A 124,440-nucleotide genomic window follows, 5' to 3' on the forward strand; every position below is an offset into this window, starting at 1 on the left:
CTTGCTTTGCATGTGAGCTTGCCTCTGTCCTCTGTCCTTCCTCCCTTCATGTGCCAAATTTGATTCAAAACTTTCAGATATGATAAAGTTCCAGTTCACCGTCACATCTGAATGCAGTAGTTTCAACGTATGGAACTTGTCTGCTCACCCCAAACTAGGATTTTACAGGGATTAAACCAAGGTTTAGATTATTGGTTTGTGGGGAGTAAAACAACGCAAAAAATCATTTACTGAAGTGCATGTCTTAGGACTGTTAGGGCGGGGGGGGGGGGGATCCTTCTTTGATAATACCCCAGCACTCACTGGATGAAGGATATTCCACTTTCTTAGAAATAAACAACAGAGTCTGCAAATGTATACATAATGGAGAAATTTCTGTATTCAAGATCAAGAAAGCTCTGTTTAATACAAAGCCATTGAAAACAACATCTTGGCTAAAGCTTAGGAGGCTTCATCAACTTTACCTCAGTATAGCAAAACACTAAAAAGGCAGAATGAGACAATGGCAGTAAACTCCATGAATAACTGTAAAGAAGTAGAAGGAAGGGGCTGATTCCGAAGGGAAGAAAGATCAGTACAGTGCATTTAGCCCTTCTCTCCTGAAACCATAGATGTTCCGCTCATTCAAATTAGGCTCCAGAAACTTTCCAACAAGGACATCATGGCAAATGAAAGCTAGAAACCAAGGCCGTTTTCTCCATTATGGCCTTCCCATGGCCCTCACCAAGCTAAGGCAAAAGAATTTTGTACACGGCATGGGGTTGAGAGGGAACCGCTCGCAGACGAATAGCGTCACGAGGCCGACCTCAGGAGAGGGCCGGGCGGACGCACAGGCTATGACTCTTGCATGGAGCCCGCTTTCTCTGCCCCCTTCCCTTGCCCACTCATGAAACTTGTGTCCCCGTCTGGTTGGCCAGCATTTGGCCTCCAGAAGCCCCATGCGACGCTGCCCCTCCGACCTCCAGTGGGTCGGGAGGACAGTGAGTGGAGAGGTGAAGCTTGAGCTGGAGGCCAGCAGGCTAATGACACGGGAACAAGGTGAGGGAAAGTGGAAGGGGAAACAGCAGAGCCCTCGGCGGTGCTGTTCGCGACCGCCGCCGGGAAGACGCTTGTTCCCTCAAAAACAACCCTTTAAAGGGTTGTTTTTTAGGGCGGCCTGACGCCGCCCTGAGGGAGGAGAAGGGCAGCCAGGTCGGTGCTGCTGCATTTCAGCAGCGCCGCCTGTGTGAACGGCGGCCTGGGGGCGGCGTTTTTACTGCCCCCAGGCCGCCGTTTTTGGCCCAAGCGGAAACGGCCCAAGCCAGGAAAAAAGAAGTGGGAGGAGTAAGGAGAGTGCACAAATGCAGCAAGGAGCTGTGATCACAATTGATCTTGGCTTAAGCTCATACAGTTCTGGTGTTTGAATGTACTCAATAACTTTTCCAGACAAACATTTTGCTCATCATTTCAAATCAGGCACATTTACTGAAGTGCATGTATGGTACAACTGCTAGACTGTCAGACTAGGATCTGGGAGACCCAGGTTCAAATTCTCACTGTAGCATGCAAACTTGCTGGGTTATCTTGGCTCAGTTATACACTCACGGTCTAAACTACCTCACAGGGTAGTGGGGAGAAAAAATGGGGAAAAGGAGAAGGGGAGGGGAAAAAACCGTCCACAGTGTAATTAAAGAACATTAAATAATTCCCTCCACATTTACCATTAATGAATGACCAATAGAATGTGAGGATCATTGCTGAGCTACTTTAACTGAACTAAAAAATCATAAATGTCAGACAACCTGATGATAAACATCCGAGTCACACACACACATAAATTCCCCAAAAGTGATTGCAACCATTATTTTGGGAGATGAGAAGGGAGGTAACTCCCACACTGCCCTGATATATTTGGCAATTTACTTCCTGTGTCATTATCGCTGGCTCTGGAATTACAGTTACAATACCTCATTATATTGTAAGCAGCTTATTTATTGACAGTCCTACAATAAAAAGGCCCATGGTAGGTTTACTTCAGAAAACTGTCAGAATAAATTTACCAAAACCCTCCTAGGACAGCCTTTAGCAAAATTTAACCAGGAGAAGCAGAAAGTATTTGCTCGGTTGGTTTATTTATTTATTGCAACGCTTTTTAGTGTCTCTCTTGCAGTGTCCATATGCAGGTCTCTAGCTAAATACCACTGAGCAATGCAGTTAGTTTAATTAACTGAGCAAAGTCCTAATGTTGAACTATCATGGATATTTGTTTGGAAGGTCAGCCATTGTCTTTTATTAACAAGCTCTTCGATCTTTGTCATTCTGTTGTTTGCCTCCAAGACACAATCATAAAAATTAGCATGTCATAAGTAATGAAAGCCCTCCAAATGTGGCAGCATAACAGAGTCCATTGGGTAACTTCCATTTTGTACAAGAAATATTTAAACTGTGTTATTTGATTAATATACTCAGACATGATGCTGTGAATCCAGTGCTTCACAAAGCTTCAATTCATTTTTATTAGTGATTCAGGGAACTAGCCTATTTTCTCTTACACTAGTGGCCCTCAGTGGATAGAAATATGCAATACAAATGTTATAAACAATTAAGGATATCCTCACATGCATCCCAGTCAAACAGATGACCTGGGCTATATCACATGGTTAAAACAACAACAGAACAGCTGGGAAGCTATTTTGCATGCAACTTTCTAAAGATTTCATCAAGGCCATGCTACAGAAGTGGTTGAGTTGGGTTTGTTCTTTCTGAAGCAGTTTGACAACGTAGACCTAAATCAAGCTCTTGGACTTGCCATTTTGTAATTCAAGTCCCACTTTTGCTATAAGCTGAAGTATCCTTTTAGTTCAGTTTCATAATACGATAATATGTACGGTAATAAGAATTATAGCAGCCACCTCAAAAGTTTGTTGTGGCTAACCTTCTTCAGTGCAATCTTGTACGTTCTGAAATCTGAAAAAGCCCCACTAATTTGCAGTTCATAAGGTTTCATTTTCACTAGAACTGTGGGAAACCAAGTGAGCTATGTGAAATCACAAATTTACATATTGCTCAATGTATAAATGGAAGGCTATTAAGCTTTGAAAACAAACAGGATCAATCTATGAAATCAAATGAAAGGAGCTGGCATTTCTGATGACTGAGTCCATTTAAATTTAAAATATTTCCTTTTATGTTGTCTAGCAGGAAAAAAAACCTTGCCAAGAAAGCTGTAAAGATTATTTGAGTTTTCAAATAAACATGAAATAAATTGCTGGATATTGGTTATGAAAAACAAATTACTTTGCAAGCACCTTATTTTTCCTGCAGATTTGACATTTAGCTGTGTGATCCTTGTGTAGATAAATTACATCATTATTTTGGGCCTTCCATATCTGAATCATTTCTTCTCCATCTCCCAATTTCAAATGTTGAGACCAAAATAAACAAGAGTTCACAAGAATGCCCAAAAGAGTCTCAGAGCACTGTATACTTTTTTGGTTTTTTGCCATTATGTCCCATTTGACTTAGGGCAACCTCTGGTGGGGGTTTCCAGACAAGAGATGTCCAGAGATGATTTGCCATTGCCAGCCTCTGCATCACAACCTTGATATGCCTTGTAGGTCTCACATCCAAATACTGGCCAAAGATGACTCTGCTTAGCTCTTGAGATCTGATGAGATTAGATTAGCCTGTGCACAATATACATTATGAGAGAAAAAGGGTTTTGTTACTGCACTGAATGAATAGATTACACTTTGGATTGGCTCTTGTTTTGAATGGCCCTTTCTTTTTAAGACTCCATCCACCATATGGTTGCCAATTCCAGGCTGGGAAATTCCTGGAGGTTTGAGAGCAGACCTTGGAAAGGCAGGGTTTGGGGGAGGGAGGTCAGCAGGGCTGTGATGCCATAGTTTCTACCTTCTGGAGCTCTTGTTTTCTGCAGGGGAACTGGCAGCTGTAATCAGGAGATCAATTATAGTTCCAGAACTCTATAATTTTTGTTGTGTATGTAAATCAAGCCTGATGGATTTATACTGTTATTGGTGTGAAGAAAGGAGCTCTGATTCACAAATGCTTGTGCTGGGGAAAAAAAACACTAAGTTTTTTTAAAAAATGCCACTGTAGACCTGTTTTATTTTGCTGTGGATTAATTTGGTTACCCATTTGGAATCTGCATAGCTTAAAGTGAGTTCGCAAGGACTTGTGTCTGTTTTTTTCACAAAGATTACATGGGAAAGAGCCCCATTTTTGTCTTATGGCTATGGTTTCGCAGTGTGAGTGGTAGAGTAACTTCTGCAACAGTAGTCTTACTGTCCTCATCATGTCATCAGGGCAATATTTTCTCAATTTGTACCTGCAATGGTACAGTGTAAAACAGTGTTAGTGGTGTTTCACATAAAGCATACATTACTTTCACATAAAGCATACATTACCATCACCCTCTATCTACATAGTTTTCTGTTCTCCACCATGAATCCCCAGTCACTATAGCACAATCCCCTCCGCCCTGCACACACACTTAATGAACAAACTCTCCCCTTCTGAATTTGCTACATCAGTGCCAGGCAGGAGTTTGGGTCACACACACACACACACCCTCCCCCCCACTTCAGGATTAATTAGCACTGGGAAACTCACAGGGTAACCCACCACCTTTTAATGAATTAGCTCCCATCTCTCCTATTCAGGGTTACATTTCAGCATTGGATGGGAGATGAATTGTGGTAGATGAGTAACAGTGCAATGATACTAGGACATTACAGAGATTTTTTTAAAAATTAAAAATGGATATAAAGAGGAAGGAGCTCCTTTCCACTGAAATGGAAAGCATACCTTTCATTTGAGAATCTTTCATTTGCAATCCCCTGCTCCTCTTTATTCTTGACTCAGATTCAGACATGTGACAGACATAGTTCAATTGCACAGTACCTACACTGTATTTCTTTCTTTTTTTAAAAAAATCATGTTGTAAAAGCCTAAATACAGCCTCCCTCTTGGCCCTGCAGTGAAGCCGAGAGAGATTTTTAAAAATAAACAACCCCCCAATATATAAGTGGAGGAAGGGGGAGAAGACATTCCTTTTCATTGAAATCAAAGACATACCTTACATTCTAGATACATTGAAAATTATGCCTCTAACATCATGCAGGGAAAAAAGTTTTCTCAGGTTTTTTAAAAAGTTATTTTTAGAGGAAAAGGGGGGCTGAATGTAGACAACATCATGCAGGAAGGGGAAGGGGGAAGTGGGAGGGGGCAGGAGAGAAACATGCATATGTTTAGATGGTTGAAATGCGGTAAATCCAGTGACGTAGATTTTTTTATGGGGTAGGTTCAGGGGGCGAGACCATGCCTCCCCAAGCTCTGCTCCAAGCCTCAGTGCTGAAGCAGCTCTCTGAGGCCAGGAACGGCCTCCTCTGCCCCACCCCCTGCCTCCACCCACTGGCTGGACTCCCAGCTGGCAGTCCCTTCTGCCCTCTCCTCCGGGCAGAGGTGTAGCTAGGGAAAATGGAGTCTGGTGCAAAATCTGATTTTTGCGCATCTCCCCACCATGGGCAGCTGCTGTGATGCTGGAATCCACCCCCAAACTGCATCACTTTCAATGGGGTTTAAACTAGGGAGCCCAGATTCTCCTTTTAAATCCACCTTAAAGGGAGAATCTGGGGTCCCCAGTTAAAACAACATTGAAAGTGATGCTGTTTCGGGGTGGATTATCCCCCACCCTGAAACAGCATCACTTTCAATGTTTAAACTGGGGACCTCAGATTCTCCCTTTAAATCCATGCCTAAGGGAGTGGATTTAAAAGGAGAATCTGGGGAAATGTGGAGGGTGCCTGCTGTCAGGGGTACAATTGTTCATCTAGCAGCACCAAACTTTCATAGTATCTTTAGGAGACCTTCCTGATGATACCACCCAGGTTTGGTGGAGTTTGGTTCAGGGGGTCAAAAGTTATGAACTCTCAAAGCTAATCTCCTATTAGCTCCTATTGGAAACAATGGGGGATGGGGCACCTCCTTTGGGAGTCCATAACGTTGGACTCCTTGAACCAAACTTCACCAAACATGGGTGGTATCAGAAGGAGACTAATCTGATGATACCTCCTTGGTTTAGTGAAGTTTAATTTTAGGGAGTCCAAAGTTATGGATCCTCAAAGGTGTAGCCTCCATCTCCTATTAGCTCCCATTGGAAACAATGCAGGATGAAGACACCCTCTTTGAGAATCCATAACTTTGGATCCCCTGAACCAAACCTCACCAAACCTGGGTGGTACCATCAGGAGTGTCTCCTAACAAATCCCTGAAATTGTGGTGCTGCTAGCCTAAAAGTCACGCCCCCTGCAGGCCAAAAACTGAAAAAAACACTAAAAATACAAAAAACCACAAAAGGGGGATGGATCTTCGGACATGTAATGGGAGGATTGAACCCAGGAACCCCCCCCCCCTTCTTTACCTACATCCTTGGGTAAGTCCAGTGGTGGGATTAAAATAATTTAACAACTGTTTGTTTACAAGCACCATTTTAACAACCAGTTCTGCCGAAATGGTGCGAACCTGCTGAATCCCACCACTGGGTAAATCTTTCATGTGAAAGCAACCCAAATTGGAGGCAATTGAGATACCTGTTGTCGAACCTCCCATACACTTTTGCATAGCAGAATTGTAGGCTGCCATGAAAGAAAGGCAGGTAACCTCACTCTTTTCCTCACACTACATCTCAGAGAATATCACACAATTGAGAAAGATGTTCACTATCTTTCTCCTCCTCCCTCCCTCTGTCTGTGAGATCTGGAAGGGTCTGAGTTTTCATGCCAATGCTTCTCCATTTTAGCTACCTGACTTCCTCTCCTAGTTGGCCTCCTCTGCTGCTCACTTTGGAAAAAAGCTGAATTCTGACTCACTGTAATGAATAGATGATGAAAATCAGTTTACTTCTTACTCCAGTCCTTCTTTTCCTAGTCCCTTTGTAGATTAGCTGAACTAGTAAAAATAGGAACTTAGTTCCACATTAGTCACCTAGGAATTTTTTTTAAAATATGTGGCTGTGTTGAAAAAGCTTCAGGTCTATCTTCCCTCAAAAGTCTATGAACAAATCATGAAGGATCCCCCCGCTTTTAAATAAGGCTATATTTTGTTGCTCGGAAGGGAGTTTCTTTTTTTCATCTAAACCTGCTTTAATGGGCACCCCAACCAATTAGTCTATCAGCCTGTGCTGCCATTCTTGCTGACGTCTGTGTCAATTTAGTAGAAAAATCATGGCAAGACTCTGCTCTAGAAAGCATTCATTTTCAAATTTTAACTGTCAGAGGAAAATTCCACCTGCAAATGGAAGAGATTAGTGACATTTTCTAACATTTCATCTCTCTTTTCTCTGCCCTGCTGCATCCTTGTAGTATTGACCCTGAATTACTGCTTAAATTCTTCTTTCGGTAATTACATTTCACTCTCATAAATTCCACCAGCTATTTCAATTTCATAGCATAATTGCTTTCACTTGGTAACCTAAATTATTGTATAGAGAAACTCTGCAGTTTTACATAGATTATATGCTCAGTTCCATAGATTATTCAAGAAGTCTAGATAAATGCATACATTGTTCCTTTATTATTTTAAAATACCAAAGAATCCTCTTCAGGGATCTTTTATTAATATAATTGAATCCTATTCCTTGAATAATTCAAGTCTAGGCCTTTTGTTGCAGGATTGGCCTAGATTACATGTTGTGATTCTTGATGCTGACATACTACATCCATTTTAAAGAAACATATTCCTATAGTTGTTCATTTTGGAAAATGTGTACCTTTTTACCCAATAGAAGAGATCTGCATGAAACATAGACTTTGGGAACCAGCACTAATGGGTTGTCAGGGCTCTGAAGGCCCTTTATTCCACTACCACAATGAATGGCCATCTTCTCTGTGACTTTTGACCAGTTCCTAGAGAGGTCTGATATCACTTCTGGGTTTCCCTGGAAATGAGATCACATCCTCAGCCAATGGTCACTTTTTATTTTAATTGTCCAGAAACACAAGCTTGGTGGCTACCACCCCTGTGGAACCAGAGCAGGAGTGACCAAACTTGCTTAACCTAAGAGCAAGATAGAATAAATTTCACACAGATACGGAACCAGTGGGTGCCCCAGACCACATGGAGGGCACCCCCCTCCCCCCCACTCCAGTGAAGATTTGGTGCACTGCCCATCTGCCAGGCCAGAGGGCAGAAGCAGCAGAGCATCCCTGTGCAAAGGGGTAGGCCACCCCTTTGTGAAGCAGCCAGCCCGAGCCCATGCCAGCCTGCCCCAAAAAGCTACACTGCTTCAAGGTTAGCAGGGGAGCAGGCCTTCGGCCCAGGGCACCCAGTCCAGCTCCCTGAAGTGCCCACCCTGCCTGCCACGGAAGTAGGCTCGCTGATCGCCTCTGCTACTGCTTGCAACCCCCTTTTGCCCATTTCTTCTGCTACTTACCTGTCTGCCCATTCACCTGCTGCCCTTCTGTCTGCCTCTGATACTTCTTGCTCATCAACCCTTTCACCTACTCCTCTTCCGCCCATTTCTGATGCTACCCACCTGCACACTGCTGCTCGCCCATTTCTGATGCTGTTCACCCACCTCTGCTACTGCTCACACACATTCCATTCTGCCCACTTTGATGCTGTTTGCCTGCCTGCTCGTTCACCTGGCACCCCTCCTACCTGGCTTTGCTGCTGCTTTCCTATCTACTCCTGCTCTAAGCCCATCTCTGCTTCTCCTCACCCACCCACTCACTCAGCTGCTGCCCACCTACCTACCCACCTATGCTGCTGCTGCTACTGGTATACCTGCCTCTGCTTCTTTCTTTCTTTCTTTCTTTCTTTCTTTCTTTCTTTCTTTCTTTCTTTCTTTCTTTCTTTCTTTCTTTCTTTCTTTCTTTCTTTCATCAGCACAGGCTGATAGCAGCAGTGGCGTAGTGGTTAAGAGCAGGTGTACTCTAATCTGGAGGAACCGGGTTTGAATCCCCACTCTACCACTTGAGCTGTGGAGGCTTATCTGGGGAATTCAGACTAGCCTGTGCACTCCAACACACGCCAGCTGGGTGACCTTGGGCTAGTCACAGTTCTTCTGAACTCTTTCAGCCCCACCTACCTCACAGGGGGTTTGTTGTGAGGGGGGAAGGGAAAGGAGTTTGTGATCCCTTTGAGTCTCCTTACAGGAAAGAAAGGGGGGATATAAATCCAACTCTTCTTTCTTTCTTTTCTTTCATCAGCATTAGGCTGATAGCAGCAGTATGTGAGTGGCGGGCATGCAGTGTACTCTAATCTGGAGGAACCGGGTTTGAATCCCCACTCTACCACTTGAGCTGTGGGGGCTTATCTGGGGAATTCAGACTAGCCTGTGCACTCCAACACACGCCCAGTTGGGTGACCTTGGCTAGTCATTACAGTTCTTCTGAACTCCTTTCAGCCCCAATCTGCCCCTGCAGGGTTTGTTGTGAGGGGGAAGTGGAAAGGAGCTTCAGATCCCTTTGAGTCTCCTTACAGGAAAGAAAGGGGGGATATAAATCCAACTCTTCTTTCTTTCTTCATCAGCACAGGCTGATAGCAGCAGTGGCGTAGTGGTTAAGAGCAGGTGTACTCTAATCTGGAGGAACTGGTTTGAATCCCCACTCCCACCACTTGAGCTGTGGAGGCTTATCTGGGGAATTCAGGACTAGCCTGTGCACTCCCAACACACCAGCTGGGTTTCTTTGGGCTTTCTAGTTCTTTCTGAACTCTTCAGTCTCCACCCACCTCACAGGGGGTTTGTTGTGAGGGGGGAAGGGAAAGGAGTTTGTGATCCCTTTGAGTCTCCTTACAGGAAAGAAAGGGGGGATATAAATCCAACTCTTCTTTCTTTCTTTCTTTCTTTCTTTCTTTCTTTCTTTCTTTCTTTCTTTCTTTTCTTTCTTTCTTTCTTTCTTTCTTTCTTTCTTTCTTTTTTCTCACAGTGTCTGTCTGTCTGCCTTTCCTTTCTTTCTCTTTCTTTCTTCCAATCTTTCCATAGTGTGGCTTGCTTGCTTCTTTTCTTTTCTTCCCTCATTGGCTATCTTTCTGTCTTTCAGTTAATCCAACTAGGGGTGCTTGGCAGCCCTCTCCCCCAGGGTACTGCTGCCCCATTGTGGTGGCCACTGTGATGTCTAGTGGGCGCAATTTCAGTGCTTGCCCCAGACATCATTTTCTGTAGCTAAACCCCTGACTTCAGATGTTTGAGAACCACCAGACATGAACAAATATTACACATGCATTTTATCATTATATTCACATTTTGTTACAACTCTTAATATAAATATTAAAAAACATACTTACATAATGTTCATGTATCTAATTTTTATTAACATATTGACAAAAACAAAAGGAATAAAGCAGATATTGCTAATGAAAGTTTTAGCTAAATCCCTAAATATCTGGTCAAAACGTTTAGAACAATGTGTAAATTAGAAATAGTTACTGGCTATTACTACCTGTAGAAATATTGTGAACCTCACTTTTGCTGTGAGTCATTTAAAATCCAGCTGATATATTGTCCAGGTTGGTATGAATTAGCTCCATCAGGAGTTGTAAGGATTGCATGACACTTCAACTTCACAAACTTCATTGCAGAATGTAGTGATCCACTGTTGAAATCCACATGATCTGTCTTCCTACAGAACAGAAATTTCAGGAAGGTCTCTCAAGTTTTTCAGCTTTTAAGCCTTTGTCCCTAAGCTAGGATAAGTGCTCAGGGACAGAAAGGGAAGAGCCACCTCCATGGGACACTCTTCTCTTCATTACCACCACCAGAGAGGAAATCTGGTGGACCATGCAAGAAGAAAAAAGAGAAGTTGAGGGTTATACTGATTAAATTTAGGAGGTTGGAAACAATGTGGGGACCCAGCCACAACAGTGCACGCTCCTGGTCCAGTTTTACATATTGTAATGATTTTGCAGCCAGCTCCAAGTGTGGGGAAAGAGTCAACGGAGATCTCTTTTTCAAGCAGCAAGAGTAGAGAGAGGGAAGCATCAAGAGCACGCGCACGCACACACACACACACACACACACACACACACACACACACACACACACACACACACACACACACACACAGAGAGAGAGAGAGAGAGAGAGAGAAGCAGTGACTGACTGCTCCATCAACCTGCTCTCAAAAATAATGTTGAGAAGCTACTTACACCTCCCTCAGAAAATCCATTAACAATGGTCCCCACTCACCATCACTGAGAACTGACAAAGGTGGGAGTCACCTCCTCCACCCTCCCAGACAGCAGTGGCAGCAACCAATGAGGTTGAGCAGAGCCAGTCCTGACCCAGCATCCCCCTAGTCCCTCAGCCATGGCCGCCCCACCACCTTCTCTTTGCTCATCTTGGAAGCGTTTTCAGGGGAGGCAAGGTACAAACATCAAGTCACTTCGGAGCCGCCACTGTTTGGCTGGAACTTCCTGTCCAGATAGTATCACACCTTCCTATTATTCTCTCTTCCCTTTCCTTGCCACCTATCCTGCTCCAGAGCCCACTGCACTCCTTAAGCAATGGGGCCACATCCCTGGAAGAGACTCGCATGCTGGCGCACATGCCACAGGCAGGATCCTTGAGAGTGTCAAGCTGGTCAAGGTATCCCCACTAATCTTAAACAGAGAGAAATATGTAAATAAGAAAATAAATAAGAAAAAGAAAACAGAGACACACAGACTTGGAAGTAAGCTGTGAGAGGGGAGACCCCAAGAGCCATACATTATGTGGCAAAGAGTCACATGCAACTCCCAAGCTGCAGTTGAGCCACAATTTGGCTATCCTTGAACCAGAGGCCTGAGTTTAAAATAAAGGTTGTTTTCCTGGAAAATGGACAGGGGAAAAGATAATGTAAAAGTTGTGCACCCTGTTTGGCCAAAGGTGGGAGCAGGGGAGCTCTTGAGAACTTTTCCAAATAAGGAAAGAGAGGAGAGCTTCCGTTGGGAGAATTGATGACATGTTGACACAGCTACCAAGACAGATGGCTTCTTGACGGAATTACTGGCTGGGGAAAGGTTACCTCCCAGCAGAGAAACCACTCTGGGCAAAGTGCAGGCTGGAGATCACCCACATAGCTTCAAGAAAACCTTTCCTCTCATGTGAAGCATGGGAATGGAGGTTTCTACGATTCACTCAAACTTATAGTCATGTTATACTTTTAACAGACTTTATTTTATATATATTATACGCTTATTTAATCTTTTCAATCATTACAATAAACTCATGAAATTCAATCTTTTCAATTGTTACAGTAAACTCATTAAATTCTATACAATCAAATCAGTATATCTTAATGTACAGTATGTAGAGTTAGTAAATATATGAATTATATATATGAGTATATACATTAACAAACCCAAGCTTTAACAAACCCAAACTGGAAGACTTAAGTTCAAAGATCTATTGCAGGCAAGTGCACCCCAAAACAAATACTGAATTTAGGCAAAAAAAGAGAACACTCTAGCCCCATTTTAGGGTGCTAACTAAAAAGTGGTCGAGAATCTTCCCAGCTGTCATTGCTAACTGGGGAAGGGCAGCTCGCCTCCTCGCTGTTCCCCCCTGGCTCTCGCAGGCTTTCATGCTGGCTCATGAGATTTTGCATGCCCCATGGGCATGTGCAGACCGGCCTCCATTACATCTGATGTCAGGACGCCAGGCAAGTCCTGACGTCATTTGGGGGCAGGCCCACCTGGGCCTTTATAAGGCCGGGCTGGGCAGGCCAAGCCCCCACTCCAGCGATCGGCTCCAGACGCATCCCCACCCTCCTCTCCCTTTTTATATCTGTTATTTTGTTTATGCATGCTTATTTTGTCATAGCCGTTTGGCAGGTTGCGCAGGGGTTACTGATCTGTTGGTAAGGGTTAGCAGGTGCGGTAACCTGCTTTTGATGGAATCTACCTAAGAGGTTTGGGGTGGAGCAAGTCGACGGATAGGCAGCCCAGACATGGGCTACTAAGACTTGTGCCCCTAGCAGCAACAGGAATCTTCAGGCAGGAATTTCCCACTGCTGCTCCATTGGTTTGTGATTTTCCTCAGCAGGTGGGCTTGAGGAGATTGATAGCTGGGGGACCTCACTTGGGCTGCCCACAACACAGATCAGACCCCCATACTGGGCCTTTCACTTCTTTTTACCTTGATCCCATAAATATAATGGTTATCGCCAACATGTTTTCCCACATAAGATGGTGTGGTCACTCGTTTATTGGTAGGGTTAGGGTGATAGAGGGAGCAGATCATTCCCTCAGCTGGCAATAGACTTTCTCCAGCCCCAAGACAAAAGAGCAGGTTCTGCTGGTAACTTTGTCAGCTGCTGGTAACTTTGTCAGCTTTCCAACTTCAGCATTCAGTTATGTTACAGAGAGTCCTCCACCTGCAACAATTCTACCTACTTCACCCCCCGCTCTGCAAAACTGCAGCTTTTAATCCAGATTATAGCCAATCCCATTCCTTCTGCCAGGTATTTTACTTTACTAAGCACATTATCTCAGCCTAAAGCTATATTATTTACAGCTGACTCTTTACTCTTTATTTTGCACAAATATTTTTATCAGTTTAAATTGTAACCTTCAAGAACATATTTTCTTCTTGACAGGTACCACCTTGAACTTTTCAGGCAAGTCCACACAATTGTAGTATGTGCACCCTCAAGCAAAACTTATATCATATAATATCTACACATTGTCTCTGAAGGTTTTTAAGACTTTACTTGCATATATCACCTTTGTTTGGAACCAACTGTTCTCCCAGTGATCCATCCATAAATCAATACTAGGAATGCTGAAGCTACACTTGGGAAACTGCAGACTATAAAAGTAGTTACTGAAGAGACCAATTCCACTGTCTGAGTCAGTGGCATATTAATCACAGAGAATGAAGAGAGCTCTCTCAGGTTTTGCCTTGACCCAGGAGAAAAGAAGCAGAGAACAAAGCGGCAAGGCATTTCCATTCTCACTGTTTAAATTTCACCCCTTCCAAAAAACCCCACCCCAGGCAGAAAGAAACTGTTTACAATCCTGAACTAGAAGGATAGTACCTATCAGGTGAAACAAAATGAAGAAATTGTGGTAAGCATACATTAAATTCCCTGAGTCACTTGAACAGACTTCCATTCAGCATCAAATCAAAGTAAAATGTTTCAGAAGAAAAATTATATGTATTTTGGTAATATCATAGTGTGTACCAAAAGATCTCAAGATGCCATCTTGAAACAAGACTTAGAGCTTGGTGGGCAAGTGTGAAGTTCAGTCAGAAAGAGATACAGCTTCTTGTTGACAGAGTTTTTCAATCTGAAGTTTATTGCCACTTTTTATATATGGTAAAAACACTTACTGTCAATCAGATCCTCCCTCCTGTAAACTGCAGCCTTAGCAAGGGAGTACAAACAGAAGAACAGCAACACATTTAACAAGAGAGGTGATAGAGGGAAAAGGAACAATGGAAGAGAAAAGGAAAGTGGGAGGAAGATCAATTTTAAATAAGCCATTACTAGTAAGTACTATAACAAGTTCCATAAATCTATAACAAATCATCCCAATTTGTCTGTTAAATTCTATTTCCCACTTTTTAAGTTCAGTAAATCGTCTACCCAGGCTTCTACATGTGGTAGAGTTGCAGCATTATACTGTTGAAGGACATCTGACAATAACAGCAGTCTTTAAAAAAAAACAGGTTTCTGGACCAATACACTTTCTTATAAGGTTCCGACCTGAGAACTAAAAGGTTGAGTCCAGAACAAAGATAGTTGGTTTCTGTACATCTCATTTTTAAAAAATGTATTGGATTTTTATCCCTCTCTCCCCAACTACAGTTGGGCTTAGGGCAGCATACAAACATTTAAAAACCATTTGTTAATCAAACATAAAATCGCTAGCTATATATCGTTAAAACACTCTAAAACACTGAAATCCAAGATGGCAAACTAATCCAGATGTAGGAAACCCTTCCCGCCCATTCAAGTGCAATAATTTATCCAACTTGGATCATAACAGAAAAAGAATGAGTGCAGAAAGACCTTCATTGTTTTTATATTTTGTAGATCTTGTAAGTTTTCATGTAAGCTTTTATGATATTGTAAGTCTATTCATGGAAAACTTTGCATATATGAGCCATATCAGCTGAAAGGGTGAAGTAAAGGATCTAGGTAATTTAGTGGATCATATGCAGAACATGAATCAGCAGTGCGATGCAGCTAAAAAGGCAAATGCAGTTTTGGGCTGTAAACATAAGTGTGGTGTCCAGATCACTCAAAGTGATAGTACCACTTTGCTCTGGTTATGCCCAGTGGTGGGATTCATATTATTTAACAACCGGTTCTGGTGGTGGGATTAAAATAATTTAACAGCTTGCTGTTTACAAGCACCATTTTAACAACTGGTTCTGTTGGAAGTGTTGCGAACCTGCTGAATCCCACCACTGATCCTGGTCCTTTTTTAAACCAAGCTGGTAGACTGGGCCATGATCACCACCTCGCCCAACACACACACAGAAAAAATTGACCCAATAGCAACAAGCCTTCCTCCAGTCATTACCTGAAATACTGTGCTACTGATTCTCAAAGATTTGAGGCAGAGAATTTTCCAGTGCTTTATTTCAATTTCTAAACATTCAATGTTTCATAAAATTAATAACAATCAGTAGATGGCACTGCTAATATGAATTTCATTTGGCAGTTTCAGAGTTTTAATCAATGTCTGTAAGTGATTGTCCTTAGGAATGCGTAGGCCAACATGTGTATATTTTATTGATTCATAAAACAGGGGCTGGGGTGACGGGGAATAAAACCACAAATAAATGTAATGGACTAAATAAAAACAAGGTTATGAGTTCACCTGATTGGTAGCCAAAGCTAAAATTCTCATTTATAGGTCTTCTCAAAGGTTGGAAGGATATTGTAACCACCAATCTGATTTGGAACTAACAAGCAATGTGAATTTTGGGGTGCCCCAGTAACCTCCACGGAAAAAGAGTTAAATTCTGCTGAAATAAATGAGTGAATGGCTGTGTCCATGGCGTCCCATGCATTTTTTGGGGGGTGAGCTAAAATTAATATGTCAATATCATTTCTCACTCTAAGGAAGGCATAATTTTAGTATTAAAATGAAAAGATCCAGAATTTTCAGAAGCATCAGGAAAAGCCCTGGGTAAGGAATTATGTATTGGTCCTGGCTAGTACTTGGACAGGTGACCATCATGGAACACCAGTATTGCTGTGCAGAAGAAAGCTATTGCAAATCTCTTCTGTTAGACTCTTGCCTTGAAAACCCTGCTGAGTTGCAGTAAGTCAGCTGTGACACTCACAAGAGATCCTTTACAATTATGTTGAGAGCATATGTTGCTATTTATGCTGCCACCTTGTGGAACATGTGAATCTGTTTGTAGGGATTTCCTGCTTTTACGCCACTGCTGCTCCTCTATTTATGCTGCCACCTTGTGGAACATGTGAATCTGTTTGTAGGGATTTCCTGCTTCAGCATTCTTGTTGCTTCATCTTAATTTTAATTCTTTATTTTAAGTAATATTTGACAGCTGTGATTATGATAATAATTTGTATGTAAAATCTCTGGGTATTTCAACAACTCTGAGTTTCCAGAGGACAATTTATGATAGTTTTTCATGATTCTTTGATCCAATAATACATGCTTGAATACTGCAATGTAAACAATAAGTCAGATTTTGTTTAAAATATGGTTTAAGCAAAATGCTTGGAAATATAAAAGCCAGTTCTCTAAACTATATTAGACTATTTCTGTCCAAGCTGATTTTCTACTGAATGTTGACAAAATTTGATTCTCATATTCAAATCTCAGAGAACAACTGTACATGTGAAGGGGATCTGGAAGTCTTAGTTGACCACAAACTGAATATGAGTTTGCAGTGTGATACAGCAGCTCAGAAAGCCAATGCAATTCTGGGCTGCATCAACAGCAGTATAGTATTTAGAATGAGGGGTGTAATCGTACCACTCTATTCTGTATTGGTCAGACCACACCTGGAACACTATGTACAGTTTTGGGCACCACAATTCAAGAAGGATATTGATGAGCTGAAACGGGTCCAGAGGAGAGCAACCAAAATGGTAAAGGGTCTGGATTCTATGCCCCATGAAGGAGTGGCTGAGGAAGCTAGGTAAATTTAGTTTGGAGATTGAGGGGTGACATGATAGCCATATTTAAATATTTGACGGGATATGTTAAAGATGGAGCAAGCTTGTTTTCTGCTGCTCCAGAGAATAGGAGAAGGAGTACTGGATTCAAAGTACAAGAAAAAGAGATTTTACCTAAACATTAGGAAGAACTTTCTAACAGTAAGGGCTGTTAGACAGTGAAATATGCTACCTCGAAGTATGGTAGAGTCTCCTGCGAAGTTTCTTAAACAGAGGCTGTTTAAGAAACATCAGTCGAGGATGCTTTTATTGTGTATTCCTACACAGCAGGGGATTGGACTTGATGGCTCTTCCAACTCTATGATTCTATGAGAAGTAAAATGATTTTTCAAAGATACTTGCATGTGTAAGCAGCTCATTTCCATAAGAACATAAGAACTAGCCTGCTGGATCAGACTAGAGTCCATCTAGTCCAGCACTCTGCTACTCGCAGTGGCCCACCAGGTGCCTTTGGGAGCTCACGTGCAGGATGTGAAAGCAATGGCCTTCTGCTGCTGCTGCTCCTGAGCACCTGGTCTGCTAAGGCATTTGCAATCTCAGATCAAGGAGGATCAAGATTGGTAGCCATAGATCGACTTCTCCTCCATAAATCTGTCCAATCCTTTTTAAAGCTATCCAGGTTAGTGGCCATCACCACCTCCTGTGGCAGCATATTCCAAACACCAATCACACATTGCGTGAAGAAGTGTTTCCTTTTATTAGTCCTAATTCTTCCCCCCAGCATTTTCAATGAATGCCCCCTGGTTCTAGTATTGTGAGAAAGAGAGAAAATTTTTTCTCTGTCAACATTTTCTACCCCATGCATAATTTTATAGACTTTAATCATATCCCCCCTCAGACATCTCCTCTCCAAACTAAAGAGTCCCAAATGCTGCAGCCTCTCCTCATACGGAAGGTGTTCCAATCCTTCAATCATCCTCGTTGCCCTTCTCTACACTTTTTCTATCTCTTCAATATCCTTTTTGAGATGTGGAGACCAGAACACAGTATTCCAAGTGCTGTCGCACCACGGCTTTATATAAGGGCATGACAATCTTTGCAGTTTTATTATCAACTCCTTTCCTAATTATCCCCAGCATAGAGTTTGCCTTTTTCACAGCTGCCATGCATTGAGTTGACATTCACAACTGCCATGCATTGAGTTGACTGATAGCACTGACCCTTGTAGCGTGTATATGAAGTTTGGATTTTTTTGCCCCTATGTGCATCACTTTGCATTTTGCTACATTGAACTGCATTTGCCATTTCTGAGCCCACTCACCTAATTTATCAAGGTCCGCTTGGAGCTCTTCGCAATCCTTTGTGGTTCTCACCACCCTACATAATTTGGTATCATCTGCAAATTTGGCCACCACGCTACCAACCCCTACTTCCAGATCATTTATGAATAAGTTAAAAAGCACTGGTCCCAAAACGGATCCTTGGGGGACACCACTCCCGACATCTCTCCATTGTGAGAACTTCCCATTTATACTCACCCTTTGTTTCCTGTTCCTCAACCAGTTTTTAATCCATAGGAGGACTTCCACTCTTATTCCTTCATTGCTGAGTTTTCTCAACAGTCTCTGGTGAGGAACTTTGTCAAAAGCCTTTTGGAAATCCAAGTAGACAATGTCCACTGATTCCCCCTTATCCACATGCCTGTTTACACCCTCAAATAACTCTAGTAAGTTTGTAAGACAGGACTTGCCTCTGCAAAAGCCATGCTCTACATGTTTAATAATTTTATCTTTAATGATAGATTCTACTAATTTACCAGGAACAGATGTCAAACTGACTGGCCTGTAATTTCCTGCCCCCCCCCCTCCAGATTCTTTCTTAAAGATTGGTGTGACATTGGCCATCTTCCAGTCTTCAGGGATGGAGGCAGATTTCAGGAATAAGTTGCATATTAAAGTGAGAAGATCAGCAATTTCATGCTTGAGCTCTTTAAGAACTCTTGGATGAATGCGATCAGGCCAGGGGATTTGGTAGCATTTAGTTTATCAATGGCTGCCAGAACTTCTTCCTTGTCTACCACTATCTTTGCTAGTTCCTCGGATTCACCTCCTGAGAATCTTGGTTCAGGTGCAGGAATTTTCCTCACCTCCTCTTGGGTGAAGACAGATGCAAAGAATTCATTTAGCTTCTCTGCAATCTCCCTGTCATCTTTTTGCACACCTTTTGTTCCTTCGTCATCTAATGGGCCTACCACTTCCCTAGCTGGCTTCCTGTTTTTGATGTACTTGAGGAACTGTTTGTTGCTGGTCTTGATGTTCGCAGCCATGTGTTCCTCATAATCCTTTTTTGCCTCCCTTACAGCTAACTTGCTTCTCTTTTGCCACCATTTGTGTTCTCTCTGGTATTCTTCATCAGTTAAGTTGGACTTCCATTTTCTAAAAGACATCTTTTTTTCTAATAATTTCCTCAACCTCCCTTGTAAACCATGGCGGCTTTCTTTTGGACTGGTCGCTGCCTTTCCTAACCTGCGGAACACATTCCAGCTGAGCTTTTAAGACTGTGTTTTTCAATAGCCTCCAAGCATCTTGGACAGTTTTGACTCTCTTGATTTTCCCTTTCAGCTTCCTGCGCACTATCCCCCTCATCTTTGAGAAATTTCCCTTTCTGAAGGCAAATGTAACTACATTAGTAGTTGTCACTTGTTCGCATGCAGAGATACAGAGATTCCAGTTAGTTCTAAAGTCAAATACCACCACAGTACTTTTAGGCCTGCTAACATCATAGTGAAAACTGAATTGTTATTTAAAGCTTTATTTGAAGTTTTATTTTTTCTTTCAAAGTAATAACATTCAAATCTCCACCTATGCCAGAGGCTGGTATTATTATTATTAGAACAAGCCCAGAATGTGTGCAAAGTGCTTGGTCCTCGTTCAGTTTCAAATCTGTTTCCTCCACCTGACTCAGACCACTGGTCGATCGAGCTCTGTTTCATCTAATCTATCCATCATGGCCCTCCAGGGTCTCACCTAGAGATCATTCACATCACCTTCTATCTAATTCCTTTAAATGGAGATACTGAAAACTGAAGCTGAGACTTTTTGCATGTAAAGCAGATTCTGTATTTCTAAGCCTCTCCCAGATTATTGAGGTACCTGGGCTCCTTATTTGTTTGTTTGTTTATCTTACTTATTACCTTTCTCCTCAGTGGGGATACAAAGCAAGTTACCTCACTGTCCATTTTATCTTCACAATAGTCTGAGAGGTAGATTAGGCTGAGATTGTGTGACTGGCCAGAGCTCCCCCAACAAACTTCCATGGCAGAGTGGGAATTCAACTCTGCATCTACCTCACCTGACACTCTAACCACTACACCCCACAGATATATCCCCTAAATAAATGGGTCTTCAAAAATATGTTTGGCTAGATTCAGATCAATCTGGTGAAACAATTACAGCATTGGAGGAAATTTGGGAAAACAAGAAACATTCTGATTCATTCTGTAAAAAGATCCTTACAAATACTTACTTGTGGCATATACATATGCCAAAAATACCATACATTTGTATGGTTACTGGCCAAGACCTGCCTCCACAGCCATGGAGATGCAGCTGTCTCTATGTAATCTTCTTTCAGTTATTTAGGGCTTATTAAAATAAATGTTATTAATGCATGTTTCCAAAATAATACATGCTGCGTTTCCAAAATATTTCTGATGCATGAAAGCGTACTCATTCTATAACTATGGAATGCAAATAAAGGTTCAAATTAACATTGAAATACAGTGAGAAAGTGTTATTATTTATAAACCATGAGTTCTTGTACACCATGGTTCAGTTCAGACATAATCAGGATTGGGTTTAGTTTGGGAAACTAGGATCTGATTTGCAGACAATCATGTTCATGTGCATCTAAAACTAATAGAACTTAAAATGTTTAAGTTTGGCAAAACTGAACCCATCATTTTGACTAATGGCCCATCAAGAATAATTTGTAGAAAGGAATATTCTTACTTATGCTTGCTCACCCACTGATTTGGTATTGGTGCTGCTTGTTTGTGAGTTCTACAGAAAAATACACACTATTTTAGGCTTGGCTTTAACATCAATATAGGTTTTTCCAAACTCTACCTGAGAAAGACACACCAGGTCACAGTGTCTTGTTCAAAGATTGTTCCTCGAAAATCCACATATATATCATATTGCAGAACACTGTTGTTTATGTATTGTTAGAAAATGTTTGTGTATGCTCTGATCTACCAGTTGGGTTTTGGGAAACACCACACAATTTTCTACTATGCTATTTTTAAAACCAGTGCCCATAAGGACAGTAGAGAAGCTCATTAACTGTTTTCCAAACACCCTTCTGCAGCTCAGAATTCATTTGACCCAATCTACTTTTTGATCAGTGGAAAGAAAGATGCTGGATGCCTATATCTTTCCCACATATGCCATACTAACGCTATAAATGAAAAACAGCTTGAGGAAGGTGACTGAGTGGAAAAACTACATGAAATGAAAGAATCAAGCACTTTTTCTCTCTTTGCCTTCAGCTTTTCCAAGCTTCTTTGAGTAAAAAAAAGAAAGTGTAGAGAATAACCACACAACTTTACTTAATGTGGAGTTTGAACCCATGTTGCTTGTTAAATGAAAATTCAGAAGCAGGGAGGTGGGGAGTTGCTTTAAATTTAGCAGCACTGTGTGAAGCATAACAACAGCTGCAGAAACGCCACATTGAAAATGTCAGAGAGATAAACCAACTACAGGTCTATGTGTGTCAAGAACCACAGGTGACTGTGCCATAAGAAAGTGGATGGTAAGATGTTAATCATGTTCTTGACAAGACAATGGCTTTCTAGCCAACCTAAATAGAAACCAAAAGATTAAGAGGCATACCTTCTAACACAAAATACAGTGTGAAGTGTATGTTTGAGAAAATGTTTAATTGACACTGACATCTTAAGCCATCTTGCTACAAAGTGATGCTATCTGTGAAGTGCAGGAGCATTAGATCAGCAGGTATGCAGAAACTAGTATCTGATAGCATTCAATGTATGAAAATGTATTGTCGAAGGCTTTCACGGCCGGAATCACTGGGGTGCTGTGTGGTTTCCGGGCTGTTAACATCAGTTCCTCTGAAGATGCCAGCCACAGATGCAGGCGAAACGTCAGGAGAGAATGCTGCTAGAACACGGCCATACAGCCCGGAAACCACACAGCACCCCAATGTATGAAAACCTTAAGAATTTAATCCTTTAATTTGTGTGAGTGTGAGAGAGATGAGGTATGTAATTGTAGCCAGCAGCTTGCTGCTGAAGTGTATTCATTTCAGTTTGCTCCAATATGTTATCTTTTTAGCTCAAACTCTAAGGGAACTGGTACTGTATGGTTGCTTCGAAAGCCAGGTGTATACATCTGTAATAGGCTAGATCCAATACATCATGAGAGGCCACCCCCCTGCTTCACCAAAGAGTTTTCAATAATTTTAAAATTGGTTGTTCTTCTTAAAAAAAATACCCGCAGGGCTTTGAAAATATAATATATGCTGTCACCTGAGGTCTGGCATCTATGCTCTCTAATCACATGACAGTGTAAGTATGGGTTTACTGCTCCATATTTGAGCAGTAAATAAAGCAGAAATTTGAGCAGAAATAAAGTAGGCAAGCTAACTTATCTGCATAGCTTCTCATCCTCATTTTTACTGTTGGTCCAGATTTTAATACTGGTTTAGCTTGACCAAAAACATCACAGAAAATAATACTCTTAAATACTCTCCCAGACCTGATAAGCACCAAACACCATATACCAGCAATAGAGATCTTTGAGTGGATGATGAGGTGCTACAGAGCTTGAAGGGGCAAAGGAACATTTAGCGAGACCCAATGGAATAAAATTAAAAATTGATTTCATTGAAGAGAAGCCATATGGAACAAAATAGTGTGGAATAAACCAACCAAAAAGAGTTATGTAGGTAGGGCCCAAGCCGTTTAGGACTGTATACATTAATGTCAACATCTTGAATTGGGCCTGGAAGTGAATTGGAATCCAGTACAGTTCCTTGAGGACTGGGATGATGTGCATCCTGCCAGATGTACCACCAGCCTCCGGATCGTCTTCAAGGGCAGCCCCATGTAGAGCACATTACAGTAATCCCATCAGGAGATTACCAGAACATACAACAATGCGGCCCTTTGCCAAAAATGGGCAGAACTGGTGAACCTGCTAGAGCTGCTGGATTATCTTTCTTTTACTATTGTTCTTTTACTGTTGTGATTTACAAGCAGTTTTAATGTTGAGTTTTTATTGTTTTATGGCCATTTCATTGTGAGCTGCCTTGGGAAACAACAGTATGGGTTGCAAACGTTCTGCTAAATTAATTCCTAATGGAGAGCAAATGCTAAAGGGATTCATCAGAATGTGATCATCAATATTCCCATTCATGACTGCAATTTTTCTTCTCTTTATACTTATCCCTGTAATAAGTAGGATTTTAATGTTCATGTCAGTTCCTGTGTTTGGCAAATATTGCTTCTGTGATTACAATGGTTCATTACCACATTTCCACATTTGTGTAGTCTGCAGTTTTGACATCATTTCTTGACATAGGTGACAAAGCTCTCTTTTATGGGAGAGCAGCAGCTCTTGCCTTTTAAAATTTATTTTTTATCTTAAGAGTTGTAAAATGTAGAACACATTATTTCTCAAGTAAAATATGTTATACTTTGAATTCCATTTTATATTTTCAGTTTGAGGACTTTTTGTCCTAATTTTTTCAACGATGCAAGAAGTGTGACAGCAAGGTGTAATTTTTATTTTATGCCAAAGTTCTTGGATAATGATTTTTCACAACCTCTTATTGTTGCTTAGCCTGGAGAAAGAGCTGTATGGTTACTGTTGTCATACTAAGTCAAACCTACTGCTGTAATTTTCAAGGATGTTGCATCCTTCTACAATTTTATAATCTGATGGAGGAGTGAAACTGTATGAAGACTAGAACAGTCCCAGACACTAAGGTGCCTGGATGGGAAGATATTTGACTTATGATACCTAAGAATGTCTGCTTAGTAATACTTTCCTCTAGAATTGTGATCCCGCCCCCCAGATCTGTTCTATATAACCTTATTTCTTAGACTGTGAGCCCCATCCAAGGGTGTGTGTGATTTGCTGCTGAGAGCAGCATAGGGCTACACCAACGGATTTGCCCTCCCTGGGGCACACGCCCTAGCAACTGTTTCAGCCCTTTACAGGAGCGGGATGCATGTGGTTCTGAATCAGAGGCATATCTGGGGAAATGGAGCTCAGGGACAACACCTGCTCTGGGCGCCCCTCCCACCCCATGCTCTCCCTACTCCTGCGTCTCCTCATGTTTGGGTGTGGGGCTTGGGGATGGGGGTGGCTTGGACGGCCTGGCCTGGCCTGCTGCTGCGGTGCCCACCTGAGCTACCCCCAACCTCCCTGCAGGCTGCCTCCTGCCCTCCCCAGGCCCAGGAGCTCAGCTCAGAATTATATAAACTTGGCCCCCCTGACCTGCTGCTGACTCTTGAGTAAAAGGAGGCCAGAACTGAAAAAAGGCAGCTGGGCTCTCAAGCGCAGGAGAAAAGAAACTGCTGTGTAAGGGGCAAAGAGTGGACTGCTCCTGCCCAACTCACCTAGCCTCCCACTCCGCCTCCCACTCCGCCTTATTTCTGTTGCAGCTGACATTAGGGTAGGTGGTGGCAGTGCCATGGCTGGCTGGCTGGCTGGCTGGCGGGGCTGTAGTGCGCTGTGCGCTGCCTGCCCAGGAGGACTGCCTTGGGTCATGCATGGCCGCTGCAGGCAGCGCCTTCGCTGTGTCGCAACCACGCTGCTAGAAGTGTGAGGGTGATTTTGCGCCCCGATGTGACTAATTTTCATGTGCCCAGGAACATGTGATCCCCCATGTCCTCATGACCCATACGCCCCTGCACTGAATGCCTCACCAGCGTCCCTGTGCCCCTGCTGCCACCAGTGTAGTGGAGCAGTCCGGGGGCATGGCTGGGGAGAAGCCTATGGCAGTGGTTGGGGGCATGTCATTGCCAATGTTGCTCTGGCACCAAGGCTTTGGTATATGTCCATTAAGCCCAATGGGGGGCTTGCTGTTACTGGGGTTGCTTTAGAATGGCAGGCTGGTGCAGCTGTGGCACCGTGTCCCGTCAACTGGCCTTTTGGATGGGGCTGTAAGAAACCTTAAGGATACTGTCCTCTATTATGGTACTTTAAATGCTCTGAGACACAAAAGTTTGCTAAAGCTACCATGGTTCTACGCTGTCATTTTGTACTGTAATCCACTTTCCTTGTCCACTTTGTTGTGGGGCAAAATTAGAATCCTGTTCAAAACAGCATGTACAAAGGAAACTTGCCAAGAAGTCCAGAGAAGGACACAGAGAATCTGAAAGCTTACTTAGTGCCTACCTGAGAGCAATCCAAGGTACAGTTGCCACCTTCATGTGCTGAACTGGCAGTCCCACTAATCCATCTGCACAGAACTGTTAGGGCTATTTGGGAATATGTTTGAAGTCCAGCTCAGCAAGCTCCTTGGGGCAAATCAACTGAACAAAGTCTTTTGGAGGTGACACCCTGCTAGGGACCAGGTCAAGTAAACAGATAATTGTGTCACACACTAAATAAGCGGAGAGTCAACTTATCCAGTATATATCCCATATATTTTTTACACATGTATTATTACCACTTTGTTATAAGACCAAACAAAGAATTAATAAACGAATTTGTAATCATCCAATCAATATAACATAAAACATTGGATGATTACAAATTCGTTTATGAATTCGTTGTTTGGTCTTATAACAAAGTGGTAATAATACATGTGTAAAAAATATATGGGATATGTACTGGATAAGTTGACTCTCCGCTTATTTAGTGTGTGACACAATTATCTGTTTACTTACCTTAGGGACCAGGTCAAGACATACCAGGATGAGCCCCTTGTTCTCTACTGCCATTCAGTAAAGTGGCAGGGAGAAAATGAGGAGCAATTCAATATTGTTCTGATGTGCAATGTCACTTGTGGAGCAAAACCAAAAGTACCTTCATTGTGCCAGAGATGATGCTCTGGGATTCATTCAAAATTCTGAAATAAAGGGAGAAGGGATCCTTTCATATTGATTCTTGGGTTGCAATGCTTGAAGTGGGAGTCGGGGGGGAGGTCAAGGTCTCTGCTGACTATTTTAACACCAAAGAGGAACTACATAGAGAGACGGTCTCTCTTTTCCTCCTATGATAGTTCTTAACAGAGTTAGACTCTTAAAGCAGTCTTCCTAAGAACACCACAGTTCCTCACATCTTAGAAATACCTTGCACTACATGGAAAAGTAAAGGTGACTTTCAAAATGTGCATTTTGTACCTTTTTAAAATTCTCTCATTGACTTCCATGTTTTTAGCTAGTTTCTTTGTGGAACAGTAAGGGTTAATATGTTTCTCTTGCTACAGATGTATATGTGAAAGATTCCTGTGTAGTTTATTTTTTTGCCTTTCCTGGTGAGCTCGATGATGGCGAATTTTACACCTTTATCATACCTATATGGAAACCTGGTGTTGATGGTGTGGGATCTGGGAGTGTTCGGTGTTATATAGGCTGAAGCTGCTTGTTTGGGACAGAAGAAATCAAGGACAGAATTCTAAACAGAGATCAGAACAGCCACTGCAAAACGGGCTGCATAGAGCAGACTTTAATAGTGATATAGTAGAATACATTACTCTCAGGTAGGTGTGTGGAATGGTCCTCTTGCAAGGAAAGACTGCTAGGCATATTTGGGGGGCAAGAGTGGATTGAACAGTAACTCAAATATTTAAACAATTAAAAATATATTTTACCCTTTATAGTGGAAGTTAACCTCACAGCACATGAAGATAGAGAAGTGGTCAGATGATCAAGTCTGCATCTGGTTGGTACAGAAAAACCTAGGGGATCTAGTTCCTAAATTTTGTGGTAAGATAATTTAAAGCATGCATGCATTTCTGTACATGTGTTTAATTTCATGTATGTGACTGGACAGACAGAGTTCATAGAATTAAGGATGGAATAAATGTAGTGTAACCTAAACAGAATTATACCCTTATAATCAGTGGTGGGATTCAGCAGGTTCGCACTACTTTGGCAGAACCGGTTGTTAAAATGGTGCTTGTAAACATCCAGTTGTTAAATTATTTGAATCCCACCACCAGAACTGGTTGTTAAATTATTTGAACCCCATTACTGCTTATAATCCAATTTACTTGGAAATGTATAACTCTGCTAAGGATTAAGAACATAAGAACATAAGAAAGAGCCTGCTGGATCAGACCAGAGTCCATCTAGTCCAGCACTCTGCTACTCTCAGTGGCCCACCAGATGCCTTTGGGAGCTCACATGCAGGATGTGAAAGCAATGGCCTTCTGCGGCTGCTGCTCCTGAGTACCTGCCTTAGCACTGCAATCTAAGATCAAGGAGGATCAAGATTGGTAGCCATAGATCGACTTCTCCACAAATCTGTCCAAGCCCCTTTTAAAGCTATCCAGGTTAGTGGCCATCACCACCTCCTGTGGCAGCATATTCCAAACACCAATCATGTGTTGCATGAATAAATGTTTCCTTTTATTAGTCCTGATTCCCCCCGCCCCCCCCAGCATTTTCAATGTATGCTCCCTGGTTCCAATATTATGAGAAAGAGAGAAAAATCTCTCTCTGTCGACATTTTCTACCCCATGCATAATTTCAATCATATCCCCCCTCAGACATCTCCTCTCCAAACTGCACAGCCCCAAGTGCTGCAGCCTCTCCTCATAAGGAAAGTGCTCCAGTCCCTCAATCCCTGCAAGACTTGTTAATTTTGAGATTGTAGGGTTTATTTGTAAGGGTTTTTTTAAAAAAAATCTCAACTAGTTTTTTTCTGGAAGTTAAACTTTAAAAGACCATCTGTGCAACAGGATGCATTCTTTGTATTTTAGCTAATGCATTTGGGATAGTAAAAGTGTGCTTCCTAAATGCAGAGTGAAAAAGTTGTAACAAGCGGAGGGAGGGGTGTTGAGTTTGCAGCCTAAGAAAAGCTTTTGCTTCTTTTCAAAACAGCAGCTGGATCTGAAATAGGCAGAGGGCTTTACATATGTCTTGGCTTAGCCCCTTGCAGGGCTTAGCCATGTTAACACTTGAAGCAATTGTAACGAGTCTTTGAGCTTGTGTAGAATATTTACCCCTCATGCAACAAGAACCAATCTATACACAACTTGCAACAAGAACCAATCTATACACTATACACAAGGGAAGATTCCTAGGATAGCCTTGGCAGCCCTCTTCTTTGGAATTAAGCACTGAGCACACTCTAAATCCATGAAGTCAAAAGCTTAGGTAAGACTATCAATATTCTGACACGGCTGAAAAGGAAAAGTTTGTGGTCCAAATTGATTGTTTATTACAGTTTACACATAACTCTTCTTTTTAGATGTGAGCAAAAAGACTCGATGCCTTGGGGAAACCAATTGCCTTTAAACATTTTTCTTCCTACAGCAAGGCCAATCCATAGGTAATGATTCCTCCCTTTGTCTTTTAGAGGAAGAAGTGAGTGGAGCTGCTTTCTTGGCTCTTATAATGACAGAATGGTTCAGCAGCTGGTGAAAAAGATTGGGCACCAGGCACTGCTAATGGATCTTATTATGAAATGCAAGTAACAGGCCAAAGGATCAGCGCTTACTTGTGAATCTCTTCCTCTCAATTGCCAGGAGCAATGGGAGGGTATGACTGTGCAAATGAAGGAATCAGATATGCCAGCAACGTGAATGCGTAAGATGAGCTCTTCACTGCACTGCAAGTACTGGATCATTTTTATACTTGCCTAGTTTAAACGTGAATTTGGAAACTCATGAGAACTGCACATTGATGGGGTGTTCTTTAACAGGACGGGTTTTTTTTTAAAAAAATTGAATATGACTTGCTGTTGTGAAACTGAAGTAGATTATTATTTAATGTTTTGTTGGAAATATTATGGATGCATTTGAGCATGGTTTTGTGAAGTTGGTCTACTATTTAGGGGACAGTTAATAAGAATTTCAATACACAACATGAAGTTTTGCTGCCTTCCAAGTGACAAAGTCCTAGAAAAATGTGGAGACTTCTTGGTGAGAAACAAAGATGGAAATAGCAGAAGGCAGGAATGATTCTCGGTAGTAGCTTCTGTTGGCCTGAAATGAGCCAGTGATGGGAGATCTCCTCTGTGTCCACAGAGGAAGGTTTTAACAGTAGATCATAAAATAGAAAATTGGCAGAGCATTTCAGAGGTGATCTTCATGAATGGACTTAGAGATGAATTAGTGGTTTGATTGCAATAAATCTCACTCTTGTAAGCTGTTCAGCTCACTGAGTGGATAATGTGGTCCCATCTATTAGATCCTATTTCTGTCTGCATACTAGAGTAGGGTATCTTTCTATAAAGCAAACTAAAATGCATGTTTATAATTCACACTGTGCTGTATTGGCTAGGGAAATAACCTGAGGTATAGCCCTTTTTAAGTATGGAGTACATAATGATATAAGTACTTACGTGTCTATTATAATAAAACAAATGACAGTGCTAGCAGCAGTGCACAGACCTTGAAAACAAAGTGTACTCTCTGATGGAGAAGTATCTACAATGAACTATTCATGGCTATTTCTACTCTTGACAGAAAAACAACAACCATGAAGTATGTTTTCGCAAGATACAAATCAGTGCAATTGACAAATTCATATATTTTGCCTGAATTTCCTGATGATGTCAAATGCATATTAGCTGAAAGAAAATGCCCTGATCACAGTATGAGAATAAGGATAATTGAATTCTTGCAGGCTGACATGACAAAGCACCTTAAAGGATCACTGTAAGTAAGCCTTTTTTTAGCATTCCTCCTCATGAATGTAACAGCAGGGTGAATTTCCATAAGGATGATAATCAGTCTTTGGAAGAAATGGACTTTGACTTAAAGGCTATTTGGATTTTTAGCTTAACTAATGAATAGAGTGCAGCTGTGCTGAACTTCTAAGAAGATGATTTGGGCAGACAGCTGGGAAAATGGCTGGGATACAGTATCACACATCTAGTGATCACCCTGGGGGGTAATAAGCAAGAAGATTGAGTTGACCAAGGGAAGGAGGACATACTGGAATTTTTACACTATTTAAGATTCTGTTTTGACTGTTCGGTGTGTGGTGTGTTGCTTTTAGAACTTGTTTTAATATTTTTGGTAGTCTTTTCTTAGTTGACAAATCATTTTGAACTTATATTAAAATATCTGAAATAAATACCCTGGAATATTTGTGAAAGATAATGGGGACTGCCCATGAGGTAGTACACAGGGACAGTCACAGCTTGAGTCTCTGAAGAGGAAGTCCGTTTTGAATGTTGTCAGGAGGTGGTGGTAGTGATGCTGGACCCACCTGGTGCAGGCAATGATGACATGGGCAGTGCTGGCAGAATATTATCTACACTATAACTGTGTACCTGTGTGATGCTGAAGGAGAAGCTCCAGTGTTTGAGTCACAACCTCCTATACCAGTGCTTTTAAAAAAAAAACATGGCTGTATTTATATATAAGGTTGTACCAATTTCCAGCACTTTCCCCCTCCAGTCTTTGGAGGGTCCCTCAGAAGGTTCAGGTGCCTAGTAATGTTTAATTTAGTCACATGCACACAGCAAAGCCCTGTTCTATGCCTTAGCACAATGTGGCTAAAATTTAATTTCCATGCCCTTAAGAGCAGAGCTCAGCAGGGATAGCTGTAGTTTTCAATTTGAGTCATTGCATGAGCCGACCCTGACAAACAGTGTCCCTCAACCAATCCTGTTTCTCTCTCCTCCCTCCTGCCATCATAATTCTAGCCTGGGTGCTGCTCTAATGGTTCCATGACACTGACAGCAATCTGGTTTCCTTTAAAAAAATCAACTCTAGTCTTCTTTATCATCTATAGTCATAGTTTGGTGATGGAACAAAAATATGAAAGGTTTGCCATGATCTTGTTACAGAATTTTAAGTTTCTGCCAGCATAAACAAATGATTGTATGTGGGTGTAGATTTGAATTGCTAAGGCCTATGATTTGATATTATGTTAAAGACAGACACTGCCATGAAAGCAGCGCTTTCTTTCTGTATTACTAATGTCTGTTTTCAGCCCAGCTCTTCAAATTGCTGTCCTTGGGCACTGAATAGTTGGTAAAGAGCGGCCGTGAATCAGCGCGGCCAGTGACGTAGATATAGATTTTTATTGGGGGGGGGATTTGGGGGCGAGACCACGCTCCCACCCACCCCTGGGGGTGTGGCCACACCTCCCCAAGCCCCACCCCTGGCCTCAGTGCTTATAAAAGCAGCTCTCCAAGGCCAGGGATGGCAGACTCCCCTGCCCTGCCCCCCCACCAGCTGGGCTTCCAGCTGGTAACCGTCAGTCCCTTCTCCCTCCCCTCCAGGAACAGGGGTAGCTAGGGAAAATGGAGCCTGGTGCAAAATCTGAGGTCTCCCCCCCCCCCCAAATGGGCAGCTGCTGTAATGCTGGAATCCACCCCAAACAGCATCACTTTCAATGATATTTAAATTAGGGAGCCCAGATTCTCCTCATAAGGAAGGTGCTCTAATCCTTCAATCATCCTCATTGCCCTTCTCTGCATTTTTTCTATCTCTTCGATATCCTTTTTGAGATGTGGCGACCAGAACTCCAAGTGCGGTCGCACCACAGCTTTATATAAGGGCATGACAATCCTTGCAGTTTTATTATCAACTCCTTTCCTAATTATCCCCAGCATAGAGTTTGCCTTTTTCACAGCTGCCGTGCATTGAGTTGACATTCCCATGGAACTATCAACTAAGACGCAGAGATCTGCTTCTAAAGGACACACAGGTTTCTTGGGCTTGTCCTGTACTTTTGAATATGGGAGCTGAGCCTGGAACTGTTGCAAAAGACCAACAGGAGTGTGTGTCTGTTTGGGATGCGTCTATCTGGAAATTTCCTAGGTTTTGGAGAGCACATGGTCTTGCTGGAAGGGGTTTTTGTTGAATGGGATGAGTCAGCTGCCTCCTATTGTCTAACTCCTAGGGATGGAGTCACAGCTTGCAGCTGCAAAGCAGAAGTCATTAAGAGTCTGTAAAAGTCATACCACAATGCCATTGAGTTCAACATTTGTGTCAAAGGAAAATTATCTCTGAAGTCCAAAATAGTATATATTTTATTTCAAAAGCAGGAACTTTAGAAAAATAAGGGGAATAGTTAGAAGTAAACAAAAAGAGAAATTTGAGAGAGTCAAATCTGTAGAGAACGCTTGGAAGCTATTTTAAACCACACTAATTGAAGCACAGAAAGAATGCATCCTCCAGATAAGTAAGGTACTGCCAAGTCTAAAAGAATACCTACATGCCTAACAACCCTAGTCAAGGAGTCCATAAAGAACAAAAAGCCTTTCTTTTTTAGAGAAGTAGAAGGTCTACCCCAGTGAGGTAAACAGAAGGTAGCACAGGGTTTGGTAAAGGAAATGTGATTTAATAATGAGGCAGGCAAAAAAAGAATTTGAGAAGCAATATGCTTAAAGCAACAAGCCAAAGAAAATTATCTAAATCTATCCCAACCAGGAAACTAGCCACAGAGACATTTGGGCATTTGTCTGGTCAAAGAATTAAAGGATTGCTAAAGGAAGATGTGTAGATGGTAGAGAAACCAAATGAATTCTTTACACCCATGTTCAGCTGTGGAGAGTGTGGGGCCTGAAGGATGATTTTACAGAAACCAAATCTGAAGAACTGTGCCAAACGGATGTGATAAGAGATGAAATTCTAGACCTGTTAGAGAAACTAAAAACTAGTAAATGTCCAAGTACTGGTGGCATATACTCGAGAGCTTTTAGGAAACTCAAATATGAGATCGTTGATCTACTAACCAGTATGTGTAACTTATCACTAAATTCAGCTGCTATACTAGAAGACTGGAATGTAGGAAATGTTACTCTGATTTTTTTTAAAGGGGCCAGGGGGAAACCGGAAAATTACAGGCCCGTTAGCCTAACATCCCTCTCAGGAAAATTAGTAGAAACTGTAATCAAAGATAGGATGATTAGGTGCACAGAGGGACAAAACCTGCTGAAGGAAAATCAGCATGGCTTCTGCAAAAGAAAGTCCTGCCTAACCAACCTTTTTGAGTTCTTTGAGAAAGTGAACAAGCAAATAGAAATTGGTGACTCAGTATACATTATACACTTGGGCTTTTAAAAGGTACCTCACAAAGACTCATGAGTGAGCTTAGCAGTCATGGGATAAAAGGGCATGTTCTTCTATGGATTAAAAATAGGTTAAATGACAGGAAGCACAATTCTGTTAATGGAGGGAATTAAATAGTGCAGTCACACAAGGGAAGTCATTGGAGCCAGTGCTATATAATTTGTTCATAAAAAATCTGGAACTGAAGTGAGCAATGTAATTTTCAGATAACACAAATGTATCCGGGATAGCGAAAACCTAGGGAGACTATGAATTGCTCCAAGAGGATCTCCACAAATTGGGTGACTGGGCAACAACGTAGCAAATAAAGCTCAATGAGGAAAGCATGAAGTAATACACATTAGAACAAAAAATTCTCAGATGTCTAAACTTGCTAAAAGGGAAAGAGACCTTGGGATTGTAGTGGATATCTCAATAAAAATGTCAGCTCAGTGTGCTGCAGCAGAGAAAAAGGTAAATTCTATGCTGAGGATAATTAAGAAAGGAATTGAAAATAAGAGAGCAAATATTATAATGCTCCTGATAAATTTATGGTACAACCTCATTTGGAATATTGTGTGCAGTTCTGATTACCATATCTCAACAAAGTAAAAAGGTATCAGAGATTTGGCTTCAACAGACTAATTGTATAGGTAGTCAGTGGACTACTGAAGACTACACTGACAAGGCATTGTACTGCAGTTAACAAAATAGCATACTTTACTGAATATTATTCATAATATTTGTAGGGGACAGTTACTATTGATATCAGTTTGCATTTAAGACATATGACTGATCAATTGATAATGGTAAGTAACAGCCCAATCCAGACTGGAGGAGGATGCGATTGGGCTGTGGATATAGCACCAGGCTGCGCTGATATGTTTGCCCTTTCACCTGCTGGCAGAGAAGGCAAAGTTGCTGGCAGCCGGGCACCCCTCAGCTCCATGGCAGTGAAACCCAGAAGTGGGCACCATCGTGGAGAAACTCTGGCATCCAATGGGACACTGGTGAAGGTGAGAGGGCGGGGGCGGCTGATGTGTTCCCAAGGGTGGACTCAACTTTAGTAGACTTCCACCCAGGCTTTAGAACCAGGGACACCACAAGCAGGGCTTCAGAATTATACCTTTCAGGTGGCATAACTCCATTTAGCCCTATGAAGGGCTTCATAGAGGCCAGATTTTTTTTTAGCTGCCTCCCCATGCTGTCTAGAAGCCTCCTGGAGGTGGCGCTGCACACAGCTGCACCGCTGTTCCCAGCCACCTCAGAATTGGGCAGTCAGTGTTGGCAACTTATCTCTCACTTTCCTGCATTTTCTTCACGAAAGATCCTTGAACTCCATCCCACCCCACCCCCCCATGGTATTAGTAATTATCACCCATTTAACTGATAATTACTAGTTTCATTGTCTTACTGGTAAGATTAAATTTACTAACACTATTATCATCTTCTTACCAACTTAAAATTACCAGCTCTTCTAGAAGATCAACATTTAAATTACTTGTGGTGATCGTAAGAGCTTTGGAGGTGGTTTCTTTCCCTTTGTTTTCATCCTAATGCATAATAAACACTTAAAATTGGCACAGAAGAATGCTTCTAATTTGGTAAGTAATGATAAATACGGAGCACATTATCTACAGGAATGGAATGTGCTTAAGCACTCCAGTTTTGCCGGAAGACTCAGCAAAATCACAGCTACAAATTTTGCTTACAAGTAGAGGGCTTTATTTTGTGAGAAACATTTAAAATGCCATGAATACCAGGAGAATAACACAAAAATATATTTAGGATTCTGGAAAAAATATGAAGTAGACAACTGCTTTACTGTTGAGAGTGTAAAGGTATTGGATGAATTTCTTTGATAGAATTCTTTCATTACTATCTCTAAAAACAAAACTGTGTGTGGAGGACTGGGGTGGGATTTATTGTAATGAAGTATGAGAATCATTGAGGTGGATAATTAGTTAAATTAAATAAATATGCCATACTAAGTTGATGAATGGCACTATATGATATACTTCTGAATATTTTAACAGGTTGAAAATATTTACAAAAAAGTTTGATGCTGAGATAAATGAGCATATTAATTGGGTTAATGAAGAATACATGAAAACTGAAAGAAATTTGGTAGAAGTGGACAACAGGATGAGCAAGAATTTAGAAATAAGAAAGATAATAAATAATAGGATCCCTTTGAGACTGTTCCCCTTTCTTAGATGTCCTTATCAGGTAATGGTATTTTCTGAAGTATTATGGACATTCTAATGGCATCACTGGTTCCAGGAAGAGCACCAGATCAAGTTCAGAGTGTTGGTATTAACCTTTAAATGCCCTATCCAATGAGACCAGGCCCTGAGGGCAGTGGTGGGATCCAAAAATTTTAATAACAGGTTCCGATGGTGGTGGGATTCAAACAGTGGCGCCGCCGCACACACGCACCTCCAGTCCCTATTGGGCAGGGAGGTTGCTTTAGTAACCCCTTCTCAGCTCTCAGAAAAAAATAGTAACAACTTCTAGAGAAGTGGTGAGAACTGGTTGGATCCCACCTCTGCCTGCGGGACCTATCCCAGTTCCCCAGGGCTTGTAAGACAGAGTTGTTCTGCCAGGCCCAGTGTTGCAGATACCAATAGTATCGCCTAGTTGACCTCTCTCTTTTTACGTATTTTCATGTTTTTTGACATTCTTTTATATTTTATGTTCCTATTGATTTTATTTCTGTTATTAACCCTACCCTCAGGGTTGAAAAGGGAAGGATACCATTCTGTACGAATTGAAATTTTTAATTTTTTTGTATTTAATGGTATTTGAAATTGTATATGTTGTTGTTTACTGCTCTGAACCCCTCTCATTGGGGGAGAGCGGTTTATAAATTGAATAATTAAATTAAATCATTTTCTATAATACATGTGATAAAGTGTGTCTTAATTATGTTCCTATATGTTACTCTAAAACATAATTTGAACAGCTTTTTTAGAGATTTTGCTTGTAAAATATCACTTTGATCTACTGATCCTTCAATAACATGATGAATCTAAATGTGTCCAGAGAGAGCATCATTCTTTTTATTGATTTCCCACTTGAGAGGAAAGTGCTTCTTTCTGAATCTCATACTATTTTTAAGCAGATCACAGATGTCAAGTGTGACTTTTCAGGTGGCAGAGGAGCCGGTAGAAGAGAGGGAGATATGAGAAAAGATCTGTTCTGCTCACTTTTCTTTGAATCTAACCCAGGGGTAGGGAACCTGTGGCTCAAGAGCTGCATGCGGCTCTTCTGCCCTTGCACTGTGGCTCCACGAGCCAAGCCGCCAGCCCCATCCTTGCCCGCCCTGCAGGCAGCAGGGTGGGCGCATCAACTGCCCGCGGTCGGCTGGGCCGCGCCACGGGCTTCCCCTCTCGCCTGCCCCGTTGGAGCGGGGCGGGTGTTTTCCCGGCGGCCGGGGAGGCCGAGCCACCGGCTTCCTTTTAAATGTCAAAAATTATTTGCGGCTCCAAGTGTTTTCTTTTCTTGTGGAAAATGGGTCCAAATGGCTCTTAGAGTGTTAAAGGTTCCCTACCCCTGATCTAACCTATAGCGCAACTCTTTTGATTTGTTGAATGGCACTTCTGTTCATGGAAGAGGGTAGAGTGATTTGCCAATTCCTCTTTTCTAGTTGGAACCTCTAGGTTGCATTCCTGAATATCCCTGATCCCTCCATTGAAACTTTATCCAATTTTTTTGTTTGTATGTAGACTGCCCTTTTGAGAGATCTGTGGATACAGTCAGTTATATTTTTCAAGGTTTATTTATTTATTTATTTATTTTGAGTTTTTTATACCGCCCTACCCCCGAAGGGCTCTGGGCGGTGAACAACAGTCTAAAACATAAAAGGTTTCTTTCTATATGTTCCCTGCTAACTGATCTTGCTCCTGGTATCACTTTGGCTGTGGATTAATTTCTGTCAGCTGTGGCTTCTGTGCAAGGATAGGAAATAGACGGTGGTATTTGTAAGGTAGGTTTTGCCCAAGACAGCTGAGTCATTGGATTGTTAACTAAAATAAGAAAAAGAAAATTCAAGTTCTATTTAAATCAGTGGGGGCAGATTACTTGGTTTCAGTGGGACTTTAGTTTTACTTATATTCTCTAGAAAGGAAAGAATTCTTGGAATTATTAAGAAGGATGCTTAGTTCAAACCACGTCTACACAATTGTCCTGTCACAACCTCTGTGGCGTAAGTTCAAGAAAGCTATTTTTACCACCTTCCTCACTTGGGTAGATGTGTGTAACTTTTTCTGATTCCATCATAAATTCCCACACAGGGCCACTGTACAGATCACCTTGTGTTTCTCACACTATATTCTGGATAGTCTTCCCAATCCTCAACAGCAGCTTTTTAGGGATATAGAGACTTCTTAGTTGGTAGAAATTGCTGATAGGAAACTGCTCCATTTGTGGAAATCTTGGATGCAACAATGCAATCAAATCTTTATAACCCACATATTTCCAATGAAAATCTCAAGGAGCCTGAACAGAAGGAACACTTGCTATGTAGTTTTCATTTTAGACATTTCCAAATATATCCTCTCTGTATAAGCCTAAAACCCATAACACTTTAATTAGGTATTTCCTTAACATGTTTGACCTATCTCTTGTGGTCTTTCAGTTTCTGAACGTAATGCATTTTTCTGTTTAGTCGATCTATAAATTCTGTAGGACAATGAATAGATAAGTTATAAGACTGAGTTTTCAGTCAGCTATTTAGATCCAAAGAAATATCCAACAACAAACCACAAAACTTTTATTAAGATTAACCAAAGTACCATAAAAGAGCATGCAAACTTTCAAGTTCCTCAGAACACTTCCTCAAGCTGTCTGTTAAAGCCCCCCCCCCCCCACACACACACACAAGAGTGGGGACATTTCAGACCATAAGTTACGGTGAACCTGGTATTAATTTGCATTTTAGCCTTTTTGGAAGAAGACGTGGGCAGGTTGTATGTGTGTGTGTGTGTATTTCAATCAGATATGTCAGAAGCCCCAAACGGAACACACAGGTTCTTTAAAAGCCCAAGAGCAGAGGGAAAATGTGAAAGTCAGTATGATAACAGAAGTGGTGATTAATTTTAATGATACAGAAAGTATGATTTCAAAGCAGCGTTAATTGCTCTTATCAGCTAACTGCCCTCGTAAATCTCTGCTCAGGACCCGCTCTCTGGAGGTCCCTCTTTAATGTCACTCTGACCTCAGATAGCAGTAGAAAATATACTGCAGTCAGGCTGAAAAGCAACTAATAGTCCAATGAAGAGAAGGAAATATTGATAAATAAATCAAAGCCAGCTTACAGCGCGCCGTCTCATCGTTACCATCTTGGTTCCATTAAAGGTTGAATTGAATTGATACAGAAAGTAAACATTAAATGGAAGACACATGCAGTCACTGTCACTGTCACTGTCTTTAATGGGATAAATGTGCTATTTCTCAAAATAAATCGAGCTGTAATTATTTCGGTCCACAGAAAAATCCAAAACAACATAAGACTTTTTATTAGGATCAATGTAAATATCACAAAACAGCATGATAGTGAAGACTGAGTGCTATTTAATGATATTTTAGTTGGGCCTCATAAAAGGTATTACATGGCTTTTATTTAAGGATCAAGATATTATCTCTTACACATGCACTTTTAATTTATTTCTGTTGTCTGAACAGGCTGCAGACTAAAACATGTCAGTAATACAATACAAAATTTTTGTTCTTCCTGGACAGTGAATGAAGTTTGCTGGTAGTTCTTATTGTGGTCACACTAAGAAGGCTAGTGGAAGAATTTATTAAATTTTTTTAATCGTGCAAAAACAAAATATCAAAAACGGCATTGTCCACCAACAATTTTGTTTCTTACAAGAGAATAGATAAATCAGATATTGTCCAATATCAGTTGACAATCTGGCCTCTGACACAAAATGAAAAAAAACAACATTAACCTTAATTCAGGTTAAGTAAGCAGTGAATAACTTGCTATGGAAAAATTAAATGAAAGGAGTAAAAAATGTCCCATGGTGAATTCATGTGACTCCTTAGAATAAAACTACTATTTCCATAATTTTAATATAAATTAGAGATCCCCCACCAAATTAAAGAAGCCTAGTTGTGAGCTGTCAGTTTGGTAGCTCCTACTCTTTTTAAGAGTATCTTTGCTAAAAACCCATAAGCACTTCCCAGAAGTGTTCAGTGGCCCTGGCTCTCAGAAAATATTAACACTCCATCCATTCCAGCTTACTATTCTTCCCTTTGGAGAGTTCTTCTTTGATGATCCCTTTAAGATTTTGTGCTTTGAATAATCTTCAAACTGCATGGGGCAGGCTTCTCCTGTATATACTTTCCTCCTGTCAGAGCTCATTGTGAGAGTTCTTCTCAGCAGCTTTGAACATCAGGATTGAGTTGAAGATTTTTAGAGCTGGTCCAAGTTTAATGCTCATTATTTTGACTATGTCTGCTTGGGTCATTAGCAGAAAAGCTTCTCCATCAATTTGCTTAAAAAGAAAAATGCAAACAAAAAATCACATCAGTCACTCTGAATGCTTGCTTATATACAGACTTAAAAACTCCATCATCGTCATCACCATACAGCCAATTATGAACATTGTCTAAAATGTAGGTTGTTAAATCTACAGATTAGGGTCACATGCAGAAAAGGAACATTTTCCTACAAATTTGGGGGTATCCCTGGTTTTCAGAAAAAGTCTAAAAATAACAACATCCAGAGGTTTACAAAAACTTCCCAAACAGAGAAGTGTTCCCTGAGTTTTTGCTGATAATGCAAAGTAAATAGATCCTGGGATGTTGCATTGAGTGGGTAAAGGAGGCAGATCATAGAGAGGAAGAAGCCGGAGGGACAGAAAGTGTGAGCTGCTTTGGCAGTGGGGGGATATCATTGGAAAGACAAGGGAGACTATGAAAGACAGGAACTGAGCACTGGCAGCTTATGGGCCACTGCTGCTGTCCTCCCTTTCCTCTACTCATCTTCCCACCAGTTCCTCCTCCTCCTCTTCTTCACTGCTAGGTGGGGAAAAGGAGGGCAGCCAGGGAAAGTGGAAGTGACACTGCAGTTTTTTGCTGACCTTTGTCCCCTTCTCCTAGTTGCCAGGTGCGAAAGAAGAGGGTGGCTGGAGCCAGTGGGCATGAAATGCTAGTAGTGTTTTGGCTGGCAAATGAGCTGGATGCTTGTGATTAGCCCCCATGTCTCAGCAGCCCCTTCCCCCAGTACTGCAAACTGATCCTGGGACTGTTGAGTACTGGCTTTTTTAGACCAGGAGGGAGCCTGTGACTGCCTGGGCACCCTTCCAGCTCAAATAATGCCAATGCTCAATGCTCACCTTTCCAAGTTGCTGTCCTCAAGACTGTAAGAATTCTAGACTGGGTGATGAGTAAGGTTGAGGAATCTTAGCATTTTTACTCAGAATCTGCGAATAGCATTTGTATCTGCGATCAAGATAAATGCAGGACACAGGAGAGCTATCAATCCCGAGACATTATTGAACTTTCCCCCCCAATGGTTTCTTTGGAAATATAGTTACGCTGCATCTCTTTTTATGGGATTGCTGATACCCCTCAAAGCTTCTTAAGCAAGTGATTACTGAACCATCTATTTGAACTGATTACTGCTGGATTCTTGCAGGGGAAAACGAAGGAATGCATGTGGTGGGGTTATTTCCAACTCAGGCAACATAAGACAAATTAGGTACAGTTATGACAAAAGTTTCTCATTGATTTACATAGAATTTATGCTTGGATGCCTTCAGAAATAAGTCTAAAACCAATAATAATAAAAAGTATTCATTTATCACGCTTACTTCATCTTTGAACACCTTGCCATGTTCCTCACATCCTGGTAAACTGCGTATGAACTCTGAGACCTGCCAACAGATTGTATTAGCTTTATAAATAGAAACCTAATAACCACCTTACTCAAACAAACCAACAATCCACCTAGTTCAGTAGTTGGTCTTGAACAGCAGTAGATCATGAGATTTATAATACAGAGGACAACATTAATATCTACCCTCCACGAACTGGTGCCTCATAATACATGTTCACTTAACAGATAGGATCACAACTTTTTTATATACCATCCAACAAATTTTGATTTCACTAAAACTTGTGTGACTATTTAATTTAGATGTAATTATACTTTTTACCACTTCTCTTTTTACTGGCTAGTATTGTTTGAAATGTCTTGAACTGGTGCACTTATTCTTTTAATGAAAGAAGAGATGAATTCATGGTTTCTACAAGCTCGTTTAGATGCTATGGCCTCCCTATGCATAACTAAGAATGAAAGGAGAGCACCTTAACTTCTGATCCACCAGATGTGCCAGCCTCACCACCTAAACTAACCGGCATCCATATATTGCTGAATCCTATGATCTGACCAGTCTACGACGCCTTGCTGGTTGGTATTCGCCTGGTTCATCCAGATTTAAAGATAGTTAAGGCCGGAGTTGGCACACCCGAAAGCAAGGTTTCCTGGCGCTTTTCGGCCCACTCGCCACTGCCAGGATTAGCCAAACATTACACTATTCATGAGAATGGTTAGGCTTTTTAAACAGTAAATTTGTGCAAATCAGACACTTAATAGCCCAATTCAGATGGGAGGGGGTGAATCTGTAGACAGTGGAAGACCTTGCTGGCATGTCTTCCCCCTTTTGCTGCATAAGGGGCAGCCCTGCTGGCACAGGGAGCAAACGCACCAGTGGCCAGCTGTCCCTCTGCTCTGTAGCGCTGAAACTTGGACGTTCAGGGCACTGCAGAATTGTGCTGGTGTCTTGAGTGGACACCAGTGTAAGGGAGCGTGGAGCATTTCTTGGGATGGAGCCGATGTTAGTCAGCTTCCACCGGCATTCCAGCTTGGGAATGCTGGTCCCCAGGCCTTCAGGCTTATGCCATATTTTTGTACAGCATAAGCCATTGTAGGCAAGAGTGTGAATCAGGTGAACGGGGGGGGGGGGATTTGTTCTCCCTCCCTTCTGTGCCACTTGAAGCCTGTCTAATTGAGGTGACAAAAAGAACCAACTCTTGCTGTTGTGACACTATTTTGTTTTCACTTTCATACCCTTTTTTAAGGTGAAAGGAGAAAAATAGAGGAAGCAACGAGATGGATCCAAACCTTTGCTATAAAGTAAGTGGGGTACTTTGCATCATGCAAAAAGGCAGTTTGTGAAAATTACTTTACTTTAGGGTACATAATGTAATCAGCAATCATACCACAAGCAGTTCTTACCTGTGCTCCATAGCAAGCAATGTACAAATAGGAGAAACCGTTTTGGGTGGATGCTTGTCTGTTTTAGACTACAATATTAACCTAAACACAATTTATAGAAGGCTTGGATTTGTGCATTATGTTTTTATATAGCAAAAATTAGGTTTCCATATACAGCACATATTTCATACAGCATATTAGGTTTTCAATAGTACAAACAATACCAGTTCTTCAGAACACGTGAAATTAAATTCATTACAAACCCACATGGGTCAGGAGTTTTTCTAGCTTTCATATCTTTTACTTTATTTCTTCCAATTGTGTATGTGCATCCAAAACATCTCATATGTTCATAGCTAACTTGGAACCTCTGACTTTTTGCTAAGAATTTTTTTTCACATCATCTGGCTACACTTGCTCTTCTTTATGTATCTCAGAAAAAAAGTTCTGAAACTCTGAGAATAAACTAACAAAAAGGAGAAACTGTTAAGTGAAAATCTAGCATGGGATCTCTGCTGAAGTAAACATACCTCATCTGTGCTCCACTTGGAAACTTTACTGGCAGGGATTCCAGCCACACTGGGAAGGAGCTTGCTCTGTTGTTCCCACCGTAATGGCAAGCCTGGAACTGCAAATTTGGAAGACAAAATAACTGGCTGAGGATGGAACCTCTGATTACTGGATTCCTTATTGTCTGCAAAACAAACAAACAAAACCACCACCGCCGCCACACATTTAATGAATTTCAAACATTTATTTATTTATTTCTTCAATTTCTATACTTTGTTTGTATAATGTATTCTTATCCGTAACATTTCTAAAGCAATTAACTGTAGTGATTTCAGTTCCTTCCTGTATTAAATGCATATCATGTTTAACTTTAATATTTCATTAGAAACTTTAAAATATAGTTAGCTAATTTCACACTATAGTTTTAAAATATATTCCATAATCTTAAAATTATACAATAAAAGATGAGCAAAATCTTTGAAAAGCCTCTGTGCATTTCAAAGTATTATTTTTAATGTTGTTATCATTCATTCATTCATTCATTCATTCATTCATTCATTCATTCATTCTATTTTCGTAATTCATTCACTTATTATGAGTGATGCCTAAATGTCAGCTATCTTCTGTGTGTAAAAGAAAAATATTTAAGAGAAAAATAAAAGCTAAAGAAACTAGTGCATTTCTACATTGCTCCTGTAGCACTCATTTTTTTGTTTGAAAGTATTTCACTGCGTCAAAAACTTCAGAGTGTTTCTTGACTCTCCACAGCTTCTGAACATATTTCCTGGAGCCCACTTCCTGATCTTTCCAGGCAGCTTCCTTACCTCCTGGCATCAAGTTAGTTTCTTCAAGTTTGTATGGAGGAGAGTTACAGATGCCCATGTTTGTGCTGGCATCTAATAATTGCTTTGTTGTATTGGTTTAGGTGTAAGCTGTCTTAAGGTCATCTCTCGACAGGTGGCATTTACATTTTCTAAATAAATGAATAAATCCTCAAAATTTTTGCTTAAAATACCACAAAGGCCTTCAGGTTCAACTTCGGCACAGTGGTTTGATGTCTGCAGTTCCAAACTGGGCATTGCATTCCAATTGAAGAGACATCAAAAGCTCCGCTTGCTGCAGAATTGTCTTCCTTCCTGGAACCTAAACAGTCCCCCTCCAGGTGTTTTGGTTCCCTGTGTTTGGTTCATCCCTGTGTTTCCTCCTAGAGCTTTCTTCTCTTTTCCATGAACACTCTTCTCTTTACCTAACCAACAATTCTCTTTTGTTCTCTTCCCTTAAGGTACAAAACCCCTTCAGTAACAAATCCAGGCAAAACTGAGTTACAAACATATTCTATGTAACTTATCAACTTGGTCAAGAGACCCTTTCCAGCTTCAAACCAAATATCTACAACCTCAAGCACAGCAGGTACAGAAGATTCTCCGGCTGCTCTTAGGCTGCCTTTTGTCAATATGATGTATTATTTAGTTACAATGATGTTTCATATTATTTATTATAAGCTGCGTGCTCACAAGGAATTGTAGTGTGCGTGTCTGTGTGTAAAAAGCTATCTAGAAATTCCATCCCACCTCCAAAACCTCAACCTTAATAAGCTCCCAGGTGTTTAAATAGACTAATTTCTCCCTCCCACTCTTCCTTTTCAGTGACATCCAGCTACTCTCAACATTTCATTCCTTCTGGACAATTGTTAGTCCTCATCAGGGTATTGTTTGGGTTATTTTTATTCTTTTGGTTAATCTACAAATCAATATTTTTTCTGTATATTTAACTAATTGTAGAGACTGCTCTCCCACACTTCAAGATGCTTGAATTACCCACACAAGAACTAACTAACTTATTATTAAGATCTAATGATTTGATTTTCATCTTGCCCTTTCTCCAAGGAACTCAGGGAATAATCCTCTTAATTTTGAATTCAAAATGACTCAGAGAGTTTCAGTCTCCCCTGAACTAGTTCATATAATAAACACTACAACACACCAGCTCTCTTCATACCACAAGATTTAATAGAGACATATATTATGGCCTAGATCCCAATGAAATTCCAGGCTTCCCACATCCCATTCCAATCCGCCAATCTCCCCCAACATGCTACTTCTGAAGGACAGGGGGCCCCTGGGAACATCATGAGGAGAGGATCAGAGAGGTGAAGTAGAGGGATAGAATTGGTGAAACTCCACCCCTCCCTAGTCCCTTACCAGAAATTATCACTGAGGTCTAATCCTACAGCTGCCTTACAGCCTAGTCCAGATTTTATTGGGCAAAGTATTTCGGAAAAGCTTACAGTACTAAATTTACCTTTGGTTTCATTTAGACAGGACTCTGTGCTTTCCAGCTTCTTTCCTTCAGACTCAGTCTTCTTAGCAAATTCCTTAGCTGTATGGCCAACCCTATGGAATATAAAAAAATCACCTTTAATTCATTAATATAATTTTTATGATATCTATATAAACAATTCTTGTTGTTTTCACACAGAAGATATAACAAAGGGATGTAAAACATAAGACCTGGGTGCCTTATTAAGACCTTTGGAATCCCCTAAAAAATCTGCAGTGGTTTATTTGCACCCATAAAAATTACTGAACTCACTTCAGGACTAGAAAACAATGTCCTTAGATGGATAAAGAGATTCTTCCATTGGTTGTGGTGGGTTTTCAAGGCTGTGTGGCCGTGGTCTGGTGGATCTTGTTCCTAACGTTTCGCCTGCATCTGTGGCTGACATCTTCAGAGGTGTTATCACAGAGAGAAGTCTGTTACACACTGTGTCTGAAAAACCTGCCATTTACAGCATCTATTTATTAAATCTTCAGGTTCTCCTCTTATCATTTTGGGGCAATTTAACCCCTCCAATATCTTTTTTAAAGATTTTATATTTTTCTGCAAACATGGAACTTTTCTCAGGTTTGTAGAAAGATCTGACTTGTCTGTCATGTCCCCAGTCACCAGATTTATGTACCCACAAATGGAGCCACGTTGAGAATTAGATATATTGATTGGAACTTTAAATGGTATTTCCTTAATTTCTGAAATCAGGAAATAATTCTGCCAATCATTTTCCTATATTTAAAAAAATGTTTTATTGTATATTTGAAGGAACATCCCCTGATTTTAAAACAAGCACACCATAGGAAAAAAACAGGGAAATGGCTGGGATAAAGGTATCCCTCAAATTAAAAAGGGTTAGAGGATTCTAAAAGCGAGGACCCTAAAAATAAAAGGTTTGAAGTAGGTTTGAAGTAGGTTCAGCTTTTGAAAACAACAGTATAATTTAACAAATATTGCTGTAATTGCTGCATTGTTTCATGCTGAAACAGAAAATAGCTTTTGTAATATCAACAGATTGAATAAATAGGTACTTCTTACAGAAAGTTATGGAAATGGAAGCCAGTTAATGAGTATTTATGATACAATTGACTGCCACATAGCAACACATTGCTATTTTAAAACAAAAATGATGATTGTTCATAAACAAGTTCACTCTATGAGAAAATTATATTCTAGATGGGGAGCCTGAAGCTATGAAGGTACACAGAAAAACTAACTTATACAACCTTGATAAAAACAAAGTCCAATTTTAAAAAAAAGTCTTCAATCTCAAATATATTACTGCTGCACTTTTCAGTGATAATACAGCAGTCACCTGCAACTACTAGTTAATGTAATTCTAGAGAATTTGGTGAAAAAATTATAAAAGAGATATAAAACTGAACAGCAGTCAATTTCACAAGTTATTCAACTGTATAAAAGAGAATGAAATTAGAAGAGTCAAAAACTCATGTTAAGGCTTTACAAATATTATATCTGTATTTTTTTCTCAGCTTGTGCATACTTTTTGCTCAATTTCTACAATGTATCTTTCAGCACATGAAGTTCTAATCACTGAAAAATATTCTCCAAGATCATTTTATTGAGGTAGCATTTGGACTATTCAATACTGCATACCATGAACCCAAATGGCTGTCTCTAGTTACTTCATCTGGTAAATTGTAGTCTCTAGTTACTTCATCATCTACTATTTGGCAAGATATGGACTACTGTTGTCATATGCTTACTGCAGTAATAGTCTGTTTTATAAATTCAGTATTAGGTTGCAAGGACAGAAATTCACTGTCTGCAACACTGAAGAGGCACTGGAACATTCTGTACAATTATTTTTCCCCACCAAATTCTAATGGAGAGAGAGAAGCAAATAGAAGGAATGAAAAAAAATTATAAACTTGGAAGAACAAATTGTAAAACACTGCCCAGTTAGATGCTTACAGGTGATGGAGCTAAGATTTGGGTGATGCAGCTAAGAAAGGGATTTTCACACTAATGATCTTGCCTCAGGACAGGGAAAAGGTTAAAAAGTTATAATATTTTGAATACTGGTTTCACAGACCCTGAGAACAAACTCTGAACATGGCAGCAAGTTTCGGGATTCTTCAGGCCCCTCAAGGTACACTGCATTTGATGTTTTGTGCACTGACGTGTATATACAGCATCCATGTGACCACTCCACTCATATGAAACAATGCATTTTCTACACCAGGATGGGGTTTGAAACTCATTTTTAAACCCCATATGCTGGCCTACTGTGTAAACCAACTCTGATCAAAACTAGTGATATTTACCAAATCAATTAAAAAAAGGATCACAGAAACTAAAGCTGACAATCCCTGCCACATAGTAAAGGAGAATATTTCAACAGTCTGAATAAATCTTTTATCTTTAGAAAGTAAATATTTCCAAAGGAGTTACAACTGAGCAGATCCACAATGTGGCAGGATTACAGCCCAATCCAGAGGCCTGGAATGTCCAGGGACGGTGCCACTGCTGCTTCTGTGATGTGGGGAGGCAAAAAACAAAAATTCCTCCCTCCCGCCAAAAAAGGTCTCCGTTGGGCTCAATGGGCTTATGCAGGCTTTCTCTTATATTTTCTAAACTATAAGCATCACATTTCTTGGTTAATATTACAGAGAAGTTGTACAGCTAGTTCATGAGTTTAATAAGATAATTTGTGGTAATAATATCTTCAGAAATTGCCATTGTGGATTTTGCTGGTTTATGTTGAGGTAATTTATCATGTTCTGACACAACGTGGTATACAGTGGTATGACTATGATTAATTAAAACTCAAATTCTTCCTACTAGAAAGAATTCAGGCACCACTTTCTAAATACCTGAAATAACCAAACCATTGGAATTAAGATACTAATTCTGGCAAAACAGAAAAGGTAGCATATCAAATAACTGATATACAAAGCAAATTTCTAAAAATCTTGTGCCAACTCTATTAAAAACTATATGTATAAATAAGAAATATTAAACTATATGTATGAATAAGGAATATAAACATAGGAAAGTACTGTGCTTTATTTTTTGGGGTGTGTGTGATTTATATAGACTTCTAGAACAACAATTTTAGTTCAATACACAATACGCTATGTTTTAGCCCTTCAAAATGTGGAACAAAAATTCAGGGAAACTCTTACCGCTGTGTTTTAGATGGTTGATGTAAATTAGTGCCTCGTTTCTACAGCAACAATACACAGGAGAGCACTGCCACTTGTATCTAAACTCCATGCCATTTCCCCTGTCCAACAGACAAAGCACTGCCTACAAGTGGTTTTATTGAAATAGCTTTAACCCCCGCCCCCTTAATATTTGTATCAGAGAAACTACTGGGTAGCTCTGATAATGTTGATCATTTGTGGGAAGTAGAGAAGTGAAGGTTTGTCTGGAACCAAAGCTGATCCCACCAGCAATTGGTTTTTTATCAGAGTTGAAAGAATTACAATCCAATCCAGTTTGGGGAGGAGGGAATTGGTTTTGGGAGGTGGTGCAGGCCCATGCTGGTGGATTTGTCTTGTTCAGGACACTTACCCCAAGGGAGGGGCAAAAAATGCTACTGTATTTCACACAAAATCAAGGATTAAACAAAATTGTGTGTGTGTGTGTGTGTGTGTGTGTGTGTGTGTGTGTGTGTGTGTGTGTGTGGAAAGCATTACTGAATTGCAGCTGACTTATGGTGACCCAGCAAGGGACTTTCAAGGCAAAATGAGAAGCAGAGGTGGTTTGCCATTGCCTTCCTCTGCAGAGCCTTCCTTGGTGGTCTCCCCTCCAAGTACTGACCTTGCTTAGCTTTTGAGATCTATAGCATGCTACCTTCTCTCCTAAACAAAATCAGACGCTTTTAACTATTTCAAAAACTGTTTGTTTTTAATGTTGCCTTTTACTGCTGCCCAGTTCATATGCTACCCTGACCTGGATAGGCCAGGCTAGCCTGATTTTGTTAGATTTCAGAAGCTAAGCAGGGTCGATCCTGGCAAGCATTTGGATGGGAGACCTACAAGGAATACAAGGGTTGTGACACAATGACAACTCACTTCTAAAAGTCTCTTGCCTTGAAAACACCACCAGGGGTCACCATAAGTCAGCTGTGACTTGATGGCAAAAAAGAAAGTTAATATGTTAATAATGTGCATGGGCTTATTTTCTCATTTTTCATCCAAATAGCTGAATTTCCCTTCATTATTCTACTCAAACAGGAAGTAACCTTAGGCCTAATTTAGTAGCAAATAGTGCAATCCTAAGCATGTTTACCAATAATTTGGTTTCACTGAGCTCAGTCAGGCTTACTCCCTAGTAAGTAAACTTAAGATTTTTATATAGAGGATGCAGCTTTGGCACAGGGCAAATTTTCCCAGCACAATTTTTGAAAGTAAAGTAGCCAGATCAACAGTTCCTTTCTTTAAAAAAAAAGAAGCATGCTTATAATTTATACAACTCCCAAATAAACAAAATGTAAATATTTTGTCTGGATTCAGAGAACTGCGCAAGTAGCAGAGCTTATTTTTCTAGAACAGTAGTCCCTCATACACACTTTAAAAAAACTTGTGAAATCACACAGTTCCAAAAATGTTTTCTGGTATAAGACACACAGGGGTATGCCACTCAAAGTAAAAAAACAGACACACACTGAAAATGTATCATGCCTGAAACAGAAATCTGCATCCCAGCCTTGGAAGAACAGCCCAGTGATTCAACAGAATGGGCATGTAAGCCATCACCGGCCCATGAGTTGCTAACATTCCCCAGTAATTTACAGAGCACAGTACTTCCTTCTAAGCCTTCAGGCACTGTGAGCTGCGTAATAAAGCAGAAATGCAATTTTTCTGTGATCATAATTACTTGTTTACAGGAGAGGCTGATCTTTCAGTTACTTCTGATTTTCGATTCCAATGCCCTGGTGGATTATTTAGAGGCATCTCACCACTCAAACGATCTGGAAGGATAAGTTCTTTGTTCAGGTTCATCTCGGAGTATGGACAGCTGACAGCACTGAAAAATTGAAAAGGACAAGAGAGTCTTCCATTAGCTCAGACACTGAAAAGACCTCCTAGTTAAATTGAACACCTGAAGAATTACAACTTGCCAGGAACCTGTCTGGATTTAATAACACAGGTAAGTGGAAACACCTTACGGCATTCCAGGTTCAGAAGACTGCCAATTAAATTTAACTGCCAGAGTGTCACAAAGCACTTTTTAGGAACCCTTACTGATTCAGACACTGCATTTGTGATGGAAATTATTGAGATACCCAGTTTCTTTAGTTTCAATGCTATTAGAACTAAGAGAGAATACTACAGATTTCAGACTTCATATTTACCGCCCAGGGTTATATTCTGAAAACCCTAGCGAACAGGGTTTCCCACTGTGAGCCTTGCATAATGGTTACTTTTTAGTTTGGTTTTGGGGCAACCATACTGAACACATTACAACTTTTCAAATATGATACTGTCTCCTTGTTTCAGTTTACAAGAGAAATGTATGAAGGACGTATCTGACCATTTGTGGCAGTTTTAGGTCTTTACTGTTTCTTTCTGTTCATAACAGGAAAACAGTACAAGACCTTCATGGTTGCGATAATTTGAACGCTGTATTTTAACTTTTTACTTTGTATGATATTTTATTTATCCACTTGTTTGCTGTTAATGTTGTGAACTGCCCTGAGCCCTCCGGGGGAGGGCGGTATGTAAGTGGAACAATAAATAAAATAAAAAATAAATAAAGTGGACTGGGTCTACATGGTTCTTTAAACAGCATTTGTGTCACAAACATACACAGCCATCATATGCCAACGTCAGGATTTCTGTTCTTCAGTCTGGCTGCTTTTGCCTAACAAATGAAGGATAGGTAGCGGGGGGAACACATAGAAAAATTCCCCCTGTGCCTCCCTGTTTATATAGAATTTGGCACAAGGACTATTTTGCCACACTCTTAAACCTGCTGACTTGTTCTAGGGAAGAACTGAATAGGATGGTGATACTTTGCCCTTCAAATCATGGATGTTAGCGATAGTTCCCTCTATGTTAGAGAATATTGCCAAGCTATTAGCTTCAGTGAAAGAACATCTGAAAGTAGGATTTTGCTTCAATCTTAAAACAGAAGGTCTATGATCAAAGGAATATGGACAATGTTGTTTGCTCTGCTGAAAAAGCTTCAAGAATTTCCTGGTAACTTATGATCATGTCCGGTTTTGCCATAGTACTGTAGGCACTAGGTATTGCTAGTTAAGGAGGTCATCCATTAATACCACTATGTAAAGACCAGGTTCAGGCAGGTAAGCCGAAGTGGCCTCCCATGAGCCACCTCTTCTTGTCTACTAATAGAATCTGCTAAGTTGTTGCATAATAGTCATCATGGATGATTACCCGTGTGCTTTGATGTCAAATTCCACATACAGCAAAATAGGTGAAGAGGGACCAAGAACTACTCTTTCCATTTGCACACATATTTAATGACCCTGTTGTCTATAATAGAACAGCCCTATGACACACCACCGACTGGAAGGATCACAAAGCATTATGAATAAGGAGCGTTTAATCAGTGGATGTGGGAGCAAAATTTCCAGGGCATCTCACCAATCATGTGTCCAGTGAGAAGACTCCCCTTCCCCCAAGACAGGTATTTGTTATTTAGTTTTTATAAGGGTATGGCATGAGGTAGGTTGGAGAGTTCCAATAATGCGCCTGTGCAGTGGTTGAAAAGAACAATGAAAAGATATAACTACTGAAATGTCACAAAAGATTGGGTAGCCTAATAGAAATGCTTAAAAAAGCCTTCAAGATCTTGAAATCTGATTTGCCTTCTCACACACTTTTCATCTTTGCCAGTACAGCAATGTACTTTCCAAGGACAAATTGCTGGTGATAATCTGAATAATTTCAGAATCTTTTACCTCTTACTGTAAGCTGTCTTTGAGGTTTGTTGCGTGGCTATAACGTGGTATATAAAGGTTTCAAATACTTATGCTAGAAACTGGCAATCTTCTTTATGTATTTGACAGCATACATTAAAACACAAGGAAAACACGATAAAATTCAAATTTCTTTTGTCAGAAAAAGTTTCAAAGGCAAAGTAATCTAATTAGGAACAGAGATTTGCATTGTACTTCATAGAGCTCCTATGTGCCAGTTTCTCTAAAATTATTCTTTCACATTTTGACAGTAAGATAGTTATATTACTAGCAACAGGATGCACAAAATGATGTTCCCATTTCTACTAACAGAGGTAACGGAAAGTATACCAAAGCAATTCTCCTTTTCTTGACAGTAAGCTAAAATACCTGCTGTGAAAAGAGTTACTCTTTCCTTTTCATTTTTCCTTATTCCAAAAAAGTCAAAGGAAAAAAAGCTTTGTGCATCGTACCTGTTGTTTAATTGTCAAGCCTGTACCTGTCTTCCCATTTGCCGTTCTGTTTATCGCTGTTACATGCTTGACTTTAATACCATAACATCTTTTTTCAGAAAAGGAACCTTACAATGTGTTAGCAAGATGCATAACCACACTGAAATGGTCAACATAATGTGCAAGAGCAATCACACTTGTGTTCACAATCTTTCATTCTTTTTGTTGGGTTTTATTTGGTAAGATGCTAGAATTGTTTACTGTATTAGTCCTGCCTTATTTATCATTTGCATCCACATTCCATTTAAAAATCACATTACCTGTGTTCATGCATCCTATCTTGTCCTTTCTACCCTCCCACAGCTTTATTTTCAGTTTGCTTTCAACACAACCCATAGTTTTTCACAATATCCAGAAGTGCAAATTATTGCTTGCACTTGTCTTCTAACAAGTATTGGAAATCAAGGTTTGAAGTGGGTTCCCCAGTTCTGTTTTGGAGTGCAAGTGCAAAAAAGTTTCCTGATTTTGACATCTACAGTTTGTGTGAATCAGCAAACAAAGTAAAGGAGGTGATAATAGAAGGAGGAGAGCAAGATCTTTCAGCTTAGTCCCAATCATAGTTTGGAGGACTGTCTGAACTGATCTTGACTGGTAAATCCTCCAGAACCATACAAACTCATTTCTTAGTAACGTGACACTCTGCATCCATCTGCCTTTCAAAGAAGTCTGAAAAAGAATTTATTTCTAGTAACTTTGATAAAAGTCTTCATTGCCCTAGGGAAATCTTTTATCAGACTCTGGAATATTCAGATAATTCTAGGGCTGGCGAGTAGAGATTGGAAGTCATCTGGATTGAAAAGGAGAGAGGAAGGCTCTGGTGCAATCATTTATTCTGAAAATTCCATATCCTTCAGACACCTCATATAGTAGGCTCTGTGAAACCATTCCCTGCTGAGAGTATTCTCTCTTGCCATAGGCAGCTACTGTTTGGGGGGGTGCCTTAGTTGGCCAGTTGCTTCCCACACCCACTGTTTTACTTTAGGGGCTGAGTTCCCACCATATTTTCCCACATGAATCTCTGTGGCAGCTGCGTTAAAAAATGACTTGGTGTCAGATATCAGTTTCTTCCGACCTGTAGTGGCTGCTTCTAGATTACTATTTTGCAGCCACATAAATTCTTCAGTCATCCCTTGTCACAGCTATTTCTGGGGGAACTTGAGAGAGTTACTGAGGGGACAAGATCTGCAGCACAAGGTCTGTGCACCAGTGTAAAGGATGGGGTTGTTTTGAGAGTGCTCAGCTAGTGTTGTGAAATATGGCAGAGTAGGGAGCATTTTCTACAAAAAGTTCCTCTTCTTCCCCTTCCCTATTGCTATGCAGATGGACAGCCTTTATGATCCATTTCCCTGGCCCTTTTATTGCCTTGCCTAGAGTTTTGTTCATCAAGAGAGGAAAGACAGCCATTTCAGGCATCTTGCTCTCTGTCTGGAATAGGAGACAACTAGAGGATTTTTTAAATGGCTTGAAAGGAGAGTGGAAGGATCAGCAGAATGAAAGAGCGACAGTATAAGCAAAAAGAGAAGAGCGACAGTATAAGCAAAAAGAACGAAAAGGAAATTAAGCCTAGAAGGCTTCTGAACAAACCTGTACTTTCCAGGAAATGAACTGGAGAGTGGGTGACCTCCATCACTGAAAACACCCATTAATGTATGAGAATCACCCATGCCCTCCTCCTCAGATTGTAAAGTACTGTCCAGGTACTGGCAGAGGCTGGCAAGGGAGATGGGGTGGGTCTGAAGGTCCACTAATGTTTCCACTTTGAGTTATGGAAAGGAAACCCACTTTGCACAGACTTCAATATATATAATCTGTCACATAAAACCAAAATGAGGACAGTGAAACATCCAGTGCCCTAATCAGTATATGTTTGCTCATTTGTACGCAGGTTTGAACACCTCTATCTACCACTACAGAATCCCTATTAACATTGACATTTTAAAATATGCTCACTTTTACCCTGTCATGATTAATCAACCATAAGTTTGCATTCGTTTTTTGAGTAGTAAGCCATCAACATTATGCCAAAACTGCTTAGCATTGTAAATGACCAGACTTCCTGCTTTCAGACATTTCTTCTGGCAACATAAATGCACCTTGTCATAATTTTGTTTTTAAAAGCACAGTTAAACTTCAGTCTCAACTACTGAGATGAAAGAAGCAATGGACTAAAGCCTGAGGTAGATAATTACACCAATTTTACATTGTCTGTTAGCTGAAGTGGGAGATCATGCACTATGTTGGAGTACTAGGATGACCTGGATTTTCAAACATGTAGCTCCTGATTATATTTAAAAAATCACATGTTTCCTGGCTGCTATTTAATTTGAAGCTCCCAATTGTGGAACTTTAAAAATGAACTAAATGAAAATGAAGATGAAACATCGGCAAATACAGCAAGTAAATTACAACTGCATAATTTTTATTCATATTTTGCATCAATAACCTTGTATTGTTTTTAATTAAAATTCATTTCTAAATATACAGGCCACATCCCAATGTTATGGCAAAGCAGAGTTTGCAGAAGGAACAAATAGCTTGTTTGCTGTATACATGTGCTCTTCTCCCTTTCTTTGCTTAATAGGAAGATTCTTTGTTTAGAAACCGTTCAATCAAACTCCACCTTGTTTTTATGAAAACTTCTCGAAAGAGTTTGTTTCCTACCTAGAAGCTGGAATTCCAAACAATTTCAGTTTTAAACTATAACAACGTAACATAATCACACTGATATGCTCGGGTCAAGCTACCTATTTTCCAGCACAGACACAAGAGAAACTGGGATAAAACAAAGAACACAACAAGAGCTGGAATGCATGCTATATATCAGGGTGTTTATCTCAAAATCTAGGGTTTATCTTAATTACATCAACATGAACAAAAGTGTTGAAGAAAAATATGAAGAGTTTGTAGCAAATTTGCTAAATCGTGAGAAAAGACAAGTAGTATTAATTGAATGGCTCACGCCATTACAAATAAGGGACAAACTATACAATACCGCACTCCTAGAGTCCTCTACAGGGACATGGTGCCATTTTAAACTTTTAAAAAATGCTTAAAACTACCATGGGGGGCTGACCATGCCTGGGCTCCTGTCACCACCCATACTGTTTTGAAGAGCTGCAACTCCCAAGAAACGCATGTGTGTGGTGGGGTCTCAGGGACATGGTGTCCTGTAGTCCAGCCCTTAGACCATAGTCAGGTAGAGTATAGTGGTTAGAGTACTGGCCTAAGATCTGGGAGACCTGAATTAAAATTTCTCCTCTTGCAAGGAAGCTGACTGGGTGACACTGGGCCAGCTATTCTCTCTCAAACTAACCCACATCTCAGAGTTATTGCTGGACAGGAGGATGACATATACCATTCAAAAGGAAGGACAGGCACTAGAGAAAAGTATATTAGATACTTGAAAGCAAGCTCCACTGAAATTCATAGGATTCACATCCAAGTAAGTATCCTGATTTCTCCAAACAAGTCACAGATTGCAAATCGGGAAAAGTCCAGGATTTGATTTGTTTCAAATTCCCATTGTTTTCCAGAAATTTTGAAAGTGAGGTTCAATATCCACAGAAGCTTCTATTGTGAAGCTGTGATAAGAAATCATAAGGATATGATTTCCAAGTCAGTTGATAGCTGTATGACTCATAGAAAGAATAAACTGTATTGCTAGGTATGCTCAGTAATATATTTGTCTAGTCGACAGTAATGAAAAAACACTGTTCTTTCAACAGAAGAGCTGTGGATACTGTTGATAATTCCAAATATACATGTATTCAAAGCTGAAGCAGCACAGTTGTGTTCACCATCTACACCAATTTGTGAGTCACATGAACACAGGAATCTGCCTTACACTGAGATAGACCATCTCAAAGTTAGTATTGCACACTCAGTCTGGCAGGACCTCAGGCAGAAGTCTTTCACATCGCCTACCATCTGATGCCAAGGACTGAATCTGGGACCTTCGGCATGACAAACAGATGCTTTAGAACTGTGCCACAGCCCCTCCACTCGACCTCCTGTAAAAACAGCCTCCTGTTGCAAACCCGATATATGTCAGTTAGACCACATTATGCAAAACGGTTGTCATACAACGCAGTTTAAAATATAAATACAGCCAGTAAATCTGCATCTCATTTATGCTCATTTCAAAGTGCTCACCATGGCAACATAAATAAGCAGATGCCAAGTTGTTTTCTTCCTCCTGGGCCAAATTTATGTCTCAGAAATTGTGATTAAACCATGAAGCATCCTAATTAGGTATCTTTAGCTACTCCCACAATAGTAGCATGCAAGACATACCTGGTGTGGCCCATGTGCTTGGCTCTTTTTGTATGCCCAACTCCTTTACATCCTGGGGTAGGACACCCTCCTTGCTCAAAAGCTTCAACTAATTCCAACAGACCTAAACAGACATTATGAAAGGTAAAAAGATACATTTATTTTTTCCCCTAGAAAGAGCTACAAGCACAAGTGGTGAGCACTAACTTCACTTCCTAGCAGTGCAGCTCCTTTCATACCTAGCCTTGTCCTGTGGCATCTTGGTTATTTTTTTAGGTGGTAAGTAAAGTTCAGTCTGTTTACTAAATCTGTTTGGGTTTATCTTTATTGGTTTTGCATTACTTATACTGTAGGTGTTTTTCTTATTAATATTTCCTACTGATATTTACATGGTTTGATGTTATTGATTTTAAGGGCAACATTTATAATTCGCTTTATGGTGGCTCACTCCCGCCTCCCAATAATAACATTATAATAAGATGTATTAGTAACGTCAACATTTTCAACAATAATTATGAAACAGCAGTATCATTTTTGGATGGAAACATCCCTGGTTGCCGTCTGATGACCTTTGCCATCCCTGTTGATTCTCTAGGGCCTCTCAGAGACTTTTTAACTATTGACCATAGTATCCTTCTGGAGAAGTTGGCTGGACCAGGAGTAAGGAACACTAGGCTTCAATGGTTCCACTCTAACTTGACCAAATGATTTTAGAAAGTTGTACTGGGGGACTGTTCCATGGCACTGTTTAACGGCTAGGTGGGTTCGTGGAAGTTCTAAACAGGTACCTGAAGAAAATAATGGAAAACTATGGCTCAGTTAAGCAGTGTGGCCATCAAGCTGGGCCCAGATGCACAGCAGGAAAACTGCAAGGTCTTGATAGTAGGGTTGTCAACCATCAGGTGGACTCTGGTCAGCTCCCTGAATTACAACTGATTTCTAGGCCATTTCCACATGGTCAAAATATCCCAGGGTGAGTGAAAAAAACATCCCAGTTCAGGTGTGAATTCCACAGGGCTCCCGGTGCTAACGCAGGCCTGCCCCAGTGCTGCCCTGCGATATTTCCCTTACCTCGTGATATTCAAAAATGGCCAGTTTGGCAGTTCTTTTAAAAGTTCCCTGAATGACCCCGCTGCCATGCAAACACCATGGCAGCAGATCCAGTATATTTTCCCTGCCTCGCCACTTTCCCGCTGGAGGGGGAAAGTCATTTCCTCTGCCAAAGAGGCATGGATCATGTAGGAAGGGGAAGCTGGGGGAGGAGAGCCATTTCCCCTGTATTTGGAGCTGGCAAGGCATGGATCATGTAGGAAGGCGAAAGCTGGGGGGGGGGAGCCATTTCCTCTGTCTTTTGTCAATGGAGGTAAACACAAAAGATCTGGGCTGTGCAGAACAAACTGGAGTATTACCTTCCGGTCCTGCCTCGGCTCCTGGGAAGCAGGGAGCCATGCGGAGGCAGAGACCGGGATAAAATAGCCCCGGAATGTACGATCCCGGGTCTACCCCAGTGTAATTGTGCTGTGCTGAAACGGCCAGAGCATAGGGATCTGTTTCTTGGATAAAAGGTTGGTTTGGAAGATGGACTCCGTAGCACTTTATCCTATTGAGTCCCTTTCCCAAATCCCTCTTCCTCACGTTCCACCCCAAATCTCAAGGATTGTTTTCTGCTGCCTCAAAGACTAGGACACGGAGTAATGAAAAGAGATTCCACCTAAACATTAGGAAGAACTTCCTGACCAGCAGAGTTGTTCGACAGTGGAATTCACTGCCTCGGAGAGTGGTGGAGTCTCCTTCTTTGTAGGTTTTTAAACAGAGGCTGGATGAAGATATGTCGGGAGTGCTTTCCTTTATTGTGTGTTCCTGCACGGAAGGTGTTAGACTTGATGAACCTTGTGGTCTCTTCCAACTCTATGATTCTATGATTTTACCAATTCAGTCGGCAACCCTACTTACAAAGGGCACTTCTTTTCATATATATCCACTCTCTGAACAGCAGTTCTTCTCTCATTCCTGCTGGCCACCCATATATCCTACCCTGCTTCCTTCTCTCTTTCCCATCCACTCATCACCTTTTGCCTGTCCACATCTTCAACTATGTGATTTCCATTATACTATGCCTTCCTCACAATGGGGACTGGGCAAGGCACCTGGTGTTTATTGCCCAGAGTAGCCATGATTTCTCCTCCCAGAGCAGATTATCCATTATGGGCACCAGGATGCTTCCAATGGCCTCCCTCAACCTAGGCCAGCCCAGCCCTGTGACAGAAGGGGAACATCTGGCTCAACTAAGTTCTGAAGGGAGACCAAGTCCCACATGAGGCAAAGGAACCTGCAGTTGGCCAGATGGGCATCCTCCTATCTTTGGGATGGTGGGGAAGGAGAAGGCAGATTGATTCTCTCTCCTTTTCTCCTTTGGGGTGGTGGGGCTGGGGGACGCTTCCTAGGACCATTTTTCATTCCAAGTCTGCCCCGGTCTCCTCCCTCAAAGGCCTTCCTCCTGCCTTTTACTCACAGAAACCAAGGCTGGAAGGCCACTGTGGGTATTCATTTCTTTAAACTACAGGTACTGCTTCTATATTTCATGAGTTAACCCCCCCCCCCAATTTTTAAAGATTTCATTTCTTTTCTACAAACATGGGGCTTTTTTTCAAGTTTGTGGAAACATCTGTTTTGTCCTTTCACGGCTCTAATTTCTGAAGTAGTGTATCCACAAAATTAGCCATGTTGAGAATTCGATATATTAATGGCAATATTTATTTCTTAAATCCCAGTCTGGTACTTGAAAATGACAGGGAGCTGTGATTTATATTTGGTTTATTAGCAGATCACAATCCATTGTATCAACAGCTGCAGAAAGGTTGAGCTGCATTAATTGGAGGTTCATATGTGTATATCTCATGGAGTTCAATCTTTGATGAGAGTTGCAAGGGATAAATGCTTAAAATAAATAAATAAAGTTGACTCATTATTATTATTGTTGTTGTAGATTTCACAGCTGCCAGATCTTTAGCTGGTTGTTGGCCTTCATTACAATTTAAACCTCACCCAGAAGACTAGGAAGTTGTAATGTTTATGATGATGATGATTGATTGATTGATTGATTGATTTTATATACCGCCCACCCCCGGAGGTGCAAATATAAAATATTTATTGCAAATATAAAATATCATTTCCAAGGACTTAATGATATGCCTGTTACACAGGTTATTACTACTAGTTCTATTTTCCTCAGATATTCCTAAACAGAGATGATCTTCAAAAGGCAAAAAGATTCTCTAAAGATTTAAGTAAGGAGGACCTAATTGAGCCAACTGCAATAAAATCCATGGACATCTGTATGGCAATGTAAAACTCCTTAATGTATACAAGCCCCACCCTAATTTATGTAATTGTGATCACTAGAAGGTGCAGCAGAAATATAAGCGCTAACCTATAATTATGCACAGACTCTCATTATATACCACAACTATTTCATCATCTCCTTAGTAAAATAAGTGGTTCATTTTGTTGGCATATGCATAAGGCCAATATTATGACTAGCTTACACGAATATTGATCATACATCAGTGATTCATGTCATTCTGTGGGGAAAAAAACATTTTGGCATTAAAGAGCCTACAGTCTTTTTCTTAATGGGCTAAGAAGCATTTATGTTTTCTATTGTTTCTGATACCTTCCAAAATCACAAAAAAAAAAGGCAAGAACAGAGCGAACAGAAAAAAGCCAAAATTAAGAATAAGAAAACAGAAATCAAAGACTACTGATCAAAGGTGTCCATATGTATAAAAAGCCAGTGGCGTAATGGTTAAAGCACTGGACCAGGATCTGTGAGACCAAAGTTCAAATCCCGTTTCTGCCAATGAAACTCATCGTTGACCTTGGACCAGTCATTTTTTCTCTTAGCCTGACTCACCTAAATGAGTTGTGGCTATGAGGATAAAATGGCAGAGGAGAGAGCAATACTGTAAGCTCCACTAGGCAGAAAAGCCAGGTACAAATATCTAAATAAATAAAATATTGTCAACATTTTCTAACAGAATTATGTTTCACTGACTGCAAGTATTTAATTTATTACAGCAACAATCATGTTGGCTAAAATGTGGCATTTCATTTTGTCTGCTATTTAATAACATTAATATGTTTTGAGTGTAATCTTAATGCTCCTTCACTAATGTATTAAATTAAGCTAGGCAACGTTTTGCTGAATTCCACATATGTGTATCTAGAAGCAAGTCAAATTGTGTTCTGAATATCTTCACCCTGAGAAAAGTGTGCATGCACACAACTCTCCCCTCCCCATTAAAATTTTACTGTATTATAGTGCATCTTACTAAGTGGAGGCTGAAGAGGGTGTCCAGTTTTCCCACACCATCCTGCAGGATGAATATCAGGACTATCGGCATCAATCCAATAATCATAAATATTATCCCAGCCATCAAAGTGGACCTAAAACACAAGGAGTAGCAAATTTTAGTCCAGGGGGGCGGGTAGGGGGGTAATCTTCAGAGTACTTACTTTTATCACTGTTGGAGAATCCATTTATTCAAATTACAAACGTTATATGGTAAAAAAAATGTACAGGCAAGTAATACAAACTTAGCTACTGGATTCTTATGTTCCAATTATAAGGGCTTTTACATTACCTTATGGAGACATTATACTATGAACAATTACTTTATTAAGGGTTAAAAATGCCTTGAATATAGATACTGCCATGAATGCAATGGATTTCCATACTGAACCCTGCCACACCAGCCATGTATTGGGATCTTTCTGGAACTTAATATGTTTCTATTTTTAAAAATCCAGACACACAACAAAAATAAGACACTTATCCTGATAAGCTGCAGTACATGGCTATATGGGCTTTGCTGACCTTGGTGTGTCACAACTTGTTCAGGCTTGATTTATCTTGTGACTGTGTTCAACTAAATGATTTCTGAACTACAACTGGGTTAACTCCGTTAACAACATGGCATGATGCATTCCATCGGTTTCACTGACATGAAACTCCTGTGTGGAAGGGCACCTTCACTAACTGTAACTGAACGGAATATATCTGCATCTGTGAAGCTTCCACCATCTCCTGAAATAAACGAAAGACTCATGCTAGGGAAGTGAGTTATATGTAGCACAGCATCTGAATTCACAAGGTATTGTTAAACTGTTGTAAAAACATTTTTAAAATTCTTGTAAAACAGATATAGGCAAAACAAAAGTTTTAATTACTTTAATTCTGTGGTCATCAGTATCGATGACTGTGGCTACTCTGATAAGCGTAGGGTTCCTCTTATCAACGACTTCAAGTCTCATATTCTTCTGAAATCCATGGGTAGGTTTCTAAAGCAGAGAAAGACAGTTATGTCAACATTATTTTGAAACATAAAACATAGATAAGATTTTCTTACAGTTGCAAATGCTATTCTGCTAAAATTTATACCAGTGTCTGCAATTGTTCAACTGCTCAACTGATGCTAGCATCAGGAACTTTTAAGAATCTCTTACTGTTGATTTTTTCTGCTGAAGTGGTTTAACGCAATTTCAAGCAATATTCAGTCGTGGTACAGCACTAACAGTCAAATCTAGAGGGCTGCGTCAGCTGGACAGTGCAGGGACAGCGCCGCCACGGCATGGCCTCCGGAGGGGATCCAGATGGCTCAGGAAGGAAGCAAAATGAAAAACCCGTAAAATGCCCCCAGAGCCCAAAACAGACTTGCATCACACTTTTGGGTGGCATAAATTGGACTCCTGTGTTGGCAACGTTCCTGGGTTGAAAGGCCAATGGAAGATGAATAAGGTCAGCTCCACCTCTGGGAACATCCCCAGTTTGCCCTTGACCATGCCAATGAGTTTTCCTGTGCCAGTGGGGTTTGGTAATGGCGGTTGGATACTGCAAGCCACGCAGTAGCACCAAGTCGCCCAGATATTTGCCCCCCTCCTCTGAAGCATTTGCCACTTGCATCAGTGAGGTGGGTACCCTTTGGCCCCCCTCAGATTGGGCTGAGTCATCTCCTTATAGAATTACTGTACTCAAAAGTAAGAGAGAAACTAAACGAACATTTGTTCTTAAAGTAATTAGTTCCATGTCACACATGATTGAACAATATCATGGAGACATCTTTCACAGCATTTTATGACACCTACATGTTATTTATAATGCATTAAAACATATTTGAGAAAGGGCATCTCATAAATCAGATGAAATAAATATTTCTCAAAAATATACTAAGTTTCCCAATAGCAAGGCTCCATTCAACATACCTAGACAGAACATACCTACTGAACTTTTCAAAAACTAATCAGAAATTGGAGGGGTGCCTTTAATACTTTAACTCTCTATAATTCTGCATATCTCAGTTCTCTGCTTGAAATGAATACTGTAAAGCTAGTGGCATAAAACTTGGTGAACTTTGCTTCTGGGGGTTCAATTTTATGGGCCTCCAAAAGGCTTAATTTGGTTCCCTGCTCCTACACATGAAGCCTGCTGGCTGAGTTATTTCAGAACTCTCTTAACCCGCCCATCCCACCGCCCCCAGAAGCAAAGTTCACCAAGACTGGATGCTATTACTAGGAAGGTCTCCTGGAGCCACCTTGAAAATCTGGTGCCTCTATCTTCAAAAATGTGCAGCCTGCCACTCAGAAATTCCCCATTGGCTACAATGGAGCCAAGGCATTGCAGAGCAGAGAATCTTGGGCAATTTCTTGGGGTGCCTGTCAGGGGCGCATTTTTAAAGCTAGTGGCATAAAATTTTCAGGGACTGAAATTCCGGAGACTGTTTTGATGATACCACCCGAGTTTGGTGAAGTTTGGTTCAGGGGGTCCAAGGTTATAGACCCTCAAAGGGGTAGAAGCATCTCCTGTTAGCTCCCATTGGAAACAATGGGGGATGTGGGCACCCACCTTGAGGGTCCAAAACTTTGGACCCCCTGAACCAAACTTCACCAAACTCGGGTGGTATCATCCGGAGAGCTTCTGACATTCTGGTGCCGCTAGCTTTAAAAAAATGCACCTCTGCAGGCCGAAACGTGAAATAACACAAAAAATCAAACTAACCCGAATTTTTGCGGCATATCCGAAATTGCTATTTGTCTTATTCGGGCAGACAGATAATTTTATGCCTGAATAAATCTGAATTTTACCGAATTTCTAGAATAGTGACCAAGACTAGCTAGCACCTACTGATACTAATAAAAGTTTTTACATTTAGATATCCAGTAGAGCATAAGAATTATTACTCCCACAGCACACCTGTTGAAAAGACCCATACGAGACAAGTAAGGGACACAAGGGCTTTGTGATAAGTAAATTGGGCCCATGTATAAACTTCTCTAGGCTGAAAAATTCAGGATGTTGAATTTGACCTAGGGATTGCTAGCAACCCTTGGCTTAGACAAATAGCCTGAAAAATGTATTGGAAGGGGCTTAAGAAAATAAATACAGCTTTAGATGAAGCAAGAAGGGTCGATGGCAAATCACAAGATCCAATATACAGTGTTGCCAGCAATCTGGAGAAAAAAATGTCCTGTCTCTTTAAAAGAATCTTAATGTGCAGAAATGGCACAGTGAAGCTTTTCATGACATGAAATTAAATACTATCACCTAGTAAATACCATCTCATTAAGTCTCCACTAAAGAAGCAAGACACTTTTTCTCCAGGCTGTTGGCAAATCTACTAATATGTACATTGATTCCAATAGCAACAGTAGCAGTTGTACCTTATTAGCAAGATAAAGTGTGAAAAACTACAGGAGATATCTCTTACCACTTTAAAAGCTCTGGCAGGTGCAGGTAAGGAACAGGTTTCCTCCAAATATTTATCCCAAGAAAACTGTTTTGCATGTGGATAGTCTGGCAGAATAAATGATAATAAGAGGCTTAGCTATTTCATGAGGAATATTTGCGATGCTCTTTGAGCAACCTGTACATTTTTCACGACAAATTTTGAATCTGTGACATTTTGAATCTGTGAAATATATCACATCCTCATATTGTATACTCCTAGCTATGTACAATTTTCCTCTCTTCATTTATTCTTTCTTCCTCAGACTTCTCTCCATTTTCATATCATCAGCTCTTTTCTCATTTTTTCCTGTGCATTATCTTAACTAAACCTGTTCACAACTGGACACATTCTTCATGTTCAATCTTTTTTTCAGATCCATCTGTCTCTATTATCTTTTTCTGGTAAGCACACATTCCTTCCAACTTCCAGCTATCCTCTTTGCTCTTCTACTCTTGGTCCCCCTTTTCTTAGTCTCCATTTATCAACTTAGCCCTGATGAGGGCAGAACAGAATAGTACAAACTTTGTAAATAATTAAATAACTGTCCCCCCCCCCTTTCTTCCAGCCCTCCTGCTTCTTTGACTTTTTCTCTTCCTCCCCCACTACACTTCCTTAGCTGTTCTCTGGTGCCAGAACAGTTAGCAGCCAAGGCAGAAAACTTCAATACTAACAGAATATATGTTCATAAAGAAAATATTACTAGGTATTCCTCTTGAAAAATTCCAGCTGCAAAACAACAGATTGAACCTTTCATTACAATACTTAAAGAACAAAAGACATCATGCAAGCTTGCTGTGGCTTTGAACATGAAAGAAACTGTGACTGAGAGGACTGTGTGTTTCACTTTAAAGCTACAGAGTAAGTACTAATTTGCACCTACAAGAGGTATGCATTGGTTTTAAATGTAGATGGCCACCTACCCAGCCAACAATCTCTTAGTAATCTTGCTTTAAACAAAATTCCTGCTGACACTGTCAATGCAGAGTATATCTTCATATCGACTGAAATCATGGGGAAAATATTACCACTGTGAGAGAACCAATTTGAGCTTTCAGTGTTTATAAATGCCTACTGTTCAACAGTGGCAGTTTTCAAAGCACTACTTTCCTAAGATTTGAGTCATAGTATGGCAGTGAATTACACCAATATCCTGTGTGGGCTATTTTACAAAATTTGCTAAACAACAAGCTGCAATTAAGACACTGACAGGTTAAATATTTATAGTACATGTAAAGGTTGGGCTATAAATAGACCACATAAAATAATTTCATCGTCCCAAGAGATGCTTCATGCTTTCTGAAGCTTCTCTCAGTTTATTGATTTCCACTTGCTCGTTATTACAGTTTTTCATAATGAAATGTTTCTCACAGTAGCTTGCATTACTTTAGTCATGTGACCATCTCATGTAATTAAGTTCTATACACTATTAACATCTTAAGTGCCTTCTACTAAATAATCATGACAATTTCCAAGAAAAACATGGAGGGTTGAATATGAATAACAGTGAGCACAGCTCCATTCATGGAATGGATCTTTTTGATTTCTGTCTGCGTTTTGCAGTCCTCTGTGCCTACCTGAGTACTGGGAACAGAATGGAATCCAGTGCAGGGGACCATAGCTGGATGGGAAAACCTGCAAAAACTATGCCCCCCTCTCATCCTTACACTAGTTGGCTTCCATTCACCTTGGGCCTAACTTCAGCCCTTACTGTCTGGCACTCTTCATTTCAAATTACAGATTCAAATCTTCTGAAATGAATGTGCACAGATGTGCTGTTTCACACAGACCTGGAGGAGTAACAAGAGTCCTTCTGTGTTCTTTGCACCATCCAACAGGATGAATGTGTGGACTTGCTGCTTCACACCTGCAGGGAAAATATAAAGTCATTTTTCATTTCTATACATGGCTTCATGGCAGCTTAGGTTCCACCAAGAACCTTGTGGGACACACAAAAGAAAATACCGTGTTTCCCCAAAAATAAGACAGTGTCTTATATTAATTTTTGCTCCTAAAGATGCGCTATGTCTTATTTTCAGGGGATGTCTTATTTTTCTGTGTTCTGTTCGTCGGGTGTGCTTCCAAACAAAAACTTTGCTACGTCTTACTTTCGGGGGATGCCTTATATTTCGCACATTAGCAAAACCTCTACTACATCTTATTTTCAGGGGATGTCTTACATTCAGGGAAACAGGGTATGGATTGCCTGCTAAATAGGGAAAGGGGGTTATATTTCCTAGGGCAAAAGAAGGAACTAAGTTAGCGGTGCTAATTTTCTAGTAATAGTCTGCTGTTCTTTACAGGTTTTTTGTTGTTGCTGTGTTTCTTAACGTATGATTTTAAAAGACTTTTTACAAGTTCTCTGCAACCTTTAATGGAAAGAGCAAATAAATATTATAGCTAATAGAATAAGGAATGTTTAAATTTTTTGTACTAGCACAACTTGCTCATTAATGCAAAATAATCCGAATAACTTCAACAGGATTACTTTCTAGAGGGCAGTTTAATGACTGAGGCATGGAGTTTAAAACTTATGTTTACTTTTTGAATTAGGTAGCTCACTGTGTTACTGAAACAGAATCCAAATATACTGGGATACTGATTTGGGTAAACATTTAATAGGAGTGTATCTACAATGCTAAAACAACAGTCTTTCAATAGTGGACAGTCTTTTATAGTTATTAATATAATAAAAGGGACTGTTATTTCCACTAGTATCTTGATGAATTCCTGGAAATAAGACTGATCTGCTATCTAATTATACAGAAGCCACATACCCCCATCTAGTGTTCACTGTGAATTTTACATGCCTTGGATTAATCAAGCCAAAACTTGAATATTCACAATTACGGTTGCTAGCCATTGGGTAGCAACCAGTGGGTGTCTACAGAGCGCCAAGGATATGGGGTCACTGGGGAGTGGTGTTAAATCACTTTTTGGGAAAACCCAGAAGTGACATCATGCCTATCATTCCTAGAGAAGTGTGACATTACTTCTGGGTTTTCCTTGGAAGTGGCCTAACACAGCACCTAATGGCAACATTATCTCTCCTACTGGCTACCTGAATGCCCATGGGCAATGGGAGCCAGGGCAGCAGGTCTCCTATCCCCAGCAGGGAAATGGAAGGCCTAATCACAGGGCTCAGCAATCATAAGGCTTGTGAGCTGTATGCAGAATTCCCTTATTCCCACAAACCCAGCCAAGCAGTTTTGATTAACCTGAAATCTGAAACAGCAACATTTCCCCTTGAAGAATGCTTTCTTGGTTTCAGGCCCAAAATTGAATTAAAAAGAAAACAAAGAATCCTCACCCCAGAAGTTCATGAGCTTTCTCACATTCAGTAATTTCACACTAAGTCAATAACATTACCCAGTATCATGGAATGGTAGCAGAAGCAACATTTATCAATTACTTTCCTTATGTAACCCACACAGCAGCCTTTAGAATATTTATCCATATCCATTTCGTTATTATTCAAAGTAGGAAGGATGTGAAAATTAAGCGCACCATTGTTTTTTCCAGTCTAGATTTTTTTTTAATGAATGCATGATGCTCTTACATAGTGTTATATGTAGTCTCAGGTAACATCACAAAAAAATAACAGAGTTAATGCTGAGAAGGATTTTCCTTTTGGTTCTGATGGGTTTTCCTGGCCGTGTGGCTGTAGTCTGGTGAATCTTGTTCCTAACGTTTCGCCTGCATCTGGCATCTTCAGAGGTGTATCCCAGAGGGAAGTCTGTTACACCTATTTAAAAAATAGGTGTAACTTTCCTGTTTTCTGGTACAGTGCCTGATTTTAGTATCATGTTATATAAATGGCTAAATAAACAAGCTCCCTTCTGAGTTCCCTATAGTAGTGCAATCCATGGGGGAGGGGGGGAAATGAATGGACTCCTGGAAGTGGAATAAAGGTGCTCTAATGCAGGTGTCTTTCTACTGGTGTACTGGGCAAATATGCCAGAGGGAGAACATACATGCCAGCAGGAGGGTGCCATGCAGCTTCATAGCACCGGACTCTGGCAACTGCAATGGTGTTCTTCTGGCACAGGAGCCCAGTCTTGAGGCTGTCTGATGGCATTCCTGGTAGCAGAGCTGACTTTAGTCAAGTTCCACAGGGTTTTCAGCCCAGGGATGCCTCCTCGGCTGGCTGCCGACTTACGCACCCAAAAGTGTGGCATAGCCCATTAACTTCTATGGCATTTTTTGGGCAGCATTTCTCCATAGTTTGTTTTCCACCCTGCCTGAAATCCCTTTGGAGGTGTTATATGTCCTCTGTAGACTGCATCTTAAGAACACCTGGCTGTATGCCACTATGACACATTAGTTTTTTTGTTTCCCCAGTATGTCTAGAACTTCATCATCACCTCAAGTTGGTTCAGTTCCTCAGGCTGCCTTTTTAAGAACAGTGGCCGTGGGTTGTGGTCTCACATTTTCTACAATGAAGTCAGATGCAAAAAATGCAGCTAGCTTCTCTAACTCACTTCCCTGCTTCCTTTAACAATCCTTATTCATTACTAATACAAAGTCCCAATAGCTCCTCTGGCTGTTTACCTGCTCTGGATATCCCTATATAAAATTTGCTAAGGGTTTGGAATGTCCAACAACAAACCCGCAGCCAATGGGTGTGCAACCTCCCATTGGTTGGAAATGTGGCCCTTGAATTCCAACTACCCCCCACCTCTCTTCCCAAGACCTGCAGGGCTTCGGAGGCGAGGGAGGGGGGAGAAGCAGAAAGGATTGCCCCCTCCCCACCTGCCTTCCCTGTTTCCAAAGCCACACAGGGCTTGGGAAACAAAGGGTGGGGGAAACAGCCCAATCCTCCATGCAGGGCTCATCTAGGATCAGGGTCTCTTCCCTGTTTCCCACACTGCTCAGGGCTTGGAAAACAAGGGGGGGGGGGCAGACTTCTCCTGCCTACCCTCTCCCCTGCATCTAGTGCCCATTTTATTTCATTTTAAAATGGGCTTTACTGCTAGTATTTAAATAAATGTTTATTGTTTATCTTGATTCTTTAAGAAATCTGTTCCTCAAATTCTATTTTTGCATGCCTAATATGTTCTAACATGTTCCTCTCACTATCTATATTTACTTCACTCTCTTCTAAACACTTTCAATTTCATTCTGTCTTCACTAGATCTCCTTGTAACCATGCCTCATTAAGAAACCTGCCTCAGCTAAATTGAGGTTGACTGGCTGAAGAATAGCAGAAGTATCAAAATAGAGCAACAGTTGTCTAACTTCAGAAATGGGTAGTCTTGGAAAGTGTTTTATGACTCCCTCCCCCACTTTTTACATTGAACAAGCTGTGTCAGTGAATATGTTTCATGTTATTCCACCCTTCCATAATCCTTTGTGGGGTCCTAGCTTATTATTTATATACCAAATTCTATTTTAATAAATCTGAACAATTTGTGAATAAAATGCACTACAGCAAATACAATCAATCTGGAATGCTTTGTTTCTATTTGAGACAATGGATTCAAATGGACATAATAATACTTTATACAATACAAACTCTGTATGCAAACTGCAGTGGAACTATCTCTGAGATGTTTCAGATGTCATCCCAAACTATTGATAGGTCTTCTGTCATCACTCGAACAAGGCTGGGATTGTAGGCCCCTTATGTATGCAGTCAATTCCAGTGTAGCATGTACTACAAGGTCATTACATTCATAAACAAACCACTTAGTGATCCTTTCATGGGTGAAGGGGATTAGTTTCTGATTCTCTCTTTCTCCTGGCATTTTTCTATGACCTCCTGAAAAGGAAGTATTTGAGACTGCACAGCTGTTACAGACAGCCAAGGCCACAGTAAGAAGATGAATCAGGCAAAATTGCCTTTCTCTCCTCAGTGAAATGCGCATGGGATCCAACCGCTTGTTTGGAGTAGAAATACAGACTGTAGCTTGCCTGTTTGGATGAAGTAGCAAACCATAGTTTGCACTAAATGGTAACTGCCAACTGACTACAAGTGTACAAAAGGAACACTTATTATTTACAAAGCAAGAAGCTATGTAACCAAAGAGTAAGTAAGCTATGTAACCAAAGAGTAGTAAGTCAAAGAGCAGACACTGGTTTACAGATCCAAGAAGTATTTTGATTATTATGAGACTGAAAAAAAGTCAAACAATTATTTGATAGTATGATCAGCACTTTGACTTAGTAAATTATCATAAAAATGCCTGCAATAATCAGGCCACTGGACCCTGTCATACTTCTTGCATTAACAATCATAGACCTAAGAACACTCTGATAAAATACAGAAATTACAGTTCATGAAAACTACAGAAGAGGTGGGAAAATTAATCAAAATTCCAATTACTATTATTGAGTTAAGAAAACTTTTAATAAGACATACCAGTAGTCATAGCTCTCATCCCAGTTGTCAAAATGAACCAGGAAACGATTTTCTACCATGTCTGTTACTGTAGCAACACATATGAAAGTAGGGTTCTTTTTGTCCACCGCTTCAAGCTTCATCCCCATTCGAAATCCTGATGGAATCACTGTCTGAAACACATAGAGATTGAAAAGAAATTATCAGTAGGACCATGGTGCATTAGTAATATTACATACAACCAACAACACCATACAAAGAAGAAATAATGAGAACAGTCTAGTCATGTATCCCCAAAAGCCCCTGAATTATCTACAGCCAAACATTCTATGGTTCTAGACCATAGGTGTCAAACTCGCGGCCCTCCAGATGTTATGGACTACAGTTCCCATCATCCCTTGCCATCATGAGCCCCCAGGGGATGGGGCGGTTTATAAATCAAAACAATAAATAAATAAATAAATAAATAAAATGATGCTGGCAGGGGATGATGGGAACTGTAGTCCATTAACATCTGGAGGGCCACGAGTTTGACACCTGTGTTCTTGACTATGTAACAGTCAATTGCACGAATGTGGTACAATATTCATCATCATGCATTTTGAATGCCCAAGATAATCTGAATGTGTCAGAAAATGTATTGTTGAAGGCTTTCATGGCAGGAATCACTGGGATGTTGTGTGGTTTCCAGGCTGTATGACCGTGTTTCTCTCCAACAAGCTTCACAGTTCGAAAAGACATGAAACAGGAGGTCTGCTAGTCAGTTACAGCCTCATGCTCTCCAAATGAAGAATGGATTCAGGGAACCATTTTACTACAGACAGCATCTAGGAACATTCTCCTGAAATCATGATAGGCTCATTCAGAGTGTGGATATAGGTGATCATTTGCTACAGTGCAAGTGTAATTATTAGAGCCAAGAGGAAAGGGTGGGGGTATAAACATTTTAATAATCGATTGAAAACATACTTGTAAAACAAATATCTGAAATACCCTGCCAAGCTGAGAAAAAGGATCTACGCAGAACTGTTTGCATGCTGTGAAGCAAAAATTTTCGGTATCCATCCAATGCCTGTTCCTGCTGTTTCATGTGTAGCCTCTGGAAAGATTGTTATGGATTGCCGTGCCACTTTTCTGAGCCATGTTTCTCTTGCAGACTGTTTTTGCAGATTGTTATTACAATGCTACCAAGTTCATAAAAAGCAGAGTTTATGGCATAACTAATTCAAGCTACCCCTGAAAAAAATGCCATCCTGAGGCTCTCTGTGATGTCACTGCGCCACAGCAAACAGGCAGTAGGATGGTAATGGGAAAATACACACAATTTTTCAGCTGTTTTATTTAAGAGGTTATATCCCTTGTTTCAGACTTAAATGGTCCAAAAATATACTGATAAGAAACCACTGTATTTCCAACAAAGCCATGTATTAGTATAGTACACAGAAACAACCCTCAGCAGAGAAGAGAAAATCAGAGAACACTTACTGTATTTTGATTTTCAAACAAGATTTTAGGGGCAGCTTGAGCCTTACATTTCTTCAGATATGAAGGCCAATTAAATTCATCTTCTTTATATCCTAGAGAATTCCATGAAAGAGAATGAAAAGGAAGCTAAAATATTCATGGAACTTGAGGCACTGTTATCTCAACTACAGTCACCTATCAGCTTTGTAATTGTTTTTGCTATCTGCTGAATCAAAAAGAATTAAATATTTCTTTAAAATCCTTTGCTTTTGGAATATTATTGTCTGTCCCATGCTAACTTGGAATGCAAAAGCAGCTGTTGCTTATCCTGAATGCATTAGACATTACGGAAACAGAAACAATTATTATATTCACTACTAAAGCAATTAAATGTTTAGTATTTGAACCCAGGATATAGTCATGAATTATGATGAACTCCACTAACAAGACATAGGTCCATGTATTATGGTGAGTTTTCTGGGCTGTGTGGCCGTGGTCTGATGAATCTTGTTCCTAGGAACAAGATCTACCAGAGCATGGCCACACAGCCCAGAAAACCCACCACAACCAGTTGAATCCGGCCGTGAAAGCCTTCAACAATCCGTGTGTTATGTTTTGAAGGAACACAAGTAAGTTGCAGAGAGTCAGATCAAAATTTAGTATCCCAAGTTCAAGGACAGAAAATAGTCTAAGTTTTGTTCTAGCCACAGATGCACACAGACAATAGCTCTGTAGAAGCTGTTGAAGCAGGTTGGATTAAGGAAAACATTGCATTTTATGTGTTGTTACAACTTTTTTTCTTCACTTTTAATAGCTTCACTTTTAATATACTGAGTATACATATGCTGGCTAATCTATAAAGTAAAATTCAAAATAGGGCAATGAAGTCTAAAATATAACCTACTGGTATATAGCTTTCATCCATTAAAAATATGTCTTATGGCACATGTTTACATAAAACTGATAGGATTGCCACCCAGGTAAATAAATGTACTTGATGAACTGTATTGATTCCATTGTATTAATTTCCTAATTACATTGTATTAATTGCCTAAATCTGCAAATATTTGCTGATAAATAACACTAGTTCAGGAAAAAAAAGTTTTTATATGATGTTTATACAACTTGCATTAGGCTCAAGAAACCTTTTTTTAAAAAAAAACAGGAAAAACCTGGGGAGGTTTCAGAATTTACTGCATTTTTCCTCAGAGCTGATACAGCTGAGCAGGAGGAAGGTGCCTTCATTCAGGCTGGTATAAAGCCAAAACCTTTCAGAAGAACCAGTGAATCCGAGGCTCTATCAGATCACCCCTTGTCACAGAGGGGAAGGTGCTTTCATTCAGGCTGGCACACAGTTGAGACCTTTGAAAAAGAGCTCTTTGGGTCCAGCTCTATCTGATCATGCCCTCAGGAGCAGACTGGTGACAGCAAGCACAGGCAGCTTTGCTTTATGATCCCCCAGGCAGATAAGGCGTGGAGAATGGGTATATATCAGCACCAGTGAGACTCCTCAAAAGCACAATTCTGAAGTTGACACAATCCTGAAGAAATTCTCCTTGGGTCATAACAAAGTGGAAATCCATAAATAAGGAGGAGGGGCACTTCTAGTCTGCTAGAAAGCTTTAGAAAGCTTTTCTGTGGCTGTCCCAATGTGTGCCTGCACAAAAGCCATGAAGATGGACAAGAAAAGAGAATAAATACATATTACCACCATAAAAACTATACGGGAGAACAGAAGGAAGAATAATTAGTTTTTATACCCTGTTTTTCTCTACTTTTAAAGAGTCTCAATTGCCTTACAATCATCTCTGATAGACTTTCAAGATGTTTCATAAGCCAGCACCCAGAGGTTCATGTGTTAACTCTGTTAACTACATGGAAAGGTGTAATTAACAACTCGCTTTTCTTCAGATTTCTCAAACCTTACTATTTTCTCTTTCAAATCTTGTCTGAAACTCTGGCCATTCTGCACGGCTATGGTGGGGGTTGGGTTGGCGTCGCCCGGTCGACTTACTGTCTCTGCGGCCGTCGGGCGCGTCGCCGAGGCCAGGGGACACGCCCCCCTGCCCTGCGCAACTGCTCCGGCGTCGCAGGGCAGGGGGGGCGTGTCACCAGGCCTCGGCGACGCGCCGGACGGCCACAGAGAGGGTAGGTCCACCGGTCACAGGATGGAGGGATGGTGCCTTCCAGCCACTGCCGTTTGCACGGCAGTGGCTGGAAGCCGCCATTTTCCGTAAACCTTGCTGGGGAAGCGAGGTCGGAAAACAGCAGCTTTGCGCCGCTCAGGAGGCGCGAGGGCGGCGCTGCTGTGCAGCAGCTGCACCCCCCGTGCGAACAGCTCCCTGGGGACAGTGTTTTTGCGTCCCCAGGGTGCTGTTTATGGCCCGTGCGGAAAGGGCCTCTATCTCCTCCTACAACTCCACCCACTCCCTGCCTGTCACTCACACTCTCAGGCTCTGTGAAGAAAGTACCGGTAAGACCTGGATCTTTGGATTGGGAAAGAAGCCAGTGTGTGTACAAGGTGAGCCCCTACAACAGGTACCACTATATTATTAAGAGCTGTTTACGACATTACAAAAAAGAAGCAACTTGCAGTAGAAAATGTGTTCTACAGAATGATATGTATACAACAGCTTGTGGGTGTAAAGGCTTCGACTCTTCCCCGCCATTTGTACTTCTTTTAAAGGAGTTGCTATGCTTATAAAACTGGATATTGAAACTCAAATATCATCAAATTAAATTGTGAATCTTTAAGAACCTAATAATTTTCAGTACAGTAAAATATGAATAGAAATGAATATCCTTCATTGTTCCACAACTAGAGTTCGTAACATGTGTACCAATTTACTATTATGTGTGTCCCAAATCCCTCTTTGCATGAATATGTCACTTTGTTCACTATGCAAAGCAAAGGAAAATGCCTAACAGGAAATAGGTAACATACTACCTTTTGGGGGATGAAGCTTGTGTCCTGTTTTCTCACACCAACCAACTGGGTGAATGTCAGAAGAATCAGCATTCACCCAAAAATCATAACAATCTGGGTATTCATCAAAGTGAAGTCTGATTCTATAGCCACAAACCTAGAACAGTAAAAGGAAAAAAGGTATATTCAAGTATAACAAAATACTCTTTAAAAAAATGACCAAATGCAACCAGAAGAATTCTCAAAATAGTACTCAAGAGGGCTACACAGAGATAACTTGGTTCTTTGAAAGGGAGAGGGGAACAGTCAGCAACTGAAGATAAATGGCAACCATAATGGAAAAAGAACCTAAAACATAATTCAGTATAACGCAAGCACATCAATACACGTGAGCAACAGTTTAACTAGGTTTATATACAATTTATACATGGTAATTTGGCTGCTGTGGGTTTTCTGGGCTATGTGGCCAAGATCCGGTTGGAGCAAAAACTATGCAGCCCAGAAAAACCCACAACAGCCACTTAATTCCAGCTGTGAAAGCCTTCGGTAAATTTTGTTTTTTCCTTTTTCCCCACTGCCACAGTGAGCCCAATAATTGTTCAGTAGGTTTGTTTCTTACTGACTGCTGTTATACTTTACTAGTAATCTCTGCTTGGTATCAAATCTTCTTTCAGATCATTTTTTTGCATTTTTTTTTACTTTACTTACCATGGTAACCCAGGTTTTTTTTGGGGGGGGGTGGTGGTTGCAAATGCATGTGACAAGGTTTTTTGGCATTTTATTTATTTCTGTCATAGAATTATGCCAAGAAACGCTAAAGTTCAACACCCCCTGTGCTGCACCGTTCTTACACTCACCTCAGCCACTGTAACGACACAGTACATTGACTGATGTTCGGGATCCACTCCTTCTAGTTTCATTCCAACTTTAAATGAATTTTTGTTGTATGGGATGGACTGGTACTGAAATGTCAAGTTTTCGTATTTGGTTATTTATTCATTTAAATTTTACTATATTTTCAGTTCTACAGTTAAGATACTAACAGGGCAGTCCTATGCAGAGTCCAGTCTAATTTTGCACACAAAATTTAAAAAAACCTGTTTGTGGGATGTATTTAATTGTGTGTAGAAACTGAAGCACCAGGCAACATTTTTCTCTTGGTCACTATCCTCCAGGTTCTCTGAACTTCAAAGAAATCTGTCACATAAGAATCAATTATATCCCCAGCAGCTGAATTATACTGCACATCATTCTCACTATTGGAATAAGGATGGAATAACATCAAAATAGATATGTAAGAAGGAGACAAAAATAGTTGCAAAATTATGTACAGAAATTACTATAAATAAATCATATAAATTTGAGACAGCCTGAATTTTTTGCAAAATTATGGCTTTTATGTTCTGCAGTTTCCAACAAAAAAGCTCTTCTCTTCAATTTAAACACAAAATCACAATATATAACTATAATTACATACAACTATAATTTTACAGTGGCATAGACATGGATTTCAATTATTATGGTCGTAAGCTATGTAAGAATTATTACAGGCTAGTTCGTCAACTGTTTTTTTAATAAACTGTTAACTACATTTGCTTTAGATGTTTCAACACAAATTCACATGTTACGACATGTCACAGGTCTGCTCATAGGATAGCTAACATCATAAGCAAAATACACTGCAGATACTGTACATATACAAGAGGGGAAACAGGTATATGCTCCCAATTTGATAGATCAGGGGTCTCCTTGTGGGAAAGCTGTGTAAGTTCCTTTTCTATTCAAAATTCAGGAAAAAATGGTATAGAAAACATGCTGCTTTCATATTCTCCTTTGATGCATACAGGTTACATGAACACAAGAAGCAGCCTTATGAATCCTAAGTCAACCAAGGTCACTTCTATCTCTTCTGACTAAGAGTAACTCTCAATATTTGGACACAACACCTTCATTTTGATATTTGCCCTGCACATTTATGCCAAATACAAGATCAAAGATACTTCCAAGAGATAGCCAGCTAGGACTTTAAAGCACAGTGTACCTCTTTAAAAATCTTAGGAGGTGCAGCTATAGCTTTTTCTTCTTCCAAGTATGATGACCAACTCCATGCTTTCTTTTCCTTTGACATTAAAGCTGAAATTAGAAATTAACAGCTTTATGTACGGATGCAGGTACAGTTTTGCAACAAATTATTGGCATAAATCACTGGAGGTGATTTTATTTAATGAAGTTTTGCCCTGACCTGGATAGCTCCAGGCTAGCTTGAACTGTCAGATTTCAGAAGCTAAGCAGGGTCAGCCCTAGCTAGTATTTGTATGGGAGATCTCCAAGGAACAGCAAGTCATGAGGTGGAGGCAGGCAATGGCAAATCACTGAAAGTCAGCTGTGACTTAATAGCCAAAAAAAGTAGTTCAGTCAATATCATTTCATACAATTTTGAGATATGGCTGATCTACATATTCTGCCTTTAAGCTGAAAAGTAGAGATTAATTTTGCTCAATGATTATTAATAACGACAAAGATAAATGGTAATTGTGAAAGAGAAAATCCTTGCCAGTAATCAAGCAACTTATTCTAATCACATTTATACTTCTACTTAAAAAAAACTCTTGCAGAATGGAATTAATGGAGCTTAAGTGTAAATGACACTATCAGACAAAATACTAAAACTTTTAAAGACAGTACTTGGAGACTTTACTTTTACAAAATACAAAGTAGTTGCTATATCACAAATGGATTAGGATCTCATGTCACAGCAAATAGTGGGCCACTTTCCACAACAGATTATCAGTAACTATATCTTTGTCAAGAATCAAGATCAAGTTTATTGCAATGGCCATTGGCCTTCACAGTTATTACACAAGACATTAAAACTATAACTCAATGGTTACATATACATAAAAGAGGAATAAAGTAAAATTAGACCCTTGCTGTGTTGTTTGGTTTCTGATCTTTGTAGTGCAAATGGAACTAGTCTATCAGAAATATAGTGATCAGTATCAGACAACAAAAAAAATCAATGTATCATGATTGGACAAATCTGGCCTGTTGGGCAATACCCTATTGATATATTTACTCCTTGGACCACTGTAAAGGGGGCAAAAAAGAAGATAGTGCAATAAATCTTCAACCACTCCAGCTCTGCAAATACAAAGGTGCTGAGAGGCAAGGATGTGTAAGAAGCAACCAGTTTTCATTGCTGAAGCACAGCATGAAATCTCAAATAGGTAAAAGCCATCCTTACTGCTTAAGCTGTTAAATTCACTAAATACAAGGTGCTGGTTTGATCCCCTTTAAAAAAATTAAACCAGGGGACTACTTTAGATTGTTTAATTAAGTTGAAGTCTATCACAGCATCATTTTGGAAGATCCAGTCACAAAGGCTGTGGTCCTCTCTCCCACTGAGCAAATCATCTGGGATACAGTTTTTTGATGGAGGTACTTTTGATTGAGGTAATTTCCTCAACCCTAGATTTTGACAAAGTCTTCAGGAGTGAGCAACTCTGCTGTCCAAGAGTCTTGTTTGTCTGCTTCATTTCCCAGTCAGCAGTTTAAAATGATCATATTAATGCAGGCTCTTGTTGAGGACAGTCCCAGTTCCGCCCTCATTAGAGCTGCAGTTGACCCTATTGGGAGTGTAAGAATTGTCCCCATAAATTCGATTCTGCCGTCTTCCCAAGCTCAGCAATATTTGGTTACCCCACTCCCATATTTCAGTTCCATTTAATATAGACGGAAGTATTTTGCTGACAAACAGCTTAATGGCTGGGTCCACTAGATAGCCTTCCTTTAAATTAAATTTTTTTATTATCACCCCCATATTTTTCAAGATTTATGCTCTTACAGAGGCCAGGTGAGCTTTCCATGAGAGAGTTTCACTAAAAGTTGCTCCCAAATACTTACAGAAGCAACATTGTTCAATTGGAGTGGCCAAAATACTCCTGGCAGCTTTCTTTGGTTTTTGCCTAAATACCATTATCTTAGATTTGGAATTTATACTTAATCGCTCTTCCTTACAGTACTAACTGATTTTAGATCCTGAAATCAATACCATATTGTCAGCATACAGTAATATGGGTACCTTAGACTTGCCCATAGTGGGGGACATACATTCCATACCCTGCAGTTTACCCACAACATCATTGATAAAGAGGTTAAACAAAATAGGTGCAAGCACACAACCTGGCTTGACGCCTTTCACAACTGGTATTTCATTAGTTCAATGTACCAGAGGTTCTTACAAAGGCAATGTACCAGAGGTTCTTACAAAGGCATGTTGATGAAATTGCCTTATGAGGTGTATTAAGTATTGATCTAACTTAAGGTTAGATAATTTCAACCATAACCTTTCTCTGTCCAGAGAACTGAAGGCTGATGCCAGATCCATGAATGCTACATACATGGCCTTTTGATAACCTTTCATAGCAGCAAGTCTTCTTTTTGAACCCAGTTTGGTATGGGTGTATGGTATTATTAGATTCAACCCATTCATCTAATTCAAGTTTTGGGTATTTACTGAATAACTTTGATGTTATGCTCAAGAGACTTGTTGGTCAGTAGTTTTTGGAATCATTTTTGTTGCCCTTTTTATAAACTGGAGAGACAATTCTGGTTGTCCATCGAAGGGGTGATTTCCTAGTCTCATTTATTTGGGTAAAAAATCTTGCCAATACTGGAGCCCACCAGTTAGCAAAAACTTTGAAGCACTCTGGTAGGATCAGATCTTCCCCCGGTGAATTGCCTGATGGGAGTGTAATAATTAGCAATTTAATCTCACCCTGTGAAATTGGGGACCAGGTAGTATAGGTCAAGGGAATTTCCTGGCACATTAAGTTGGTAGAAGAGTTTCCAAAAACTTAGAATAATAGTTAAACCATGTTGTACACTGGACTGGGGAATCCACCCAATACATGGAACCTCTAAAGACAAGCTAATCAGGTGGCAATTACAACTTTGTGTATACACCAAACTAGGTGTTGCTCATGAGTCGAAATGTCCTTTGGAGGAGCAATTTTGCCCTGCTGTTCAGTGTACATGGAGCAATCAGCCTCCACATTGCATCTGCTTTAGGAAAAAACTGCAGGAGGGCAGGCTGAAGTCCCTCCTTTTTCCACACCATACTTCTGAGCCAAATGAGGCCCTGACAAGGTTGGGACGTTAGTTTTCCAACTTCATTTCTTTCTGTAAAAACTACATCGTTGGGTCAGGGATATAATCACATACCAATGCAATGTCACAAACAGACTTACTTTGCTTTAAAATTGCCATCTCTCTTTTCCTTTTCCGTGTGGCTCTCTGAGAAGCTCTTAGTATCCTCCCTTCAGGCTTGTCATCCTGAATTGAAAAGTTAGACAATTACAAAATTTTCCTTAGCAGTAAATCAAAGTGTAATGTTGGATCATTTGTGAATGACTTTGTACAGATTCCTACCACGCTGCATTAATATAACTGATCATGAAGAGTTAAACATGTATGAATAAACATAAATTAGTATTCCTCAAAGAAACATCGTTTTTCACTTTGACAGTTCCAGAATTATCACACCCTGCAATCTTAAAAGGCACAGGTAAAATTTGACTTTATCTGAATGACTTAAAAATGAATAAAGATATATAAATTCAGAATCCTTAACCTAGTAGACCATCAGATACTCCATACTAACCATTTCTCTTTTTTTCTTCTCATCTCTGTCTTGATCACATTCTCCCTTTGGGGATGTTTTGGCTTTTCTTTTTTGAGTGCCTTTAGAATACTCTTCACCATTTAATCCTGATACTCCCTTGTCTTCCTTTTGTTCTCTAGAATGAAAATGAAATTATAATGTCTATATTAATTTTCTTCAATCTGCAAAAAGCAATGGCGCCAAAGAATAAACGTAAATGAAGCCCAAAATGCCTACTTCTAAAGATACAATTAAAATGATGAGTGCCAAAAATATAAAATGGGAGGGATACTATAGAAACTGCAAAAGGAAAGGTTGACAGCCTTCACTGAGCAGATTTTGCCTATTTCAAACTATGTGCCCTCCTATTAAAAGCAACAATTTCAACTATTTAAAATATTGCAATACCTTAAAGAAAGTAAAGAATTAGCAAATTGTAATACTAATACAAATGCAACTAAAATAATCTGAAACCATAAAACACATAAACTAATATGAGAAAAATTCCAGCAAACTGCTAAATACAACACAAATTGAAGCAAGCACAGAATCAGTATTCTGTGGTGATTAGATCAACCATGTAATATGGTACTGAAACAAAAGAAACCTAGACAGATTCATTTAAATCAAGTTTCACGTTTTGAAATTCATGAATTTCTTAGCTGGCACACATGATAACTTGTTGCTATAACAACATTTACCGTAAATAGAGTATTTATACAATCCAAAACCATGCTCAAAACCTTTGGTTGAAAAGCCCAATAGTCATTTTCCAAGAGTAAATATACTGTTCCCTCCAGATTTACTCACTAATGGGCAACATTCTCCTCATGGTTTGGGGGACAGTAAGTAGCTTTCATTGTGCGGATTTAAAAAGTCCACTGCAATTCCTCACAGAAGTCATAGGACATTTATGCATGTACCATTTTCCCTGTGGCTGAGAAGGAGCCAATTCTCTAACTTTGCTTTGTAGTGGCATTTTTCATTTTCACACTTCTTTGTTCCACTACTATTTTGTTTACACAGGTTACCCTCCTGCAAAGTGTCCCTAGCCAAGCTGATCTGCCATTTTGCCCACCCACCTCCTTGCTGCTTCCATGCAATCTCCATTTGGGGAGTTTGCCTGTGGATTTTTTGTTGCTATTGATGTCCTTGGCCTAGTGTTACTTTGCCTTGTCAATTTCACCGGGGTCACAGACTTTAATTGTTAAAATACATTTTTAAAAAGAAGCTGCTATGATTGTCCTGAAATGGTGGCCGAAAGAGTGGTAGGAACTACTGTGGTGTGAACAGGGGAAGGCAGTGAGAAGCAAGAAAACCCAAGGAAAGCTAAACACATGGTGATCTCCTTTGCTTTCCCTGAGAAGGCAGGGGAAAAGTTGCACTTAAAGAGTTTTTGGAAACTGTGGGGATTTTCTGAGCAAATGCCGACTGGGGGAAAATGTGTGCATAACCAGTGGTGGGATTCAGCAGGTTCGCACCACTTCGGCAGAACCAGTTGTTAAAATGGTGCTTGTAAACAATCAGTTGTTAAATTATTTGAATTCCCACTCCTGTAACTGGTTGTTAAATTATTTTAACCCCATCACTGTGCATAACCAACAATCAAGCTTGAAGGGAATGTACCCCAAAGTAAAATAGACCACAAATGTGTAAATAGCCATAGAGAACTGTGCTGTTATTATTAATTATTATTATTTATTAAATTTAGTATACCTCCCACCCCCGAAGGACTCTGGGCGGTGTACAATAAAACCAAACAAACAATACAAAGGAAACCAATATACAACATAATTCAGCATAATTCAAATCATAATGAATACATTAAAATCCAGTAGCAACATCATAACCCAACTGTGGATGGCGTCCGAGATTCCAACCCCACCACCTCCAGGTGGCCAGCAATTTGCCAGATAGATGGTACAAATAGATGGTACGTAGGGGTACAATGGTGGCTGTTGCTGTCAATACTTAAGGTGAGTGTGTCAGGTCTTTGAACTGCAGCTCTGAGTTTGATTCTGCTGGAAGACAGTTTCAATCTTCTTTCCTTCTGAGGTTGGAAAAATGAGTACCCAGCTTGCTAGGGGTAAAGTGTAGACAACAGGGGAAGGCTGTGACAAATCACCTCATAAATATAGTCTGCCTAGCAAATATTGTGATGTGCCATAACTGCATGGGTCAGTAATGGGATGGTGCTTGCACAGTGACTACCTTTACTTTTACTGAAATCAATAGAACATTTCCAAAGAAGTGCATTTAGCAGCCTAATGTCACTTACTTGTATGTTCAGTCTTGCACGCTTTATTTCTGGTATGATATTTACAAAAGGCTGGAAAAAGTTCATGGCCCATTGAAGCGGTTTGCAAAGCTCCCATGAATTTAAATAGTTATTGACAGCATCAAATATATTTTATGTCATAGAACCTTCAGTAGTCCCATATACAAGAATACTGTTCTTAAACTAAAACAAGGAGGACTGTACAATAAAACTATCATGAAGATTCTGATTCAGTGATGTGGTAGTTTTTTGTCCTGTTGGTTTGGTGTTTACTTTCAATGCAGCAGCAGTTATACTAACTAATGCATTTATATAACTCTTACCTGTTTTTAATCTGATGGCAACATTTTTGGCTGCAAATCTTTTCTCCAGCTACAAACTCCTCTAGGGAACCAGGAAGAGAACAAGTGTCACAGACATTATTCTCACCAATTTTGGCAGTTTCTTTCAGTGCGGGTGATATTTCTGTCTTTTCTAAAAAGACTGCAAAATGGAACAAGGAGTAAATGGTCAGCTGTACAGTGGGGTTAATCTGTAAATCAAGTCAACAAAAGACATCTTCCTGATAGTCAGTGGCAGTACACAGTTTATATAAGCCCAGGAAGGTTTAGGCATATTCCAGTGATGTTACAGTATACTCAGCCTCATGCTAACCAGTCTATTATTTCTGCCAAGTGCATGCTGTTGTGTGAACACGAAAAATTAGGAATATATTACCCCTTCATGTGTTCTGGAATGGAAGCCAACATCAAAGATAAAGTACACCACATAATCCAAGGTAGTAATATCATAGGAATACTCTTGTTTTCAATTCAACTATTGTAAAATAGTTTCTAAGGGCAAATCAGTCTGTGGTCATATTTCACTGTTATCACATGACAAGTAAAATTTAGGTTCCCACCTATCCAGTAATTTTGTTTTAAAAAAACCCAGACCCTCAAAGTTGCTACAATTACTGATGCATGAACACATGAAGCTCTCTCTCTCTCTTTTTTAAATAAGATCACTGGTACACTAGGACCAGTACTATCTACTTGGACTGGCAGAAGCTCTCCAGTGTCTCAGGAGGACTACATCCCCTGCTATCTGAGGCTTTTAAGTGATGCTGGGGACTGAACTTGGGACCTCCTGGAAGCTGAACAGATGCACTAAGACTTCCTCCTGGCGCCTGATCTAACCCACCATCCCAAGAGAGAACACGTATGGCTTCGCTCTATCTAAGTTTTATCCCTATGAGTAGGTTAGGCTGAGAGAGAGATGGTAACAGTCCAATATCACCCACTGAGCTTGAAGTCTGTCAAATCCTAGCAGAGGCGTAAGGAGGCAAACTGTAGCCCTGGGCAAAACCTGAGTTGGATGCCCCCCACTCCACCACAACCAATTTTTTTTTGCACCAGGACATTGGTGCATGCAGGGGGTGCATTTTTAGACATATCAGCACCAGAATTTCAGTGTATCATCAGGAGACTGTCCTTATGCTACCCCCCAAGTTTAGTGAGGTTTGGTTCAAGGAGTCCAAAGTTATGGACTCCCAAAGGGGGTGTCCCATCCCCCATTGTTTCCAATGGGAGCTAATCCCCAAATTGCGTGCCCTATGCAGCTTTTTGTCTGGAGTTAGGTCAAAACTCCTTGGAATCAGCCGCTTGGCTGAGGGCTTTTCGATTCTGGCTGTGAATTCATTTTCTCTTGTAATTCCCTGGTCCACCATCTGCTCTCTGACACCCATTCCAACCCCTGGTTTTCCATAATTGAAGAAAAAATGGTCTCTATTGGACTGTCAGTGGATTCACTTTGCCCTAGAGAGTTCTCTACCCTAATCACCACAGCCAAGAAAACATGCTCCCTCCTGTATTTTTCTCTCTCATTTGAACGGGGCCACTTGGCACACTACCTGTATTGCTTAATAAACCCTGCTCAAAGGAGAGCCATAATGCTCACCAGGTTTAATGTTATGCCTTCTGCCTTGTTACATGGCAGATTTAATAAGCAAGAAAAGGCTAAAAGATTGTGCCCATGTAATGATGGCTCAGTTGAATCTCTGGCCCACCAATTACTATACTGTCTCAGATTCAAGGAAATCAGATCCAAGTATGTGAATCTTACTCCTTTACATTTACCAGATCTCCCCGGTTTAATTAGATTACACTACTTGTTGGACAATCCTGATCCTTCTCTCTGTATGATAGTGGCAGACTTTCTCCTGGAAATTACTAAACGCCAATAGATTTCCTTCGACATAACATTTATTTACTGAATTGTATATGCTTTTTAATCTGTTTTTTATTATTGTTGTACTGTTGTCTATGCCAATAAAGGCGTGCAATGGGAGCTAATAGGAGATGGGGGCTACAGTTTTGAGGGTCCATAACTTTGCCCCCCCTGAATCAAACTGCATCAAACCTGGGGAGTATCCTCAGGGCAGATTTCTGGGATGTTTCTGAAGGGGGCGGCACCAAAATGTCAGGGTATCATCTGGAAACTGTCCTGATGGGACCCCTCCAAGTTTGGTGCAGTTTGGTTTAGGGGGTCCAAAGTTATGGACCCTCAAAGGGGGTGCCTCATCCCCCATTCTTTGCTAAGGGGGTGCCATCATCTCCAGATGATACCCTGAAATTTTGGTGCCAATACATCCAAAAATGCACCCCCTGCAGGAACATCCTAGAAATTTGCCCAAGAATCTTTGTTCTGCATTGAGTTTTCTGCATTGCTGTCAATGGGGGTTGCAGGCTGTGGGGGGCACATTTCTAAAGGCACAGTCTCAAAACTTTCAGGGTCTCATCAGGAGACTGCCCTAATGTTACCCCCCCCCCAAGTTTGGTGCAGTTTGGTTCAGGGGGGCCAAAGTTATGGACCCTCAAAACTGTAGCCCCCATCTCCTATTAGCTCCCATTGGAAACAATGGGGGATAGGGGCACCCCCTTTGGGAGTCCATAACTTTGGACTCCCTGAACCAAACCTCACCAAACTTGGGGGGTAGCATAAGGACAGTCTCCTGGTGATACGCTGAAATTTTGGTGCTGCTAGCCTAAAAACTGCGCCCCCTGCAGGCCAAAAATGGAAAACCACTGAAATACCCAAAAACGAACCCAGCATTTTGATGCCCCCCACAAGGTGATGCCCTGGGCAGCTGCCGACCTTGCCCAATGGGCATTACGCCAGTTTAATCCTAGTGTCCTACTAACTCCAATATCACACGGGGCAGGACTTCTAACATACAATTCAGCTACAGTCTAAGCAAAACTATTTCTAAATAGCAACATGATAGTTCTGCTGAAGATGCTAATTTAAGAACAAAATTCACCAAATTACGCTGATCTAGTGGAAATTCCATTTTTTTCCAGTGGGAACTATTTAGCAGAATGTAACAAGCTTCATTTGATTAATTAAAATGATCAGAAATCTTAATTTCTGCCAAATATACTAAATAACTTGGCTTTTGTATAGTAATGAACAAAAAAATTACTATCTGACCTTCTTGAGCAGTTGGCACCATCCATGTTGTAGTAGCTGTGGCCTTCTTAACACTTTCCATCTCCATTTCATCTGTGATCACTTCCAGTGCTCCAAACTCATTCACTCGAAACTGATTTTAAAAACAAGGAAAACTTAGGACGACTACTTTTTATCCCATTGTACAAATGGAATTAGAAACAATCTGGTAATTGGCTACATCACTTTTCTGAAAGTATCATTTCATAAGTAGGAGACAAATGACTGCCTCTTTGATGGCTGAGGGGAGGTACTCTGTTATTGGTTTAGGGTAGATAACTCATTCATGCAGTTCTTACATAATTTCAGCTATCAGGATGGACAAGGATTGTACAAATAGTAGACTTCACAGATACTGGAGCACAAGTAATAGCCTTCATAGATCCCAGAATCTTGTCAACATTCAATCATGGTAACTGGGTCAATGTGATCCATAAACAGACCAGACAATGTGTTAGATATTTCTTCAGTCTGGTTCAGGTTACAACCCAAGCCCAATTCAGAGTTTATTGAAGAGATTTTGGCCCAATCCCGTGGGAGCAGCTGAGGGCAACACCAGTGCATTTCAGATTCAGATTTATTGCGGTCTTAGACCAACAGAAAATACATATGTCTCACAAAATGTCTCACCCCCTATCGATCGCTTTCTGATCTAGCTAGTTATCCACACGATGGTCACCTCCAGATTGGACTGCTGCAATGCTCTCTACGCTGGGCTACCCTGGAGACTGATCTGGAAACTGCAGCTGATTCAAAATGCAGCTGCCTGGTTCCTTTCGTGGACTTCATTACAGGCGCATGTGTCACCTATGCTGCATGAGCTGCATTGGTTACCAGTTGAGAGACAGATCAAGTTCAAGGTTTTAACGTTAACTTTTAAAGCCCTTAATGGTCTGGGCCCAGCATATTTGCACGACCACTTCTTCCAATATAATCCCCAGCAGACATTAAAATCAGGAGCAAAGATGTCCGTTTGGCCTTTTCAGCCTTGGCCCCTACCTGGTGGAACAGGCTCCCAGAGGAGATCAGGGCCCTGTGGGACCTCATGGAGTTCTGCAGAGCCTGCAAAACTGTGCTGTACCGCCAGGCATTTCGCTAAGGTCCAGCCGTTTTCCATCTACCCCCATGGTAATGTGCCTCTCCACTGCAGTTGTGAATTCCCGTGGTTGTCACCATCTTTTTATTTGGCCTACCTTCCGATCCAGCCACAGTGGTTGGTTCAGTTAGCAGCATTCATCACATTATTAAATTTTAATTAGATTAACTATAATTTAATTAGATCCCTGCTCTACTTTTTATTTTACGGGTTTTAAGTATGCTGAGATAGTATCACCGTTCATTCTTTAAATTGCCCCGAGCTAGTTCTGGGAGGGGCAATTAAGAAATTTGAGAAAATAAATAAATAAAATGAAAAATAATAGACATAATAATAATAGGCACCTAATTTTATCACAAAAAAACTGGGAAAACTTATTTGGTTCTTATGATGAAGCTCTAGGGTGGGAAATGCAGCAGCTACTGGTAAATTTCAAAAATAAAAATAGATACCAATAAAATTACATTAATTGAGGCATCAGTAAGTTAAATGTTTTTGAATATTTATTTCAAAGAAAAACTGTAAATTAGCTCTGTAAGCCCTGATTCTCCCTTTAAATCCACTCAGAAAGGGGTGCATTGATTTTAAAGGGGAGAATCTGGAGAAAATTTGAGGGTGCCTGTCAGGGGAGGAATGTTTATGTTAGCAGTACCAACATTTCAGAGTATCTTTAGGAGACCCTCCTGATGATACTACTCTGTTTATGAAGCTTGACTGAATCCGTGCTATGGACCCTCGCAAGGGTAGCCCCCCATCTACTATTAGCTTCCATTGGAAACAATGGGGATTGGAGTTAATACCTTTGGGGATCCATAACTTTGGACCCCTAAACCAAACATCACTAAACCTGGTTGTATCAGCAGAGATTATCCCTGATGATAATATCTCCAGGTTTGGTGAAGTTTGGTTCAGGGGTCCAAGTTGCACCTCAAAAGGGTAGCCCCATCTACTATTAGCTTCCATTGGAAACAATGGGGGATTGGAGCACCCACTTTGGGGATCCATAACTTTGGACCCCCTAAACCAAACATCACCAAACCTGGCTGGTATCAGCAAGAGATTATCCTGATGATACCACCCAGGTTTAGTGAGGTTTGGTTCAAGGAGCAAAGTTATGGACCCTCAAAATGCAGCCCCATCTACTATTAGCTCCCATTGGAAACAATGGGGTGTTAAGGGGCACTCAGCCCTTTGGGGGGGGGTCCATATAACTTTGGATCCTATCACCAAACCTGGCTAATCAGCAAGAGATTATCTGATGATACCACCCAGGTTTAGTGGGTTTGGTTCAAGGAGCAAAGTTGCTGGACCCTCAAAGTACAGCCCCATCTGTTAGCTCCCATTTAGGCTCTGTGGGGTGGGGGCACCCCAGTCCCATAACTTTGGATCCCCCAAACCAAACTTCACCAAACCTGGGTGGTATCATCAGGAGAGTCTCTTAAAGATACCCTGAAATTTTGGTGCCACTAGCCTATAAACTACTGGCAATGCCTAGAATAAAATTAAAACCCTAAAATATTTTTTTTTTTTTAAAATACACACTCACCTTCATCATTGATAAATCAGTATATTTTTTCAGCACAAAAAATGTGCTGAAAAAGTCAACTTATATGTGAGTATATATGGTAGATAAAAATTACTATATCTACCAAAAGCAAGTTAAAGTACCATTAAGCTTAATTTACATTTAAAAGTCAACATTACCCATATGTTGGTTATTTAGCCCACTACGCACTCTAAACACCACAGCACAAAATTTAGCAACTTGTTTTCAAATCTTACAGTTTTTCATCTATCAGCAGTTTTTCAAGGCATAAATTATCAGGGCATCCTAGTAATGTTCCTACTAATGACCTTGTTTGCAGCTTGTTATAAAAGATACAACCAAAAAATACATTTTCTTTGGTTTTGATTTCTCCAAAAATGCATAGGAGTTGGGAACTCATTAAAAGTGGAATCTTATTATATTTGCCCTCCAAGCCTGCTGAAGGTAGAGCTGCACATCTGAAGGCTCTTCTAAGCTTTTGATGTCTCTTAGTGTAAGATAAGAGAGCAAAGAAGTCAGCATGCAGGCGCTACACAGTTCCACTGCAGCCACACTCAGAAGTAGCCACCATCTGAGGGTTATGTCAGTGCAGTGGCGGGCAGGGGCAGGCCAGGGACATTCCCAGAGGGTGGAGCTGAGTTTAATCGGCTTCTACCAGCCTAACAGCCCAGAAATGTCCCCCTCTGTGGCTGCAGACTTATGCCACAGAAAAGTGTGCTATGAACTTGTTTAACTTATGGGGCTATTCAGGCAGCAGGAGTATATTTAAATTTCCTCCTTTCTGTGCCACCCAAAATCATGTTGAAATCGGCACCTCCATCACACCATCCCCAGCCACTGTGGAGCTGTTCCCCATAACTGGATTGAGCTGTCCATCAGTAAAAAACTTTGCAGAGGCATTACTACTAATTTTCTGTTCCTGAGACAATAAAGTTTCAAATTTACACATCAGTAGATGTCAAAATACCTTAAACAATTTGCATAGCCATGAACTAGCAGATGAAGTGGTCGCAGATAAGTAACTTTTCTTTGCTGCTATCACTGCTTCTTCAGCGTCTTTAAGGGAGCTCTACAACACACTTCTGCAAATTCAGTACACATTTTCCCCCAGAATCATTCTGCACATCTCCCAGCCCTCGTTAAACCACAGGGCTGGGTTCCATCCCAAGAATGGAAGTGATCAATAGGGGCCAACCTTATCAATAACTACTAGGAGCTTCACATCCCAAGCTCTTAACACAGCCTCAACAGAGAATGTGTTTGAAATTTTATAATTCCCCACAGTACTCTGGAATCCAGCAGGATCTATGATCCTCCATTTAAGTTGGACCCCCTCTCCTGCAGGGTGTCAGAGCCACATTCACCTGGGCTTCAAATAGTCAGGTACACTCACTCCTAAAGAATTCTACTCTTAAACAAACGGGGGTGGGGGGGAATTCTATAGAGCCAGAAGGTTTCAACAACTATAATCTAGTCTCCAATGGACCATTCTTGAGCAAGTTATTAAACAAGTAGTGGCTGAACAACCGCAAGAATTACTGGATGCAGTAAATTGTTTGCACTTGTTCCAGTCTAATTTCAGGCCTGGCTACCGGACTGAAACAGATTTTGGCTGCAGCCAGAACTCTGGCTGGACTGGGTCAGAGATCATATCACTCCAGTCTAGTTCTACATTGGTTCCCAGTTTGCTTCCAGGCTCAACTGAAGGTGATGGTATCGACCTTAGCATCTTAGGATTAGCATGTCATAAGGACTTTCTACTGCCCCTCAACATATCCAGTCACTCCAGTCATCTCCGAGAACTGTGGTTGAAGTGCCCCAACCATCTGAGGCTGAATGTGGGGCAACATGGATCATGGCACCAATATTATGGAATTCTGTTTAAAAAGAATTGCCTACACAGGGAAATTTCCGGCCCCTTCTATCATTGTATTCTGCCACAGATGAAGACTTTTGTGTGGCAATCCCTCACTAATTCTCACGGACCCTTGTTCTTGTTCACATGTTTTGTTTTCAATTTTTATTTATACTTCTATGTGTTTTTAATTCTTTGACCTCTTAATCTTGTTTTAAGGTTATATTGTTTGTGTCTTTGAAAACCAAGGTTCAAATCCTCAGCCACACCATGGAAGCTTGCTGGATGGACGTGGGTCAGTCATACATTCTCAGTCCTGAACTAGGAATACCAGAGCTGTGGCATGGAGGGAGGCAACGGAAAACCACCTCCAAACGTTTATTTCCTTGAAACCCAAGAGGTCACCATAAGTCAGCTGTGACTTCATGTTTAACAATGTCTGTAGAAGAATTCGTAAATAGGCCATATTTTGAATTATGTAACAGATGATGGACCAGCAAATTGGCTCAGTCTACTGAGTCCAGGAGATGAGATTTAGGTAAAGGTATTTTAATCTCCTGCCTTACTCAGCCGCTCACTGCTCACTGGTTATGAATCAGCTAACAAAAGGAATGAGTGTCAGGGACCCATCTTACAGAGAGATGATGACTATACTTGAGGCCATATAAAAAGGCACTCTGGATGTGTGAAATAAACATTAGTTTCCAGTTCTTATTTCTTACAGACAAGATGATAAGTGTTATATTAGAAAAAAAGGGGTCTAATTAAATGGTATTAAAATTAAAAGGTAAAATTAAAAGGTAAAAGCAAAAATGTAGCACACTACTACCATCTAGTGGTTATATACTACACATAAAATATGTAATATAATTCCACTGAAAATGTAATTGAATTTATAATTTGTAAAAATTATTACAGGGTTTTTTATTTTCGCTAGTCTCTTTGACCTTTTTTCATACTGGGCTCCAACTTATTTCCATGTTGTTTTTTCTACTTCCAGAACAAACTAGTTTCCCACAAATGTCACAATGAACACACCTTAATAGCGAGTTGCTATCACTTGGAAACCGAGCCTTGGATCTCCTTGCCTTGTTATTTGTTTGGGAATGGTGGCAAACAGGTAAACAGCCATGCAAAAGCTGTAGTTGGTGGTGAAGTTTCATTTCCTTCTGCCTTGTGGTTAGTTTTTTTAAAAAACATAATTTTTTTAACCGAAACATATGATGAAATCAGTTGTTCACGAAGTGTGAGAGCTTCTGCAGGGTTAGCAATTCATCGTTCTTAACCATTCAGGTACAAATACAGTGGAACTTAGATGAAACAACAAAATTCCAGATAAATAATTAATGATTTCAACCTCAGAGTACAAGCATTGGACCAATCAGCACACTATAGAGATAATCTCTTGGAAAACATTGTATCACTGACCAGTTATGCACAATGTGTTTGCTGAATGGTGGGGGCAAATATGCATCTCAGCAAGATTTCTTGAATAGATATATTTCTTCAAGCCCCACTTTCACTTTTCATTTTTTCTGCAGCAAGCGAGACCACTTCTAGCATGATTTTAATTTTGCTTCACCACCACAGTGGGAGGATTTGCTAGTGCCCCAGACATCTTCTCCCCCCCCCCACCAGCCTTCCCACCCCCTCCCACTGCCATCCACGCCTTTCCCCTTGCTCCCCTTTCATGTTGCCAGCTCCTTCAAGTGAAAGAAAATAAGTTCATTGACATGGGCTTAGGCTCTGCATTCCATTTATATTCGAGAAATCGAATAATAACAGAGAGTTATTGGAAATAAGAAACATCTCTGTTTTTCTGCAGAGAAGAAGTGATGGGGAAGAGAGGAGAAGGGAGGGGGAGAGAATTTTAACTCTATGGCATGGTTCCCTTCTTTAGCAGCATGTGTCCAGGGAACTGCTTTGCTGTTTCATTTGTGGGGGGATTATTTTTGGAACAGTAATATCTATGAAGGTGCAGTTTAAAGACTAAGCCAGCAATCTTGACTACAGTGTGTAATGAGATCTGTGCCTTTAAGAACAAGGTGATGTGTGGAGTTAAGAGAACCATGTCAGAAGAGTTCTCTGCAGAAAAACTATGCACCCAAGAGAGAGTGTCTCCTTGCGCGTAAATAGAGAAACACGAGGAAAGTCCACTGCAAGCCCACAGCATAGAGAAGAGTCCCAAGGTAAGCATTCCATTCATAATGGGCCACTAAATATGATCCATACTTCTCAAAACATCAACATGTAGCCAATCACACATCACTTCCACATACAAAAATATTAATTTAGTTTTAGATGAGATTAAAACAGAAGATTATATGAAGGGACACCACTCCTTAATTAATAAATCATTAGTATAGAGGGATACAAACAAACAACAAACCCCAAATCCATTCCGTTCTCACTACCACCTTCCCAATTTTATTGCTACTATTGCTACTGTAATTTCCCCTTCTGTTAAAGAACAACAACAAACCCTCCATGGGGGAGAGTGCCTTACAAAATTCCTTACTATTTCCTTCAAAATTTCAGAGATCTTTATAAAGGAAATGTATATCCTATATCCAAAATAATCTGAACTTAAAGATAAAAAAAACTTATGAACTTTATTCTGCCAACCCTGAGAAGTATTTCTTTTGCTTAACATTCTTATCTCATACACATGCTCTCATACTATTCCCAAATATTAGTCAGCTGTCTTATGCCCTGAAACCAACCCAAGGAGGCTGTTATTAGATAACCGTCATTCTTTGCGAATAAAAAGACTATAATAATGCCTCTATGGAAGGTGATCGAATAACAAAAGTGATTTGATGGTAGCTGCATCACTAGCTACCCTTGCTAGGCTGGTAGCTCCACAATGTTCTTTCTTGCTTCTGTCTGAGAATGGTTTTTAAACTCATACACTTGCTTGTTTAAATGCAGTGACAATACATTAGACACACTTTGTAATTCCGCTTTGGAAATATAGTGTTGCAAAAAAGAAAAACATGAAAGTCTAAATACTCCAAATACCACCGCCCTACAAGGGACCAATTTTAAATTATTGCAGCTTGTCCAGTTTGAAAAAAGCACATGAATCCAGAGGTAATGGTGATTTTGTGCACTCATCAGAGCGATTCAAAAAAGCAGGGTACTTCACATTTTTATATATGCTCTTCAGTTTGGAGGATATCGACTCTTGTGTTTACACAGCACACAGAAATTGTGAAGCACTGAAGTGTTTCTGATTTGAACACACTACTTAGCCTACCAAATGGGAAAATGTTCCAAACCTTAAAACCCACACTAGGCTACTATTGTCTTCAACAGTAGGATCCAGTCTGTATAGCCACTTTTCTTTTTCACCTCATCTGTAAACTCATCTGTTCTGGTCATTTGGATTTTGAAACAAACAGTTAGAACAATGAAACATCTGGACAATGAATGAGACTCTAAGAACTTCCATTTGCATGTAGACAACAATCTGAAGTGTCAGACTCCATGGGGTGGGGTAGAGTTTGGGGTGTGGGTGCTTGCCTTTCAGAATCTCCTTTTCTAGTACGGCTGTGATCAATGCCTCAGCAAATGGGGCAGGGAGGGATTCAAGCATCCTGGTTCCTTCTCTCCTTGACCTATGCCTGCCCTTGGGCTTTGAAAGACATGACCTGGCCTCCTTCCTTCTTGGCTGTCTCCAGGCAGACCTTATAAAGGAATACCTAGAGCAGAACTTCCCCCTTCCATAAATGCTTCCCAACTACAGGGTGACTCACCTCCAGGCTGATGAGTTTGCATTCTTCTACCCTTCAAGTACTGAAATAATGGATAGATCTGACATCTGTGGAGGCCAGGTCTACCCAAATGATTCTGATTGGGAGGTAGACCAATTCTCCAAGCAGCTGCAAGTCTAATATACAATATGTGACGCTAGAAACACACCTTCCCCAAAACAAAATAAAGAAGGAAAAAACCACACACAAGTGGAATTGCCAGGATGAAGCGGGAAATAAGACTAAACCTTTACAGGATCAAGAATGCTGCCAATGAAATGAATGCTCTGCAGTAGTAACTGGTACTTGATGAAGAAACCAACAGTGCTCGTTGATTATACCATAGATTCTCCTGAGAATGCACAGAAGTAGTGATGACGCTTTGGTTGAAACAGTTATCGGATTGACATTCCATGGGAGAATTGGCAGGTTGGAATTCCATTCCATTATAACTTGACACTGAATTTATTATGAACAGAACAGAGTTATCATATTCATGAATTGAATCATGCTCATTTTTACATTTTTAGAAAATTACGGTTGCATACTTTTACATTTCTATTTGTCTCGCAAAAAACTGTTCCCTTCTTTGCCATAGGTTACCATTGTTTTCAGCATTCCATTGCACTAAGAGAATTTAGATTCACAGTCTTTATATAGCATTAAACTGCAGTCTTTGAATGTATACCTTGGTATCTGCAGTTATGGTATTTGTTCTAAAGCATATTGAAGATGATAAACTATTACCTTTAGATCACTTCCAGGCAAGGTACCAATTCCATCCTTCCAGTCCATTACACTAAATACATCAAAATCTTGCTCACTCCCGCTAGCAGCTGGTTCATTCATAGTGTATACACTGTAAAATAAATAAGAATGACAGTATGAAAATGTTGCCTGTAACCAGTGTTACATTTGACAGCTCTTCAAATATGCCACGCATCGCATGTTTTTTTAGAAGTTTTGGCCGCCCCGCAATATTGATAACAACTTACTATAAATAAGAATTATTGACCAAGATTCAAATAGCTCCACTTATCCACTTAGAGCAATTCTGCGCATGCGGCTTTGCCAACTTTCTCTTCTTGCTGCATCTAAACCTTCTACCCACTCCATTTTGTTGATCTTAAATTCCCTAAAGAGACATTATTTGCCTGTCAGGACAACCTTTCATATACCAATTGGCTACACATAAGTTTCCCAAATGACTGAAATAGTGATTCCCCAGAGCCATCTCAGTTATTATTTATTGACTGATTTATTAGAGTAATATTATTAATCAGTAAATTATTTGCTGAGCACAATGCTTTCCAGGGAATATACTGGTCTTGCAGGGATGACGGTGCCAGACTACTTTGGCCTTTGAAGGTTACACCAAAACCTTGAACCTGGTTTGGTACTGCATCTGGAGCTAGTGAAGCTGACAGAACATTTGATGGATGTGGGCTCTCCATGGTGTCCGTGTGAGGACCCATGCAACTGCATTCTGAACCAGCTGAAGTTTCCAGATCAGTTTTAAGTGTTGCCCTGTATAGAGCAAACTACAGAACTTTGATCTGGAGGTGACTGCTACATGGCTAGGTCCAGGCAGGCCAGGTAGGGGCCAGCTGTTTAACTTGCTGCAGATGGAAAAATGCCAGTCTAACTGCATATGTGACTTGCGCCTCCATAGTAAAGGAGGCATCTAAGATCACACCCAGGCACCTGACAGCTGGCAAAGATGTCAGTTGTACATCATCAAGAACCAGACATTGGTGTCTCAAACCCAAATCCTCCTGGCCCAGCCACAGGATCTCAGCCCTTGATGGATTTAATTTCAACTGACTCTGCTTCATCAATTTCACAACACACTTCAAACAACTGGCCAGTATGTATGGGGCAGCATCAGGCCAGCCACCCATCAACAGATACAGCTAGGCATCAGCATACTGGTGACAACCCAGCCCAAACCACCAGATTAACTGGGCAAGAGCGTGCATACAAATGTTAAATAACACTGGAGAGAGGACTGCCCCTGGCAGGACCCCACACACCAAAGAGTATCAGGGTGACATACTCTATTCTAATGCTAGCCTCTGTCCCTGATCCTGGAGAAATGAGCACAGCCACTCTAAGGTTGTCCCTTGAATCCTAGGCCCTTTCCTCACAGGCCAATAACAGCACCCTAGGAACGGCAAAAACGCTGTCACTAGGAAGCTGTTGCAAGATGGGAGGGCGAGCTGGCATCGCGAGCCAAGCGCCAGCCTCTCACTCCCCTGGGTAGCAGCGCGGCCGGGCTTGTTTCCCCAACCTCAGCTCCTCAAGCCGGGTTTTTTGGGAAACAGCAGCTTTCAACCGCTGCCATGCAAACGGCAGCAGCTGGAAGGCGCCATTCCCCCCCTTTCCCAAACGCCTTACCATGTCCTCCGGCCTCCGGCGCGTCGCACTGCTGTAGCTTCCAAGCTGTAGCGCAGGGTAGGGGGGCGTGTCCCCTGGCCTGTGCGACGCGCCGGAGGCCGGAGGACATGGTAAGGCGGTTGGGGGACGGCGCAGCCTGTGCGGAGGCTGCGCCGTCTTCCCCACCGCAACCAGGACCATTCGTGCGAACGGTCCCAGGGGGGTTGGGTTGGCATCATGTACACTGACCCAACCCCCAGCGTGGCTGTGCGGAAACGGCCCTAGTGTCAGTAAGGCAGTGAGTCAGGAAATGGTAACTGACTGTGTCAAAAGCTGCTGTTAGATCTAATAACAGCAGCAGTACTAGCCTGCCTTGATTGGGAAGTGTATGGGCAAGGAGGCATAGACTTAAGTCCCAGTCTGAAATGGGTCTCAACATACTTTTGACAAAACTCCCGGCACAGGTCTTGATAAACTGAACTCAGAAAAACTGGAACTTGTAGACAGTACCTGAGAAATAGATCAGGGAAGACTATGTTGTTCATTTCAACACACATGATTATTCAAAAAGCACCGTGTGTATGTGTGTGTGTAAATGCAACAAGTTGCTTCTGACTTAATGGCGACCCCATAAATGAATTATTTCAAAAACACCTGATCATTAACAGCTATGCTCAGAGCTTGCAAACTGATAGTTGTGCTTCCTTGATTGAGTCAATCCATGTCTTTTCCAGTTATTCTTATTACAAAAAAACAATCTGAGGTCCCCAGTTTAAACATTGAAAGTGATGATGTTTCAGGGTGGGAAGAATCCACCCCAAAATAGCATCACTTGTTTTAACTGGCGACCCCAGATTCTCCCTTTAAGGTGGATTTAAAAGGAGAATCTGGGCTTCCTAGTTTAAACACCATTGAAAATAATGCTGTTTGGGGGTGGATTCCAGCATCACAGCGGCTGCCCATGAAGAGGGAGCTCAGATTTTGAACTGGACTCCATTTTCCCTAGCTACACCTCTGCCCAGGGGAGGGCAGAAGGGAGTGCCAGCTGCCAGCTGGGAGCCCAGCTGGGGGTGGGGGGCAGGGGAGTCTACCATCCATTGCCTCAAAGAGCTGCTTTTATAAGCACTGAGGATGGGGGCAGGGCTTGGGGAGGTGTGCCCCCCCCGAGCCCACCCCATAAAAAAAATCTATACTACGTCCCTGCATGAGAGAAGGTTTACGTAGTAAGGAGGCAAACTAACAAAAGAAGGATATTAACTAATGGCCTACTGTTGATATATAAGTATGGATGATTCTGTTGACTTCACCTCAAGTAATACCTATCAACAAAAGCAGCTTACATGTTGGAATTTTTAACTGCAAGGTACCATTCTAGTCGCATGACCCAAATCATAATGTGGTCTACACAACCAGAACACATAACGTTTTTGCATTTACAAACACCCTGGAAGCTAAGACCATTGGTACATAACCTGGTCTATGTGAGAAGTTTAGTGAAGCAAACTGCCAGTCACAATCTCAAAGAAGCCTCCAAGTAATCATAAAATGTCCCTGTTCAGAGCACATTGCATTAATCAGAATGTAAGTTTACCTCTTCTGTGTGAGTGTTTTAATGGCTTATGCTAAAAGGATGATAAAAATGTGAAGATGCAATAGCATACTTTTTTAGAACTCCTAAAAGTTCAACAGAAATTGTGGCTGCCTTCTTAGACTATGCTGGAGGGTGCATCTAATCCTTTTGACAATCTTTTACTCTTTTGTTTGATAAATTAAAATAGGAAAAGAAACCTAAGCTCTTTGCACATTTTGTTGCCACATATTCAATGAATTGCCCAAATCAGCTCCTGTAAAAGGCCTGTCATGTCAGACCATCCCCACACCTGTGCAGCCAGCTCACAAGACTCAGGATAAAATGGGAACCATTTCAGTCTGTTATACACACGACTCCTTATCTGACACAGCATATATTGAATAAAGGAAAGATAGAAAACAGATAAAGCATTTAACCAGAACGTTTTCTACCCTAATTAAATACAGAAACCTGAGTAGGCAGTTGTATCACAAAAAATAAAAACAAAACCAATCAGTTCACCCAATCCTAATGAGTAGTTGTGTTACTTTAAACCATCTTCCTGATTAAAGTTAGTTTAAATCAAAATTATGTTCTTTCCACTTTGTTAATTCAGAGTAAACCAACTCATAGAGATGAAGATAGGTGATGGGCTGCCCAAATTGATACCAGAAAGTGCTGTTGAGCAAACAAGAATCAAGTTTAGAATAAGGGGGAAAGTAATTTCTAATCAGGATACAACTGGGGAAAGTCTGTTGCTGTAAGATGAGCCAATCCATTACAAGAAGTGGGTGACCTAATGAACTGGAGAGAAGGATATAAATGATTAAATTTGGGAGGGAAAGTAGAATGGGAGAGAAAAAACCATAGTCTGCCTTTCTTGAAGAGAAAGGGTCTAATATAGCCATACTTGTGGTGACAGAAAAATGGTTCTGGATTGGAAAGGGGACTCAAGGGAGCCTCTTAATATATTTGAATTTGCCTTGATGCCAATGGGGAAGAATTGCTATTGGCCCTACCTATGCATACATATACATATATGGGTTTAGGGCCCGATTCTGATTGGTGCAACAATGAACTAAGACCCCATTGGTGTGTACTGAGAAGTTTGAGCAATAATATTTATTTGTTTGTTTGTTTAGTCATTAGATTTAGGAACCGCCCACCCCCGAAGGGCTATGGGCAGTGTACAACAGAATACACGGACACATATAAATGAAAACACATAACTTAAACCCTATACATAGCAACATTCCATTTCCCAATAGGGTAATGTGGCCAGACTACAGCAAAAGGGCTATTACAGGGGTAGGGAACCTTTAACACTCAAAGAGCCATTTGGATCCGTTTTCCACGGGAAAAGAAAACACTTGGAGCTGCAAATAATAAAGATAACACTGTATATATTGGGGTTTTTTTTACCTTTTACTCCACTCATTCTGAGAAGCGCATGGATGCACCCACCCTGCTGCCTGCAGGGCGGGGAAGGATGGGGCCAGCGGTTCGGCCTTGCCGGCTGCCGGGAAAGCGCCCGCCCCGCTCCAACAGGGCGGGCAAGAGGGGAAGCCCACGGCACGGCCCAGCCGGCTGCGGGCAATTGGTGCGCCCACCCTGCTGCCTGCAGGGCGGGCAAGGATGAAGCCGGCGGCTCGGCTCGTAGAGCCGAAGTGCAAGGGCAGAAGAGCCGCATGCGGCTCTCGAGCCACAGGTTCCCTACCCCTGGGCTATTAGAATATCCATGGCAAATGTACATGGAGCAGGTGTTGACATAGGGAATGGGAATTCTAGTGGCTATCGGCACTTTCTGCTAATGGATCATGGAATCCAAACCACTATCACAGAAATATTGGTCTTTATTAACTTTTATATTATCCACTCTCAGAGTCCAGCATATCAGTTAAAACATATTTCTTTAATGTAGATGAGATCAAACAATTCAGAACATTCAGATCAAAGACCTTCGGAAAAGTAATCAGAAAAAAAACTAGCTCATAAAAGTATCCATTAATAGCAAATATTACAAAATATTAAGAACTATAAAACTGTGGTGATATAATTACATATACTGATCCAGGGATGTGTGTCTTCACCCTTTAATTATTGTATGAAATACCATATATTTTGATAAGCTAGTTTAGTAAGAATTCCATTTATTCTTAATATTTCTAGTGTTACTCATTTTTAAATGTTCATTGCTGGTCAATGAAGATATCACATAAATTGCAGTCAAACTGTACCATTGTAAAGCTGTAGGAAGTATGGGTGGCTCAAGCTTAGAATACATACGGTAATCTAAGTTCTAAGAGTCTGTTTCAGAGCCTACTGAAACTAAGGGATCAAGCAATAACAAGATGCTTATACTTAAGGCTCAGTTCACAAGTACATGTTTATCACATAGTGACTGCATAAAGAAATTCACACACACAGTCGAACAACATACACATGTAAAACAATCAAAGCTTTCATATTACCATATATAACTTCTAATTATGTACCTTAACAGAGCAGTTTACATGCTGAATCCTCAAGAGTGGTTTGTGTATCTACGGTCCTGGATGCCTTAGTTCATATAATCAAATAATATTTTAATAATTAAAGTATGAGTAGGGCATTGTACCACATCACTTATGTGGGCTGAAATGACTAATCTACTTTCTAAAACTCTTGTCAGTAGGAATATTTTGATATTTAAGTGATTTCGTTAAAAAATAAATTGTACATCAAGTGAATTATAATCACCCCTCAATTATTTAAATACATTAAAAGCTTTTTTGTCATCATCATATATGACAGTTAAACCCTGTAAATGGTATATAATCTGTGTGGTGACTGTTAATATAATATACTTCCACAGATATGTATAAAACATATACCCAAGTTAAATGTTCTGCCTGTGAAATACAGGAGACAAGGCCAACAAGCCCAGCAAGGAATGGGGCTAAAAAGGGTCTGGTATTCTAGGCAAATCAATGCATGGACATGATTCATCTCAACCTGGTCTGGACCTGCTAAAATACTTTCATTCCAGCAACAGAAAAGGGGGACAAGACTTGAATACCCCTCCCACCTGTCCATCAGCATTTAAGTGAGTGATTATACTTGTGGTTAGGGCTGTGATCTCACAGGCAGATATTTCAATTCAAGAAGATTCTACTACTTATTAACTGCCAAAGGGTAATTACAGTTCTGATTTGGGTGAGAGTGCTTTGGAAGTAACATTATCTGGCTAAATGTTACAATTTACAACTTGCTTGAGTCAAACTATATTTTTTTGGTCATCAAGTTCCAGCTGAATTTATGGCGCCCTCACAGGGGTTTCAAGGCAAGAGATATTCAGAGGTGGTTTGCCATTGCCTGCCTCTGTAGTCATGACTGGTATACCTCGGTGGACTTCCATCCAAACACCAATCAGGGCCAACTCTGCTTAGCTTCTGAGATCTGACAAGTTCAAGGTAGCCTGGGCTATCCAAGTCAACTGGTTATTCTGTTAAAGAAAAATGCAGAGGGAGTGGATGGGAGGACTTTGTTGTCCATAAGTACCACACTTTCTCCCCCAATACACTGTTCTGAACATGATATATATTATATGTGAATATGATATATATGGTACAAGGCACACAAGATACATCAGAAATTAATGTATTGATCACTCTACCAGCTAATAGATTTCCTTGCTTTAAGGGAAGTCATGAAATCTCTCAGGCTTATAGCTTATCTTAAATTTCATTCCAAACCTACTATACTAGACATGGGTCTGGAGTTCATAGCATGACAGCCTTGAGCTATCCTAGTGTGAGCTGACTCAATGGTATCTTGCTTTTCCCCTGCAAAGTAAGAGTCAAAGCAGCTCGTAAAAGTAACAGCAAACAGCCATTTAAAACTACAATAAAACAGAATGACCACATATCTCACAACCAGATATTTCAAATCAACAAGATTCTACTACTTATGAACTGTCAAAGGGTAGTTACAGTTCTGATTTGGGTGAGAGTGCTTTGGAAGTAACATTATCTGGCTAAATGTTACAATCCATTATGTGGATACATCCTTAGCTATATTATGTTTATATAGCTTTTAAAAATTATGCATGTAAAACAACAAAACTTAGTCAGAAATCAAAGCTCTCTGAAATCTAACTGTAATTCTACTAACACTTACTTAGGATTAAGTTCCACTGAACTTAGATGGATTTGTGACCCATGTAAAGTTAGTTAGGCAGGAAACTTGTAACTCACAATGCACATTCTTTTAACTAAGAATATTTTTACATTACAGGTTATACCTTGTTTTGGTAAAGTTCTGGCCCTCAGTGCCTAAAACACAATTGATTTCAATGCTAGCAGATCTACCCCCAAAATATTATAAATGTTTCCTTTTTACCCACTACAGCCCCATGGCTCAACCTTATGGAAGTTAGCCAAGGAACTTTTCTGGGGATGTACAAACAGTATTATCAGCCAAACCCCTGCATTGTCCCCTTCCCTAGTTTACATCTCTGGAAAAGGATAAAGGAGGCGGGAAGACAGATCTGGTACACAAGATGATTGCAATCAGAAATTAATACATGATTACTTTCAAGGACATAGTAAGGTAGGGGTTCTCAGGTTCAAACCCCCCCCCCCATTACATGTCCGAAGCTCCGTCCCCCGTTTGTGATTTTTTTGGTATTTTTAGTGGGGGGGTTGTTTTTGGCCTGCAGGGGGCACAATTTTTAGGCTAGCAGCACCAAAATTGCAGGGATTTGTTGGGAGACTCTCCTGATGTTTGGTGAGGTTTGGTTCAGGGGGTCCAAAGTTATGGACTCCCAAAGGGGGTGCCCCATCCTCCATTGTTTCCAATGGGAGCTAATAGGAGATGGGGGCTACACCTTTGAGGGTCCATAATTTTGGACCCCCTAAACCAAACCTGGATGGTCTCATCAGGAGAGTCTCCTAAAGATACCCAGAAATTTTGGTGATGCTAGCTTAACAATTGCATCCCTGACAGCAGGCACCCCCCCCCCCAATTCTCCTTTTAAATCCACCCCCTTCAGCATGGAGAATCTGAGGTCCCCAGTTTAAACATTGAAAGTGGGGCTGTTTCAGGGTGGGGGATAATCCACCCCCAAACAGCATTACTTTTGATTTTGTGTTAACTGGGGACCCCAGATTCTCCCTTTAAGGTGGATTTAAAAGGAGAATCTGGGCTCCCTAGTTTAAACACCATTGAAAGTGATGCTGTTTGGGCGTGGATTCCAGCATCACAGCAGCCACCCCACCAACTCAGATTTTGCACCAGGCTCCATTTTCCCTAACTATGTCTCTGCCCGGAGGGGAGGGCAGAAGGGGGCTGGTAGCCCAGCAAGTGGTGGGGCAGGGGAGTCTGCTGTTCCTGGCCTCAGAGAGTTGCTTTTATAAGCACTGAGGCCAGGAGCAGGGCTTGGGGAAGCATGGTCACCCCCCCAGAGGTGGGGGCATGACCCCGCCCCCAACCCCCTGATTAAAAATCTATACCTACATCACGATTACTTTGAAGAAAAATCTGAACACAGGTCCCCAGCTATAGTTTTAACAGTTCTCACCAGGCTGCTGCAATTATGTTGTGGTATACTCCTACAGCTAGTTTCCCTTACTGATTTGGCAGTCAATTCAAATCTATACTTCCATTATATCCAATCATATGGATCTTTTATTTGTAAGTAAGTCTCAATAATGGCTGAACTGCTGGTGAGCCCCGGCCCCGCGACGATGCGGCTGGCCTCGACCCGGGCCAGGGCCTTTACGGCTCTGGCCCCTGCCTGGTGGAATGCTCTACCTCCATCAGTCCGGGCCCTGCGGGACCTTGGTGAGTTCCGCAGGGCCTGCAAAACAGAGCTATTCCACCGGGCTTTTGGAGAGGCTGGCCGCGGTTTTACTGCCCCCCACTGAAACATCGGAATTGAAACTGAGGCTGCCATTCTCCATCCCTTGTTATTTCGGTCGGGCCCACTGTTGATTCTATCTGGGGCCGCCACTCCCCCCTTTTTCCTCTTCTATTATTTAATTCTCCCTTTTAGCCTTGGGATTGGGCGCCCGTTTTTACCGTTTTATTGGTTTATTGTTTAAATTGTATATGATTGTTGCTGGATTTTAAATGTGTTAATTTATGCTGGATTTTAAATGTGTTAATTTATGCTGTTGGAGCTGCTGTCAGAGAACAGCCATGTTGGAAGCCGCCTCGAGCCCCTTGGGGAAGAGGCGGCCTATAAATTTGAAATATAAATAAATAAATAAATAAAATATATTTTCAAGTAATTATTTTAACTTGAACACTATTTTATTTTGAAACATTTTATTATTCACAGATTTGCTCTTCAACTGAAATGTTAAATGAAATACTTTATACTTGTTCTTTCCACATCTTGACTACTCACTATAGGAACAGTCTCTGTTCAAATAAATATCTGTCTTTATAATGTTAAAACAGATGAGGTGTTAATGAAAATACATTCTATTGATCAAAAAATTATTTTGTCAACACACAACAGGAAGAGCCCAATTAAACTCAATGACTGAACCCTTCATGACCAATAAACATTATATTGTGCTCAAACAATTCACTGCTCCTCAGAATTCCAAATGAACAGTTCAGAATAAAAGTGACAAAATGGAGCTGACTTTAAAATGACAGGTCTGCTATCAATACAAAATAAATACAGCCCTAAACTTTCCAACAAATATGTCATAAGAGTTGAAAAAGCTATCTTCATGTCATTAGTTTGATTCATTTAACAGTACACTGAGAAAGCAATTGAAGATACAGTATATATGAGGAAACATCAATACTCCCTGCACTGTCAAGATGAACTAGAATTCATCCAATAAAACACATGTGGAGATATTTTTCCTGCAGTTGGAAGAGATGCTTTCTTTCCCTCAGTTAACCAGAAACTCCAAAGAGATAGTAGTTATAATAAATGAAGAAACTGATGTATCTATGTTGTTCCAAGCATCTGAAAAGGTTGTCGGGAAAAGGAATTGGGGTAGAAGACCCTTCTTTTCCCTCCCACTAACTACACCCAGAACTACAAACAAATCAAGAACTTTTTAACTTTACATTTAATTGAGTGCAAAGTACATGCATAGCATAATTTATCTGAAGAATACACCCGATTTTCAAATGTTACTTTTCCCTTCAATTCTTTAGGTTTCCTCTATGTTTGAAGGGAAATCCATACCTAAAGTACATTCCTGTACTGCATACTTTCATACAAAAAACACATCTACTACAAACTGTCTCATAAGAGAATCTGTTCTACCACATCTTCATTTAGGATTCCAAGAAAGCAGCTGTTCTGTAATTACCTGAGGAATCCACAACGAAGAGACATCAGCTTCTCACACCTGCAGGAAGTAATGATCTACCTGATAACCAAATGCACATTCTGTAAGGGTTATTTTTTAAAAATGGATTAAAGGCATCTTCAAGTACTTTGGCAAAAATTCTCTACGTTCTTCCTTTACTTCCATCCTTTCTCATTATTGACAATACAAAAGTCCTACCAGGCATCTTGACCCAGTCATACAGGCATCAGTTCTTCTTTACCACAGTCTAATTTGTTCAAGTAAAGAGACTATCAACCTTCATAAATATTCCACTGTCAATTTTTTGACATCTGATATATTTTATATATTCTTAAAAGCTGAGAACTTGTTCTCAGATTATTCCAGAAAAAGGATGTTAATTCCGTTTCACAAAACAACTTTAAAAAAAAAAACATATCTCAGAACTAAATCTGAGAGGCATTTTATATATTTAATTATGTAAATCCTGCTCTTAGAAGTACACATCTTAAAGCAAACGTGATGTGTGCCTACTGTAGTCTTCTTCATAAAAGTCCAATAAAGTGCAACACATGTTTATAAAATATAATTTAGTTAAAAGAAAAGTCTTCATTGGAAATCAAATCCCATCTAAGTTGACCTAGATCAGCACAAATACACCAGAAATAAAAGGCAAAGTAGCCAATTCATGCCATTCTGTAATAAAATATGGCAAATGGGATGAAGATGAATAAAAACATATCCACACCTGTCTACAAATGGCAAATGTGTTTTAATGCCAACGGTGCTGACAAGCAAACAATTTGATCATACAACAACACTCATAAACATTCCACTGCTAACTGTCATTTAATACAGGCACCAGAAACGTTGTAGTTATATAGAAATGGTAGACTGGCAGTAAAAAAAATCGAGACATATCTTCATATTTTGTTTTTAAAAAATGAGTGAGTCAACTCAAAATAAATGTCCACAAACTTCTAACCCACCTCCTTAGGCCCGAATTTGAATTTTCCTTCCTAGATGGATGTCTCTGATCTACCAGTAGGGGTCCCTCCTTGGCCAGTTTTGGAGTACATATTTTTGCTGTTCTTGAAACTTTTCTGGAGAAAGACTGTTCCTCACTCCAGATCTATAACGCTTCCCCCCCCCACCTCTAAAAAAACACCTTTGTGCTAAAATTTAAAAAGAGCCGCAAAGGAGAGGGAACAGAAATGCTTTTTCCTAAAACTTCCTAGGTAGGGGCCCCGATTACATGTCAGCCAAGCTACCAAATCTAAGTCGTGCCTCAGGCTGCAATGAAGTTTCTCTGCTAACCCCTTACTTTGTTCCTTCTTCACGTTAGAAGCTGCAAGTCTAAGTGAATCAGCTTTTCAAAGTGTGTGTGTGTGTGTAAATAACCTCACCGCCTCCACTCTCTCTGGAGGGAAATGCCCCAGAGGAGGACGAGACTGTTATAAGGCAAAAGGTGTGTGCGTGAGAGAGACGGAGAGAAACCGCAACTGTGAGGAAGTTGCATAATAAAAGGCTCTTGTTTGCTAATCGGGTCCCGTTTTTCTCATGGAGCCTGCGACAGAAACCGGGAAGGGGCGGCTGCTTGTGATGAACACAAGACATTTTTCACCCTTCTCTTCAGGAAAGCCTGGGGGCTCTTTTTCTCTTCCACGAGCACCGGTTCTAGGTCATTTGTTTCCTGATTCTTATAGACACCGCTCCGACAGCCAGAGCCCCCCTCTCGGAAACCAAAAATCACCCACCTTGTTTCATATACAACTATAGGGAGGCGTCTCCCTGAAGCCCAGCGTCCCTCCACACCTCCTCAACCAGACACTTCTGAGGGGGTCCCTTTCCAAACAGACTCGCTCCTTGCAAACTTTTCCCATCACACTTCCTCCTTCTGCGTGTGTGAATAAAGGGGAGGGGGATTCAGCAGAGTCCCCACCCCGCATTTCGGTTATTTCCTACCCCTTCACGCCGCCCAGCAGGCCTTTTCTGACGTGCTCGCACACTCATTACTGAGAAGCTTTAGAATGAACGCCTTCCTAGGAACAAGTGTGCCAGGGCGGCTGCTTAGGATTTGCACTGGCTGCAGGAAGCGCAAGGATCCTACCAGGCGGCAAAGTTGCCAAGCTTGCCTCGCATTGGGGGGGCACCTCTGTGAGGTTGGCAAGCGCCGTTCAGACGAAGCATCTCCTTCGGAGCGAGAAACACGTCCCTTTTCTCACACCCATACAAATCGCCGCGTCTCTTCCCGGGAGGGGGAAGGGCTGCTGTTTCAGGCGCACTCTCCCCCCCCTCCCCCGGAAGATCGCCCCGATCCCCACCCAGCACATGTTTACACAGAGAGAAAGCCACGGGAGACGAGCGCTCCCCGCCACCGGCGCCGCTGCCAGGAGCGCCTCTGCGCGTGTGGTGTGTGCGTGCGTGTGCAAAGTTTGCCCAAAATGGCGGAATTGGGGAGCTCGGTATTAGATTGCTATATACCGACACATAAGAGACACGCACACCGCCGGGCGCGCACGCACACCACAAAGTCCAGGAGCTGCAAAAGGGAGACAAGGAGGGAAAGAAAGAAAGCAAAACCCTGTGGGGCTCTCGCTGCTGCGCGCGGAGCGGAATAGGCCTTTTGCAGGCTGGGAGGCACAAAATACACACCGCACATTCAACCGGTATATCCCGCTGCAGCCCAATCTGGGTGGGAAAAGTCCTTTCTCCCTGCCCTCCCTGCGCTCTTCCAACCCGTAGCCCGCAAACACACAAAAACCCCACTGGGGGGGGGGGGGTCCCCTTCACCACCTTCTCCCACCACCCCAAATCCTTGCTGTGGTTCCCACCAGAATTAGGCATCCCCCCCCCCCTCCTAACAGCCCTTTAGAAGTGTCAAGAATTTGCTCGCCAGCTCCTCGGGCGTGTCGGCAGGCTGCAAAATCCACACCCCCCCCCCCCCCGCGTGACTGAAATGCTCCCACATTTCCCTTCCACCACCCCCTGCCGCTCTTCTGAAGGAGGGAGGGGGGATGCAAAGGGACCTCTTTCTCTCTCTTTTGTTCCTCTTGCACTCGCACTCACTTATGATTTAGGAAAGGTCCCCAGTGACCCACCCACTCTCCGGCCACTTCAGAGTCATTTGCCCACTTTCCCCAGATTAACTTCCATCCCCTGGGCTGGAGGTCAGGATGGATCTGTTCCCTCTATTTCCCCTGTCCTCCCTCTCCCCCTTTTTTTCTTCTTCTTCACCCCCGATTCCGTTTCATAAGGGAGGGCAAGGAGGTGCGCTTGCTTCCCTTTATCCGTCTCTCTAACTTTCATCCTCAGCTACGAGAGGAAACCCAAGCCCCCTCCCCCCCTCCGCATTTGGCACTGCGGTTCTCCTAGTGGGTTAACAATTAGATCGGAACCAGCCGCTTCCTTACCCCCCCAAATTCTCTCTTTATTTTTTTTTCTCCGTCTCTCGAGGAGTCCTGACAAATATGGTCCAGGGCTGCGGGCACAAGTGAGCATGCGCCCGTAGAGTCAGGGCTGGGGAAAGGGGAAACTGCTGCCGCTGCAGCAGCCGCCCGGGTGGCTGTTCTTCCTCCCGTTGCTGCTGCACCTCGCTGGGAAAGGCAGCGGCAATGATCGCGGGGCCTCTCCGGCCCCTCTGCAGCCACCACAGCAGCAACCTCAAGGTGCATCGGGATCTCCACTGATATAATGGCAATGCTGAAGAAATAATAAAAGGCAACCCGCAGCTGTGTTGAAACCCCAATTTTTAGGCTCCTTGATTAAAAGGGGAAAAATACTTTTGTTTCAAGAGACAGTAGAATCAGAGTTGTTGTTATCCCTTGCATCAAGGAAAGTCAAATGAGTTCTGGCTGTACAAGGAGACTAGAAAAGTATAAACAGGATTTTTTAAAAATAAGGAAGACTGGTCTTTACATGTCAGCATGTGCATCTATTAGCCCCTGGGATGAAGTGGTTGTTTCAGACTGGAAGGGTATGTTAAGAGACCTGGATTCAAATCCACTTTGGTCATTCACTAAATAGCCTTTGCCGAGGCATTTTCCATCACCGCATCCTTCCTTGCAGATTTCTGAGGATAAAAATGAGGGGATGAGATTGAATGCCAGCCTAAGCTTTGTGGAGGAAAGACAGGATAAGTACAAATAACTATATTAAAATATATAAAATATCACGCTCAAGCTGTTTTTGCATCCCTTGACTGTAATGATCAAGCATCACCTTCACTGACTGGAATGTACGTTTAATTTAAAAACCTTTTCCTTCATTCTGTCCCACATTAATAACATTACAAGTTATTAGATGATTATTATCATCACTTGTGAAAATGTCCTAAATATAAACTAATATGTTAGTTATTAACTAAAATTTGAAAATCTTCAGACCCCCCCCCCCCCATTCCCTAATTTCCATTTTAATTGTTTGAGAAAATTATTCTTGTTGCCCAGAGGCTGAGATTTGTGCTATACAAGTACTTTGGGCCAAATCAATCTACTATATTCCCCTGAGGGGAAAAGTCATCACAATATTTCAGTGGATGTACAAATAGGCCCCTGTCATGGGAACTGGCTAACACATATCCTGATTATAGGCCAGCTGATTTAACAGAAAATGGAAGACTTACATATTCTGCTTCAGTGGCTTTTCAGTTAAACAGCACCTTAAAAAGTTGCTCACGACAACTTTATGAGGTATAGGTACTGTTACTCCTACGGTAAAGATACAGAGCTGAAACTGAAAGAGACTGAAGTGTTTCCTTTGTGGGACTTGGGGTGAGTTGGGAGACCTGTATTCAGATCTTGATTAAGAGCATCTTTTATTGTCCATTTTATGCATGTACCAGTGATATTGGCCTGTACATGATTCCTACTGCTGCTTCTGTAGTGGTTATTGCTATTGTTAATTATTGAGGTGGAGACAGTGATCATACAAACACATCTAAAGGAATTAATGTGTGGCAGCAGGATCCATTCCCAGCCCCGACCTGAATAGCCCAGCCTAGCCCAGTCTCATCAAATCTTGCAAGCCAAGCACGGTCATCCCTGGAAAGTACCTGGATGGGAGGCCACAAAAGAAGCCTAGCGTTGCTCCACAGAGTCAGGCAATGGCAAGCCACCTCTTTGTGTTCTCTTGAAAACCTTATGGGATCACCATAAGTCAGCTATGACTTGACAGCGCTTTACACACACACACACACACACACACACACACAGAGAGAGAGAGAGAGAGAGAGAGAGAGAGAGAGAGAGAGAGAGAGAGAGAGAGAAGGAACCCGATGGGATTGCTACATGAGATGTATAGAGGACTTTCAGACACATTAACATGTGGGGTACAATAGGGATAGTTCTGTCTGTTGGCAAGAGACAATACTATGGATCAGGAAGTTTTCAGGTCAAATGGCATCTCCACCATGAACTCATCAGGTGGCTCACTCAGCCTCAGATGGCTGTACTATCTGTACTATGCAGATAAATACTGATCTACTTTACAGGCTTGTAAGAATGACAATAAGAAATAAGTATGAAGTGCTTTGAATGTTCAGAAGTGCTGTATAAAGGTTAAAGTACCTCACAGAACTGGTAAAGGATTTGGGGCATATTTTTGCATGAAACACAAGATGGGGCCCGCAGTGAATCAGAATGAGGAAAAATAATTCAGAATTTTACCTTTAGACAAAAGGTCTGGCTGCTCACTTAACCCTGGACCTTAGCAAACTACAGATCAGTTGCATTGGCTGCTGAGGCTTGGGCCTAGATGAGCACACATTTTCTTATCTAGCCCTGGACTTTGATGGTGTAATGGAAAATGTGGATATTTGTATGCCTTGCATCCTGTGTTGCAAGAGCAGATGGAAGGGGCAGAGATTCCCCCCAACTTTCCCATTCCAATATACTCTAAGCTGTTGGAGTCTACACCCCTTGTCAGTTTAAAGAAGGGAGGTAATTCATATTAAAGGAAATGGCCCTCTGTAAAAATTATTCTATTTAGAAACTTGTAGCATTTTGCACTGATAAGAAAAGGGGCAATTAAGCTTAGAGTATGCCCCACAACATCTATCACCTTATTTTGATCTATCTTTATAAGATATTATAAACTTTCAGGGGCTTGAACAGGTCAATTACTCCCTTTGTTTTCATTTTTCTTGTTCTTTTAAAAAGCATTTGACAACATTTTGTGGCTCTTGGGAACAAAAAGCATGTTCTGTATATCAAGCATTTAATTTTGAGAATTTTTTAAATTAATGAAGTCATATTTTCAGAATACCTATAGCGTTTCATAAAGTACTCAAAAATCCCTGCTGTATCTATGGCAGTCCTATTTTGTTGCCCTAATGATAAGCATTGGATTGTCAAGCTAGCTGTTAGCAGGAGAACTGTTTTTTCACGATGAGGCAAAATGTGTTACCAGTGAGGGATGATTCTCATCCTCCTCCCTGCAAATTACCTGGTGATGTACAAAACTCTGATCATTGCTGAAAAAACAGCTTGCTCTTATTTATTTCCTTTATATCTCGCCAAAAAACTCAGGGCAGTCTACATGTCATTCTTAGATACTACCTTTATGGAGATATTAACTAATCAAAAATGAACAATAACCTCTATTCATTATTATAGTTAGTATAATTACTCCAAAGTGAAAAATTAACATTGGTTTGTAATATTCTGAAATGTATTTCTTATATCTATTTGAATATTGCATTTTATGCCACTTCTCTAGAGAGAACTTTTCAAAGAAGTATACAACAAAACAGAAACAAAGAAAAAGTCTACCAATGATTTTTAAAAGATAAAAATAAGTAGGTGTATTTAGTAATATAAACAATCCAACAGAGCAGTAATATGTTGGTTTTTATTATCCTAGAAGAGGAAACAATAACTGAAAAGCAGAAAAGGTATAAAATCAGAGTGTAATAGATCATCAGGGGGACAGATCAGACAAAAATATACAAGGTGACAGGCATCAAATAAAATGGATAATAAAATCTTAAGATGGCCAAATACAAACAGTAAAAATTGGGGAGAACTCGCGGGTGGGGGGAAATCCTGGGCAGATAAAAATGGCCTTTTCCACATGATTTGTTTACAACAAATTCTGCTGCCAGATGCCATGTTTTTTTTCTTTGAATCCACACTTTCCCCTCCATTTGGTTCTGAAAACATTTCCCTTCATTTTTTTTTCGCTGTTTCCCTGATCACTTTTACTGCAATTTTTCTCTATCTGGTTCTGAGCCATCTTCCCTTGAGCATGTGATCATATTGAAATGGTCTTTATTTCTGCACCCAACCAAATATCTGATTTTTAACCATACCCCCATATAGTTGCCCAACCTCCCCTTCAGTCATTTTCTCCTCTCCCGTATCCTCCATTTTTGAAAGCAATGTTTTAATTTTTTTCCTCTTTGTCATATTGGACGAATGATGTACCATTGAAGCAAATATAAGAAGCAGGGACAATTAGATCAGTTTTGTCAATTTCACATACAGCTTGCAACTTTAATGGTTAGGCTCAGATACAAAGAAGTGATTGGGTCAGCTGTTTATATTTCATATCAAACTAGTGATGTAACATTAAGGCAAAGATACACTTTGTGTCCCCAGTTAGCAGTGAATGAAATTGACAAGGGAAGTTTCCTTTGCCAGAAGAAATTTACAGGGGATTGCTGCAGTAACCATTGTGCCTTACTGAAACTCTAATTTGACTGGAAAATGTGGGTCTTGCAGTGGAGGGGAATTTTGGGTAACAGTGCCTGCTGCAGTTGTTGGTTTTTTGCTCCCATTTTGTGTGGGTAGTTTTCAATGTTAGAAATGGAGGCTGAGGCATTTTTTGAATTGCTACTTCAATGTAACTGCGCAGTAACACTAAAACCCCTGCTCAAAAGAGAAAAAAGGGGGGGGGGTTGTTCTTCTGTGTCACAGATGACATCTCACCGCCTTTAGGAATAATACGTTTTGGCAGTAGCATGTAGAATAAATGCCACTAAAGAGATAAGGGGGAAATGATGAAGGGAATGGAGGTGTGAGGAATGATTTGACAGAAAATGTTTCAAAGACACAAGGTTTGACCACTGGGAAAATCTGTGCTAAGCTATGCATGTGGAAAAAGCCATTGTTCCAATTTGAAAACCAGAACAGCGTGTGTCAGTTGAACCACTAAGGAGACAGCATTCTACAGAGTGCCATTATGGAAAAAAATGGTGTGTCTGGTTGCCCCCTGTGTCACACCAGTGTGTGGGGAGTGTTGAATTATCAGTACTGTAAAGAAACAGTGTTGGTGGGCAAGCTGTTTTCCAATGAATGTTGTCAATCTTCATTGATCATTTTATTCATTTCATAACAGATTTCTTGAAGAACTGATTTTAGGAATTTAGAAATATAATTTGAATACCACTGACCTAAGAGAAGTACTGTACAGCTTTGAGGGACTTCTTACAGAATACAGATTTCTGCTCACTAGCAGTCACAGACTAACCCTGGGTCCCTTCCATACATGCAGAATAATGCACTTTCAATCCACTTTCAATCCACTTTGAAGCTGGATTTTACTGTACGGAATAGCAAAATCCACTTTCAAATAATTGTGAAAGTGGATTGAATGTGCATTATTCTGCATGTGCAGAAGGGGCTCTGTTTGTAATTTGTGACTATGAGACTGTAGGGAAAACTGGAATCAGCTGAAGTTCATAACTGGGTTTGGTGCTGTTACATGGGAAGGTTTAAGCATTTACTCTTTTTTTTTCTTACTAAGCTTCTCTGAGATTCAGCTGATGCACAAGAATTCCTAAATGCAGATTATGCTTTTCCACAATATTCTAATTCTGGTAAATGTGGGATTAAAAGAAAATGTACAGTTACACCAGAGAGGCATGTTTTGCATTCATTATAATGAACGATTTACATGTGATGGAGTGGGAGCTATGAATGCTGCCAAAAATTTGAAGCTACAGGCTGAGAAGGTTGAGAATGTGTAATTAGAGGTATATTGTGACATTTAAAAAAAGCTTCACACTACAAATTCTTACTGAATAGATCATTGAGAAAGATGCAGATGCACTGGCCAGATGCGTAGCGACAATGGGGGCATCTGGGGCATCTTGTCACATGGTGGGGGAGTTTCGGGGGCGGGCCATGTCAGGGGCATTTCAGGGCGGGAGGGGGCAGGGCAAGAAGGGGCGCATGAGCAGCTCATGCCCCGGGCACAGTTCCCCCATCCCTTCGTCACTGGCACTGGCCTTTTTTGTTTAATGTTTTGGAAAATATGGATGTGGAGATAATTTTATAAAATGGGTGAAACTGATTTATACAGCAAAATCAACACAAATAATTGTTAATGCAGATCTAAATTAACCACATAAGATACATAAAGGAACAAGACAAGGTTGCCCGCTATTCCCTTTCTTCTTTATCCTTGTACTTGAAGTATTGAGCAGTGATATAAGACATGATAAGAGGATTGGGGGTTTAAAAGTTGGTGTTGGAAAACCCCATAAAGGGAGATGAATTTTAATGTAAAACTGGAAGAATGTGGTGCATGACCAGGTTTCAAAATTAATAAATAGAAAACAAAGGTTTTAACAAAAATATGGAATTACAAGATAAGTAAAATGGGATATAATGTGGAAAAATGAAATATGTGAGTATTATGCTGACAAATATGAATTGTGTGTTATTTCAAAATAACTATAAAATCATGGAATGACATTAAAAATATTTGTTAAGGTGAAATGAGTTGTCATTCTTTGGGAAAATTTCTGTGATTGAGATGAATGTATTATCAAGAATGCTTTTTTGTTTCAAACAAAACCAGTATTAACTAATGACACTCCATTTAAACAATGGCAGAGGGATATTTAAGTTTGTTTGTCAAGGGAAAAAAAACTTGGATTAAATATAAAACATTACATGATGCAAAGGAAAGAGGAAGTCCAGGGTTACCTGATTTGAAATTCTATTTTGCTGTATGTTGTTTGGTTTGGCTGAAAGAATGGGTTACGTTTAGAAATTATTAACATATCATGATATACTAGACTTTTCTCAAGGGAAACAAAATGAAATCAAGAGAAGATAGTAAAAGTTCCTACCTGTCATTGGTCTTTCTATGTACAAATATTAGAAAGATTTAAAACAATTAAATGATCTTATCGGCCTTTTCTGCACAAGACGATGATTTCATTTCCAGCCCACTAATGAAACATTTCCTCTATGGAGTTCCACACATCTCCCCGCCCCTCCCCCCCCCAACATGGTTCCAAAAACATTTCCCAGCACCTTTTATTTTGTTGTTTCTGAAAACACTTTTACCACGTTGTTTTGGGCTGTAATGTTTCCAAGCCAGCTTCCCGTACAATGTGAACATTCTGAATGGTGAGCCATTATCCACGTCCCCTGTATGGTTGCCCAACTTCCCCTTTGGTGCTTACTCCACCATTTTTTTGATCCCTCATCTCAGTCCTTTCCCTCCTCCTCTCAATTTTTGCTATCTCATGAGTTTTCTTTTTCTTTTCTTTTTTTTGCCATTTTTCAGATTATCTAATTAGTGAAGCTACAAAGCATTGCTACAGCAAATGCATGGGACAAGTAAAAAAAAAAAACTCCAGCCAGGAAACAACTTTCTGAGGGGGACAGGGCGAACAAACTTTGAGATTCATGGTAGGTTCAAAAACACCTTTGAAATGGATTAAGTGTGGTTTGTGGGAAAGACCATTGTTTTGAAGATTCTTAAGCTGAATTTGAAGTGGAATTATGTACAAATTACAGCCCCGTTACTGCCAGAATGTATAAGCTCTTGTTTGAGATTTGAAATAGAAGATCATATGAAATGACAAAATGGGACAATAACTTTGGACACAATATACAAACGGAACAATAGGAGAATGTGTGATTAAAGGATCTTACATTTACATTGTTCCAGTCTTAAATAGAATTTTTTTTTAAAAAAATGTATCATTGGTACTCGTTAATATAGAAATTAGCAAAGAATGTATAAAAATATTTAGAATGTATGTTGGAAGTGTGAAGATCATAAACACATTTCAGATTTTGCAACAATCTTAGGCTGTTGGGGGATGGGGGTGGCCAGTGTGCCCTCAAGCAATTGAAGCCCAGGGAAAAGGCCTTGGCTTGCTCCACCCATGTTACCCCCTTGATGATAGCAGCAGCAAAAATATTATACATGCAAAAATGTAACTCTTCATCAATACCTACAATAGAAGAATAGATATTGGAAGAAGATATTGGAATTGGCTGAGATGGATAAGCTTAATTCTTTGATTTAGAAACTAACTTATATAAATTAATTGATAAACTGGAATTTCCTGATAGACTTTTTGTATAAAATAGATAAAAATAAAGTAATTTGTGAATTTGAAGAACCAGAAAATAAACATTATAAATGAAAGTGTGATCCCTATTAGTAATACTAATTAACAATTAATTCTATATTTATAACTAGAGAGCAATTGGTAATTTTTAAATTGTGTTTATATTTGGTGTAGAGAAAGTTTGGAGCCCTCCCTTAACTTTCCCCTCTATAGTGTTGTTTTTGTTATTGTTTGAAAGTCGTAACAAAAAAAGAGAATGATACAGATATACCATGGTTATCAAAATTTATTCTTAATTTTTTTTACTAAGAACCTGTATTGAATAATAAAATTAAAACAAAGTTTGAATGCCTGTTACTTCCATACAAATTATCAAATCACCACTTACATACAATGACACTTATAATTAACATGGACTTTCAACATTTGTCCAAACACAAAACTTCCATTGATTAACTTAAGACTTGCTGGAAAACTTTAGATAGAAATTAGGTTTTCTTTGCTGATCTTTTGGATTTTTCAAGCTTATTAGGAGTTATCTCTAAATTACCAAGCAAAGGAGCAACAAATACTACAATACTATTTAACTTAACTGTTAAGGTTAATCAAACAATATTTTCCATCTAATTTGTTTACATGCCGCCTACACCACAAACCTGAGACGGGTAATAAGGGATATCTTGCCTTAAAGTTAAATATTAAAGGTTCCCAAGCTTCTGCCTCCAATTTCCAATTTTGATTTCTTATCAAAGAAGATTATTCATTTCTGCAAAATCAGTTCATTTAAATATCCAGTCTTCTGATGATATTCTTAATTTTTAAATGTATTATTACTTTTCTTGTTACATGCTTTTAGTTCTTCAACAGTTAATATTCTTCCAACTAATAAAATAAGAGAAAGCACCATTAAATAGATAAATTAATTATTTTAACATTTTTTGCTTATAACACTATAAAAACCATCCTAACAATCCAATTCAGATTGGGCAGGTGGGTGAGGTTGACATCACTTCGGTGCTATCCCTGTGTTGTCCAAAGGGCTTTCTCATGATGCAAGAAGTCTGAAAACCAGAAACCAGAATAACACCCACCTACCCCACCCCCAAAAAAACCTGCAGGCAACCCCCCCCCCATAGGGGAAGATGTAGATGTGCCATGAAAACTGTGGCTATCTTCAAGGTCAATTCCATTAGTATGTGAGGACTGGGTGGGTAGTGGCAGCTGACTAAGGTTGGCTCCCACCTCTGAAATGCCCCTAGCTAAGCCAGCACAACTTTCTGCACCAGTGGGCCTAGGACAGGACAGTGACTTCCGGGTCAGGCATCACAGAACCATGCGGTGCCTGCCCAGGTTAGTTACCCCTCCACCCAAGCATGTAGGTAAGGGGGGGGGGTTCTCGGGTTTGAACCCCCCATTCATGTCTGAAGCTCCGCCTACCCGTTTGTGGGTTTTTAAAACAATTTTAGTGTTTTTTGGTTTTTGGCCTGCAGGGGGCACATTGTTTGGGCTAGCAGCACCAAACTTTCAGGGATTGTTTGCTGGACATTCCTGATGATACTACCCAGGTTTGGTGAGGTTTGGTTCAGGGGGTCCAAAGTTATGGACTCCCAAAGGGGGTGCCCCCATCTTCCATTGTTTCCAATGGGAGCTAATAGAAGATGGGGGCTACACCTTTGAGGGTCCATAACTTTGGACACCCTGAACTAAATTTCACCAAACCTGAAAGGTAACATCAGGAGAGTCTCCTACTGATACCATCCAGGTTTTGTGAAGTTTGGTCCAGGGGGTCCAAAGCTATAGACTTCCAAAGGGGGTTCCCCATCCCCCATTGTTTCCAATGGGAGGTAATAGGAGATGGGGCTACACCTTTGAGGGTCCATAACTTTGGACCCCCTGAACCAAACTTCACCAAAACTGGGTGGTATCATTAGGTGCTGGTAGCTTAACAATTGCACCCCTGACAGCAGGCAACCCCCAAATTTCCCCTGATTCTCCTTTTAAATCCAACCCCTTCGGTATGGATTTAAAGGGAGAATCTGAGGTCCTCAGTTAAGAAGAAGAAGGAGGAGAAGAAGAAGAAGAAGGAGGAGGAGGAGGAGGAGAAGAAGAAGAAGAAGGAGGAGGAGGAGGAGGAGAAGAAGAAGAAGAAGAAGAAGAAGAAGAAGAAGAAGAAGAAGAAGAAGAAGAAGAAGAAGAAGAAGAAGAAGAAGAAGAAGAAGAAGAAGAAGAAGAGGAGGAGGAGGAGTTTGGATTTATATCCTCCCTTTCTCTCCTGTAGGAGACTCAAAGGAGCTTACAATCTCCTTGACCTTCCCCCCTCACAACAAACACCCTGTGAGGTGGTTGGGGCTGAGAGAGCTCCGAAAAGCTGTGACTAGCTCAAGGTCACCCAACTGGCGTGTGTGGGAGTGTACAGGCTAATCTGAATTCCCCAGATAAGCCTCCACAGCTCAAGCGGCAAAGCAGGGAATCTAACCCGGTTCCTCCAGATTAGAATGCTCTTAACCACACCTGCTCTTAACCACTACGCCACATTGAAAGTGATGCTGTTTCACGGTGGGGGATAATCCACCACAAAACAGCATCACTTTCAATGTTATTTAACTGGGGACCCCAGATTCTCCCTTTAAGGTGGATTTAAAAGGAGAATTTGGGCTCTCTAGTTTAAACACCATTGAATGTGATGCTGTTTGGGGGTGGATTCTAGCATCACAGCAGCTGCCCAGGGGGCAGGGTGGGGGGGACTCAGATTTTGCACCGGGCTCCATTTTTCCTCTACGCCTCTTCCCAGAGGGGAGGGCAGAAGGAACTGCCAGCCGCCGGCTGGGAGCCCAGCTGGTGGGGGGCAGGGGAGGGCAGGGCGGGGGAGTCTGCCGTCCCTGGCCTTGGAGAGCTGCTTTTATAAAGCGCTAGGCTGGGGGTGGGGCTTGGGGAGGCGTGACCTCGCCCTAGGGGCGGGTGGGGGTGTGGCCCCACCCCGAACCCCCCCCATAAAAAATCTATACCTACGTCCCTGCCTCCACCATTACATATGCCCTTTGCACCAGCTTCAGCGGTGGGTCTGGCCTCACCTCTTGGATTGGGTTGCCAAAGTGTTAATATTATTTCACAGTTGTATTTAATGCTTGTATTTGAAGCAGCAGAACAACATGGATACTTATTGTCATTGTGAAGTCAATGAAAGGGAATGGATAGCATTGTCAGATAGCATTATCAGACTCCATTGTACTCCCCAAGTTGGGTGAATATGTCTAAATGCATTCATCTCCTATTGCTATAGTACATTATCTTTCCTTCACAAGTAGAGTTTGTGTTAGAAATCATATGTTAAAAATCTACTTGTCTACTCAAACTACGATTTGGACGAATACTTTTCTACTTGCTGAGAACTGAATTGATATATTGCTGGCATGTGATGGTATTAATCATATTAGAGGATGAGCAAGAGTATGAACTTGAGATAGTATGGCTGATGTTACTGGGCCCAGTGGTGGTGTTTCAAGTATGTATATGACTGCAAAGACCTTGCCCTCCACCTTCCACCCTTTACACAGGACAAACAGGCTAGTCCCTGTGAAATAGATTAAGTGAGCATAAGCATGACATCAGAAACCACAACATTAAAAAACCAATGGGGCAATATTTTAACTGTCCAGAATATTCATGTGTTGACTTAAGAGTAGCAGTTCTCTGACAGAGGGATTTCAAAAGAGTTGAGAAAGGAGGACAGCTGACTTACAACTAATAATGAAACTCATGACCCTGCATTCTCCTGGACTGAATAGAGACATGGGAGTCCTCTCTCATTACCAGGGCTGATTTCTCCACACCTATTAATCCTCTGTATATTATACCTAATTCAATCACACCTGTGATTGTCATTTACCTGGTATCGACACAGCCATGATATTGCTATTGGTTGTCTGAAATTCACTCTTCTCTACTTAGCTGTATCTGAAAAAGTGAGTTGTGACTCATGAAAGCTCATATCCTGGCAGAAATGTTATGAGTCTTTAAGGCACTAACGGATTCTTGTTTGTTCTACTGCTTCAAACAGACTAACACAGCTACCCGTCATGATCTATTACCTTCTAGTGTCCACATACCTGAGTAACAACCTATTCAGGTTTCTCTTCCCCATTGTGAAACCAGTCCAACATGCTTTCAAAATGAAATCTTCCTTTCTATGTTGGAATTGCCCCTCATTGCTTGTTTGGTATTTATTACCCACCTTCCATCCTATCATCATCAGTATAATCTACTAAATTCTTATTGGTCTGTAATTCAATGTGTGGACATATCCTTTCTACATAAGAGAGTATTTGCTGCAAACAGCCCATCAGATTGGGGATTCTTGATTCCTGCTTTCGTTTTATCTCCCTACTCCACTTTAAAGAAAGCATTACTCTTTTTGATGTTGACACAGACATCTCGCTGTCAAAGATCTTTTCTGAAGTCTCCTTGGCTCTTTGTGTTTTGTGTTGCAGTAGCTTCTTTTGCTTTGTTTTGAGACAGTTCCTTCAGCTGGCTTGGATGATACACACCTGGTGGACAGCAAAACTAGGAAAACACTGTGTTTCCTGATATTTCTTCTAAGATGTATGTGAACAATATGTGCTAGAATTCAGGGGTAGGGAACCTGCGGCTCTCCAGATGTTCAGGAACTACAATTCCCATCAACCCCTACCAGCATGCTGACCGAGGCTGATGGGAATTGTAGTTCCTGAACATCTGGAGAGCCGCAGGTTCCCTACCCCTGTGCTAGATGTTCAACTACACACATTGCACCAGTGAACAGGAAGGTTTGTGGCATTTAATACAGTGTATGTGTGCCAGGTGGACAGGGAAGTAAGGAGCTCTCTCCCTCCTTTTTTGGACTGTGTGTGTTATCTAAACTAGCCTGTTTATCAAATATATTTACATCTGTTGTCTCAATTGCTTCACTCATAATTGGGTCAATACTTTAATGGTACCATCCAAATTGCAGTCCAGTCTTCTAAGACCACTGGGCATAGAATAGTATAATTCTGCCTAGGATGGCACCATACGTTTTCTGTAGATCTCTTCTGTACCTTCTGAAATTAGTCTGAGATAAATATAATCCTGTGTTTTTGCAGGCCTTTACATTCTATTTTGATAGATACTTTTGGTCATGCCTGTAATCGAATTAATATTTAACAAATATTTGTAGTCTTTTCACCATGTGTTTCTCAACTAGTATTTAAAACCTGTGATGTCTTATATGTTTCAAAGATAGTATTTGCTTGTGCCCTGCATTATTTTTAAAATGCACTGTCATGATCAACTATGAGGAAGTCCACATCTTAATGTATATATTCTAAACATTTATTAGTCACCTTTCTTCCTTACAGAGCTCAAGGGAACTTACAGCAGAGATAAAACACATGAAATAAAATACATTAAAAACCATAAAACCCAAAATTTAAAATCACAGCTCAGGATTATAAATAAACTCAAACAAATGCACTCATAAATAAAACTATCTTCAATTGCCTCCTAAAGATCAAAACTAAGGGGATTAAGCGTACCTCCCAGGAGAAGTCTTTCCATAATAATGGATCTGCCAATGAAAAGGCCGTCATGTACTCACCAAATGAGCTGCTTTGAATAACAGGAAAATCAAGAGGGCTTATCCCTGTGATCTTAATTCCAGGCAAGAACATATAGAAGGGGACAGTCCTTCAGATACCTTGTTCTAAGTCACATAGTGCTTTAAATTACTTTCTAGAGTTGAATAATTCAGTGTTCCAGTTGACAAATTGGGTGGATGTTCATCTCTTTCTGTGAGATTAAATGGTGCTTTTTGAGACTTTATTTCTCTGTTTTCACACTTATGAAAATGAGCCTCTGTACCACATTTTCGGAAGTTTTTTCTATGTGCTAATGAGAAATTCATATTATAGTTAATTAATTAATTAATTTAAAGTATGTTTATGGCTCCTTCCACCAAATCAGGATCCACAAGGCAATGACCATAAAAACATTAAAACATCTAAACAATTAAAATGATAATTTAAATTATAAAAATTCAATTAAGAACGCACAACCACATAGCACTAGAAAAAGGCCAAAACCCTGTCAAACATGGTGACTTCAATGGTCATGCAGAACTCCAGGACACTTTCTGCCACAGTGGCCATGCTGACACCGAACTTCTGGGACACCTCCCGATAACTATTGGTGCTTGCCAGGTACCACAGGGCCATGGCCACCCTCTTTTCGACCAGGATGGCAGGCCACATGTTGGTGTCTTGTCGTTCTAGGTGCGCGTGCAGGGTGTGTGCAAAGTATATGACCGTGGCCTTCGTCATCCTGAAACTGGCCATCCACTCCTCGTTGCCCCAGACTGTCATCACAAGGTCCTCCCACTAGATCTTGCTCTGGGCAGCCATCCAGTAGCGGGGTGTGCAGGGGGCACATGTGAAGGTGAACCAACATTGTATTGCATGCCTGCATGGACTCTGGACCACGGACTGGGAGTTGCTGCTGATTGCCAGCTCAGCTGGTGGCAGCCATGGTTGCCCCTCCAGCTGCCCCAACAGCTGCTCCAACAGCCACCCACTGTCAGTCACAGCCACGTACCTACAACCACTGTCTAGTCGACCACCTCTG

At 40.7% G+C, this 124,440-nt stretch overlaps 2 protein-coding genes across 6 annotated transcripts; one reads left to right on the forward strand and one right to left on the reverse strand.

Annotated features, from left to right (window-relative positions):
* The first annotated feature begins 26,966 nt into the window (after positions 1-26,966).
* SAMD3 (sterile alpha motif domain containing 3) lies at positions 26,967-29,955 on the forward strand. The gene is given in 4 exon segments (XM_048505517.1): positions 26,967-27,051; positions 28,649-28,683; positions 28,686-28,762; positions 29,760-29,955. Coding segments are annotated over 4 exon segments (393 nt in total).
* An 8,098-nt stretch (positions 29,956-38,053) lies between these two features.
* L3MBTL3 (L3MBTL histone methyl-lysine binding protein 3) lies at positions 38,054-110,040 on the reverse strand. Of its 5 annotated transcripts, none has more exons than XM_048490867.1 (21): positions 109,904-110,040; positions 95,991-96,102; positions 86,974-87,085; positions 83,826-83,985; positions 81,225-81,360; positions 80,812-80,896; positions 77,604-77,695; positions 76,420-76,524; positions 75,584-75,719; positions 72,658-72,749; positions 71,194-71,345; positions 66,623-66,699; positions 64,815-64,900; positions 62,281-62,391; positions 61,383-61,497; positions 57,073-57,175; positions 50,221-50,370; positions 45,346-45,437; positions 43,065-43,162; positions 41,129-41,191; positions 38,054-39,808 (listed from the first exon to the last, which is right to left on the reverse strand). In XM_048490867.1, exons 2-21 carry the CDS (start codon positions 96,090-96,092, stop codon positions 39,665-39,667), a joined length of 2,211 nt encoding a protein of 736 aa, XP_048346824.1. In that variant the 5' UTR covers positions 96,093-96,102; positions 109,904-110,040; the 3' UTR covers positions 38,054-39,664. The 5 variants fall into 5 exon arrangements, with proteins under 5 accessions (XP_048346824.1, XP_048346786.1, XP_048346804.1 ...); XM_048490829.1 differs by having other exon boundaries at positions 43,065-43,228; XM_048490847.1 differs by lacking the exon at positions 109,904-110,040 and adding an exon at positions 109,560-109,609 and having other exon boundaries at positions 43,065-43,228.
* Positions 110,041-124,440: the final 14,400 nt, after the last annotated feature.

Source organism: Sphaerodactylus townsendi, linkage group LG01 (assembly GCF_021028975.2).
Source record: "Sphaerodactylus townsendi isolate TG3544 linkage group LG01, MPM_Stown_v2.3, whole genome shotgun sequence".
In the NCBI taxonomy this organism is placed as follows: Eukaryota; Metazoa; Chordata; class Lepidosauria; order Squamata; family Sphaerodactylidae; genus Sphaerodactylus; species Sphaerodactylus townsendi.

What these genes read in the sequence shown, in the direction of transcription:
- L3MBTL3 (XM_048490829.1), bottom strand. Translation starts at nt 96,092, where the DNA reads ATGAATGAACCAGCTGCTAGCGGGAGTGAGCAAGATTTTGATGTATTT. An exon ending in TGCCATCAGATTAAAAACAG is followed by an intron (nt 81,361 to 83,825) that starts GTAAGAGTTATA and finishes TTTTCATTCTAG; the next exon opens with AGAACAAAAGGAAGACAAGG. An exon ending in GACTCTTGTTACTCCTCCAG is followed by an intron (nt 64,901 to 66,622) that starts GTCTGTGTGAAA and finishes TTATTCTGCCAG; the next exon opens with ACTATCCACATGCAAAACAG.